Source organism: Lynx canadensis, chromosome B4 (genome assembly GCF_007474595.2).
Source record: "Lynx canadensis isolate LIC74 chromosome B4, mLynCan4.pri.v2, whole genome shotgun sequence".
Classification (NCBI taxonomy): domain Eukaryota; kingdom Metazoa; phylum Chordata; class Mammalia; order Carnivora; family Felidae; genus Lynx; species Lynx canadensis.
The window spans coordinates 43,768,027-43,877,827 of record NC_044309.1 but is presented as its reverse complement, the minus strand read 5'-3'; the positions used below and the strand labels follow the sequence as shown (position 1 = coordinate 43,877,827).

Below are 109,801 nucleotides of genomic sequence, written 5' to 3'. Positions count from 1 at the left end.
CTTATGGCCAAAGGTCATGTCTTAGTAATGCATAGTTTGCAAATCTCAACAATCTGCAAAATTGCAATGCTCCCTTTTGTTTCAGTGTCTCCCTGCATCAATCATTGGTCTCTGTAACAGAAGAAAACAAATGGCATATTCAGAGAGTAATCTAAGGGCATTGAATAAGGGCACTGTTGGGGGAAGGGTTAATGGACCCAAAAAAGGTGGTGAGATATGCATCGGGATACTGTTATCACCCCTAGGCCTGAGGAGTTAAGGGGAGGGTGTTTGAACTCTATGACTTGTTTGATAGGGGTCATGGCCTAAGATACCGAACTTACAGCCTTTCCTTTGCCAAACCATGTCATGGTAGGGAAGACCCAGGGACTGAATACCTTGACCACTGTCTCATTTCAACCTTTGATCACTGCTAGGACCTCCCAATAGCTAAATTAACTGGAAGCCAGGGGCAAGTTTCCCCAAATAATGCTGGTTATTTGAGTTCTGCCTCCCCAAGACACAGGGTGGGGCCGAGAGGATCTCAAGAGGTAAAGGGAGACTATCCAGCAAATCCTCTGAATACTTCTAATGGTTTTCATGTGACTTGAGATTCTGATCTGAAAAACAACGTCACTTAACTCTGTAGCCTTTTTAATGTAGTGATTTCTATCTTGAAGAGAAGAAGAGGAAGAAGCCATAAGCATACCAAACGTGCATTAAGACTAATGTCAGGAGCACAGGAACAGGAAGTTCAATGAGTTGTCATTAATTTCCAGGTGCGCTCACATTTTATCAGGACTAAATATCAAGCTTAGAAAGATCTAGTTTTCTGTAACACAGTATACGCTCTGATAAATTTCTTTAGGGGAAACACTGGGCTCTCCCAATAAAGAATTAATAGGTTACTTGTATCGCTTTTGATGTTTTTAATCATACCACCTTTTGCTGATTATTCATGACTTTCCAAGTAGTGTTTCAAAAGGCTTTTATGTGAATTATTTTGATTCTCAGAACAGCTCTATGAAACAGGCACTGTCATTAGCACAGTGTAACTTCATTGTAAATTGAAGCGCAGAGAAATCAAACTATTTACCAAAGTTCACTTGGGTAGTAAGTGGAAGTCAGTATTTGAAATTAGGTGCTCTGATCACAGAGCCTGTGCTATTAAAATCTGTGCTATTCTGATTTCATGTATAAGATTATTTTGATTTGAGGACCAGAAAAAAGAATCTTTGTAGGCACAGTTTGATTGGTTTACATTTTTTAATTGCATTTTTTCCGGGACCTAAGATATCATATTATTCTTTGAAATTTACTTGTGCCATAGTGATGTATAAATATATGTTTGTTTGTTTTTTTTTCCATTTGCGGGTGATAAAACACTAAAGTCCAGAGATATGGTTGATTTCTGGATGATTTTCTCAAATATTAGTTCCTATTCCATTCCTCTAAATCAACAAATAAAACAGTAACATAATGATACTCTGCCCCCAAGACCATAATTTCAAGACACTTGAAGTAGAAGCGAAACCTGAGGTATTTGTGTTATTTTTCCTGTCTCTCCAAAATCTGCTTGTTTATCGATAGTCTAAGACAAGATAAAGATCCAAGGGTCTTTGGGTATTAGAGCACGAAGGTATAAAATAATACCTATTTGTTGAGTATTTATTACATGTTTGGTACTCTGCTCAATGTTGTATATATCATATCAGATGATCCCATTACCTGTGAGTAAAGTAATAATATTAAAACCATTTCACACATGAGGAAACTGAGAGTAACTTACCAAAAGCCACACAGGGAGGAAGTTCTAATGTAGTTTTTCTCACAATGTATTAAAACCTACTTGTAGCAGAATCGAGCCGGAGTGCTTCTTAAAAGCACAGGACTCAGCGTCTTCTCAGCCTTCCAGCTGAGAACCTTGAGTATTTGTGTTTGCACATCTGCATGGTTTACCAAACCTCTCAGTTGAGATGTTTGAGAATCCCATTCACAAATTTTATTACCACCAATGTGAGAAGAAAGAGTGGCTTCAAGGAAGCTGTGGGAAAGAAATGCAATGTTTGCCTGTTATCCCGTGAAAGGGTGCCTCCCCATGTATCTATAAATACTTCAGGAGTTATTCGGCAAAAACCAAGCACAGAACTGTCAGGAAGAGATAAAACATTTTTACTTGCCGTTTTGTCTACTTGTCTACGGGCCTTGTTAAGGAAGCATTTTCTTATTTCTAAACCCCATCAGGCTTCTTGCCCAGAAACTTTTATTTTTCCTTGCACAGAAAATTACAGAGGTTGAGTCTGACCAAAGCAGACTCAGAATCCAAATTGTAATTCTGTGATGTTTAACAGATTGTGGTGCTTTTCACGCGATGACAAGTGACTATTTTTTTGCTTCCCGTGAGCCACAAGGAGCCGTGCTTAATGCTGGGCGTATAGGAAAGTCATGGTGTTTGCCTTCATGGGGTTATCGATATAGTTAGTACCCTGACCTTTTCTTAGGTTGTGCGAGCGTGAGATAATGGGTGCTATTTTATTTGAAGTATGAGAAAATGAACGTTAAAGGGGCCACACTACTATTTGGTCCATGGTTGTACTTTAGTTAAGTCATCATCTACATTGTTCTACGGAGTCCAAGTTCAGTTTTCTTTCCACTACCTTATGTTGTCTTTCAAACGTAGATATCTTGCACAGCTTCGGTTGATGAAAGCCTAGCCGTTCTCGTTCCAATTTAAAGTGTTTTTTTGTTTGCGTCTGAAGATGCAGTGAATCATACTGCGTTGACATAATTATGAGGAGAAGACAAGAAGAAAGAAAACCCATGGAAACAGAACAACTGAGAACAAATGATCAACTCACAGACTGGCTTCCGGATGCATAAAGACGGGATTAAGTTATCCCTTAGTATGAAGGGATAGATAAAGGAGGAATGAAGCGGGGTTGGTAGAAAAGATAATGTAAAGATGACTCCAAGGGGGATGAAGGGAAAAAATAAACAATTTTATGTCCAGGAAGTCCTTCATCCAGATCTGTCACTGTACAATCAAGGACCTGTCTGTGACATCCTTCCCATCTCTTTGCATTACAGGAGTGTGTCCACCTTTGTCATGCCTGCCTTCCTCTCACACATTAAGTAATGTTTGTCATTACAGAAGGTGGGGTAAATTTTCCCATTATAAAAATAGGCACAATTCATATTGTCTCCTCCATTTCCAGAAAGCTCAAACCTGTGAATGGAAAAGGGAGAATGAGTTCCTGTGAAAAACGATGTCAACAATCAACGATCAAACCCTGCGGGCAAGTATTTTGTGGCACAAAGTGGAAAAAAAAATGAAAACACACATTCAGATCATTGAGAAATTTTCACTCTGCTCGGGAGTATAAAGTATGCACAGCTGAGGAGCTCCGTAGCGATTTCAAACAGCATCGATTAAGTAGTAAGTGAGCAGTAGGCACCATTAGAGTCCAGAGAAAGAGACGGATATGGATGGGATCTAAAACTATGGAGAAGGCTTTATCTTTTCATCTTTTCATAGAAGAGCACGCTTTAGCTCTGTCTTGAAGGGAGGATAGGATTTAGATAAACAGAGAGGAGTTAGAAGAACCCCGTAGGACAAGTAGCTGCACAAAACGGGAAGGAGCTCAAGGAAAAGTAAGTTGATCAGACATTTTTTTAAATGAGGATTTGTCTTACAAGCTAGCAGATATCAGGCTAAGCACACTCTACCGTGATTGCCTTACCTTGTCTTTATTCCCTGCCACACTGCTCGTGACAAGAGAACAAAGAATGTATACATCTAATTGGTTTGCCAAACATCTGTAGGATACCTACCATGTACCAAAGCTGTTTTATGTGCCGATGATAGAGTCAACAAGGACACGGTCCCTTCTTATCAGGGAACTTACATTAAATATAAGAGGATATTGGTAAGAAGCCAACAAATAAAACATTTCAGAGAGTGGTAACAGTTACGAAGAAATGAAACGAGTGGATGTGGGGCTAATTTAGTTTCAGTAATTGAAGTTGACCTCATTGAGGAAGTGAGGCTTAAACAGACATGTGAGTCACAAGGGGGAGCCCACCATGGAGTTCCGGAGGTGGAACATTCCAGAAGAAAACAGTAAATCCAAAAGCCCTGAGACAACAAAACAAGTTGAGCTTGTTGAAAGCACAGAGGGTTCACCCGTTTGCCTAGAGTATTGGGAATGAGGCAGAAAATGACAGGAGCTAAAGCTTAAGACCTATGAAGAAATTTGCTTGTACCTGCAGTATCCTTTGCTCCTCCCCATAGTAAATACTTAGTATCTGTTGAATCAATTAATTGCAAATTTTAGTAACGATCAGATTGTACAAGTTTTAGTTATATGGTTTACATTTTAACCAGAAAGACAGAGTTTTGACATACAAAATGAGCAAAAATCTTGAGGTTGGAAACTGCAAAGCCATATTAACTATTAATGCAATTGGCTCCTTTGCCTGGCTCGTCTGTAGAAGGATGGAGCCTTATGATATGAACATTGGAACCACCTTGTAAACGATGTGCCTGATTCTTGGAGAACCCTGGCGTGAAAGAGTAGGTAAAATGATGCTGAAAAGTCCAAAGAATCCTCAAAGTAATCACTTCCAACCACAAAACAACAAGAATGATAATTTTGTTCGAAAAATATGTGAAGAGAATCGGATCACGTTAAATGCATTCACACGCGCACACACACACATGCAAATATCACAACGGTAAATTTGAGGGTAGAAATGAATGGGGAAAAATATTGGAAGTAAAGGTTGGTTGTGACACAGATAGAGAGCAGAGGCATGGGAGAGTAAGGAAGGTAGAACTGTCTTATTACCCGTGGTCACTTATTAGGACTCAGGTGTCAGTGACTCAGCTACTGCTTATGTAGCACACAGAAGGGTACAGAGCCACCTCCCAACTTTCTTTTTTCATTTTTTTAATGTTTATTTATTTTTAAGAGAGAGAGAGAGAGAGAGAGAGGGCACAAGTGGGGCAGGGGAAGAGAGAGACGGAGTCACAGAATCCGAAGCAGGCTCCAGGCTCTGAGCTGTCAGCACAGAGCCCGATGCGGGGCTCGAACTCGCAGACCGCGAGATCGTGACCTGAGCCCAAGTCCAACGCTCAAGCGATTGAGCCACCCAGGCGCCCCAAGCCACCTCCCAACTTTTAAGTAACTTGCCATCAAGAGAGCAAAGGTTCTCAGGAATAAAATTTGCTAGTTGTATTCCAAAAGTCCAGTGACTTACACATCTTTGGAGGGCACTGAACCATCTTCCCACCTCCAGACCTCATTAGTGTTCTTGCGGGACAGTCCAACCCAACGAATGAATCCCGTCCTAGACTTCATGTATTCCTATTGCAAACACAAATAAATAGAACGGTCAGCACGCTTTCACAGGTCTTGCAATGACGTAAAGACAAAGCTTCTCGATAAGACCCTGAACAACAACAATAAATTAGATTACACGTCAATATGAATATTAATTATATTTGGTGTTTAGAATTGTGCCAAGTTCGCTTGTTCCAGAATGAAAAATTGCTTGTAGAATACAGGGAAAAAAATGTTCACAAAAAGCAGATATTCTAACCTCCTCTGTGTTTATCTTTCACTGACAGAAGACTAGAGTCTATTATAACCACTTCAAATAGAGTACCAAATATGGCTGTTAAGTAAGATAATGGCAAACAACTGGAGAAAAAACATAAAAAAGAAATATATTGCTGGCGAAACTATTATTCCCTAGGTTTAACCTCTACTTGGCTTTGGTTTCATCGCTTAGCTTAGTTTTGTAGTAGCCTACAAAATTTACATATGGAAGTATTAATTTGTTTCAGTTGATTGAGTAAAAGGGAGTTATATGAGGTCTTTCTCAAAGGGATTACAAACAGCATCTGCTTTATCTCATTTGCCTTTTTCTTTTTTTTTTTTTAATGTTTATTTATTTATTTTGAGAGAGCGCACAAGCAGGGGAGGGGCAGAGAGAGGGAGACAGAGAATCTGAAGCAGGCTTCGAGCTGTCAGTGCAGAGCCTAACACGGGGCTCGAACCCATGAACTGAGCCGAAACCAGATGTTTAACCAACTGATCCATCCAGGCGCCCTCTAATTTACCTTTCTCTGCCTAGGAATGAACACTACCCACTATACGTTATGGGTCATTGCCTATTGCCCCAATTAGAATATAAGCTCCCCAAGGTTAGGGACTTCTGGAAGTTTTGTTAACTGCATAGGTTCAGATTCTGGACTCGTTTCAGTGCCTATTTGTGGAATTGATGGATCAATCAATCAATCAATCTATGGGTAACAAAATTAAAAGGAGTCAAATGTTCGTATACGCTCATACCTCTCAGAAAAAACAGGTGAGAATGCATTCTTGACAAATAAAAAGTGACTTGAGCTTCTTGACAGATGTGAGACACAGACTGGCATTCCATAAGAGACAGTGTCTGAAAGTCACCTTTAACCGCTTATTTTTTAAAGCTTCAGCCATAACTCACCTTTCTGTTAACCCCCTGTTCTTTTTGCTAAAATACACCCACATTGTATACTTCACTCTACAAAGCATAGTCCACCTGTCGTTCAACTATTCTTTGTTTCTCAAAACTGACATTGCTTCCTCTTTCATTCGTAAATCTCCAATCTGGCATCAGCTTAGGGTAGCAAGATTCAAGACATGTTTCCATGTCTTCCATTAATCTCTGGCTGTTGAAGTCGAGGTTTTCGGGCACTCTCTTCTTTTGCCAGATTGGAAAGAAAATTAATGTATTTCTCCGAATGCCGTCTCTGAGTTTCAGTCCACAACACGAGTTAGTAGATGAAACAGCACACGCAAAGGAGCATGCGTGTCAGTGGAATGTTCTCCTCATGTCTGGTCCCACTTCTGTGGACTCCAGCTCAGGAAAGTAGAAGTCAGTTTTACTGATCAACTATGTCAGTTTTGTAGACTATGACTGGCTTGAGCATTTGCATTTGGTTTGATCTCTGCATGCACACAACCCAAATCCTGATCTTGTATTGGAACTTATACTTGCGTTCATGTTTAATATACAGAATATGATACTTACCATAATAGAAGGTGTAGGATGAATACCATAAATACTTTATACCTTTAAAAAAACGTTTCAGGGGCGCCTGGGTGACTCAGCCAGTGAAGCGCCTGACTCTTGGTTTTAACTCACATCATGATCATGTGTTCAAGCCCCGCATCAGAGTGGAGCCTGCTGGTGACGCTCTCTCTCCCTCTCTCACTGCCTCTCCCCTGCTAGCTCTCTCTCTTTCAATCTCTCTCTCTCAAAATATTTTTAAAAAATTAAAAAATGTTTTAATAAACATATTACTTAAAAAAATAAAAAAAATTAACCTATTATTTGGTGGAAGGGAGACTCTAAGGTGTGGTTTCTGGTTTGCTTCCAGGATTCACAAAGACGAGAAAAGCTATTCTAAATAATAAAGAGAGAGTGCATGAGTGGATGTGAACATAGTTCGCTTGAAAATAGAGCCTTTGGGGAGTCTGGGTGGCTCAGTCGGTTGAGCGTCCGACTTCGGCTCAGGTCATGATCTCGCGGTCTGTGAGTTCGAGCCCTGCCTCGGGCTCTGTGCTGACAGCTCAGACCCTGGAGCCTGCTTCGGATTCTGTGTCTCCCTCTCTCTGCCCCTCCCCCACTCATGCCCTGTCTCTCTCTGTCAAAAATAAATAACCATTAAAAAAAAATAGAGCCTTTGTTAGAAGCTGTCAAAGAGGAAAATGTGGAAGAGGCAACGCGTTTTGCAGAAAAATTTCAACTGAAATCCTGTGTGTTTCGCAAATGAGATTGTTCCCCACCCTACCGAAGAGCCTGTGGAAAGGTGGAGTTTGTATCATAGTTTGTTCAAGTTCAACTGTTCAACAACTTAGCAGGACCCGGGGAGCCATGCAGTACTGTGACGACATTGTTATTTATATTTTACAGTGATTTGAGCTGCTGAGTTTCTTTATACTTTCAGATTCTTTTGTGAGTTAGTAAATGGAGTTAGGAAAGCTGAGAAAGCTTAAATGACTTGTCACAGGCGTAAGACCAGAATTCGAAGTCTCATTAGTTCATTTTCACACTTTTTACTCTCAGCTGTGGTCATTTCTACTGGGCTTGATAAGGTTCTCAGATTAGTACAAACTGTAAGACTCGAGAAACGTGTGTGTGTGTGTGTGCGCGCGCGTTGTGTGCATAAAATCAAATGCTTCACTTACAATTTTGCTCCGCATGACTCCAAAATATTTGACAGAAGAATCTCCTTACCAGAACTTTCTGGCTGGTAATCTTCAGCAAAGTGGCGTTCACGTTAACACAGTACTGCTTACTCTCTTCCCACGTCAAGTTGTGCCTGAAAAATCCATAGCAACTATCGCCGTAGTATCTCCAGTTTCGGTCACATGGGCTGCATTTATGGCCTTAAGGAGAAACCCAGCATAGGAATCTTTACTTTCTACTTTTCCTTTTTCCCTGTATTCAATGTTGCTTGCAGATCTCCAGATTCCCTACAGATAACATCACAGAAATACTCGGGGGCGGGGGGCGGGGGGAGAGGAAGAGGTTACAAAACCATACTTACTGGCGCCGCTCTTTTGTTCGGATTGTTTTATTAAATACTGGCAGAACTGCTGTGCCAACCGGTGCAGAGTGCCTGAGAAATTTTTGTTCTCCACTTGTAGGTAGTTTCGCTCTGTGGCAGCTGGATGTAAACATTGGGTAATAATTTGTCATCAGGATGATAACGGTGATGCAGAGACCTTTCAATGAACTCTACTTTCAGTAGAATTGTCAAACTGAGTGGTTACTGGATACACATGAATAAGCGAGGACTGCAAAGGGTCTGGGGACAAGGGGGGAAGGGGACCCAGAACAAATTAAGAACTGCGCAAAACTGACACCTGGTGGTCATCCAAAAGAAGTTGAGTTATATGAAGGAGACCATCGCAAAGTAAGAAAATGCCCTCCTGATCAAACGAGGTGCAGGTTTTGAGATTTCCTTGAATGCAGGTTGCTAAGCAGATTTCAAAGGTGGATGGCACGTTACTTTGTTTTTCACGTCATACCAAAATCTCTTTTGATTTAAAAAATACATTATTGATTTCTGGTTGTGCTCAAAATATTGTGATATTCGGGTGAATAAAAGATGGCACAGGAGGGGCGCCTGAGGGGCTCCATGGGTTGAGCTTCAGGTTTTGGCTCCGGTCATGATCTCATGGTCTGTGAGTTCGAGCCCCTTGCGTGGGACTCTGCTGTCAGTAGAGAGCCTGCTTCAGATCCTCTGTCCCCCTCTCTCTCTGCTCCTCCCCCACGCATTGTCTCTCTTTCTCAAAAATAAATAAAACATTTCAAAATATTTTTAACACTACTACTCACATTTTCCAAAAAAAAAAAAAAAGATGACAAATGAAAGATTCTACAATATCTTATGAAAAATAAACAGGTACACAAACCAGCAACAGCTACATCATGGGCTTTTAGATTTATAAAAAGAAGGGCTTTTAGACTTCTAAAAAGAAAAAAAATGATAATTTTTTTGTGTGTGGGACACAAATTGTTTCTGACTGAAAATAAACACATTCATTAAACACAATGGGAAGGAGGGCTTTTAGGAAGAGGGACTAGAGAGAGCAAACTCTCAGGCGGGGAAACCGAGAAAGCCCCATGTTGGTCGGGGCGTGGGATATGTGAGACAGGGAGAAAAAAAACTTGAAAAGATCATGGGGATCTAAACCGAGCAGGATCTCCAAGACCAGTTTAAAATTCTTGAAAAGGATTGTAATTAATAAATCAGCAAAGTGATCGTAAACAGAAGGAAAAAGTCGGAAGTCGAAATTGAGAATTTCTTGGCAGCCATGTAGAAGATGATTGAAATAGTAACAAGTAGACCCACAGTGACAATTTGGTTCAGGGGCATCCACCCGGACCCTCAGGTGTTGCTTTCGCCAGGTCAACTCTTTCCCAATGAGTCAATACTTACACATCATCCACAAAGCCACCAGCCCAATAACTAACCCCACGCACAAGGTCAGCAGAATCAAAGCCATCACACGCCACAAAGGTGAGGAAGCAGAGTCAACTGTGGGCACACAATAAAGATGTTAGGGGGCAGGCTATGTGGCAGTGTCACCTCTGCCCTTGCTCTCTCAAGGTTATCTGAGTGATATAAACAGATTCATTGCCAAATGTTGCTAGTGTTCTTTTGGTGATCATCAATAGCGAGCATAACCCACTCCCCATGCCACACACCCATCTTTTTCCAATGGATTTCGACTCTGAGTCAAAAACGACGATTAAGGGTTTTGTTTCTTGGTCTTCATTGTGTTTTGTACCCACCCCCCTAAATGATGGCTTTTATAAGCCACAGCTGGAGAATCATACCCATTGGCTGACATCTTCGAAAATGAAGGTTAGAAAACATTCTTTCCCCTTATCCGCTTGATTTTGATTCCTCCCAGCAAGAAACTGTGTAAACCTTAGGGTAACGTTCCCTGCTTTTATCTTCTATCGCTGATATTCTAAATAAGTCTGTCTGAGCCTATGTAGGTATTAGTCAAATTCTGAAGAGAAGGAAGTGTAATGCCCGAAGTTCCGAAACCTCCCACAAAAGTCCACCAGAGTCGTAAGTCAAAGCCAAGCGGCAAGGGTCGTTTATTGCAGGTTCGAACCTGGTCCTCTGCGCACTCGTCGCCGGTGACGCAAGAGGCCACGATCAGGGTTGGTACAGCGTTTTTATAGACAGAGACAAATAGCACAGGGGAGGTTTCAAATTATGAGGGGCCTGATTAGTTGATTTTAAAGTAAGGACATTTGTTGTTCTCTGATTGGGCGTCCTTTGTCTGTCCTTTGGCGGGAAGGCTTTGTCCGTTACTTGTGGCGGGAGGAAAAAAGGGGGAAGGGGGTAGGGTAGGTGGGGAATGTGCTAAGCAAGCAGGTTTACAGAAGCGAGAAATGCCGGTTAGTTTATGTATAATCACTCATTCCATTACATATCAGACTACATTTAGGAAGGTTTACAACCCATTCTACTACACAGCGGGTTACATTCAGGAAAGGCCTCACAATGCTCGTAGCAAACAGCAAGCAAAACAGACTTCTCAGCAATTGTATTTCTTATCAAAGATCCATAATAAGCAGAAAAGAGAACTTTAGCTTTAAACTAAGGCAGGGCTGTCATTTGGATTGTTCCTTTCAGAAGGTCATCAGGAAAATGAAACTATACGTGCTACCCCTAGCAGAGAAGGGAAACTCCGACTGACCGGTTTCAACAATTAATTTCCAAGTTGCTGGCTCCGGGCACTCTTACCTGAGGTGAGAGCCGGTTTTCGACCTTTAATATTTAAAGTGACATATCCGTCTTCATCCTGCATGGCTTCCCTTGGACTACGAGTGAGCTTAGGGTCCAATGACTTTGCAAACTTGTAATGTCCACTCTTAATGATTTCAGTGTTGGCGAGTCGATGATCCTCCTCTCTCTGGTAAGGAGGAGCCATAGGAGTTGGGGGACATGGTTGTTTTGTTTTGGTTGGGTTTGGGTTTGGGTTTGGGTTTTTTTTTTTTTTTTTTGGATATTTTTTCTTCCAGGAAGCCCTTTCCTAGCTGTTCAGAGATACAAGGACCTTGAACGTAAAAACATACAAATAATAACTTGCCGTGAAGGAGGAGATATGGCATTTGTTTCCTGTTTTCTTTATCTTCAGCCCTGAATGAAGGAACATCTCCTTACGTGTATCCTTTCAAAGAACAAAAGTTCATGCCTCATCTTCGCCTTAGTGGAGCCTAAATCATGTTGTTGAAATGAACCGTTTTGTGATGAAAATTTCCTGGGCAAAACACGAGCAGATACATAGCCTCTTCCACGGTGAGGAGAAAGTCTAACATAATTTGATCTAATATGAGCTCTATGAGACGTTTCAGGGTCTTGTGTTAGAGGGCAGCATTTCTAACTATAGCCTACACTTCATCCAAATGCGTGCATCTTCCACAAATTATATTTTTCAAAACTTTGAGGACTCTGCAGGAAGCAGGCTTCATACTGCTTGGGTTTAGGCATCAGAGAAAACCCACCAAATAAAGTGAAATAAAGCCGAGTCGGGGATGTAGGCACTGCCTTTCAAAGGTGTTCACTTTAAAATGAATTTCCAGCAAGGGGCAAATCATCATGAAGCGAAATTGTGTAATTACAGGTATGGTGGTGCTTCGATGAAGAGCTGTTTGTGAAAGGGACAGGTTTCTAGTGCCCTGCACATCGGAGTGTGATATGTGTTTCCACACATTTAACTGTATAAAATGGGTTTTCAGGTTGTTATTGTGGCTCACACTGAAAGGAGTTGTAAGAACAGCCAGAGAGGGGCGCCTGGGTGGCGCAGTCGGTTAAGCGTCCGACTTCAGCTCAGGTCACGATCTCGCGGTCCGTAAGTTCGAGCCCCGCGGCGGGCTCTGGGCTGATGGCTCGGAGCCTGGAGCCTGCTTCCGATTCTGTGTCTCCCTCTCTCTCTGCCCCTCCCCCGTTCATGCTCTGTCTCTCTCTGTCCCAAAAATAAATAAACGTTGAAAAAAAATTAAAAAAAAAAAAAGAACAGCCAGAGAGAGCTAGTTGCTGTGCTAATGTAAGAATATTAGTGAGGACTCTATTTTGTCATTAGGGTAGCTTTTATATAGTTTTATAGCAGACATATATAAGTATATATATAAATAATAATAATATAAATATACTATACAAACATACATATAATATAAATAATACTTATATATAAATATAATATAAATAATTATATAAAAATATAATATAAATAATAATTATTTATATATATAATAATAATATATATACAGTTAAAACTTCATGGCCAGAAAAGCTTCCCTTCTTCTAAGTAACTTCTAGGCATTAATCTTATAAATAATCTTATTTTTATTTTTTCTCTAGTTAGCTGAGTGTCAGACTTTACTTTTCAATACAGTAATTACATAAGATCTCATGGCAGGTATTTTGTTTACTAACTTTCCCTTGGGGACATCTTGTACCTATTTCTTTTTCCCTTTCTGTTACCTCCTTCCCTCCGAATTCTGTGTCAAATTCACTTAAAATAATCTTTCATTTTGGGGCACCTGGGTGGCTCAGTCGGTTAAGCGTCCGACCAGCTCAGGTCACGATCTCATGGTTCGTGAGTTCGAGCCCCGCGTCGGGCTCTGGGCTGAGGGCTCAGAGCCTGGAGCCTGCTTCCGATTCTGTGTCTCCCTCTCTCTCTGCCCCTCCCCCGTTCATGCTCTGTCTCTCTCTGTCTCAAAAATAAATAAACATTAAAAAAATTAAAAAAAAATAATCTTTCATTTTAAAATTTCTTTCCTTACACACCTCACCTAATTTTAAAAGTGAGGTAAAGAATAAACAAAACAACATGGGAGGCATTGCCCAGGAATTACTCAGACCCTCCTTCTCTTCTTCTGTTGCCTTTATTCACACAACATTCCTGAGGCTTTTCCTCCACCTTCAGTCCTCTGTTCTGTGTTTTTCTGTCACTGCCTTACATCAGCTTTCTCCCTCCCCCCAAAATATACAGAGACACTGAAAAATAATTGTGACATAGTGACAGAGAGAAAAGAACGGAGGAGAGTGAGTTCAAATGACACTTTTTTTGCAAATCTTCGCTCTGGTCTTAGTAGCCCAATAAGTAACTTCTGAAAATTTACAGTTAAATTAAATCAAATATGTAAGTAATGTTCGTAGGCATTCGAAAGCCTTTGTAATTATTGTAAACGTTTTCTTGTTCAATTAGCAGAAATTTTCAGGAAGTATGAAACATTACAATCAGCTTGTTTTTTTGTGGTTTCTACATTCTCTAGGTCTTGGGTAATTGGTTGAGATATAAAAATATCGCGTTTATTCTTCTTGGAAATTGCCAAGAATATGTTGGGCTTACTTCCTGATTCACGAATGCTTAAAACTTTACATTTAACACCAGACATAGGAAAGCTGAAATGTAAGCCTCAGGTGACATTCCTTTCCTATAGCTCAGCCTCTGGACTTTCTTTGGTTTTTGTTTTCCTTTTAATGATTGTAATACAACTTTTTTCTTTTTTTGATCGTTGAAAACACTAGCCAAAAGCTGAGGGTCTTAGGTCCAGATCTATGTTGCATAAAAATATATTTGCCTTTATTTGTATTACCCTAACGTGGCTTGGAGGGTGTAAACATGCTGGGTAAGTACAGAGTTTCTCAGGGTCAAAGGAGCCCTTGATAACATTAGTCTTAATTCTATTTTCTTCCTCTACATAGCCTATAAATACAAGCTGAGTTACTCAGCAAATTAAACAGAGAACTGCAGGAAAAAGAGATAGAGATAACACACTTTTCTTTTTTCTTTTTCCAAAATCCAAAGACTTTGCAAGATCGCGCGTGCGCGCTCTCATTTTTGAGTAAACTTTATCCCTAACGTGAGGCTCAAACTCAGGACCCTGAGATTAAAAGTTGCATGCTCTACCCACTGATGCAGCCAGGTGCCCCTTTGCTCATCACCCTACAAGACCTGTCATTGACACGTTATTTCTGTTTTTATATTTTATTGTCCCTCTTTTCTTGTCTTAGTAAAGTAAAACTAAAAAAGTCCTCTACTGCGAATATTGGGATAAGTTTGAATTATGAATAAATTTTTTTTATTTGTTTACTATTTTGGAGATTAAGAGGCACTTTTCCATAGGTTACCTTTTTTTATTTTAAAGCAAATTTCTAAACTGTCTTGGACACTGAAATTGGCAGTGAATATCCACAGGGAAAGTCATTGTCCTAGTCTTTGTGGAGCAGTCTTAGGTTTTAGCTATCTAACCTTTGTTCATTAGTGTGCAGAACAACTTTCCTAACTCCAATATACACCAGCCCACATTCCTTTCCCTCTTTCTTGTTTCACTTTTTTTCCATTACACTTATCATTCTCTGACCACCCCCCACCCCCCCACACACACTCACACACACAGGGAGGCATTTTTGTCATGTATCCCCAAAGAATGTATTCTTTGGCTCTAAAATAGTGACTGACATAGAGTTACCATCCAATAGATATTTGGTAAGTGAATGAAAGGGTATTTTCATCCTGATACTGCACGTGTAGAGAGAGAAAGTTGAGGAACGTGGGGACTTTTCTATGTTCACACTTCTTGTAAAAAGCGGTATCATTTCCTGGTTCTCAAGTATCTTTTCCTGGTTCCCAAGTTCTTTCCCAAGTTATAAAGTCTTCCACATTTAAGTATTGTCCAGACTCCATTTCAGTTTATAGCTGAAGAATGAGTAAAAGACACTAGAATCACAACGACAAGGTATAGATTCTATAGGAAATCAGTCGAATTCATCACATTGTGGATAAAATTGTTTAATATATAATGAGGGCTAGTGGATATGTATGAGAGGAAGACCAAAGGAAAATCACGTTGACTATTATGAATGCAATAATGATGTCTTTAAACTGAAAACAAATAAAGGAAGGGAAAATTTTGCAGCTGGTGGTATCTTTTTTACAGACTTCTTAAGGCACGTCACCTTTTCACTAACCCCTAGTACATTTATTGGTGATATCCTGTTCCCTTTAAGTCTTCCGCATGAAGATTGTTGGTTCACCTCTGACTTACTAGCTTTCTACAAATACACCAAATACTGTTTATCTTTGGAAAAGGCTAGGATTTCCTGTCAGGAAAAAAAAAAACCATTATTAATATTTTCTTTCGTTTTCAGCAAGCTTAAATATGTGGACTGAAAAGTGCAGTGCTTTATTAAAAATTAAGGAACTACACAATGCATAGCTATCAGACAACAGCCGTGGCAAAGCCTTTTGTCAGACAGTAGAGAAAATATAAGGGAAACGTGTCAAATATCAACCGTCACCCTGAGAAGTTTATCACGCACATGCCCACAAAGTATCTGTAAAGGTAAAGAAGAATCAAATGGAATCCGTAAGCCTCTTGAGTTAAGATTTGAAGCAAAGGCAAAGAGAAAGGAAAGGAATACTTTTGTCGGGCAGGGCAAACATCTAAAAGCTATGGAAGTATGAGTGAGTATGGCGTGATCCAAGAAAGCAACGTGATCAAGCATATTCGAACTGAGGGTTCGTGTCACAATATATTGGGATATAAGGTATCCTATTTTTTTTTAAATTTTTTTTTTCAACGTTTATTTATTTTTTGGGGGACAGAGAGAGACAGAGCATGAACGGGGGAGGGGCAGAGAGAGAGGGAGACACAGAATCGGAAACAGGCTCCAGGCTCTGAGCCATCAGCCCAGAGCCCGACACGGGGCTCGAACTCACGGACCGCGAGATCGTGACCTGGCTGAAGTCGGACGCTTAACCGACTGCGCCACCCAGGCGCCCCAAGGTATCCTATTAAAATCACTACTAAACGTATCTTGCAGGGGTAACTAATCAATTATTTAAATATATATTTATTGATCTCTGTATGTGTATAGTATTCTATTTTCCGGGATAACGTGGTGAGCAAAACATACAACAGTTGTGCTCTTATGGATCTTATAATCTAGTGGAGGGCGATGAACACAAATAGCAAAGAGGCAAAAGAAAGAAAAAAGCAAGATAATTTCAGATCGTAAGTGCAATGTAAAAAATAGTGTAATAGATCTTTAGGGGCGGAGCTTGGGACAGGCCCTTGTGTTCATTTCACTGGACAAGTAAATGCTGCTCTGAGAGTTAAGGCAATCAATCCGTCAGCATAGCCCTTTATTGGAAGCAGGATATTTGATTATCCGGATTGGTTGAATATACATTTCAAAATAAATTCTATCATGTATTTATCCTCCAGCTCCTCCTTGTGGCCATTTTCTTTTTCTCTCTGCTTTTATCTTTAGGTCTTTGATGCCTGCGGATTTAATCTTGACTTTTCTCCTTCCCTTTTTGTAAATAGTGTTGAATGAATTTCCATTTTGCCCATTCTCTAAATACTATCCAATTAAGACCCCTCTTTAAAAGTGTTCTCTGAAATGGGCACATAATATGTGGGAATGGAATGATCATTGAAGGGTGGAGTTAGAGTATCTGATTGTGTAAACTCTATTTCTTTTAATGTATCCCAAATCAACAATACTTCCATATTTAATACGTGCCTCCCCTTATTTCCCACAATGAACAGTACAGTCTGGGGGATTTAATTCATGTGACAGCAACACGGGAAGTCAAAGTTGATTCTGAGTTTTGGGCTAAGTGAAGTTTTCATTTACTGAAATGGAGAAGCATACAGTGACACAGCTGGGAAAGCACTGTTTATTTTTTTGAGGTGTTAAGTTTGAAACTCCTATAGCATATCTAAATAAATATTCCAAGTCGTCAGTCATATGTACGGACCTAGTGATCAAACCCTGGCCTGAATACATAGGTTTGGAGATCACCTATGTATGGCTGTCAATATCCCCGGATGAGCACAAACAGGACAGAGGGCCAGGAACTGAACTTTGGGCCACAGCAGTATTGTGAAGTCAGATAAGGAGGAACCAGCAAATCTGAGGGAGTATTAGGTAGTGAAGTAGAAAGAAAAACAAGATAATGGTGTCCTGTAGAACAGAGTATTTTGAATTTTTTTTTAACGTTTATTTATTTTTGAGACAGAGAGAGACAGAGCATGAACGGGGGAGGGGCAGAGAGAGAGGGAGACACAGAATCGGAAGCAGGCTCCAGGCTCTGAGCCATCAGCCCAGAGCCCAACGCGGGGCTCGAATTCACGGACTGCGAGATGGTGACCTGAGTTGAAGTTGGACACTTAACCTACTGAGCCACCCAGGCGCCCCTAGAACAGAGTATTTTGGAGAAGAATTTTAAGTTAAAGGGAACAACCAATTATATCAAACACTGCTGATAGGCCGAGTAAAATGAAACTGGGGAAAGAGTCACTAGATGGGTTAATGTGGAGGTTGATGGTGATTTAGGAATGCTTTTACAGATAAAGTGAGGGGAAAAGCCTGATTAAAGTGGATTCGGGAAAAGTAGGAAGAGATAGAAGGCATACAGAGCTTTTTGAACTCCTTTGTTGATAAAAGAATTCGAGAAAGGGGGTAATTGTGTGTATATTTGTGTGTGGAAGGGTGAATGAAACCTTTTTTGCTTATTTTTAAAATGGGGGATAGTATATCTTACGTGTAAATTAAGGTGAGTGAACCAGTAGAGATGAAACAAGTTAAAAATCTTTGAATACTAAGATGGAATGGATTCAAGTATGTACAGATGGAGATTGACCATGGATAAGAGTTTGTACAATTTGTACGAATGGTTGTACAAATGGATAGTGGTTGAAAATGATATTGTTTGACATACAGATACAACTTTCTTTCCTTCCTTCTTTCCTTCCTTCCTTCCTTCCTTCCTTCCTTCCTTCCTTCCTTCCTCTCTCTCTCTCTCTCTTTCTCTTTCTTCTCTTTCTTCTTTCTTTCTTTCTTTCTTTCTTTCTTTCTTTCTTTCTTTCTTTCTTCTTTCAGTATATTTGGTCAGTGGAACAGAGGAAATGTACTTATGATGTTTATATTTTCTCAGGATAAAAAGAAGTAGGTCATCAATTGAGTTTGAAGAAAGAGAGAAGAAATTTGAGAACTGAGAAATGAGGAACTGGGAATAATCTTCTAGGAAATTCACAGAATAGATTGGTTAGCAACCACGCTGAGAAGTTATAATTTAAAAATATAAAATAAACCCAGTTGATACGGTCACAGTCAGCTTTGTATGCAAGGGGGAGAGTAAGTAGAGTTGAATTTGACCAGGCTGCATCTTCCAGATGTGTGTGATCAATGAAGGAGTAAGCAATGAATTTGTAGTTGTACGTAAGGAAATGATTATTATAATTGACCCTCACAAATGGCCCAAGTCAGAAAATGGGAAAAGAGACATGAGCGATTCATGACAAAAAAGAGGTGGTATGGTCACCAAACTTGATATCCTCGTGGGCATCAAAGCACTGAAGGCTATAGAATCGCCACAGAGAGAGGGCTGGAAAGATAAGAGGTGGAGGTTAGAGAAGAGAATTTCTACAACAGAAGAATTAGAGGAGGTGCTTATATTGGCAATGAAATTGTCAAGAGTAGCCGAGTGCTGCCCAGTAGGATTTTCTGTCATAATGGAAGTGTTGTATATTTGCTGATGTGTAAGGAGTATGACTGAGGAAACGAGTTTTCATTAAAAAATTTTTTCTTCATGTTTATTTTTCAGAGAGTGAGAAGGAGAACAGGAGAAGGGCAGAGAGAGAGAGGGAGTAAGGTAATCCACAGCAGGCTCCGCACTGTCAGTGCAAAGCCTGACGTGGGGCTCGAACCCACAAACCATGAGATCATGAGCCGAGCCGAAGTCAGATGCTCGACTGACTGAGCCACCGAGCTGCCCCCCTGAGTTTTTGCTTTCATTAATTTAAATTTAAATAGTCACGTGAGACTAGTAAATACAATATTGGAGAGCATAGTTTTCAAGTATGATCACAGTGGGGGGATGCCAGGTGGTGTAGTCGATTACCGAGGTTATTCCGGGAACTGAGAGTCCAGTATATTGGAATTATCATCTACATAGATATTGGAATCAGTGCTAATCATGACAAGAGTCGAGATTTAAGAGATTCAAGACTATTGAAAAAATGGTAAGGAAATGAGGAGAAATTTGGTGTATGACTATAGTAAGGTGTGATATATAATAGCGTAATCTGTCAAAATGAGCTAGAGAGATGCTGGAAGTTTTGAGGGAGATAAGTATAAACAGTGGTTTCTAAACTAATACAATTATAAAGTAATAATAGATAATAAAGCCTTTTAGCATCATAATAGCAGAAAATGTGTAAGACGTGTAACCAATCCTTTTTCTTTTTTTTTTTTAAGTTTATTTATTTATTTTGAGAAAGAGAGAGAGAATGGAGGCGGGGGGAGGGGGAGGCGCAGAGAGAGAGAGAGGGAAAGAGAGAATCCCAAGCAGGGTTCATGCTGTCACCAGGGAGCCTGACAGGGGGCTGGATCTTAAGAACTGTGAGATCATGACAGAGCCAAAACCGAATCAGATGCTTAACCAACGGAGTCACCCAGGCACACGGATCATTTTTCTTATAGAAATTATTAGCCACCAAGTGGGATTCCGCATCACGGTTTTAAAACCCAAGTATAATTTCATATAATACTGTAAGAGGTTAAATGCTTTCTTAGGGAACTTGAGGGTATGAAAGAATCAGGGCAATGAAAATGAATACTCAGCCTTTGCAGAATGTGGTGAAAGACAAAGACCAAAGGAGAGAGAGAAAAACATCCTGAGTTTTCGTTTTTGTAATCACCTGTTTAATTTAACTTTTCTTCGTATCGATGGCCTCTGCCTTTGCCTGTTACATAGAATAGTAAACAGAAACGTAAATTTGTTATTTACTTCCACATTTTTGACAGGGGAGTTTAACTGATTATGACTCAGAACCTCGAGATAATTATTTTTTTGACTGAGCATTGCATCATTTTGAAAAAACAACAACAACAAACCAAAGAACAGGAACAAGAAATACATGCGCATTCGTGTGTTTAGAGATCAGACATAAAAGTTTTTGAAGAATCATTATCGTCACATTGTCTTTCTGCAACCTATCGGATATTCATTCACACCCATGAAATACGGGCAGTTTATTCTGGAGAACTTTGACGAAGATAATCTTCACACAGAGGTGGACCTTGAAGGTTCTGGATCAAGTCCTTTAGCCATTTGAAAACAAAAACCTACACCAAAACACCCCCACCAGTACTGTTATGTAATCTTTTCCTTCTTACCCCAAAGGAAACTTTAGAAAAGATTTCTTAGTTCCCTTGCTCATATATAGACCCCCCCAAAAAATTTTTTTGGGTCCTGTGTGAGTTCCCTCTTGCTGCTTTAGCAAATTCTACAAATAGAGCAGCTTAAACAATGCAACTTTAAGGTCTCTCAGTTCAGTGGGTTATTAATCTGACATGGATCTCACGGGGGTAAATCAAGGCTGTCAGCGGGGCTGTGTTCCTTTCTGAGTGCTCTGTGGGAGCACCTGTTTCCTTTCCTTTGCCTCTTCCTTGGTTCCTGGCCCTCCTCCGCCACCTTCAGCCAGCAATGTTGTCTCTCTCTGCCCGAATCTAGAAAAGGTTCTCCACTTTGAAGGGCTCGTGAGCTTAAATTGGGCCCGGCAGATAACGCAGGATAACTTCCTCATCTCACACTCTGTCACCTTGGTCACATCTGCGATCCCTGTTGCCATGCAAACTACTCTATTCAGAGGTTCTGGGGAGGGGAAGGTGCACATCTTTGGGGGAGGGCTGTCATTCTGCCTTCCACAGGTTCTCCACAACAATTATTTTTTCAAATATAAATTAGTGAAATTTTATAAGAAGCGATGATGGGATTAGAAGTAAATGCCGTGCCTGGAGTTTGATGCCGATGAACTAAATGACCAACCGTAGGTGAGAGGTGCTGTTTTTTTTCTCATGTTCTTCCAGATAATAGCCAGAACACTTGCTATATCAATTGTCTGCTTTGGGGCCCCTGGGTGGCTCGGTTGATTAAGCATCTGATTCTTGACTTCGGCTCAAGTCATGATCTCACAGTTGGTGAGATGGAACCCCATGTTGGTCTCTGGGCTGACAGCACGGAGTCTGCTTGGGATTCTCTCTCTCTCTGCCCCTCCCCCACTCTCAATCTCAAAATAAATAAATAAATTTAAAAAAATCGTCCACTTTCTTGCTCATAGGGTGTTGTTGAAACAAAGTATCACAGTGAAATCTTTGTGCAGTGGGTTGACTTCAGTTTTACTAGAAACACCTTTTCAGGGCATTTTGAGTCCTAAGAAAGAGAACATAGAGCTTGGTTATTTTATCAAGTTATTTTTAAGATGAGATGTATATAACTTGTAGCTCAAAGAGGCTTCAAGGCGTAAAGATTCTCTAGAGATTCCCCATATGCAGTGGTCCCCGTGACTACCCAGCACTGTTTGTTCTTCCGGTTGCCCCAAACTCCAGTCTTCGAAATTTTCAGACCTGAAAGATGGCATATATTCTCTAGGAGTTTTAGCTGCCCCACAACAACGACTGTTGGCTGCCCGCAGGTTAAAAACCGACTGAATAAACAAATTAAAAACAAAATCAAAAGCACCACACCATGAGCCAGCCCTTTTGTCCCCAGAATCTGCCTGCTTTCTTTCACTATCCCGGAACTTCTGGTAGTTGCTTTTTAAATCTTGTCCTGAGTATTAGTTGTTATCTCCAGAGGGATTATTCTGTTTGGAATTTAGCCATGCCAGAGGGACCTGCCATGGGTACGCAGTTTTAACAGCTATCAATTTCTTCTTTATGTTCCATTGCTAGTACTGCCACTCTCCCCTCTCCACAATCTGTCTTTCTCTGTCACACACACACACACACACACACACACACACTCACACACACACGTATTTCTTAAAACAGCAGCTAAATGTGGTTGGTCTTTACCTACACAGCTTTTTCTGTCTTGCACGTTCTATCTGATATGAGTGAGTATAAACCAGAACCAATGTCTTCATACAGGCTTAGCTGGTCTTTGACACATGTAAACACGACAGTCGGACCCTTTACTGAAACATTCAGATCCTCTACCTGAGGATCATGGGAATTCCCCCAGGAAACCGCCATCCGGGCTCTGCTCCAAGTACCCCTATTGCTTCACAAGAAGCAGTGCAGAAAGAACAGAGGGATTGAGATCTTTTTTATTCTGGTTTCTAAAGAGAAAGGTACTTGACTTCTCTTTCTACACACACACACACACACACACACACACACACCAAACAAAAACGAAAACAAAAAACAAAAAACTGATTGTCATTCTGTCCTTACAGAGGGGCAGTGGGGTGTGTCTTGGGTCAGTAGAGTATGTTTATAAAAGCTCCCAGCCTTGAGAAGAACACCCTGTTCCTGAGCCTGAAGACATTGCAACATTAATTGAGTAATTTACAGTAGCGCTTTCTTCTACAATGTCCGAAGAAGTGACTTACGCGACACTCACATTTCAGGATTCTGTTGGAGCAAGAAATAACCGGGATAGAAATAACCTAAGGAAAAGAGGTAGGAGTTCAGAGACAGCAAGATGTTGACCTTGGGGGATGCACAGGTGTTAAATGCTTTGAGGTTGATGCTAAGGAGAGGTGTGCTGCAGAATCTCCGAAACGGAGACAAAGTTGTGGGATGCGTTAAGTGGAATGGATGTTCGCAATTTGGGGGAGAAAACATGTACCTTCCAAGATCTCTTTAAACGTGTGGTATCACTATGTTTCTTGAGGCTCTGTGCCATAGTGAAACATATTGGATACGAGAGAAATTGAATTTGGGGATTAATGGATTTCTTTTTAAAAGTGAAGTCATGATATTGATACCTTGTGAGAGATGCCAGGCAAATATTCTTTTAGAAGTCAGATGGGAGGCTTCTAAAATAGAGAAAGTGGGGGAAATTTCTCTTTTCAAAAGTACAAATAACTGAAGAGAGGAATGGGAAGATGAGTGAGTCAGAAATAGACAGGAGATCATTTCTGTTTTAGAAGTTTAAAAAAACTGTTTTTAGAAGGTGGAAATTCCCAGTATAATTCGTACTGTTGAATCAATAATAACAGTATCTGTATAGTATTTTATATGCATTATATCATATTTTTCTCAAAATATAATTGTGAAGTAAATGGAATAATATTAGCAAAGCTGAGGCTGAAAAAAACTAAATGGTTAGCCAAGTTCTTACAACTAGTATGTGGAGTCCAAACTCAGTTCTAGTCTTCAGCTCATTCCCTTATCCCTTGTTGGAAGAAATGTAAATCTCTGTGGTCAGGAATCCAGGTTAGTATATCAGACTATATTCTTAATTTTCAATAATCTGTTGACAGTTCAGGTTGTTGCCCAAATCATCTGATATATAGGAACTACTTTCTCCTCTTTGGATTTATTTTTAAGTGTGTGTGTGAGTGTGTGTGTGTGTGTGTGTGTGCACGCGTGCGTGTGCGTGGTATTAGGGCGATATGCAAAGAGGACGGGAATTGGTTTGTCATGGAGTCTAATAAAACTGGTTATACATTTTCGTTTATTTGTTTGTTTAAGTTATAGCTGTAATCCTTGAGATAAAAGGAGTTGTGGTTGTGCTGTATGTGACAGTGCACCTGGAAATTTGCATTAATCTGTCTGAAAATGTTGGGCTAGATGCCATTAGATTCTGAATAAAGAAATATCATAGGTTAGACTACATGTTAATTTTGCCTTTCATTCAGTATTCATTCATTACCTACCAGATGCTAAATAGAATGTAATTGATAAAAGTAAAATCCATAATAATCCTAGCCTTGGGGAGGTTTTGTGACCTCAAAAACTTGAAGTCTCCCCTATTGTCCAGATAATCCAGAGAAGCATTTTTCACCACATCTCATACATGCATTTGGTAACCTTTTTTTTTTTTTTAATGTTTATTTATTTTTGAGACAGAGAGAGACAGAGCATGAACAGGGGAGGGTCAGAGAGAGAGGGAGACACAGAATCTGAAGCAGGCTCCAGGCTGTAAGCTGTCAGCACAGAGCGCGACGCGGGGCTCGAACTCACGGACCGTGAGATCATGACCTCAGCCGAAGTCAGACGCTTAACCGACTGAGCCACCCAGGCGCCCCTGCATTTGGTAATCTTAAAGAAGGGTGTTCAATGATATAAAACACAAACCTAAAAATTAGGAGACACTCTTAAAGGGAAAGAGAATGGTGGGAAGAGAAGTGGGGGAGCACTGATGGTAGAGATCTTACTGTACATCATTTTAGGTATTTTTGAGAAAGTAAAGAGAGAAATAAGAAGGAGATTTTAGGAAGCTGGGGAAGCTTCCTAAGTGGGAGAAATAAAAACTCATGTGCAACTACAATTTCTCTGTTGGCTTTCTTCAGGGTGTCCAGCTCCTTCCCCCATCTGGCGCCAGGCTGCCCTGAGTCTGTTAACTCTTTGTCTGATGCTGCTGATTGGGCTGGTGACCTTGGGGATCATGCGTAAGTATATTTTCATCGAACCCAAGAAAGGGGATTAGGAAACACATTTGTAAACTATGCAGACTCAGGTTTGACAATATTATATGATCACATCTCTTTCATTCTTCCAAGTCTCTAAGCTCAACAACCAAGGGACAGACTTTATGATTATGAGGATTTTGGAAATGGATTTTATCCATTTCCTCTTAATAAACTAGACTGGATTATGAACACGGCTTTTGTTTTTCTCTTTATTCGTTGGAATGGGGAGCTTCTTTTCTGCATAGATGCACATCTACCTATTATCCCATTGGTGACCAACAGGGAGCCAACGGAGGGGGACTCAAGGAAAAGCGTGTCGTTTCATTCACCCCAAAGACTTAGTACAAGACTGGCTTAATCTGCTCACTCAAGACCTTTCTAGTGTAGAAACAGCCTGCCTGCTAGAAATGAAAAAGAGATAAAAACAAAGAGGAGAAGTTACCTGGGGGACCTTACCCTGTATATAGAAAGTTGAACCACCTCTGCGTAACAATGGAAGTTCCAGTCCCAATCACAATAGCCCCCCAAAAAAGAGTATTCCCTTGGTTCTGACCCATCCTTGAACCGTCAGGGTCGGACAGGATAGGGAGTTGTGGACTAACATTAAGTGGAAGAACATCCCGAGAATACACACTTTGTAGGGTGTCGTTAAGTATATGATGGACAGAGCAGTATTCCCTTTCAGGGGACTTGCAGGCAAGAAAGTTTATTTTCTGGAGGATGCTAGCACCTTCCATGCTACTTTCTTTCATTTTTACATGTGGAAGATTTCATAGGTAATTAGAATTTAGACATACTGGTTTGAACATTTAACTAGGAGCTAATGATGTGGCTTTAGCCTTTTTTCTTTTTAGCCTTCTTTCTTTTAGAAAGAAACATGATGTTCTAGCAGCAGTAACAACTATTCAGTAGCCAATCATTAGGGATTAGCAGTTGATCTTCTACAATGATGTATATTTTAAAAATGAAGATGCACTGATGCATATTCATTGGTTCACTATAGACGGGTGAAGGGTTTTTTTTTTTTTCCTGAAGGGCAGTGACTCTTAAATTTATTGTGACGATGAATCACCTGAGGTGATAATTAAAGAGGCCGATTTTTATGGATCCAAGGCCAGAAATAGTCTAGTGTGGCAATAAATCTGCATTAAAAATGTTTATTTACTGGGGCGCCTGGGTGGCTTGGTTGGTTAAGCGTCCGACTTCGGCTCATGTCATGATCTCACGGTCCGTGAGTTCGAGCCCTGCGTCGGGCTCTGTGCTGACAGCTCAGAGCCTGGAGCCTGCTTCAGATTCTGTGTCTCCCTCTCTCTCTGCCCCTCCCCTGTTCATGCTCTGTCTTTCTCTGTCTCAACAATAAACATTAAAGATTAAAAAAAAAAAAGTTTATTTACTTATTTTAAGAGAGAGAGTAGGGGAGGGGCAGAGATAGAGGGAGAGAGAGAATCCCAAGCAGCCTCCCAGGCTCCACACTGTCACTGCAGAGCCCTGCACAGGGCCTGATCTCGGGAACCATGAGATCATGATCTGAGCTGAAATCCAGAGTTGGACACTCAGCTGACTGAGCTACCCAGGTGCTTCTAAAATCTGCATTTAAAAAAAAAAAAACAAATATATGGATGATTCTGATAAAAGTGGTCTTCACACCATACCTATTGCCTTAAAGGATTCTGTTCCCATGAAAACACCAATTACATGAACCAACTCCAAACAGGAAAAAAAAAAAAACACACTAGACGAATGGCAAAATGGCATTGCCTTAGATGAAATAACAAAGATATATAATCATTAATTCATTCATTTAATACAAGTATAATCAGATGCAAAATCTCAATACAATTATAAAGGATGAGCTCCAAACAATTTGGAATAGCAAGGCAATCGTGTGTGCTTCGTCCACGATGCTTCAATTATTGGGAGCCACTAATACATATGACATGATGTAAGAAATATGGCTGTGTTAAAAGAATTACCTCTGGCTGAGAATAAGAGGATATGTGAACATGTATCCTATTATGTCTTGGAGTTTTGCAGACATCTCATGAAATTAACTCAGATTCAGAGAGATTAAGTCAACTGCAAAAAACCATCCACCAACAGCAAGATAACTTCTCCCAGCAGCTGAGTGACTACAGGAATTTTCCCACTGAGGAGGAGCATCTCAAATCCCAGATCTCCAGTCTATTGAAGCGGCAGGAACATATGGCCATCAAGCTCTGCCAAGAGCTGATCATTCGCACTTCAGGTAATCAGGACCTACCGTCAGGTCAAATCTGTTGCCCCAGTGGGCACTGATCACATGAGCCACCTTGCAGTATGAGAAAGTTATGGTATCCAAAGACTCCTAATGATGTCGCCCTACATTTCCAGGGCACAAGGGAAGATAGGAATTTATTTAACATTTCTGAAAACACAGAGGTGAATTTGGGGAGCATCTTGCGATGATCCCAACCTGGATTCTTCAGCCTCTTAATGTGTGAACCATTTTTAGGTGATGCTGATGTTATAAGAAGTTAAAAGTGTAGCTGGTAACTCTGAGGCCAGAAGACTGAGGCCTGGAAGGAGAATTTCGATCACTGTTGCCCCAGCCCATAATTGGGGGTGATTTCATTTTCACAGGCTCCTAAAGCGGTATGTTTTCAGAATGCTGGGTCTCAGACCCTATCGTCAAGTTCAATTACTTAGTTCCCAAATCCTTTCCCAGTCACGCCAGGATTATTTAATTTGTGCTAATGGGTGTAATTTCTTTTTCAGACCACAAATGCAATCCTTGCCCTAAAATGTGGCAATGGTACCAAAACAGCTGCTATTATTTTGCAACAAATGAGGAAAATACCTGGATTAACAGTAGAAATAACTGCCTGGACCAGAATTCCACCTTGGTGAAGATAGATAGCTTGGAGGAAAAGGTCTGGCTGAATTTCTTTCCCTGGTTATAGACATTATTCATATGATGGAAAGTAAATACATGGAATTTCTGACTCACACAGTGGGAATTCGGGCATTTTGAATGAGAATGAATATCTTAACGTCTGCAAACCAGAATGTGGCTCTCCCATGATATTTTCCCTGTTGTCTCTCTCAGGATTTTCTGAAGTCACAGCCATTACCCAAGTTTTCTTTCTTCTGGTTGGGCTTATCATGGGATCCATCTGGAAAGAGCTGGCTATGGGAGGATGGCTCCATTCCGTCTCCATCGTTGTAAGTCTCAACTGTCGGGGTGATGGGGGGCGGGGGGAAAGCAAGCAAAGAATACTAAGAAATGGAACACTAAGAAAATCAATGTTAACTGTAAGAATTATAAATCTAGATACAAAAATAAAAGAGTACAATGTACGAGGAAAAGAGAGCTTCAGGAAGAACTATTGAGAGCAAGACTACCTAATTTCATGTATGTGACAAACTCATGGCAAAACACGGAAGCTTTTCTATTAGTTGAAATTTCTTCTTTTTAATTTAAAAAACAAATAATACGCTTTGTTTGAAGCAGTTTATAAATATTAGCCCTATGATAAAAGCACTGTTATAGTCCTATTTTAGGGATGAAACAATTGCCATAGAGACATTAAATAACTTGCCTGAGGTCACTGAGCTCCCAAGTGGCAAAATCAGGACCGAGTGCTTTTGTGATCATGACCTTGGGCTCTCTGCTACCCTGACTGCCCAACACTTACAGTCCAGAGGGTGGTGTTTATCATGGACATACATTAACACATTTATTTAAATTCCAATTGTCAACCACTTTCTAACAGCAAGTATGTCTAAATTGGTGAATCACTTTAATAATTAGTTTTTTTGATGGAATTTACCAATTAGATTATATGGCAAATGTTTTTCATGACTTAAAATGAGCTGAATCCACACCTTCAGGGTTTTGAGGAAATATTTAGTGTACCTATAGAATACATGATACTTTTAAAATTACAGTTTTTGCAACTATTTAAAGTTGTGAAAAAATAGATGTCAAAAATATGTCAAGGAACACAGTCTTACAAAATTCTCTTAGTGATTACAAATCAAATATTTTGAGGAACACAGCTCATCACAACTATATCAAGACGATACAGTTGTATTTGTACTTTTTAAAAAAATTTTTTTAACGTTTGTTTATTTTTGAGACAGAGAGAGACAGAGCATGAATGGGGGAGGGTCAGAGAGAGGGAGACACAGAATCTGAAACAGGCTCCAGGCTCTGAGCAGTCAGCACAGAGCCCGACGTGGGGCTTGAACTCACGGACCACGAGATCATGACCTGAGCTGAAGTCAGCTGCTTAACCCACTGAGCCACCCAGGCGCCCCAATGAGCCACCCAAGCACCCCTGTACTTTTAATATAATACATGGTATTTGTACATTACATGAAATGTAAGATCATTTGGCACATTTCTGGGTGTGGTGGGTTTTTTCTCCACCTCCCTTCCCATTAAGTTATTCACCCATTCACCTCACTCCTGTTTTACTCCTTAATGCATGTTGTCCAAATTTCCTTTTTTAAAAAAAACTTTTAATGTTTATTTATTTTTGAGAGACAGAGAGAGACAGAGAATGGGCATGGGAGGGACAGAGGGAGAGGCAGACACAGAATCCGAAACAGGCTCCAGGCTCTAAGCGGTCAGCACAGAGACTGATGCGGGGCTCGAACCCACGAACCGTGAGATCATGACCTGAGCCGAAGTCAACCAACGCTCAGCCGACTGAGCCACCCAGGCGTCCCGTCCAGGTTTCCTTAAACTGAGTTATAATCACTCATTTTCCACCAAGGGTACTGTGCTTCAGCGGTGGCTCCCCACATTCCCTGAATAACAAACAATGACAGGTCTGCACTTTTGTCCCCAGATATATGTCATCTTTGTCCATTTCCCACCATTTTGTCATGGTGGGACACACCATGACAATTTTGCGCTCGCTAATGACCACTACCAGTCATATTAAATCAACCAGTCTGGTTTCACCCAAATACTCACGGCGAAGAGCATGTGCAAAGTAATAAAAACACAAAGATGAGAGTCACTTCTTTGCAAATGGAGCCATATTGGGCATGAGATGATTACACACTAATCCGGAGTGTTGCTGCCAGACTGAGGGTTTATAGAACGCGCCACCATACCCTGGGAAGTGCCACTGTTTCCATTTTGGGCTTTACGAAGATGAGTCCCTTCTCCCAAAGGACTTTTCATTATCCCAGGCCCCTCCGCTCACTCCCGGTTAAAATATGGAGGAGATGGTCCCTGCAGCAAGGTGGGGAGTCTGACGTCACTGATGCCCTGAGACTGTGGCTGTTATCACGCAAGGTGCTGGGACTGAGCTTCTGAATCACACAGCCGTTTCCTCCTGAGTGAGGCTAATCTCAGCAAGCGCAGAAGCCAAGAGGAAGATTTAGTAAGCCGGGCCCTGAAGCCAGAAAAGAACACTGCAGTTTATGCAGATCATGCGAGTAAAAAGGCACACAGGAGGTTGAGACCAGCTGAGCATGATTTGTAATGACGTTATTCAAGGGTTACCACCAATTCCTTACGGAGGAACTAGGGACCAGTATCAGAACCACATCGATGTAGTCACTTATGTTCTCCCTTAACCCTTATCGTGTTCTTTCTTCCTCCTCCACACGTGTGTGTATATATAGATACATAACACAAAATTATATATACACAAAATTATATTTGTGCATAACAAAATGTAATAACTGTCCACCCAGAACGTGATTTCACTTGTCTGTTTTCCTTCATAAAGTTCCAAAGTAAAGAAATCCTAGTACTTCTAATATCATATGTGCTGGGTAGTTTCTACCACGTTAATGGAGAGGTTACAAATTCTCAACCCAGAACTTAAGTATCCTGCTTAAATAATTCTACCTGGGATTATGATTAACTTGAAATGAAAAACTCAGATATGCCAGCTTGAAGAATTTTGATATGTTGTGGGGGCTCCCGGGTGGCTCAGTCGGTTGAACCTCTGACTTCGGCTCAGGTCATGATCTCACGGTTTGTGAGTTCGAGCCCCGCATCGGGCTCTGTGCTGACGGCTCAGAGCCTGGAGCCTGCTTGGATTCTGTGTCTCCCTCTCTCTCTGCTCCTCCCCCACTCACACTCTGTCTTTCTCTCTCTAAAAAAATAAATAAACATTAAAAAAATTAAATAAAAAAAAAGAACTTTGAGATGTTGTGGAACCAGAAGTCTCTGAAAGTTCAGATAGATGGCTTTCGGTAACTGAGAACACTGAATTGTGATCAAATTTCAAATACGAAATTTGTCTTTAATTTTAAATGGATGACTTTCCAGATTCAGCCCTCGAGAATACACCCAGATCAACGGATCCAGAGGATGTGCCTATTTTCAGAAAGGGAAGATTTATCTTTCCCGCTGCAGCGCTGAAATTTCTTGGATTTGTGAGAAGACAGCTACATTAGTGAAGATCGAAGATCTGGATTAATACGCATCTTCCGAATTCACCAAGATGTAAGGGACTTGTGATTACGTTCATGGGAAGAAAGAGAAGGCTACCGGACCACAGCCAAAAACATGAAAAGATGACGGTGTACGTAAACTATCAGGCAAATAAATTTCACGGAACATCCTCTGCTTCATCGTCTGATGGCTTCTGATCTGATGTTCTGGTGACTGCTGGGGACCTCGGGAGAATAGCCACTGTATGGCCCTGTTATTCTATCTCAGCATCATTTCACTGAATTTCCTCCCTCAAATAAAAGGCTCTTTTCCTGCTCTGTCATCACACATGCACAAGTGCACAGGGGTGACGTTTGAATATTTAGCAGCCAGCAGCCCTGGAACAACATTCAGGAGGCCCCGTTGTGACAGAGATCTGGGGGATTCTGGGATAGGGGTGCTGGCGGCTAGGGCAGCAGCATTATACCAACTGATTTGAAAATATTTTAGTATCTTGGCAAATTGTTTGCTTGTACCCTTTGTACGAGCTTTGTCATATAGGTGGAGTAGCACATCATTTAGTATTTATACTATCATTTTTTAGATCAGTAATGTTGAGGTTATTGCTTGGGTAATCTGGGTATTAGAAATTGTGTGAAGATAGTAGAACCATTGTGTTCTATTTTTCAGAACTTTCCTGCGGCGTAGCTGGTCAGCGTCCCTGCACGGTAGTCGCCAAACATCGTAAATCTAGCTTGAACGTTTTTCTGGGACAAAATTGCTTATTCGGTGAAGGAGATGGTTTTTACTTGCTCCTCATATAATTGTGCAGCTGCGTAGAGGCTCGATAGAATGGTAAACTAACCCACAATACTGATCTGGCCAAACCAGAGATCTAGAATTCAGTGGAAAAACTGACACGATCGGAGTTCTGAGCTAGGTGCATTTCAGACTACTTTGACAATCCTTTGAAAGAACATCACACTAAATCCAGTAGCCTTTTACTCTCTAAAGATTTAAAATTGAGAGCTGATTGAAATTTTACATAGGCACTAACAGAAACTCTAGAACAAAGGAATCAAAGTCTAATGTGAAAATGTAGTGAAAATTATAAGCAAAATATACGTAAGCACAAATTTGGAAACATAATTATTTCATCATAGTTCAAGTGAGCAGGCTTTACTAATTATCATACAGGACTGAAACACAAGTCTAACGCAGATTTAAAAAAGCAACTTTACTCTTTTATTTCTTTAGTAGCTTTCTGTCACTGTCACTCGCACAAAGACAAAATTATTCCTCAAAGGTCAACACCTCTGCACCTGACTCCCACACATTTGAGTTTTTCTTTATTCCCCTGGGAAAGATCATTTCTTCCTTTATTCCTCTATTTCTAACCATCGAAAGATCTACTATTAGTGTTAAAATATCTTTGTTGGTTATTTTGTTCCTATCAGGAGGTTACAAGTTTCTTCCCTGGTGTCTTGTATCTTTTAACTCTTATCTCCTGTGCACTCTGACTTTCACCCTCACTGAAAGAGGACGTTTCTGTTTCTGACCTCAAAGTGGCTCTGGAATTTCACCAGATCGTACTGCTCATAGACGTCTCCCCACTTCCCTGCCATCATGATGTCGTCCCTGGCAGCCTTTGCAGTGGATGAGTAAACCCAAAGGTCTTCTGGAAGATCCTCCAACCCCTTATGTCGGAATAATTTATTCCTTGCTGCTTTCTGATACCTTGGCTTATGTTATGAGACATGCCATATGCCAGGAGTCAATCTCTCTCTCTCCCCACTATTGAAAATTTCTGGGAGATATCACACAACACACACACACACACACACACACACACACACACACTGTCAAAAGTCCTGGGGAAAGGCCATGGTTTGTATTTGTTTTGGATAGCTGTCCTTGCCTCATTGAAGAGTTATGTAGTTTCCAAAGCTGTCTTCATGTAAGATTTATACAGGTAGTCCCCTTAAAAGGACAGATTCCTGGGCTGCACCTCAGGTCTAAAGACTCAGAATGACTGGAGGGCAGGACTGCGGAATCTGCAAGTTTCACAAACGCCACTGGAGATACTTATTAACTCGGCCTGGATATTCGCCAATGTTTGAATAAATGGCCTCAATACTAGCTTCCCTGAGCAAGCATATTCAAAGGCAAAGGTGGCAGAACCATCCTCAAAGCGAAAACTCTTTCTTTTCTGTCTTTAAAAACATTTTGCTTATTTATTTATTTTTAATTTCATTTTGCCGGCTTTACTGTGATATAATTGACATATAACATTGTATAAGTTTCAGGTGGATAAAACAACGATTTGATATATGTATTGTGAAATGATTTCCACAAGAAGCTGGAACATCATTTTTAATGTGTATTTACTTTTGAGAGAGAGAGAGAGAGAGAGGGCGCGCAATCCAGGGAGAGGCAGAGAGAGAGAGACGGACAGAGGATCTAAGGCAGATAGCAGAGAACCCAATGTGGGACTCAAACTCACGAACCGTAAGCCAAAGGTGGACACTTAACCAACTGAGCCACCCAGGCCCCCCATAGTAGGTTCAGCTAACACATTCATCACCTCAGTGGATGGCTCTTTCTGCAGTGTTAGCAAAATTAGTTTGGTTCGTGCAGGGCGAATTGGGTCAGGACAGGTCAAAATTGGGACAGAAGTAAGTACAAACCTCAGCTATTTCATTTTTGTGAGCTCGTCCCACAACTCTTTAATGAGAAGACTGGTTGGGGTGGTCAGGATAGACAGGTAATATGCCATTTGCTTTTTCTGGCTTGGTGGACATACTCAGTTTAGCTGTGCACTGCAATTATACTGAGAAGCTTTGAAGAAACACTGATGCCTGAGATTATTCCACCTCTTAGGACTCTGATATAGTTGATTGGGGGTGTGATTAGGTTATGGAAAAAAGAATTTAAGCTACTCTTAGGATTCTAATTTTCAGCTAGGGTTGAAAACCACTGGACTGAGATCATTCTAGCGACCATTTTGTTGGCGTAGGGCTACCATATTGGTAAAATAGCCAGACGTCCATTATATATGAAGAGAGAAGGTGAGCTAGTCCCATTGGTGAGGAGTCCATGGCCTTGGGACAGTGGGCATGGTGACTGTGATCGGAAGCTAGGGTTGTTGGTATATTCGAGGCTGTATACTGATTACCCTAAGTGAATCATGCTTGTTATGTTTGCTTATGTGTGGAGAAAGATGAAAGGGCACATTATTAACACTCTTTTCCTCAGGGCAGGTGTGATAGTAGTAAAACTGGACAGGAAGAGGATAGAATTAACTTTTAAAACTGAGAATTCATTGTGAAGCAGAGGACTGAAGAGGCGGTCAAATTTAACAAGACAATCCTGAAGCCAATGGAATTCTGTTCCTCAGGTATGTTAGTCTTGCCGAACAAGTAACTTGAAGAGCTGACATGTTTTTTCCCCCTCTCCTTCAAGGTATATGATATTATCAAGATAATAAAGTGCATCTCCCCTCAGTTTTCTCTAAATATATCTTAGCATGTTTTTCAATAATCAACAAAGACTAGGATTAAAAGTAGAGCATACTGGGCTTGAAACGTACTGGTTCACCCATTAAGCCATTTTTTTTTTTAAGTTTATTTTTGAAAGAGAGAGAGTGTGTGCACGTGCACCTGAGTGGCGGAGGGGCGGAGAGAGAGGGAGAGAGAGAATCTCAAGCAGGCTCTGCACCGTCAGCACAGAGCCTGTCACGGGGCTCGAGCCCACAAACCTGAACCGGAATCAAAGTTTCAGATGCTTAACTGACTGTGCAACCCAGGCACCCCCAATAAGCCATTTTCAGTGATCTCGCAGATCATTTCTAATGTTCCCTATGAATAATCTACGTTCCTCTTTCCGTTTTCATAGTCATGGGGTCTAACGGCCTTGAAGCAACACCTCTACCTCGATGCCTATTATGTAGCTCCCCAGCGATTCTGGAAAATATTTGACATGAACGGATATTTTTGGCTATCTTGAGGACCAGAAAAATGTGATGTTTCTGTAGGCGATTTTCTTCCATTCTCTGCCTAGAGTATGGAGGTAGAGAAACTGTTCTCTTCACGTTCAGGTTCACAGTTAGAGGTGAGAGTGCCGTGTGTCCTCTCAGTTGCTCAGCAAGCTGTAAGACACGGCGAGAGGTGTAATACTAGAAATAGCGAATGAGTGCTATATGTGGAAATACTGAAGAAGGAGTGGTAACGTCGCTTTGGGTCTACTTACCCAAAAGCTGCTTTGTGTTTTCTTCATGTTCTAATTACCTTCTTTGGGTTAGGAGGCATGTTCTACTTGTATACTCAATTGTAATTTTATTTATGGACAGAAGTCAAATCTGTGTAAATAATAAAATACGCTGTAGCTGATCTTCATGCTTCCCCGATCTGTTTAGACTGACAAAAATTTCTTAAAATTCCTAAAAGAATCGTGTAGGTGCCTCTGAAACCAATTGTGATGACGACGATAATAATTAATTATAACAACGATAAAAAATATTCAAATCCTCTGAGGAAACGGCCATCTGTGAAATCAGGGGACCCATTCTGAGAGAGGACGGGAGGATTAAGTTTAACGTCCTGGTTTGGGCACAGGGTTGGTTGGTAGAATAGTCCACGGCACAGGTGGACGTAATCTTGCAGCCTCTCTGCCCGGCCCCTGGGACCTGGAAAGTGTCCCTGAATAGCACTGTGAGCTGACAAGGTAAATCTCCATTTTAAGGGCCAAAATAAGTAGTTTCTGGGAGGCCAAACATCTGTTTTTAAAAAGGCACACCTGGCGGCTCAATTAAGCGCCCGACTCTTGGTTTCAGCTCAGGTCATGATCTCGCAGTTTTTGTGGGTTCGAGCCCCATGTCAAGCTCTGTGCTGACAGTGTGGAGGCTGCTTGGGATTTTCTCTCTCTCCCTCTCCCTGCCCCTCCCCTGCTTGTGCTCTCTTTCACTGTCTTAAAATAAATAAACTTTAAAAAACATATATATATGTTTTTATATATATGTTATATATATTTTAAATATATATATTTTAAATATAAAAATATATATTTTTAAAAATATTTTTATATATTTTTATATATTTTTTTATATATTTTAAATATTTTTTATATATTTGAAATATAAAAACATATGTTTTTATATTTTTAATATATATTTATATATTTTAAATATTTTTTATATATTTGAAATATAAAAATATATATATATATATATATATATATATATTTTTTTTTTTTTTTTTTTTAGGGGGAGAAATTCAAGTCATGAAAGACCAGAAGAGGCTTCTAGGCTGCACCAGCAGGAGGCAGCAGACTATCAGTGAGAGGGACAGGTACGCACCAGCTAAGGAATTTGAAATTTTTGTTGTCTGACATTCCGGATGTTTCTTCCACTTTTAAGGGATTCTCATAATCGGAGAGAGGAAGGGGTTGTGGGATTTTCTTTCAGCATAAACCAAGATTATAACAAAAACAGCCATCTCCGGACTATTAAACTAACAGCCAAGGGGGAAACTTCCAGACACTATGCGCTGTTTTTAATCCGAGCCCTCAAACTCACAGTACTGGGCAAAGGCAAATTATAATTGGCATGATAGAAAGAGCATTTGAATTCTTATTGGATTCGTTTGGTAATGATGACAAGTTATGAATTTCTGGTCTATCTCTTTGATTCTCAAGTCTTTTATAATTGTTTTTATTACAGGAGTAATATTCCTTAAGTGCTTTGCTCCATCGTTCAATCAAGTAATTCATAGTGGAATAATCAAAATTATCTACCCTCACAAAATCAGATAATTCTCCATAAATACAAAACATGTGGGTACTTAGAGGAGGCCAATAATTCCTTTGAAAATATAAGCACGTATCTTTGACTCAATTCTTCCATGATATTTTGTGATTTTAATTCAGAAAATAGAACTTAAAAATATTTCAATTCATGAACACAATTTAAAAACTTGGTTGATAACTTGCAGATGTCATAGTGTTTTATTTTGTTCATTTCTAAGTGATAACTGTAGCAACAACTGCAGCCTGTGAGATAAAAGATTTTTTTAGAAATAAGAGAAATTTTTAAAAATTCTTCTTATTGAAGAATTGTGATAGACAAATTTTAATATCGGTGCCTTAGAATTTTGGCTGTTTAAATATGGATATTACCTCAACCTTAAAAAAAACCCTAAAATTTACATATAAATGTGGTTTACTGCATTATTAATTCATCTTTTAGTTTAGTGTGTGTTTGAATAGAGATTCAACCTAACAGACAAGTATTGATTTTATTCTACGGATCCAGATCTGAACTTTATCCCTTGGCAAAAAGTGGTTGGTCCAAGTTGTGGACATGTGACCCAAGCGAGATAAATCTGAGTTCATTGATGGGTATTGAGGAGGGCACCTTTTGGGATGAGCACTGGGTGTTGTATGGAAACCAATTTGACAATAAATTTCATATATCGAAAAAAAAAATCTGAGTTCATGAGTTGATAAATGGAAGTTGAGAAATAGATTCTTTTTTTAAGTTGGGGTTTTTAGTTGGGTTTGCTACTTGTTGCCGTAACAATCCTCCCTGGAGAAGGTTAACTACAGTAAACGAGCAGAACTCAGATTCAAACAGAAGCAGAGAATAGCACCGTGCAATTTCATCTGCGGAGACCTGAAATCGGTAGCTTTCTTCAGTTTTCTGTACCACCCTAATCACCTTCCCCTCTGTGAGATAACAGATGCCTTCGTTTGTCTAGGCTATTTAAATGGACTCAACTTTCTATTAACCATCACTAAAGAGACCTGACCAATAAACAATTTTTTTTTTAGTGTTTCTTTTTGAGAGACAGCGAGAAAGAGAGAGTGCCTGTGCAAGTGGGGGAGAGTCAGGTAGAGGGGGACAAGAGGATCTACAATGGGCTCTGTGCTGACAGCAGAAAGTCTGATTCAGGGCTCGAACTCAAGAACTGTGAGATCATGACCTGAGCCAAAGTCGGATGCTTAACCGACTGAGAAACCCAGGTGCCCCCTGACTAATACAAATAACAAATAATAACATACAAATAACAAATAATAACAAAACTCTAATAACAAAACTCTTTCCCAAATTCCATGGGAGCAACATTTAGTCCAAATCTACCTCATCCTTCAAAGGTATGTAGGGATTATTACCAATATCAAATATTTTACTACATTCTATAGGCTTTTGGTTATATTACACAGTTATATTACAGTGTTAACATATACGTAGCTTTCTGTCTTCTATTCCCGTTTAGATGACAGTGGGGTTGTAATTCATTTGGCAGAAATCCAGCATACTGTGAATCTTACATCTGTGCTCTAACTTTAGAAATTCTGACGGCAAGTAAAGTATGAATATAGCTTTTCTTCTGGTTTTCTGTACCAGAAGAGAAAGCAGGCCTTAGGAGACAATTACACATCAGAATTGCCAAGACGTTACATGCTTAATCATGAGATGAACGAAAAAGATCACAGAAAATGTCTTCTGAGGTATGTGTAGATGTCTTGATTGTAGGTATTCTAACAGCCCCAACCTCGCCTCCAAAAATGTTCCCAGGAAAGCACACTTCACATTCTGCATTTTCCCAGAATTTGAAATCGAATGGACCAGAACTTTAGAAACTCAGTCTCGGGCACTTTGTAAGAAGAGAGGTAAACTAGTGTCGTACCAATGATTATCATCGTGGCCAAAATAATCTTAGTGTTCCCCTTATTTTCATAAAATATAATCTGTACACAGAACCTTCTACTTATTCAGAGGACTAAATAGCAAATCTATTTTACGACAACAAACCATAGTGGTTGAGAGAACAGACGTCAGTTCAAATCGCAGCTCAGCAGCTTACTAGCCCTGTGATCTTGGGGAAGTTACTTAACATCTGTTTGCTAATTTATTTCATACTCAAAATAGACATGATAGTAGTTTTTTTTTTTTCTTTTACAAGCTTGTTGTTAAGACTAATTAAGTTAATATTAAGCTTTGAGAAAATCGTCCAGCAAACACCAGGCACTATTTGTACTATGACTGTTGTCGGACATTCCGGACAAAATAGAAGTTTGCTGAATGAATAAAGTTGGGTTTCCTAATCAATGTAAACTCTGGCATTTTTTCCCTATTTGTCTAAAACAGCTGTCAAAAGATTTCTTAAAACTGTTTATTTGAGAGAGAGAGGGCGAGCTGCAGAGGGGTAGAGAGAAGGAGAGAGAAAATCCCAAGCAGGCACCTCTCTGTCAGCGCGGAGCCGGGCTCAGGGCTCTGTCTCGTGGGGCTCAGGGCTCATGAGATCATGACCTGAGCCGAGATCAAGAGACAGAGGCTTGACTGACTGAGCCACCCAGGCGCTCCAAAAAGATTTTAAACATTGCGGATTTTCACCCAGCAGCACGGAATAGGATATCCTGTTCTTAATGTTTATTTATTTATTTTGAGAGACAGAGAAGGAGAAAGCATGAGTGGCGGGGAGAGAGAGAGAGACAGAGAGAGAGCACGAGAGAGAGAGAGAAAGTCCCAAGCAGGCTCCATGCTCAGTGTGGAGCCCGAAGGGGGACTTGATCTCATGACCTTGAGTTCACTACCTGAGCCGTTATGACCAGATGCTTACCGGACAGTCACCCAGGCACCCTGAAATAGAGTGTTCTTGAAATGCAGTTGTATGTTTTTATGAGGTAAAATTGTATCACAGTGTGGCCTGTAGATAAATGCTTCAAAAATGTATGATAGATCTTTATAAGGTTTATACTTGAAAGCATCAAGAGTATACATTTGTACTACTTTGACAAAACAGTTTCATGAACAGTGTATTTTCTACCCAGTCTACCAATCTAGAAGAATTCTACCTTTTAGGAGGTATTTTAAATTCTAATTGTGTGTGTGTGTGTGTGTGTATATATATACACATATACATATATATACACATATATATGTATATATGTATATGTATACATATATGTATACATATGTGTATATATATGTATATATATGTATATGTGTATATGTATATATGTGTATATATATATACACACATACATATATATATATAATATTCATACACGAACATACACAATTAGAATATATATATATATATATATGGCACATACATATGACACAATTGGCTCAGAAAATACCATTCACACACGCACACCCACAAATAGTTGAAAACAGAATTTGTGTAATTCGCTTCCCCCACCCCTCCGCCCCGCCCAGTTCTGTGTATAAGTTTTTTTGTCCCCTAAAGAAGAATGTTTTGTGAGGCTGGAAGTTCCCAAGAAGCCTATGTCCCTTTAAAATATTTCTGTTTTAGAAGGGCCTGATTTCTCTCTCTAGCTCTCTCTCTTTGTGCTTCCTCTCCTCCGCCTCCTTTTCTTTCGCCAGGGACCCTGGGGAGGGCAAGGAGCGGGAGAGGCATGATCTTGGGAGAACAAGGCATCTGCCTTATTCCAAGCCCTGTCCTACATGCACAGCTGGGCATGCACCACTGAAGGCAGAGCTGGAGGAAGTCAGACTGCCTGCCGGAGTAGAGGTTGGGGGTTGGCTGCGGTATTCTCCAGTAAGGAACTCCCGAAAGCCCTGCTTGCTAGAGAATCGCAAGAGCCTATCAGGCAGCAAGTTCAGATAGGGACAAACTATTGCCACTTTGCAGCTGCCGCTGAGAATGATTTTCAGGGGGTAGGTCCCCTCCACCCCGGAGGCTATGCAGATGGTTGTGATTGGGCTCTACCTCCATAGGTCTAGAGGGGCCCTTGCTTCCCAAGGCCTACTGAAGGGGTGCCATTTCTCCCCTATGCCTACTCTGCCGTGCAGTTCGGTGTGGCCAGGGACCTGGAATAAGACAATGGTCACGAGAGACTGGGTCACAGGAGAAGGCTCTTGAGGGATGAGGTGCATACCTACTCCAAGCCCCAATCTACCCAATGGAGAATGTTCCCCCTGAAGACAGAGTTCCAGTTTACCCAACCCTTTTGCCCAAGAAGGGCCAGGTGGAGTGGCTGGTATAATCACCTGTCAACCTAAAATGGTCAGAAAGGCAATAATTAAGCAAAAGTGTTTATCTGGGATCATAAGCTGCAATTCAGGGTACACGAGTTTGGGTAGCAACCCACATAGTGTCTACTAGGGGGTGAAAGTCAAAGATGTTTATAATTTTTTTTTAATGTCTATTTATTTTTGAGACAGAGGGAGATAGAGCACGAGTGAGGGAGAGGCAGAGAGAGAGGGAGACACAGAACCTGAAACAGGCTCCAGGCTCTGAGCTGTCAGTACAGAGCCCGATGCGGGGCTCGAACCCAGGAACTGTGAGATCATTGACCTGAGCTGAAGTTGGATGCTCAACTGACTGAGCCACCCAGGCGCCCCAAAAGCCAAAGATGTTTAAATACAAAACAAGAATGCTTATATACATTGCTCAAATAATTCTTTTTTTTTTTTTTAGAGAGAGAGAGAAAGAGAGAGGGGCACCTGGGAGGCTCAGTCAGTTAAATGTGTGACTTCGGCTCAGGTCATGATCTCGCAGTTGGTAAATTTGAACCCCTTGTCAGGCTCTGTGCTGACAGCTTGGAGTCTTGTGCCTGCTTCGAATTCTGTGTCTCCCTCTCTCTCTGCCCCTCCCCTGCTCATGCTCTCTCCTTCTCAAAAATACATAAACATTAAAAAAGTTATTAAAAAGAGAGAGAGAGAGCATGCCCAAGAGTGTGAGTGGGGGCGAGGCAGAGGGAGAGCAAGAGATAGTATCTTAAGCAGGTTCCATGCCCAGCTCAGAGCCCGACATGGGGCTTGATCTCACAACTGTGACTTCATGAGCTGAGCCAAAATCAAGAGTCGGTCGCTTCACTGACTGAGCCGTCCAGGCGCCGCTGTTCACAAAGAATTTTGGTCACAAAGAATTTTGATGGACTCTGGCAGCAGAAAACTAATCTTGACTAAAAGGTGACTAGGGCTTTCGCCAAGCAAAAGTTGTAGCAAGTGGCAGATTGTTGTGCAGAGTCCTTGGAATATTTGCGGTTTGGCCCAGTTCAGAAGTTCGTGGTTCCACTTAAGGAGAACAGGGAGGACGTGTATGAAGCCCACATCCTTAATGGCCTCCCAGGTCAGTTTCAAAACCCCTTGACATAAGTGATTCCATTTTATTTCATCTTACATACACACAGAGAGAGAGAGAGAGAGAGAGAGAGAGAGAGAGAGAGATCTGGGAGCCCTAGTTGCTGGAGAAGCCCAGAAACTCCATCAGGCAACAAGTCCAAATTGGGACTGTCACCAATTTGTAGTCGCTGCCTGGAGTGATATCCAGGTGGGGTGAGTGGGAGGGGCCTCAAGCACGCCGGAAGCTATCTAGTTGTTTGGGGGTGGGCCTTAGCTCCACAGTCTAAGAGGTCTAGGCTGCCCAAGGGCTACTAAAGGGGTGCCTAATGCACATGCAGTTGCAGCACAGTTCGGCTTAGCCTGTAACAGGGCAAGGGTCAGGAGAAGCCTGGTCACAAGAGGCTTGGGAAGAAGGCATCTACTTAATTAAGTAGATAGGCACAAAAAGTGTGCCCATTCCCCAGGAAGGCAGTGCTGGAGAATGCTGGACTGCCTGGCTAGGGAAGGGCTGGGGTCCTGGCTGGGGTTTCCTTTATATTAAATTTCCAATTCTGATGAATGTATCTACTCATTTCTAGCTGCTGGCATGAGTTCTTGGGCGTGCACTGAAGAGTTGATTGAAGGTGGGGGCAAAATTTGTCTTCTGGGTAAACTTCTGATTGTTGGAAATCTGCTTTTCAAAACACAAGACACATCTCCCGTCTTCAGTCTTCTCGGGCCAGGGGTATTAGCAGCCAGCAATAATAAACTTTAAAAATAAATCGCAACACTTTATTTCTTAGGGAAGTTTTAGCTATAGAGGTTGATCCTGCCCTAAATGGTGTCTCACACTTCCCTGGGACCCACGGAGCACTCAAGCCAGTGAGAAGAACCGGGCAGAATTAGCAGAGAAGGGCAGTCACACGCTGCAAGGTGGAGGACATTGCAGAGGTGACAGGAAATGAACAGGGGAGCAAGAAATGGCCACGAAGGCCTCCTGAACAAACCCTCAGACCTATGAAAACTCTGAAGTATCCATAAGCTACAAAAATATCGTCATGTATGTTTTCATTATATCCTGATTCATCCAGAAGAAGGGTTAGCATTTAGATCCTATTTAGGGAATAGGATAAATGTTCACCAGCTGAAAAGTGAGCCTTCAAAAATGTATCCCTCACCAGAGCTACTAGTACATTTATAAAATAGCACCGCGATAGTTTGTGATTCAATCACTAATTTCATTATATACTTGTATTTTTAAAAAAAAGAAAAACAAAAGAAGATAGTCTCAGAACTCATGGATATTTCATTTTAAACCCCTTTGGCACTTAGCAGACATAACACATAACCAAAACATATTGCTTTTGAGATAAGGAACCAAAGAAAGAGAAACAAAACAGCAAGTAATGTTTAGTTTCAGCTTCACGTCAGTTCTGGTTAATCTATGACCGGTGCTTAAACCACAAGACCTGTGAACTTGAAATATTTTAGGAAAAAATATTTCCTTAATAATTTAACTGATGGGGGCGCCTGGGTGGCTCAGTCAGCTGAGCGTCCGACTTCGCTCAGGTCATGAGCTCGCGGTCCGTGAGTTCGAGCCCCGCGTCGGGCTCTGTGCTGACAGCTCAGAGCCTGGAGCCTGTTTCAGGTTCTGTGTCTCCCTCTCTCTCTGACCCTCCCCCATTCATGCTCTGTCTCTCTCTGTCTCAAAAATAAATAAACGTTAAAAAAAATAATTTAACTGATGAAGAGACATCAGCAGGATGGCAGAATAGGAGGTTCTTTGTCCCTTAACAGCAACACTAATTTGACGACCATCCGCACATAAAAACGTCTTCACGAGTGCTGTAGATTCCGGGGTGAGAGATTATAGGAAGGAGCATGGAAATAAGAAAAGATGCATTGATGGGAGTAAGGAGGACAGCCTCACTTTGTACACATCAGCCTTCCCTGTGCCCAGGAAGTGCAATATAAGAGAGACCCCCTCCACCTGGTAAAATACTGGTAATCACCTCTAAAGAAATAGAGACATCCAAACTGCCTGGCGAAGAATTTAGAAGGGATGGGAAATGTTTTTAAACATCGTGCATTTGGTGAAAAAACTACCTAACGGAGAAACTGGTTTTTGAGAAATGTTTGATTGGTGGAAGCTACTCAATTCCCTAATATTGTTCAGATGAACTGTCATTCTGTTTGAGGAGCCTTCCTTTAATCCTCTTCCCAGAAATTTGTCGATTACATTTGGGGTTTCCTACCCTGGACCAGTTCTCGTGGATTTTCCATTCCTGGGCCTGTGCTCCCAGAAACTTAGATTCTCTGTATCCATTTTTCTATCTCTTCAATGTACTGTGTAGTGACCTGTGACCTCAGTTCCCTCATGGATTAAAGAAGAGCTGTTAATTTTTAATTTATTTGGCTTTTTTTCTTGTTGTGTGGATGGCAGTGATCATTTCTAAGCTCCATATTTGCCAGACCAACACCCAGAAGTCCATTGCTAATTGTGTAATCTCAGGCATAATCATTTCTGCAGTTAGAACAGGCTCATTTATGGAATGGATGGACACTGAATAACTAAAAGAGTGAGTATAGTAAGAATTAAGTAAAGTGGAAACAGCTAGAGTCATGACGTGACAGAATGTTTTTATTCCCCTAAAAACAGCATTCAATGGATCCATAAAACAATCGCTTTAGTTCGTTTGTTTTTTTTTTTTTTAATAAGTAGGATTCGTTAGGAAATAGACTCTGAAATTCTGAGATTTCTGGGTAGAAGCTTTAACGCTAAATGCTTTTGAGAATGAGAACACTGAGGGTAAGGGGAGCCACGCTGGGTAAAGGAAGAAATTGTGCATCCACACAATGTAGTTGCAACAGAGGTCCCAGCTGATCCCATGGGGGAATTCTGGGACTTGGCTGGTCCTTCCAAGTTGCACTTCTTGAAATAAAAGGGCTGGGTCTGCATACCCCCCCTCCCCCAGCTTAACCAGTCATTTGATTTGGGCTGTCCTGAGAGGGTGACTTTCTTTGGCAGAGAGCAATTCCCAGTAAGAGACTCAATTGAGAGAATTCATTTGCCAACACTCCCAGGAGCCTGGGAAGTAAATACCTCAGTCCTGAAGGGGGTATTCGGGCAACACACTAGAACATCTACTGCAACCTACTCTTGCACTGTTTGGATCTGCTTGGCTAGTATAAAAGTGTTCCATGACTAGCTCCTCCAGCATTCTCGTCAGTCTCTTTTCTTGGTGAAACTTACTAGTGAGACAAACTCTTCACCCTGTCATTGCAACTAACATTTACTACCTTCTTACCTCACTACCCATTCTAGACGCCGCTCACCCTTGACCGTGCTCTCAACTAGTCTAGGTGTTTTACCTAGTGGGGTGACCATGATACTCATTGCTAAGGTATCTAAGACTCTGGCTGCCAAGTTCTTCTCAGATCACTTCTACTGAACTTACCTATTAACTGTCAAAGTTTAGCAGGGAACTTGCAAGAGATATCCTAGTGGGTCACCTTGATGACAAACATATGCTTCACCTTCCCTCTTATGCAACAACAGCCCTACATTCTCCTGGTAATCAGACTTAATTAACTTTGTCAGGATTGTGACTCATTGCTTTTCCTGCTGGGCTCTTGGCATAAAAACCCCAGACTAGCAGCCATAGTTTATGCTTTAATGAGATTCTGATTGTTTGCCTGATGAAAATGCTCCCGCTGTGGAAACCAGTGCTTTCAGACCTGCATATCTTAAAGTTGAGATTATGTAAACACAAATTCCCCAAACCGATGGTAGCAGTGGTAAACAGAGTCAATCCTATTTCCACCATTGGTTCCCAGATCTGTGGATTCTACCTACTGAGACATAGAAACATGTGATAAGTGTTGATTGAGAGTGTTTTCTGTTAATCCAATATTCTTCATGTGACTCATGAGTCTTTAAAGACTCTAAAACTTTTGAGAAAGGAGGTGACCTTCTAAGTAAATAACCCGCATTAACAATTGTAACAGCAATGATATTTTCCATACTGAGTTGTGATAGCTAATTTTATGTGTTAACTTGAGGACCATGGGGGCACCCAGACATTTAGTTAAACATTATTCTGGGTGTGTCTGTGAGGGTGTTTCTGGATAAGGTTAATAATTTAATTGGTAGCCTGAGTAAAATAGATCGCCTGCCCTAATGTGAGTGGACCTCATCCAATCAGTTGAAGACTAGAATTTTTTTTTTTTTTTGTAAAGACTGAATAAAAGGGAACTTCTCCTGCTTGATTGCGGAGCTGGAACACCAGCCATTTTCTACCTTTGGACCGAAACTTACAACATTGGCTGTCCTGGGTCTCTAGCTTGCCAACTGCATATCTTGACACTTTTTTAGCCTCCATAGTCATATGAATCAATTTCTTGTACCTATATCCTATTGGTTCTGTTCTTCTAGAGAACCCTGAATAATATAGGTCTTGGTACTAAAACTGGTTAAGAGAAACAGAATGTTGAGGATCAAGTTTCTGAATTAGTTCTGGAGTTTCTGAAATTGGCTCTTGATTTGATTAGATTTAAAGACACGAATGACTATTTCCAGTTGTAAAGGGGGCATTGATAGTCCACGGTGTGATGTGGCAATGGATATACAAAAACATCACCACGGGATACTCGTCATCAACCACTTAAAAAAAAAAAAAAGAGGAAGCTGGGAGACTATGAGACTTTCATGTTTTGTTTTGTTTTGTTTTTTCTAATCAAACTAACAAATATAACAAAACTGGTTGGTTGTTTGTACTGGACAAAGTGGAGAAAGAAAAGGATGAGCTCAGGGATTTGAACTTCCAACTCAACTGGTGCATAAATGATCTCAAAACTTAATGTATGCCGTGAAGGACACCCTTATATTCTCCAGACACAGGGTCGAGATTGTTGAAAATCCAACCTAGAATCTCATCCTATGATTATTGAATTACTACAGATATTGAAGTCCCAGCTTCAAAGAGTATCTACTGTTAAAGAGAGAGTGTTGAGTGAGGATGAATGGAGTCCTGAAAGTTGGAATGGGGACATGTGGGAATATCCTGGTGAAGCTGGGGATATTGAGCCTCTAAATTCTGATGGATCTTATTTACCACTGGAAGAGATCTCCCCATCCCCAGAGGGAGCAGCCTTTCACCCCCAGTGGGAGTAGCCTCTCTATCCCCTTCTGAGAGGATTAACCCTACGATGCTGAGGAAACTGTACAGACTCCCTGAGACAGCTGCTCAGCAAGACAATTCTGAATATCCTCAGGACCTCCCTTTCACTCTTCCTTACTTCTAAACTTACAACAAGACTGAAGTCCCAGAAGGTGCCTAACGGTACAAAGTATGATCCATGAGAAGGTGAGCTCTACCTCAAAAGAACAACTGGAGTTTTCTAATTTATGCAGATGAAAATCTGGGAAGCATGTGTGGGAATGAATACTAAGGCTGTGGGATTTTCCCACTAGACGAAAGAAACATGAAGTTGGATTGGGTCAAATTTATTAATATGAGCTCACTAAGCAGAGATTCTGCATTTAATATCGCAGTTTGGAGAGTTAGAAAAGACTCTAACAATTTGTTTAGTTGGTTGACTAAAATATGGACCAAAAGGTGGCCTGTCGTGAGAACATTGGAAATACTAGAGCTGTTTTAGTTTAATGTAGGAAAAGCTGAAGGAGGTTGGAATGTTAGAGTGGATTTGTTATTTAAAACCTACTCACCCACACTGGGAGGGTCTGGAAGACATACATAGCCTTCACCATGAGAGATAAATTTGTGAGAGGAGTCCCTAGCATCCTTGAAGAACGCTGAGATCACTCTTCTCTGTAAACTAGACTTACTGTAGGAATTGCAGTCACTGAATTGGGAATAAAAGCAAGGAGGCTAATTGGATCCAAAGTGGCAGTGGCCGAATGGCAACATTCAACTGCAAAGGAAAGCTGAGTGTTGTTACCATGATGGACAGCACAGCCAAAGCAGCCAGCAGAATACTCTGACTCACATAGACCTGTGGACTTGCACAATTAACTAAGGTGTTCCTAGAAGTGAAACAGATGGGAAGGCTACTAAGTCGTCACTCGATCAGTATAAGCAGAAAAGTTCTAGGTCAAGTAAACCAAAGTCTACCTGGATCATTAAAATATAGAGTCATGGTTCTTCAATCGATTTCCAGACTTACGCCAGTTTACAGACCCAGAATGAAGAGGAGGACCGGTCCCCATGAGGAAGGGTTTCGGTATATTGTCTAAAATTTATACTGTTAATCTTTTCCCCAACCTTCCTCAATGAGACCTACAGCCTTTTACTAGGGTAACTGTGCACTGTGCAAAAGGAAATAATCAGAACTTTCAAAGACCGTCTGTTGGACACTGGCTCGGAACTAATTCCAGGAGACCCAAGACCTCACTATAACCCACCAGTCAGAGTAGGGGCTTATGCAGATCAGATGATCAATGGAGTTTTAGCTCAGATCCCTCTCACAGGGGACTGGGTGGGTCTCCAAACCCATCCTGTGGTTATTTTCCTTTTCTGGAATGTACAACTGGAATAGATATACTCAGCAGCTGGCAAACTCCCCACATAGATAAGTTCCCGGACTTGTGGAATGAGGGCTATTATGGTGGAAGCTACTAGAACTGCCTGCACCTAGGAAATAGTAAACCAAAAGTAATACCACATTCCTGGAAGAATTGCACAGATTAGTACTACCCACCATGAGGGACTTAAAAAATGCAGGGGTGGTAATGCCCATCTCATTTTTCGTATTTGGCCCATGAAGAAATAGATGGATCTTAGAGAATGATCAGAGGGTTTTGTAACCATCTGGGGATGATTATTCCAATTGCAGTTGCTGTACCCGATGTGGTTTCGTTGCTTCAGCGAATTCAATACACCCCTGGTGTTTGGAATGCAGCTACTGACCTGGCAAATGCCATTTTCGCTCTTCCTGTCAGTAAGACCAATCACAAGCAGTCTGATTTCAGTTGGCAAAGCCAGTAATACACTTTCACTGTTCTACCTCAGGGGCATATCAACTCTCAAGGTCCATGTCATAATTTAATGTGCAGAAACAATGATTACCTTTCCTTTCCACAGATATCACACCGATCCATTACATTAATCACATTACATCATTAAGTATAAACATTACTAATCTGTAAAAAAGAAAAGAAAGTAAAGAAAAAAAAAAAGAAAAGAAAAGAAAAGAAAAGAAATTGTTCTTTCCAATCTCTTATATTAAAACTTTGTAGTTTTAATACCCCAAAGAAAATCATTTTGTTCACTTACTGTATTCGAAAGCAATACAAATTCATTTCCAAAAAATTGTGTACATATTCCCTTTTAATCTAGCCTTAAGTATTTGTTCTCCTCTCTACTTATTCTAAACCATATACAGACAAAATTAAGATAGTTGTTATGAGAAAACGACTGAGTCATCAAAGGCGTCCTCCTCTGTGCTAATCCCCCCAAATTTCATACTAGCTTGAGTAAGTGTCTTAACCATCCTTTGAGAAACCACAAGTATTTCTAAAGGATTCTGCTAGACTGAGTGAGGCAAACATATACCAGACATTTCCTGGACTGAACTTAAATGCATGTTCTATGTTTCTCTTTCTTAAGAGTTCAAGTATTAGCAACCAAAATTGTATCTAGGTATTTGTTTATAATGAGCAAGCAGCTTGCCTGAAGTGGATGGAGGGAAGATAGATATGTAAAATTAAAATATGTAAAAATCTTCTTTATTTAGAAACCAAAAGTGAAATATAGCATTTTTTTTTCTTTCTGTTGCTGTTGCAAGGGTCATCACTCTGTTTCTTCTCTTAAGCAGTAACAATGTGACTTAAGTTTATTTTGATTGGCTACAGGATTTCGAGATGTTCCAATAACATTAAATCACCTTCGCTAGGTATGGAAGGATGATTAGGCATTAATCAGGAAAATATCAGTATAATATTAAATATAATATGTTGCAAGGAGCAACACAGACAAAGGCTTGGAGGTAAGATATCTATTTGGTGGGTTTTAGAAAAGCAAGCATGATAGGAACTTACATTATGAAGCTGTGTGGTACATAATAGCATTGGGGATTTGTTTCTTTCCCATATGATTGAGTGCTTTATATGCAAGATATGCAGAATATTCTGGGAGAGGAGACAAAGGGATGGAAGACATAAACACTAATGTTTTTAAGTTTATTTTTTTTAGTAATCTCTACACCTAACATAGGGTTCAAACTCACAACACCAAGACTGAGAGTCACATGTTCTTCCAACTGCACCAGATGCCTCAACATCAAAACTATTTTACGCGAGAAGTATACGTGGGAAAATAGGGAATAACTGAAAAAATTAAGGAGGTGTGAGTTATCTCAGATGAATGATTTGCTATGCAAATAGTATAAAGACATTAAAGAGTAAGAGGGTCATGTGTCCAGATTGTGGACGTTTATATAACTTAATATGCTTAGGCATAGTTCTATGTATTGATGTCATGGTATATAATTAAAGTCCTTATAAAACATGCTAAAAAGCTCATTGACTAGGGATTTGAAATTTTCTCATGTTCTAAAGAAAGATTAGTCTAATAAATAGGAGTTAGGATGGCAGAGATATGGAAAACTGCATTATTGGTGGTAAGAGGATTAGGACCTAGAATGAGCTAACATGGAGAACAGAATAGAATAAAGTTAGAATAGAATAAAGTTCCTAAAATAGAAATTATTTGGTTTTACTAGAGGAGGGGGTATTGAGGTAGGAAGCACAATGTTTCTCATATTTCTACACTGATATATAGGAGTTGGTATAACACATTTATCTTTATTTTGTCTGTTTTTTTTTTTTTTATTAATCAGAGAAAACTGTTCAATTGGATAGATAAAAAGCTTGCTCTAGAGGTTAGGAGTGAGGTCTTCTTGAGATAACGATGTGGCCTTCATCCACATTTAAATAAATGTTAATATATTTGGCATATGAAGAAAAGGGCATATGTAAAAAGACGAAGGTCTAAAATAGAACTTCAAAGAAAAACATTGGAGACAGAGAGAGAGAGAGAGAGAGTCCAAAGAGATAGAAAAGTAGTCAAGAAGCAATATGACCACAATGGGGGAGGTTAAAGATGAGAGCATTTCCAAGAGGCATTAGATATCTATACTGTAAAATGCCCCAGGACTATAAATTGCCTAGTTAATTGGCAGTTTATGATCAATGGTGACCTTAAGTGTGACTGAAGTCCCTTTACTGTTACTTTTAAGAATTTTACAATTTTTAGTTAGCTTTTTAGTATTTTTCAGATTTTTATGCTAACATAGCCTGTCATTACTAAAAACTGAAAGTGTCTTTAGAGACCTTCAGTTTGTTAATGCACATTTTTCATGAATATTATTTTTAAGTGTGATACTGTGGTTTATAATAAATATGTATTTTGGTCTTCCATCTACAGTTTCTGGCTTACAGCTCCTAAACTCCTTGGAATTTCCTAAGTGATAAATACAATGGGAACATCTTTTATTATAACATTTGGTCTCTGGTCCTCAATTCCTGAAATCAAGCCACTTCAGAGCCCTAAAGGTAAAAGGGGTATTTTGGTATTTGTTACAAGTTCCTTTCAACCAGGAAGGCTTGAGAGAGTTTATGTTAATGAGTTGTCTTGAGGAAATCCCCAGGCCTGGGGGGGAGGGGGTGGTTGCCAGGGAAACCAACCACGAAATGAGGGTTGGAACTTTCAGTCCTACCCCTGGACTTCTGCAGAGGAGATTGAATCTACCAATGGCCAATGATTTAATTAAGCCTGCCAATGCAGTGAAGTCTCTGTAAAAACCCAAAAGGAAGGAGTTTGAGAGCTTCTGGGTTGGTAAATCAGAAAGTTTCTACCTGCCATTATGCCTGGCCCCAACCCCAAATGCCACAGGAACAGAAGCTCATTTGGTCGGGACCTGGCCGTGTGCATGTCTCCATCTGGCTGTTGATTTGTATTCTTTAATATTCTTTGTAATAAACCAGTAATCTAGCAAATAAACTGATTTCCTGAGTTCTGTGAACCCCTCCAACAAGTTTATTGGAAGCCAATAAGGGGATTGAGGCACCCTTTGATTTATAGCAAATCAATCAGAACCACAGGTAACAGTCCAGGCTTGCAATTAACATCTGGAGTAGAGGCAGTCTTGTGGGACTGAGCCCCTAACCTGTGGGATCTGATGATACCTCAGGACAGTGTCAGAATTGAGTTAAAAAAAAAAAAAAGAAAAGAAAAGAAACAAAAGAAAAGAATTGAGTTGAACTGTAGGACACCCAGCTGGTGTCCAATTGCTTGGTGATATGGGGAAAAAAAATTCCACCACATTGTAATTGGTGAGCAAAATCGTAATAAGTATGTTATATTTTTGTGGTTATTATTATTACTATTGTGAAGGACACTTCAGTAGCCCTGAAGATAAGAAAAGTGTTTTGTTCCATCACAGGTCTTGTAGTAGAATCATTTCTATGAATATATTTTCTAATAAATTGTCCTAGCATGACTAGAATAAAGCACGTGTGATAATATCTTAGCCTTCTATGATTCTGAAGGGTTGCATTTGCAAATGCAGCAGAATCAAATTTTCACTGGAACAAAAGTCAAATGTGTATGTGTGAAAATACATCTTTCATTTACCTATAATTTAGCCTACCTTTCAAGTCCTTATTCCCCTAAAATACCCAGAAAATTCAACTATGCCAATTTGCCAGACAAATCAGATTATATCTGGCCTGTTGTCAGTATCTTACCTCTCATTGGCAAATATTCAGTAAATTCACAATTCTCTCATTTTTTCCTTATGACATATCTCACCAGGCAGGTATAGTCAAATACTATATTTTAATATCACTTAAAACAATTCTTATCTTGGTGTTTATGCTGCAAAAATTGGTATATATTTAAGATTATTTACTTGAGTTTGGTGCTTTTTTTTCTTTAGGAATTGTCTTTTTATTTATTTTTTGTTTATTTTTATTTATTTTGAGAGAGACATAGAGAGCAAGTGGGAGAGGGGCAAAGAGACAGAGAGAGACAGAATCCCAAACAGGCTCCTGCTGTCAGTGCAGAGCCTGATGTGGGGCTCGAACTCACGAACTGTGAAATCATGACCTGGGCTGAAATCAAGAGTCAGATGCTTAACCACCTGAGCCACGCAGGCACACAGGAATTGCCTTTTTATTGCTTATGTAAAATATCTGTAGGTCTAAAAAAACCAAAACTATCATGCAAATCTAGCTTTTATTATTTCTCCTATCCCCTTCCTTCATTAGTTGTGGTTTACCCTAAAATTTTTTTTATTAAAAAACAATTTTTTAATGTTTATTCATTTTTTCAATTTAATTTTTTATTTTTTTTAAATTTACATCCAAATTAGCATATAGTGCAACTATGATTTCAGGAGTAGATTCCTTAGTGCCCCTTACCCATTTAGCCCATCCCCCTTCCCACAACCCTCCCGTAACCTTCAGTTTGTTCTCCATATATTCATTTTTGAGAGACAGAGACAGAGCGCGAGTGGGAGAGGGGGAGAGAGAGAGAGAGAGAGAGAAGGAGACACAGAATCTGAAGCAGGCTCTAGGCTCCCAGCTATCAACACAGAGCCTAATGCAGGGCTCGAACCCACAGATCTTGAGATCGTGACCCGAGCTAAAGTCAAACACTCAACCGACTGAGCCACCCAGGTGCCCCTATAATTTTTTTCTTTTAAAAATTGTAAGAAAATTACCCATAAGTATGTGTGTATGCAAGTATGTATTTAAATTGTAGCCCTCCCCACAATTTCCTAAGCAAAAGGCTATCTACTATAAATATTGTTCTCCTCCTTGCTGTTTTCATTTAACAATATCTCTTGAAGACGATCTAAGACAATATAAGAAATGGGCTCTTATATATCATTTTTAAGTGGCATATTACCTTACTTTATGAATGTACAGAGTTTATTCGATCAGTCACCTATGGGTGCACATTTGGGTTGCTGATACTTTTCTTATGGCAAAGAACCAACAATGCTGTTAGGAATAGCCTTATGCGTATCTTTTTGTTTGTCACTCTACTTTGAGTATAAGATTTTTGGCTCGTCACTCTATTTTGGGTATAGATTCTTAAAAGTAGAATTTCAGGGTCAGAGAGTAAATGCATACGTCATTTTGCAAAAGGCTCCTCACTGGGGATCTCATCACCTTTCAGTTCTACCAGTCACGTATGAGTTGCCTGTTCCTCCATAATCTCACCAGCAGAGTATTTGTAACACTCAGAAGATTTGTTACACACAATTTTCTTATTAAGTGTGCAATTAACTTTTTTCATATGTAAAACTTAATTGTCATGAATCAGTAAGGATATTTTCACCAAAAGAGTAAGAAAGAAGATAAGGGCTAGACCATAAATTCCTGAAGTATCAGCTTTATTATCTTGAGAAAGCTCTCATAGATTTCTCATCTATGGAAATATGTAGCGGTCTGGGGAAAAAGGTTGATTACATGATTATAAAACATAGCACACCTCAGATGTTCACTTTTACTTATTAATTGAACTTATTTTTAAATATCAGAAATAACACATGTTTACTGTAGAAAATGGTAGGAAATACATGTGATGTTAATGAAACTAGTCCACTTAGCCAGAATCAACATCGGACTACATCCAAAAAGAATTCAATTCTCTTACACATAAAAATTGAAAATTCTAATGGATGTTTTCCAGAATTTTTATTTTTATTTACTTACTTACTTACTTACTTATTTATTTATTATTTAATTCTTATTTTGATTACATTTAATTTATTGATGAATATGAGAGGAGTAATACGTTTAGACACTGAGATTTCTATCTAAGAATAAATTACGTTACTCCTTTTGTTCATCTTGCCATCTTTCACTACAATTTTAAATCTTCATCATTTCATATCCCCTATTAAATTTTTCATCTGAGTTTTATATATTTGTTACGTTGGGCAATACCTTTTCTCTCATTGGAATGATTTGCTTTTCTAACAGTTTTTCATTTGTGTATAATAAGGTATATGTCTTGGATATTTGTCATGAGATTGGCCAACATAACTTTCAGTCATTTTTTTAATGTCACTTTTTCTACAAATCCACAATTAATATTTTGTCATTTATAATCAATTGTCACTAATCTTTTAACTTTTCTCCTCTTCACTTGCTAGAATACTGGGGCAATGTTAAATAAGAATGATGATAAGCACATTTTAGTGAGTACAAAATATATAGAATCATCATTTTGTTTCATTTTTGACAACAATTTTATTCTTTTATTTTTTTATTATGAAATTTATTCTCAAATCGTTTTCCATACAACACCCAGTGCTCATCCCAACAGGTGCCCTCCTCGATACCCATCACCCACCCACCCCTCCCTCCCACCCCCCATAAACCCTCGGTTTGTTCTCAGTTTTTAGGAGTCTTGTGTTTTGGCTCCCTCCCTCTCTAACCAATTTTTTTCTTCCCCTCCCCCATGGTCTTCTGTTAAGTTTCTCAGGATCCACATAAGAGTGAAAACATATGGTATCTGTCTTTTCTCTGTATGACTTATTTCACTTAGCATAACACTCTCCAGTCCCATCCACGTTGCTACAAAAGGCCATATTCATTCATTCTATCTCATTGCCAAGTAGTGTTCCATTGTGTATATAAACCACAACTTCTTTATCCATGCATCAGTTGATGGACATTTAGGCTCTTTCCATAATTTGGCTATTGTTGAGAGTGCTGCTATAAACATTGGGGTACAAGTGCCCCTATGCATCAGCACTCCTGTACCCCTTGGGTAAATTCCTAGCAGTGTTATTGCTGGGTCATAGTGTAGATCTATTTTTAATTTTTTGAGGAACCTCCACACTGTTTCCAGAGCGGCTGCACCAATTTGCTTCTGCTATCTTCATGTCACATCCACGAATCCAAGCATAAATGAAATACAACATCTGAAAAACAAATGAGGAAAGTCTATTAGAGATGTGATATTGACACACACATATGCATAATAAGTATGCACTGATATACTATAGATTAGTATATATATATATCAGGATTTACAATCATTTGCATTACATATTGAAATGACTAACAGAAGTTATATATTGAGTGAGATGATTGCTTACAATATGAGAGAAGGAAGAGACTGCAATCTGAAATGGAACGGGATTTGGATCTGGAATAATCTGAAGACAGAAGGAAAATCATAGTTATAGATGAAAAATGATGAAGGGATTATTAAAAACACTCAGAGAAAACTTAAGTATGTTTGGAAGGCTGCAACAAGACCCCGGTCCATTGTATTGTATTGTATTGTATTGTATTGTATTGTATTGTATTTATTATTATTTTTGTTGCGGAAACCCTATCACCTCACTGTTTCCAATGATCTTTCTATAAAACTCTGTTTTAAGTGGTCCAATATTTTTCTGTAGCTTTCAGATTAAAATTCAAACTCTCCCCATTATCTATGGGAACACTCATGACATTCTAATTTTATCCATTAGTTCATTTAGCTCCCTGTCAGCCATTCACTTTGAATACCTTGAATTTTCCGAGCACCCCCTGCTATCCCTCACTGATTTTATTGCAATATGCCTCCTCTCCCGGCATTGAATATTATACACCCATCCAGTCTGGACTGTTTTCTCCAACTATATTGTTTCTTACACTATATTTATGCTTACAGGCACTCATTACACTGAATTATAATTTTTTGTTTACTTGTCTTCTTCTTATATCATGTGTTACTCAAGGCAAGGGATAGTTATAAAGGTTACGCATAAAACTTTATATTCTCAAAGGTGTGTTGACACATAGAGTGAAGTGATTTCCTTTATTCCTTTTTTTTCTTTTCATGAAAGAAGGTAAGAAAGGAAACAGTGAAGAAGAGAGGGAAGAAAAATTAGTCAGAGGTTATAGAATTTTCAGGAGAAGAAAGGATATGGGTCCTCTCAGAGTTTCCACTGTGATTACTTGTATCACCCTTTATATCCAGCCTCATTTGAAAAGGAAAGTTCATACACTCCATCTTTGTCTTCCACCCTTAAAATATCCTGACAGATTTCTCACTTTCACAGAGATCTAATGGAAACACTATTCTCTTAAATAACAGTAGAGTCAACCCACCCCAACTGCCTTATTTCTTCTTAGCAAGGATCATAAGGTATATAAGAGCCCCAACACATGAAATATAATTTTATGAAAAAAAATGAAAAAGAAAGAAAGGAAAAGAAAGGAAAGGAAAGGAAAAAAGGAAAGGAAAGGAAAGGAAAGGAAAGGAAAGGAAAGGAAAAACCACCTCCTTTCTTCCAAAAAAGAATTTAGGGAAGAGGAGAGTGGTATTTTAAAATACTCCTCTAATTAATATACTTGGAGGACTCCAAAAGATATTATCTATGTAAGGTACAAACAGGATGCTACAAAAACTAGAACTCTCAAGAATCATATAAGGGTTTATCAGATTAAAAATATGATTGTTGAAATAATAATCAGTAGAAAGATTTTAAAAAAGAATTTAAAACCTAAAAAAGACAGAAAATACAGAGAAAAGATGCTAATCTGCAAATCTTAATATTTGAAAAAGAGAAGTCATGGAAAGAACAGGAAATAGAGTGGAGGAAAAATAAACCTATAAGTCACAGAGTATATTTTTCCTAAATTTGAAAGACAAACTTTCAGATTGAGAAGGCCAGAGAGTGCACAGCAAATAAATGATTAAAAAGCACTCATACCCAGAATATCCTAAAGTTGCAGCTCCCCAAATGAATAAAATATCTTTAAAAGCTAAAATTAGGTCATTTTTACGGCATGAAATTACACTGGGAGCAGACTTCTCATCAACAACATTGTTTGCTAAAAACAATGAGGCAACTCTTGTCACACTCTCTAAGAAACTAATCTTTAATCTTTGAATTTATACCTAGCCAAAATAAAGACCTTTTCAGACATGCATGAAGACAGAACATTTATTTTCCATACACCCAGCTAAATTCCATTAGAGCTAAACTCCATTAAAATGTGAGTGTAAAATGTGAGTGTAAAAAAAGGAAGAAGGAATTGCAAAAACAAACGGAATCTAACCCAAGAAAGAGTGAGGAAAAAGGAGAAGGATTAGTTTGATAAAAATGATAATTAAACACATAAAGAAACTAAGTCATAAAAGACAAAGAAATGCTTTTTTAATAGAAGAATGTGTAAATGATTACAGTATTTTCATGTTTCTTTATTTCAGATATATTCCAAGATTTTGAACCCAGTAAAGATTCGAGGGGAAGATGGAGAACCCGGTTACTGAAGAGACTATATGAAACCATTTCACTCACAATTTTCCTCCTGCTTTAAGTCTTCACAGTATTTTGCAGTGAAGTTGTTCAGCTCATGTAATGTGTCTTCTGTCATATTTTTGAAACTGATATGCTCATTTGAGATATTATTACATATATTCATGTATAGTGTTACATTTTTCTCCCATTGTTGTATTATGCTTTGTTGAATGTAATCCACTGTTCTGTTGCCAAAGATGAGTTCTTGGTAATCTATAATTTGTATCAGGAGATTAATAACTTTAACATAGTCAAACTTTTCTAATAAATTATATTAATGTCACCATAACAATTTAAAGTTTAATGGAATACTCCTATTAAAATGATACCTATATATGTGTAAAATACTTACCATATGTACTTTTAAGATTAAAACTCATTTGAGATAAAAAATGTTTTATGTTATTCAATGGAGAACTAGTTCCTTGTTTAAGGAAATGCCTGAATAAGCTTAAAAAGAAAAAAAAACAATAAAGATTTCTGTGAAGCAGAGATTTCGAAATAAGAGATGACGCAATTCTGTAGTTAGTTTATAGAAATGGACATCACACTTTGGAAATGAGGAGGCACCATAATATATTGGTGAGTCTCTGTTGTAGTGTGGGTTTCTTGGACAGATATAACCATAATTTAAGGGTGGAGAATTGGTAAACAGCGGTCTCAGGATTAAAAAAAAGTTCAGAACCCAGGGATGATGTCTCTAAGAACATCAGAAGAGTCAGAAAACTTTATAACTTCTTCATTTTGTAGGACTGTTTGGCATATTTTGGCTTTTCTATGTAGACCAATGTTAGTTTACCTGGGAACCCTGCAACTTAATAGAATCTTTAATTTTTAATTTGAGTTTTATGAGGATTAAATTAGATAAAATCACAAAGAATGGATGTTCAAGAAATGTTAGCTATTATTATAATCATTCTCTCATTTCCTCAAGATGCCTTTGTGCTCACTATTGTAGGAGGGAAAAGCATCTCCTACTAGCATCCAGGCTTGGGAAGAGATGCTCCCCACATATGGAGTGCTTAAAAGAACCTTTTAGGGGCGCCTGGGTGGCTCAGTTGGTTGAGCATCTGACTTTGGCTCAGGTCATGATCTCACAGCTCGAGAGTTCGAGCCCCACGTCGGGCTCTGTGCTGACGGCTCAGAGCCTGGAGCCTGCTTCGGATTCTGCATCTTCCTCTCTCTCTGACCCTAACCCGCTCGCATTCTGTCTCAGTCTCTCTCAAAAATAAATAGACATTAAAAAAAGAGAACCATGGGGCGCCTGGGTGGCGCAGTCGGTTAAGCGTCCGACTTCAGCCGGGTCACGATCTCGCGGTCCGTGAGTTCGAGCCCCGCGTCGGGCTCTGGGCTGATTGGCTCAGAGCCTGGAGCCTGTTTCCGATGCTGTGTCTCCCTCTCTCTCTGCCCCTCCCCCGTTCATGCTCTGTCTCTCTCTGTCCCAAAAATAAATAAACGTTGAAAAAAAAAATTTAAAAAAAGAGAACCTTTAGTTATCAAATAAGTAATTAATAGATGTTTAAAGAAACAAATTATCATAGGGTTTGGGAGTTTAGTCAAAGAATAGAAGAAAACACGATCAATGTAGCAAAGAACAGAAACACCAAGGAAAGGTAAAGGGACATTAAAACCATACAGTGTAAAATCAAATGATAGACGGATGATCAAATATTCCCTCCTGGTCACTTCCAGACTACACAGAACTGGAAAAGTACTTAGGGTTCTCTGACCCTAGAAATTAAAGGTAAACATAATCATTCCATCATCAGCTATCACTTTTGGACTTGCCCCTAAAATTCCCTTTACTTTGAGGTCTAATTAATTGCTTGTATATCTGGAAATTGTCTTCCAGGTTTTTCTCAGATGAAGTATATGACTTTTTATTTTGTTAGGATGGATGAATTATATCTTTTCTGAAATTCAAGATAGATGAATGGTAGTTATTTTCTCTCCATACGTATTCAGTACTAGAGGATGTCTAATTATTCTTTAATTATATCTTTGTTTAAATCTGTTCTTTTTTTCTCTTTATGAGCTCTTATTACTTACATAATAAATCACTTGGATAAATTATCCAAGTCCATTATGATTTTCATATCTCTTTAATTTTGAATAATTAAATTTTAATTTCTTATTCAATTTTAATTTCTTCTGTATAATCTTCCAAAACATCCAGTTGGGCCATAATGAGCTCCACTCTCTCTTTTAACTCATCTACTGAAGTCATTATGGTGAAAGTCACGTTGTTTCAATTTAAAATTTTTTGATTCCATAATTTAATGTCTTACATAATCCTGTTATGCTGGTTGTTTAATTTTGTTATCTTTCTCTTCCAGGCATTCTATTTTACTAGTAGCTATCTGTTTGGGGCCTTTGGATTTTTCCTCCTTTGTCCTCTGGGTCCTCTAAAATCAATAGATATTTTTATTTTCCCTTAGTTTTATTTACTCTGGAGTTTGAGATCAAGCTTTGGAATACTTTGAGAAGTGTCAAACCTACGTGTAATGGAACTCACACTTGTTCCGTCTGCTATATGTCAATGGCAGGCCAGATGACAAGTTTTAATTCTATGTCCCATATAAAGGGAGACACCTGGTCCAATGCCTTCTCAGACACAAGGTCTAGTACTCTATATGATTTAGAATTACAGGACCTTTTGTGCATGCCAATTCAGCTTATATACAAAACCTTTGAGATCAGAGAGACAAGCGAGTCCTTGAAGACAACACAAGAAGGTTGGTACAAACTTTCTGCCATAGAGTTCAATAATCTCAAGAGACTAGGGATAAGAAAGGAACAAGAGTGAAGAGCGCTCTGTCTCTTCCCCTAAGCCTTTTTTTTTTTCTTCTGTGAAAGAGCCAGGCTCTTAACTATCACAGAAGTAAACAAGTACATCACCTCCTTTTTACTGGAACCTTACAAGAGTTTTGGACATAGGCATATTTTTTTAAGTGTTTTTGTTTTTTGTTTGTTTGTGTTTTGTTTTGTTTTTTAGAGAGAGAGTGTGTGTGTGTGTGGAGGAGAGGCAGAGGGAGAGGGAAAGAGAGCATCTTAAGCAGACTCCATGCCCAATGTGGAGCCTGACATGGGGCAACTGACATACTTTCAATGTCTTTTCTATTTCTAGCTCCAGTTAGGGGAGGGACTTGATACTAAGAAATGGGAAGGAAAGGCAGAATAAAAGTGAATTTGGGCTATCTGAAATGTTAATGAAAAATCACTGAAATTGATCATTACAGATAGATCTCGTTCTTTTACCTTGTTTTTTTTTTTTTTGTTGTTGTTGTTCTAAAAATTCTAATAAAATAAAAGGAGGATAAAGAAGGCATAGATTCACAATAATGAGGAGAAAGGAAACCATATAAATGGCATTTTGGAAGATGGATAGCAAAAGCTACTGGTAACTTCATGGGCTTTGGGAAAGTGAACCAAAGTCAGCAGTGAGAAAACAGAAAAAAAAAAAATGCTGATCCTCATTTAAGAATCCCAAAAGCCCTATGAATTGGTGACAAAGTCATACTTTATTATTCCAAGTGGAGGTGTGGGGAAGCCTGAAAACTGGAAAAGTACCTGAGTATCTATAGATGATTCAGATATTCCTTTTGCCCCATATTTTCTCCCCTATTTCATACAACCGAGTTACCCTCTGTGAGATAATAGGATATATATCTAAGTCTGTATCTGTATCTATACCTGTATCCCTCTATCTGCCCTATTTTCTGTCACAGAGCTTCTAAAGCCCTGATATTTTCCGAAGTAAGAAGAACACTAGAACCATCTCTTATTCTGACATTTGATCTTTGACCCTGCCTCTGACATAAGGATCTTAAGTCCTTATAAATTCCCAAGTGATAAAAGCCCTAGGAACATCTTTTGTTCTAATGAAGTGACTCTGAGCAGGCTCATGGGAGCTGGTCACTGGAAAGACCAAGCCACGATAAGAAGCTTGGAAGTTTCAGCACCCTCCCACCCTCTTGAGAAGGGAGATGGGCTGAAAAGGGAGTCATTAACTCCATCCATCATGCCCATGGGATGAAACCTCCATAAAAATCCCAGAAGTATGGGGTTCAGAGAGCTTCCACGCTGGTGAACATAACATCTATAAGGTGACATAACCCCAGCTCCATGGGAATAGAAGCTCCTGGGCTCAGGACCCTCGCACGCTTCACCTTATTATCTCTTTATCTGGCTGTTGCCTCTGTATCCTTTATCATATCCTCTGATAAAATGGTAAACCTAAGTGTTTCTTGGAGTTCTATGACCTACTCTAGCAAATCAATTGCCCCTGAAGGGGTAGTTATGAGAAACTCTGTTTTGTCGCCAAATCTGACAGAAGTTGTGAGTAATCTGGCCACCTACTACTTGCCATTGGCATCTGCAGTAGGGTGGGAGCAGTCTTGTGAGACTGAGCCCTTACACTGTGGAACTGGACCACTGTCTCCAGGTAGACAGTATTGGAATGAAGTTGAATTATAGGGCATGCGGGTGACGTCACAGAGAATTGCTTGATGAGGGAATAACCTACAACACTTTGATGCCAGAAGGGTCAGAAGTGAAGCGTTTTTTGTGAGTGTAAAGGAGACTCACAGGGAAAGAAACTCATGGTAAAGAAGAACTGTTTGTTTTTTCCTACAACAGGTGGAAATGGAGTTTTCTCTCAATACCCTCTCTTACCCATTCCAATGAAAAACTGTCTGGGGAACAGTATTGGAGGATTCCTCTTCCAAGGAACTAACTGGCCCAAGAGGGGAAATGAAAACAAACAAACCAATGCAGATATTGACAATTGGGTTCCTCAGTGAAATGCACAAGTCCACGAACTCTACGTATGCACCGGCGTCCCACTCAGTTGATCGGGTATCACACTCTTAAACGAGTATGGGCAACCAAAGATCACCAGATATTTGAAAAAAAGCTGCTACCGTGAAAGACTGAGAAAAAAATATAACACACACAAAACGGACAAAGAAGAAGCAGAGAGAACGCAATGAGAATACTCAACAAATTCTGTAAATAAACTAAAACTCTCTTAGATTTCTGGGGGCACCAGGGTGGCTCGGTTGGTTGAGCTCCTGACTTTGGCTCAGGTCATGGTCTCTCAGTGTGTGGGTTCTAACCCCGTGTCAGGCTCTGTGCTGACAGCTCAGAGCCTGGAGCCTGCTTCTAATTCTATCTCCCTCTCTGTCTGCCCCTCCCCTGTTTGCACTCTCTCTCTCTCTCTCAAAAATAAATAATAAACATTATTTTTTTTTAATTTTAAGCTCTTAGATTTCTGATGGAAGTATGAAAATAAAAAACAAAGTTGAAAGTTTCTTATAGTTAAACGTACCCTATCCAACCCAGAATTGTACTCTTATGTATTTATCTGATAAGATTTTTATTTTTTTTTTTACTTTTTTAAAATGTTTATTTATTTTTAGAGAGAGAACACAAGCAGGGGAGGAGCAGAGAGAGAGGGAGAGAGAGAATCCCAAGCAGGCTCCATGCTGTCAGCACAGAACCTGAGGGGGGGGCTCGAAGTCACAGACCAAGAGATCATGACTGAGCAGAAACCAAGAGTCAGAAACTTAGCCAACTGAGCCACCCAGGTGCCCCTACTTGACAACATTTTTTTAAATGTTTATTTATTTTTGAGAGAGAGAGAGAGCAAGGGAGGGGCAGAGAGAGAGAAAGAGGAAGGCGAGGGAGACACAGAATCTGAAGGAGGCTCTAGGCTCTGAATTTTCAGCACAGAACCTGATGCAGGGCTCAAACCCACAAACTCTGAGATCAGGACCTGAGCCAAAGTCAGATGCTTAACCAACTGAGCCATCCAGGTGTCCCCTGATAAGAGATTTAAAAAAATATGTCTACATAAAGACTTGAACATCATAGTAGCTTTATTTATATTAGCCCCAATCTGGAAGCCACCGAAATGTCCACCTACAGGTGAATGGAAAAATATTTTGTGCATTCATACTACGGAATACTACTCAGCAACGATAAGGAATTAGCTACTAATAACACATAATGCGAATTAATCTCAAAAACATGCTTAATGAAAGGAACCAGTCATAAAAACCCATTTATATAAGGTTCAAGAGCAGGCAGAATAGTGCAGGACGACAGAAAGTAGATTAGTGATTACCAGGGGCTAAAGTTGGTGGTGATGGCGGTGGGGGTAACTTTGAAAGGGAAGGTTTTGTGTGTGTGTGTGTTTCATCTTTTGTTTACTTTTGGGGAACCCTGATTAAGAAATTTTATTATAGGGGCGCCTGGGTGGCTCAGTCGGTTAAGCGGCCAACTTCGGCTCAGGTCATGATCTCGCGGTCCGTGAGTTCAAGCCCCGCGTCAGGCTCTGTGCTGACAGCTCAGAGCCTGGAGCCTGTTTCCGATTCTGTGTCTCCCTCTCTCTGACCCTCCCCTGTTCATGCTCTGTCTCTGTCTCAAAAATAAATAAACATTAAAAAAAATTTAAAAAAAAAGAAATTTTATTATAGAAAATTAATGCATCTGATGTCTCCAAATAAATTTGTAACAATAGACACACAGGAGACAGAGACAGTAGTTGCTATATCATAGCCTTGTTCCTCCCAAAGGATAAAACGTCACTCAAAAATGGGGCGAGGGGGCTGAAAGGGAGAGAGGTGGTTAGAGGAAGTAGGTACCAGCCTTTTGATTAAAAGTCATACAAAGTAGGGAGCCTCGGTGGCTCAGCCGGTTAAGCATATGACTCTTGATCTCGGCTCAGGTCGCGATCTCATGGCTCATGAGTTTCAGCCCCACATCAGGCACTGCGCTGACAGTGCAAATCCTGCTTGGGATTCTTTCTCTCTCTCTCTCTCTCTCTCTCTCTGTGTGCCCCTCCCCCACTCACACACACACTCTCTCTCTCAAAATAAATAACTTTAAAAAAAAAGCACACCAGGTATCTTTTTGAATTGGCAAAAATATTGTATATCTTCATTTTGATGGTTACACAGGTTTATGTTTGTTAAATACAATGAACTGTACACTTAAAGTGGGTGGGTGTATTATTTTGTATTTTAATTATACTTCAATAATGTTGAATTGAAAAGACAATTTTTAAAACCTCAGAGAAGTAAGATATGATTTTGTACCTATGCCCAAGAATAGGATGTGATACAAGAAGACTTTAGAAAACAGCAAACGTTTATTGAAAATGAATGATGCCAGGAACACATTTTTGAATAGGAAAATTAAAAGGTAACTTTAAAAATCATCCATGGGGGCGCCTGGGTGGCGCAGTCGGTTAAGCGTCCGACTTCAGCCAGGTCACGATCTCGAGGTCCGTGAGTTCGAGCCCCGCGTCAGGCTCTGGGCTGATGGCTCGGAGCCTGGAGCCTGTTTCCGATTCTGTGTCTCCCTCTCTCTCTGCCCCTCCCCCGTTCATGCTCTGTCTCTCTCTGTCCCAAAAATAAATAAACGTTGAAAAAAAAAATCATCCATGAAACAGGACAGAAGGATAAAATGAGGCAAAACAGGAGGAAATAATATTATAAAATAGGAGAAATCCGGAAACAGATGAAAATGCTGGGGGTGGATGGAGAAAATAATAAAAAAGAGATGATTTCCCGTAAATAAGGGATATGAGTTTTATCACCTCTTGCTTATCCTCCTTAGTTCCTTTCTCAGATGCTTCCCATCTTGTATCTTTAAAAATAATCTTGAATTTTTATGCCCTACTGTCTCCCACAAACAATGCCCAAATTAACTTTCTCCTTGACACAGTGGCTGCCTTTATTCCCTGAGGGCCTCAGCTCTGCTCTCTGCCAGCCCAGCTCCGCTCTCAAGTCCCTCTGCTTTATTTTCAGTTTCACCATCTATCGCCATTGCTGGCAATTCATGGTTATCTTTTCAGGAAAAAAAAAAGGGGGAGGGGGGGAAGGGAGGTCAATTCTCTAGTCTTCTTTTTTTACTCTCTAACTCTCCAGACATTCCCAGGGTCCTTGGTCTGATTCTGATTCTGATGACAGATATGTATATTTTTTTTAATTTAAACATTAAAATATTTTAAATTAAAGAAAATAATCAGTGAAATTAATTAATTAATTAAAAATAATTTTAAAAGGGCAATATTGGTTTCAGGAGTAGAATTCAGTGATTTCATCACTTACATGCAACACCCAGTGCTCATCCCAGCAAGTGCCCTCCTTAATGCCCATCACCCATCTCCCCCATCTCCGCACCTGCTCCCCTCCATTAACCCTCAGTTTGTTCTCTTCAAGAATCTCTTGAGGTTTGTTTCCCTCTATCCTTCTCCCCTACTTCTGTTATTCTGTTTTGTTTCTTAAATTCCACATACGAGTGAAATCATACGGATGAGGCAGATGCGATATATGTACACAATGGAATATAACTCAGCCATCGAAAATGAAACCTTGCCATTTGTAATGATGTGGATGGAACTAGAGTGCGTTATGCTAAGTGAAAGAAATCAATCAGACAACAGATATTGTATACAAATATCTTTTATAAAAATAAAATGAAAGTAACATACACAGCTGCATACAAAGGGAAAAAATTATTTTATACCAAAACGCATTAGAGAATATACGACAGAACATAAATTGCATCTCCAGCTTTATAAGCAGCTCAAGCCAGTTGCCTATTATATTTATTGGATGGCAAGGATGTTATACTTCTCCTCAGTACTTACAGTAGGTTTGTCAACATCATAGACACAGAGAAGAGGACTGTATTTGGGGCACCTGGTCCTTAAAACATTATCCGCAAACCTGATGCCTCAAATTATATAACCAGAGATTTGTTCACAGATGTGATTTTTTCTTCCTCATTTGAATATAACATACTTCGGGGTAAATTCAAAAATTAACACTTCCACATACACATAGAAAGTATAATTTTATATTAAGATCAAAAAGTCTTAAAAACAAACACAAAAGAATAAAAATAATGTAAATAACAAATTATTAATGACAAAAAGCAACCCCAGGGAAAGCATAAGAAACACGTATCCTATAGCAATAAAAAAATTTCAGTACCTATGATCAAACGATCTTTCTACTGTTCCATTGTCACCTAACTTTCTAGGAATTGAGTTGCTGGAGGAAACAGACTGGAATTAAGCAGCCTGGAATGATACCATGCAGAGATGAGGAATCTTCAGCCTTGTTCCTTCTCCGCAAGAAGCAAATGTTTATCACATCATCACTGACTAGGATCCCCGGGGTCCTATAAATCTCATAGTATGTGTCTATTTTATGTCTTCTAGCAGTTAAATAAAAATCCTGGATAGTTAACGTTCATGCTAATACTGATTTTCCTTCCCATAAGAGTCTGTATGTGAGATCATCCTGAAATGCCTAAAAAACAAGAAATGCTCTTTTGGTGACAGCAGAGACCTGGATTTCCAGGGGCCTAGACCACCATCCTTCCCCCCCCCCCCACACTGTGTACAAAACTAAGCTCTGACATTGTAACTTCACTGTGGACTGGCACTCCGTAACGGGAATCCCTGGAGTCTGGCAGCCTTGAGTTGAAGGCAAGAACTCACCAGTGTAGGTAAATAGTTCTCCAGTGTGTCTGATCCTGCATAGAGGCTCTTACCGGTTCTCTTGAGACTGTAGCTCTCTTGGAATTTCTTCTTCTTGGAAGGATCTGGAAAGTGGAGACTAGCATTAGTCACTTCTTCAGGCACTACTGAACAAATAAAGCACAATCACCGTGTGCGGTGCATCTCACACGGAACTTCACAGAAGCGACTCTTAGGGCGTGATTTACGCATGCAGAGGCCAAGTTCAGCGATCTACCTTCGTAATAAACACCAAGCAAAAATATAGTGTCAGAAAACAGACTGTGTCACTGAGAATTTCGGAATTGCTTTGTTCTCACCTGCACGCACATCTCTTTCTTTTTTTTCACTTCCTCTAGTAAAACACACAGTTGAAGCAATGGTCTGGAGAGAAAAATGTGGGTCTTAAATATAAACATTCTTTTTTTTAAATTTTTTTTTAATGTTTATTTTTATTTTTGACACAGAGAGAGACAGAGCATGAGCGGGGGAGGGGCAGAGAGAGAGAAGGAGACACAGAATCTGAAACAGGCTCCAGGCTCTGAGCTGTCAGCACAGAGCCCGACCTGGGGCTCGAACTCACGGACTGCGAGATCCTGACCTGAGCCGAAGTCAGACGCTCAACCGACTGGGCCACCCAGGCGCCCCTCTTTTCCTCACCAAAACTTTGTCTCCTGCCTTTTTCCTTCCTATTTTTGTGGATTGGAAAGGGCTCTTGGAAGTTAAGAGCAGAACAGTGACGGAGTAGCACAAAATCAAAAAAGTGGTACTAAGAGCAGAAAAAGCTAATTTGAGCTACGCTAATTATTGTCCCCCACGTCCCCGCCCTGCACACAGAACAGCCGTTGAAAAGAAGGGAGATGTATTTTAGAAGCGACAGTTCTTTCTTCAGACTGTACCCATCGGGTTAGGACCTGAATTCTAATAACTTGAGTTTGGGGAGGAAGGTAGGGTATATAGATATATTAATCTAGTTTATAGATTGGGGAGTCATGCCTTGGTCACAGTCCAGCAGAGATTAGTCAGTGGCCAGCATGTTCTGTATCCTGAATATCTAGCGTAGCAGCAAACCATAACAGATGTTGTCAGTGCCTTTAGTGGATAAGTTATTAACTCGTTCAGAAAAAATCACAGCGTTGCTCAGTAAAGGGCAGCAGTTACATACTGGCATTAATAAGAACACCTTTATTGAGTCGTAAGAAAGATCAGGACATTGCGCAGTAGGCTGACATAACCACCTCCCACAGAGTTTCTGTTTGTTTGTTTGTTTGTTTGTTGTTTTTTAACTATGTAAGAAGTACATTTAGGAAAGAGAGTGTTGGGCAAATTGGTACTAGGAAAAAGACACTGCCTTATACCACAGAGTTTGAAACATATTTTTTAATGTTTATTTATTTATTGAGAGATGGGGGGTGGGGAAGGGGCAGAGAGAGAGAGAAAGAGAGAGAGAGAGAGAGAGAGTGAATCTCAAGCAGGCTCTGAGCTGCCAGCACAGAGCCCGTTGTGGGGCTCGAAATCACGAAACCATGAGGTCATGGCCTGAGCTGAGATCAAGAGTCAGAGGCTTGGAATCCCGACTGGAGGTTGAGGGTGGGGGCGGGGATGGGGCAGGAAATCTGTGGGTAACACGAGCTTTAGTGCTTTCTCTAAGATGAAGCAAATCAGGGGAGTCTCCAGGCCTCATTTATCAAAGACTAAACGCATCGACCTAAAGCTTTTGACCAATTTGTCCAAACTTTGACAATTCTCTTTCCAAGAACGAATGTATTTGATCCTTCTTTTGAAGTCTTAAAATATACGTACATTCGCTTCGAACCAGTGATCCCACTGTCTGGACCCCGACACAGAGATAAACAAAGATCCATGCACTTGGCACGTTGATCACACTGTTATTTGTGCGTGAGAAATGATAAAAGAGTTAAATACTAAGCCAAGGGAAAAATTGAAATCCTTGATTATTCAGGTAATGAAATCAGACGCCCAGTAGATGTTTTGTGCCTCTCAACAGAAGACGTTGCACAGTGTCTGGATAAAAATGGGATAAAATAAAAATACTACAAAGGTAGAAATTAAGGACTATTTCACACGGTGTTGAGAAGGAGAAGATATTTTTTTTTTTGGAGGAAAACCACATTCCAATGTGTAAACTTTGATAACGTTAGAAAGCTCCAAGACTCCCGCCGAGATGCTCAGAATTCTCAACGGCTTTAATTTGCTCTGGAGCAAACAGATGTTTCTCCCATCCTCACAAATGTGCTTGTATTCGTAAGGAATTACCTGAGGAAAAAAATCATCCACTCTTCCAATCGTCTTGCTGAAACCTTAAGTGGTAATATATCCCCTACATCTTTGAGGCTCAGATCTCTTCTCACAGGTACAGACTCTCATCCCCGCCCCAACCTGGGCACATTGTACTTGGTCTCCAGAAATAGAAATGCAATGCAGTTGATTTCATAGGTAGGTTCTGCCTCTTTCACTCTGAAAAATAAAATAAGTATTTTTACCTGGGAGTTCAGAAATGTTAACTTACTTATGTATTCACTTCTTTATTCAGCTAATTAATTGAGTATTTACTGTGTGCTATGCATTATTGCGGAGCGAATGATGGACACATTTTCGTCCTTAATGTGGCTTATATTCTACAACTCATTTTTTGTAATATGCTTTTAAGTTGATGTTTTTACATATTTATTCATGGATGAGTAGTGTGACGTAAAGTAGTGACAGTGCTCAGGACAGGAATAAAGCTGGGGGAAAGGGTGGCAGAGGAAGGAGAGAAGGTTTGTGTTAAACAGGGAAGCCCTCCCTGCGGAGGTCTCATTTGGCACAGAGGACAGAGAATAATAACAGCAAAAACATTACTCTCCAAAATATGCTAATTGAATACTATAGTATTTACTGTTTTAGGTATTGAAATCATGAGTCGGAATAATTTTTTAAAGTAACTTGTCTGCTCTTTCAGCTTCCAAGTTTTCAGTATTTTTTCTAATGTTTGTTAATTTTTGAGAGAGAGAGAGAGATTGCGAGCAGGTGAAGGACAGAGAGAGAGAGAGAGAGAGAGAATCCCAAGCAGGCACAAAGCTTGACATGGGGCTGGATCCCACAAACCATGAGATCATGAGCTGAGCCAAAATCAAGAGTAGGGTGCTCGACTGACCGAGCCACCCGGGCACCCCTAGATTTCAGTATTTTTACATTTCCTCTTTCTTTGTAGTTTCATCATAATATGTTCCCTCTTTTCAATTTCTGGGCCAAACACAAACCCTTGCCAAATCTGACCAAGGCAGGAAATATGTCTATACTGTGTCGTCATCTGCTCTAAATGGGAATTAATTCAGTTCTCCATCTCTGGACCCACTGGTCTAGTCCCAGGACCTTGATACACATTGACTTCTTGGGTGTGTTTCACTACCAATAATGCTCTGTCCTGAAACCCCGAATCAGAGCCCCTTCATCACCACTTATACCCAAAGTGCCCAATTCATAAACAAACCCCAGAGGAAAACGATGACAACAGTCGAGCAAAAGAAGTCAGAAAACGAAACACTGACATATGTAGGATCTGGCTAACGGTAGACAATACTCAGGGGAGTAATGACAAAACGTCCCGGGATGAACATCATAACAGCTCTTGTATAATGCTAGGCTGGAGACTGGGAAGGAGGGCTCTGAGAGAAAGGGATGTACCGCAGAAAATACAACATGGCAGAGAATCTAAAAATCTGGAGGATATAATATACATATTTTTTTTTGCAAGTTGGAATGTTAGGTAAGAAGAAAGGCACTTGTAAAGGGAGGTTTTGTGTGTCTTTAATTTCTCTTTCTGGGACTTTGTTGTCAATGTGTAGGAATGCAGGGTATTAACTTTGTATCCTACCACTTTACTGAATTCATTTATTATTTCTTGTAGTTTTTTGGTGGATCTTTAGGATTTTCCATGTATAGTATCAGGTTGAGTACCAATAATGATAGTTTAACTTTTTTACCAATATGGATGCCTCTTAATTCTTTTTCTCGGCTGATTGGTGATGCTAGGATGTCAGTACTATGTGGAATAAAGGTGTTGAGAGTATACATCTTTGTCTGTTACTGGCCTTAGAGAGAAAGCTCTCAGTTTTTCGCCTTTGAGGATATTAGCTGTGGGTTTTTCATATATGGCCTTTATTATGTTGAGGTACATTTCCTTTTTTTTTTCAATATATGAAGTTTATTGTCAAATTGTTTTCCATACAACACCCAGTGCTCATCCCAACAGGTGCCCTCCTCAATACCCAACACCGACCCTCCCCTCCCTCCCACCCCCCATCAACCCTCAGGTTGTTCTCAGTTTTTAAGAGTCTCTTATGCTTTGGCTCTCTTCCACTCTAACCTCTTTTTTTTTTTTTAAATCTAGTTTGCTGGGAGTTTTTTTTTTTTTATCAAGAATGGATGTTGAATCCTGTCAAATGTTTTTCCCACATTCATTGAGATGATCATATGATTTTTATCCTTTGTTTTATCGATGCGGTGTATGACATTGATTGATTTGTGAGTATTGATCCATCCCTGCCTCCTGGGAATAAATCTCACCTGATTAAGGTGAGTGATCTTCTTAATGTACTGTTGTAAGTGGTTTGCTAATATTTTGTTGAAGATTTTTGCATCTATGTTTACCAGGGATATTGGCCTGTGGTGTTTTGTTGTCATTGTTGTTTCTTTGTTTTTCAGTGTCTGTCTGGTTTTGGTATCAGAATAATGCTGGCCTTGTAGAATATATTTGGAAGCTTTCCTTCTGCTTCTATTTTTGGACTAGCTTAGGGAAAATAGGTATTAATTCTTCTTTAAATGTCTGGTAGAATTCACTTGTGGATCCATCTGGCCCTGGACTTTTATTTTTTGGTAGTTTTTTGATTACCAATTCCATTTTGTTATTTATAATCAGTCTGTTCAGATTTTCTATTTCTTTCTAGTTCAGTTTTAGAAGATTGTATGTTTTTTTTAGGAAAGTGTCCATTTCTTCCAGATTGTTCACTTTGTTGGCATATAATTTTTCATAGTATTTTTTTTAAATTTTTTTTATGTTTATTTATTTTTGAGAGAGAGAGAGACAGAGCACAAGCAGAGGAGGGACAGAGAGAGAGGGAGACACAGAATCCGAAGCAGGCTCCAGGCTCCGAGCCGTCAGCACAGAGCCCGACGCAGAGCTCGAACCCACAAAGCACGGGATCATGACCTGGGCCGACGTCAGACGCTCAAATGACTGAGTCACCCAGGCGCCCCCATAGTATTTCTTATCATCCTTTGTATTTCTGTGGTGTCAGTTGTTACTACCCTCTTGTTTCTGATTTTATTTATTTGGGTTCTTTCTCTTTTCTTCTTGATGACTCTGATTAAGGGTTTGTGAATTTTGTTTACTGTGGGAAACAAATTTACGAATTCTCTACACTTACACCAATGGGTTAACAAGGCTTAGGGTGTAAAACCGCTGCAGAGGGAAAGCTCCCAAGGTTAGCTAGTGAGCCGAGTAACTTGTTATCCTTAAAGCTGCATGCTCCATCCATCTTAAACTTGAGACATAACGGCCAATTAGTTGTACCTCCTACAGGAAAACGCTTTCCAACTGGTGTCAGTATATCATTTTATTCTTTTTGGTGCAACTGTAAGTTGCTTTGATCACAACTTCGTACTCCACTTGCCCCCCAAACCCTTTGCTTCTTACACACACAAGTTAATGGTTACTATCTGATTGTTTTCTTCTGCACGTTCACCGCGTATGTAAACTCTCAAGATTCTAATAAATACGGAGAAAGGACACTTGCTCAGGGCTCTTGTCTCCCCCCCACCCCTTCCCGCCCCAGACATTAGCCTCTCTCATTTTCACTTCTGTGTCTGCTCTCTTGCTGGACAAGAGAGACCTCCAGACTCAAAGTCTGTGACAGTTTGTCTTTTCAAAGAATCAGCTCATGGTTTCATTGATTTATTTTTTAGTCTGTATTTATTTCTGCTTGGATCTTTATGATTTCCTTTCTTCTACTCACCTGGGGCTTTGTTTGTTCTTCTGATGGTCCTTTTAGGAGTGAGGTTAGATGGTATATTTGATTTTTTCTTGTTTATTGAGGTAGGCCTGTATATACTTCTTTCTTAGAACTGCTTTCACTGTGTTCCAGAAACTGTGCACCATTGTGTAGTCATTTTCACTTGTCTCCATATATTTTTTCATTTCTTCTTTGATTGCTCCAACGACCCATTGGCTGTTTAATAGCATGATGTTTAGTCGCTGTGTGTTTGTGCTTTTATCCAGTTTTGTTCTTGTGATTTGTTTCCAGTTGCATACTGTTGTGGTCAGAAAAGATGCATGGTATGATTTCAATCTTCTTAAATTTACTGAGGTGTGTTTTATGGCCTAATATGTGATCTATTCTGGAGAATGTTCCGTGTGCACTCGAGAAGAATGTGTATTCTATTATTTTGGGATGGAATATCCTGTGTCTATTTATTATGTCCATATTTGTCAATGTGTCATTCGAAGACATTGTCCCTTCTACATGGCAAAGGTGGAAGGAATAAAGTGAAGCAAAATACGCAAGGACATATACAATTTCTGAAGGAAGTGGCATATTACTACATCTGTTCGCAATTGTTTGAGCAAATCGTCACATGGCCAAAAGTGACAATTAGCTGAGAAAGTGTACTCCTACTAAATAAACACAGCAAAGGTGGGGATATATGATATTCATAAGAGGAAAGAGCAGAGAGTTGGGAACCATATAATCTCAAATGATGGAAGCTCTCAAATGATGTGATTAGATTTAGGGCCTACCTCGATAATCCAGGATAATCTCCACATGCCAAGATTTTTAACTGAATCACATCTCCGTTGATCCTTTTTTTTTTTTTTTTCCCTTACAAATTAACATTTGCAGGTTCTAGAGATTAAGTCCTATTATCCTGAGTTTGTCATTTTTCAGTCTACCACAATCTGGACGGGGTAAAATTCCAAGTGGTCAAGTTCATCTGGATTCCAGATTGGGACTGTAAAACAGGAGTTTTAAGAGAAGACTATGGAATCTACTCCTTTGTGGAAGCCACCTTTGAGGGAGATGCTACCTCTGAGGAAGTGATTGTCTCTGTGGAAAATGGTTTCTCCACAAAAGTCACTGTCTGTCAGGAATCACTGTGTCTGAGGAAGCTGCTTTGTGGGACTGAAGTCACATACCTATTAATAGACCTTTAGGTACTCTTGGTTGGCAGAGTAAGAATTGATAAAGATGGAGTAACTGGGTGTGGAGAAGGAGGAGATAGATGATGGTCTGGGGCCTACCAGACCCTTCAGCATCCACCTCCCATTCTGTTTGACTCCAACATCCTTTCGAGATTAATGATCTCTGCCTCAGTTTTATCTCCCAGTTATCCCTTGAGTTCCTCTCATGGCCCATCTCTGACAATGACCTAAACAGGGAAAGGGATTCTGGGACATGTATTTCCCAGGAAGGAATTTTGATGTTAATTTGACCACAGAAAATCCAACATGTAACACATTTCTGTTGATATTTAGTGTTGCTGGCCTTCAGTTTCAGCCATTTTGGTAGGAGTACCAGTACCTCACTGTATTTTTATTTTCAATTTTTTATATGGCGAATAATGATGTTGAGCACATTTTTTCCCCTATGTTTTCATGGCCATTTGAATGTCTTCTTGAAGTGACTCTTGAAGTCTTTCTGACCATTTTTAAAAAATGTTCATTGAGGGGCGCCTGGGTGGCTCAGTTGGTTAAGCATCTGACTTCACCTCAGGTCATGAGCTCACAGTTCATGGGTTTGAGCCCCGTGTCCGGCTCTGTGCTGACAGTTCAGAGCCTGGAGCCCGCTTCAGATTCTGTGTCTCCCTCTCTCTCTGCCCTTCCCCTGCTCGTGCTCTGTCTCTCAAAAGTGAATAAACATTAGGGGCGCCTGGGTGGCGCAGTCGGTTAAGCGTCCGACTTCAGCCAGGTCACGATCTCGCGTTCCGTGAGTTCGAGCCCCGCGTCAGGCTCTGGGCTGATGGCTCAGAGCCTGGAGCCTGTTTCCGATTCTGTGTCTCCCTCTCTCTCTGCCCCTCGCCCGTTCATGCTCTGTCTCTCTCTCTGTCCCAAAAATAAATAAATGTTGAAAAAAAAAAAAAGTGAATAAACATTAAAAAAAAATTTTTTAAATAATAAAATAAAATAAAATAAAATAAAAAAGTAAAATGTTCATTTATTTTGAGAGACAGAGCCTGAGCAGGGGAGAGGCAGAGAGACAAGGAGAGAGAGAATTCCAAGCAGGCTCCACACTGTCAGTGCAGAGCCCAAGTGGGGCTCAATCCCATGAAACATGAGATCAGGACCTGAGCTTAACCTACTGAGCTTAACTTACTAAGGTGCCCCATTTCTGTCCGTTAAATTTTTTTTAATGTTAATTTATTTTTGAAAGAGAGAGAGAGAGAGAGAGTGTGAGGAAGGGTCAGAGAGAGATGGACACAAATCTAAAGCAGGCTCCAGGCTCTGAGCTATCAGCACAGAGCCAGGAGTGGGGGCTCGAACTCACGAGCCATGAGATCATGACCTGAACAGAAGTCAGACGCTTGACAGACTGAGCCACCCCGACACCCATGCCCACTTTTTAATTAGAGGTTTTTTTTTAATTATAACTTGTAATTCTACCCTGACTATAAGTCCTATATAAATTTGGATATGTGTGTATTATATTCATTCAACCCAGCACATACGTGTCTTTCCAAGGGTCACTTGCATCTTCCCTTTCTTTCTTTTTTTAATTTTTTTTTCAACGTTTTTTATTTATTTTTGGGACAGAGAGAGACAGAGCATGAACGGGGGAGGGGCAGAGAGAGAGGGAGACACAGAATCGGAAACAGGCTCCAGGCTCTGAGCCATCAGCCCAGAGCCTGACACGGGGCTCGAACTCACAGACTGCGAGATCGTGACCTGGCTGAAGTTGGACGCTTAACAGACTGCGCCACCCAGGCGCCCCGCATCTTCCCTTTCTTAACACTGTTCTTATTTTTAGTGAAGCCTAATTTTCCTTTCTTTTTATTGTTAGTGTTTATTTCATGCTGAGAAGTCTTTGTCTGTTGTAAAGCCATAAAGATATTCTCTTATGTTTTAACTAGAAGCTTTATAGTTTGAGCTTTCAGATTTAGTTCTATGATCCATTTTGAATTAATATTTATGTATCGTATAAGGTAGATAGGATGTGTCATTTCTTTCCATGCTGACATCCAATTGATTCAACTCCATTTATCGAAAAGACGATCATTTTCTACCTCTAATGGCAGCGATAACTATTTTTATATACAAATAAGCCAATTGTATGCACATGAGCCTTTTTTTTTTTTCTTTCTTTTGGATTCTTCGTCTAGTCCTGTGGATGTATATCTATCCTGGTATTAAATCATTCTGTTTTTTGTTTTTGTTTTTTTTTTTTTACCATGGCATTAAAGTAAGTATTGGTATTCGATACTGTAATTTCTGCAAACATTCTTCTTTCCAATGTTGTCTTGGCTATTCTAAATCATGCATTTCTATGCTAGTTTTACAATTGGCATGTCACATTCTAAAAAAAAAAAAAATTATATGAAATGTTCAGGGACTGTATTGACTATAGAGGTAAATTTGGGAGACTTTACATCCCAAGAATATATAGTGTTCCAATCCAAGTGCATGGTTACCTCTCCACTTATTAAGGTTTTCTTTTATTTTGTCAGCAACACTTGCACGCTTGGTTTCCCAGGAAGCAGATTCTGAAATCAAGGTTAACGAACTGGGGCGGGGGGGTGGGGAATTATTAGGGAGCACCCTCAGTGCAAGAGAGGGGAAGGAACCAGGATTGGGCAGAACGTTTTCCGCATTTTATTACATTTATGACTATTTTATTTTGGGATACTGTTATAAATGATATTGCTTTTTAAATGTTTTTCCATGGCTTACTGCTAACCTACAGAAATATGATTGATGTTACACCCTGACATTGTATTTTGAGGCTTTATCCAACAACTCTGATAAATTATGTATTCTAATGGTTTATAAGTTATATCGTTTTTACGCACACACATACACAAATATATTAGCTACAAATAAAAATGTTTTATTTCTTCCTTCCTCATGTTTTACATATTTAAATTTATTTTCCTTGCTTTATCTTACTGCCAGGGCCTCCAGGTTACTGAACAAAATGCTAAAGGCCATTCTGATCTGGGTCCGGAGCTCAAAAGCAAAACATTCACTTTTTTTACCACAAGCATGGTGTTAGGTTTACAAGTGGTTATTAGTCCTTTGTTTGGTTTGTTTTTCTTTTCACTCTTTTGATGTCACCTTCCTTTAGCAGATTAGGGAAATCTTCTGCTTCAAGTTTCCTGAGAGTTTAGGTATTACGTTTTCTCAAATGCTTTTCCACATCTATTAAAATAAATTTTTTCTTTCTCTTTCTTATGTTTTTTTTCCTAACATGTAAGTCAACCTGTATTGTAGCAGGATTCTCGCACAGAGAGTTGTAACACTGAGGCTTTTGAATTTCCAGGAAGCAACTTTATTCGTGCCAGCACTGCTCAGTTGGGTTCGTACCCGAAGAACTGAGCACCGAACGTCACGTGGCATAGTTTTCTATACGTTTTCTATTTCTTTGTTTCCCATATATGGCAACACACACAAACATATAGTCGATTAAGTAGTCTCAGTTTACAAGGTCATGAGGGATATTGTCACGTAGGCGCATAGCCAGGTTACTTTTTTTCTCTCTCCTTAGGGAGGGGACCCTACCACAGTATTACCAGCATAAATTCCAGTTGCTCGTGATGTATTATCCTTTCGATATAATTAATTCCTAGTTTTCATTTTCCCTGATGTTCTATAAGGTGGGTATTTGCCTTGTTATTTCTGGAAAAGCGGGAAAAGTTAGCTTCAGTTTTCTGTATATTCACCCAACCCACTGAATTCATGCTCAACATAAATTGAGCCTGTATCTAGATGATAAGGTATGACTTTAGGCTCCTGTTCCATAGCCAATGAGGAGAAAGAAAGTTTACAAATGTACATGGTTAGGAGAGAAGCAGAGATTTAGTCTCATAGCATCTGTACTCCATTTGTGCGGGTCACAAGATGTATGCTCCGTGCAGTTGCTTAAATGGCAGCATAATAGCAAATTACTTGCACTAATCATATTTTTCATCTGGTATTTCACTCATTAGTGTGTTCTCAATCTTCACTGGGTTAGCCAGCTTCTCACATATAATATTCTTTGAGTCAGAGCAGAGTGTATAGGAAACATATATTGTGTCTATATAGCCACAAAACATGGTGTCATCAACGTCCTTTGTATTTCGTACAAACCTAAAAGAGAAAAGAAAGAATGCGCTCAGCAAGTAGAAAGTTTGGAATGGATTCACAGGAAACAAAATTACTTTTCCACCACATCATTGCTCCTGGGTCTCCCTTGTCTAAAATACATTTTAGGGGCGCCTGGGTGGCGCAGTTGGTTAAGCGTCCGACTTCAGCCAGGTCACGATCTCGCGGTCCGTGAGTTCGAGCCCCACGTCAGGCTCTGGGCTGATGGCTCAGAGCCTGGAGCCTGTTTCCGATTCTGTGTCTCCCTGTCTCTCTGCCCCTCCCCCGTTCATGCTCTGTCTCTCTCTGTCCCAAAAATAAATAAACGTTGAAAAAAAAATTTAAAAAAAATACATTTTAATTATTATTTGGAGCATGAAGAGTATCCCGGCTACTCATATGTATCAGCAGATATGCAATAGCTAATGCTATCTTATTTCAGCCTGCCTCTTCCGGTTTTTTACACCTGGAATATTTGCTGTCTTTTACTTCCAGATGGTACCGCCTCCTTTCTCCAATACTTAATATGATTTAGAGTAATACAATTCTATTAGATTCTCCAGTCTGGCCGCAGTAGTAAATCTTCGACAATGTCTCTTCAAATATTTTTCATAATCACTCAAATCAAGAATTAACCTAATATGTGACACCTTCAGTTCAACATCGTCTCCAAGTGACATTTCCCCCCAAGCCATTTTTTCAGAGATTTTATTCCGAAGTTCTGAATAATTACCAGCTCCTAATATAAGATTACTGAGCAAGGACTATGCATCCAAGACAAACTTATAAATTGAAAATATTATCTTTTGGGAAAAAAATGTAGTATCAATGCTTGGGTCAACAAATAATGATCACCAGTAATCATTATTAATGATTAATAAGTAAGCTCATCAGTTCATAACAAATAAATAAGTTCATCAGTTAAATTTTCAAAAGTGAAATTTCCTTATTGGAAGTGACATAATACAGATGTCATTGATCACAACCCCTTTCCAGAAATAAATCCCAAAAATAACATTATTAATAAAAAACAAAATGAAATATACATTCATATATACACATGTATATACATTCATATATACATACATATATGTATATTCATATATATTCATATACGTACATATTCATATATATTCATATACATCCATATATACACATATATACATTCATATATTATATACGTATATAAGTATATAACGTATATATGTTATTATATACTTTTTTATTTTGGTATTATTTCTTAATAATTAAAAATATATACTATGCTTTCCATTCCACCATAGATTATCTTCTCATTAGCAATAATAACAAATAAACTCATGGAAATTCTTCTTTTTCAAAACAAGATTTCATCTGTACTCTCTCCTGATATACACATTACCGTTACCGCTAGTCCTTTACCCCACATGAGATTTTAAAAATATATATCCTTCCGTCCTCCGTTTGTACACATAGTATCCCCCCTTTATCCTGTCATTGCAAACTCCCAAAGACACAGCTGCTTAGTCTTCCTGACCCATATTCTTACATCTAGTATTCCTATCTGAAGGGAAAAAAAAAAAAAAAACAAATTCATCAATACTTGCATTTGCTTCTGGCCCACTGTGAGGAGTGCGCAGGAATCTCAGGGTATTTAGTGTGGCTGGACCCCAACATAACTGCCCTGCAGTCATACCTGCTTGACGTGTCCTCAGCCGACAAATATGTATAAACGTGTGGGCTTGTGGCAGTACACTGCAGGTTGACGTTCTGGATTCTTTCTTTAGTCTAATCCTGTCTCTTTCCCAATTTTCAGGCATTATAAAATACAAATGGGAATTGTGACATTGTTTTTATACGTGCTCTGTCTGTCTCTCCTCCCCTCATTACAGGTAGAACAAATATAACATGTGAATCAATTTATAACGGTATAGTTATAAGCACTTTCTTAATATATTACATGACAAAATATTTTAGGTATGCCATATATGTAATATACCATGCCCATGCTCATTTTATCCTCTTTGCTGGAAGTGTTCTAGTCTATCTCTAAATTTTTCGCTCAAAACGGCCATTTTAAGTGTCGTTTACAACACAAATTTCAGAGCTAAAATTTATCTTTGGTTGTTCTATGTATTCTTACTGAAGGATTTATCACATTATATCCTTTTTATATATAGAATTGTTTAGTCTGTGCATATAATCAATGGTTAAGTAATGAAGGGAAGAATCAGTCTTTCTTTCACCTTTGAATCTCAGCACTTAGTCAAATTTTAAGCACAAGGGTAGAGCCCAGTGAATTTTGTTGGCCTCTATAATTTGCTGAGTTAAAAGTCTACGGGAATTCCCTTTTACTGTACTACTACAAATACGTTCACTAGTGACCTGTCAAGATAATGAGAAGACGTTTGTGGCAACGTTTTTGCATCATTAAGCGCATTAAAGATGTTGAGGGTGCAATTTCAACAACAGCTCGTTTAAATTGTAATCTATAATGCTAATGGAGAGCACACCTTTACTCCAACCAACTACAAAAGTTCAATAAGAATAAAGACTTACCAGTCAGAGGAGAAAATTGTCTCATCCACTATCTTGTAATCTGCGTAATATTTTCTGGGAGATAACCCCAGCCAGTATTTACGTAAGTTCCTGGATTTTACAAATTCCTACAAGAAATAGAGGTTGAAAACAAAAACAAAAACAATTGTCTCCCATTTCTGTGTATTACTTCACAACATAATTTGTGACAAATTACTGTTTTAAGGTAACATCTTTTGACATTATACTACTACTTTTTGAGGTCATTAGAAAAAAAAGGAAAGAAAGTGCCCCTTACTATAAGATTCCCTGCAACACTTATATGTCATTTACTGCTTCACTTGGGAAAGTATCTACCGGTCCATGCATTACTTTAACTTAGGCTCTGTGAAGTTCACCAACTTCAAGATTCAAATATAGAGCAGTAGTCTAGGGGCAAAGTAGGTGGTTAACCACTAAAACACAAGTTAAGAGAAACAGGAAAAGCAGGAGAAAAACATAGCAAAGTCAGACGAGAAGTGGTTACAGACTAGAATTTAGATCTAGTCCAGACTTTTGTAGCCAAAGTAAGGTTTTCTCACTCATATCCAGACATTTTTTTTTTTTTTTGAGTAAATAACTATGAGTGGATCCTTTGAGAAGGATGGGGTGTAGAAGCGACCATAGTTTCCTTTCCCCTGCTGCTATAAAGGCGGACAAAGATTCTCACAGTAGGGAAGCCGAGACTTTTGGGAACATGAGTTTTTTTCCTTAAATAATATTATCCAATATTATCCAATTATTATTCATAATAATATTATGAATATTATCCAAGAGAACAGAAATGCCGAGGAATACGTAATGGTATGGAGATACCACTTAGATATTAGAGAAAAAGAAAATGAATAAATATAAATACATAAATACACACATACATCTTCTACAGAACTCACTTTTCCTGGAACCCAGGGAATCAGTATAACATATCCGCTTGGCACTTGCCTTTGACATCCCATCTTAATCCCTACTTTTTTATACATATGTTATCCAACCTATCTTCTTATTGTAGGTTGTGGCGTTGACTTTTTCTCTTAGTTAAAAAAATACAAAATGGTAGAAACAAAGAATCTTCTCGATGTAAATTTTATGGAATTGGTAACCCTTAAGAATGATTTCCAGGTCTTCTATTTTTTTAGGTAAATTCTCAGAAATTGTGTTCTGAGAGTTGATTCTGAAGTTGTGGTTTGGAAAGGCTCACAGCCCAAAAGATTCTGGGTACCCCAAACCTACCCATCTGCCCAACCTCTGAGAGTCCATGGATGTTAAGGTCCTAAGCTACGGTTTTGGATCACACCTCGGATATACTACCTCGCAATAAACGTCCTAAGTGTCAGTCACCTCATACCCTAATTAAAATAAGTGAGAATCATGTCTGGATTAGTACAAATTTTCTCCTACACGCCTCAATCCTCTCTATTCTATGATGGGAAAAGTGACTTCCTTCTTCCCAGGCAGAGATACAGGGGATCTTACCAATACACTTTTGTTCTTAATCATCAATAGGCTGGCATTTTGAGCAGAACAGAACATGGCATTCTTTTGCCATGTGACATAATTCTTAGTTACTAGGTAACAGTTGTCCTTGTGCCATATCCACTTCTTTGGGCAAGGTTTACATTTGTGCTCTGAAAGAAGAACGTAGTTTCATTTGGTTTGGGTTGACGATCTTCATTACTCTCATTATTCCCATTGTCCTCTGTGTTGAATTTACCAAATTTACTTGTCTTTCTTGCTTTTACATGAAAGGTGAAGAACCTGAATCTTGTGTTCCAGGTCCCTGTATACCACCGCAGTGCGTCCAAAACATAATCTGAACAATACATTTCAAATTAAATGTCCAGGGTATTCCAGTGTATTTTCTTAACTCCGGAGTCCAGAATAATGATGAATTAATTTACTTTTCTCTCTTTGCCATTTTTTAAATTACTACATGGCAATGAAATCTAATCACAAAAACATTGTGTGGTAAGAATCAACCCCACAGCCTGCATCAACCCATCTCCAACTAGGGCGTTTCTGGCTGTCTGACATTGAATACTTGGGGGAGTTTTCAAAAGCACAAAGAACATATTTTAGTTATAATAACTATAGGAACTTTAGAGATATTGAAAGACCAATTACTCCCAATTCGAATGGCAAGACTTAACTATTTCTTTGCTATTGATTCTCATCAAACATTGACTGACGTTTAGGAACAAGGTCACCTATAAAGACCTTCTCTTCTATCCTTTAAGAAGGATATAAAGAGGTGACTTATCCTCTCCTCCTTATTTTCTATTGACCTCAGTGCCGAGAATAATAGTAAATTTCAGATTAGAGAAACTGTATGTGGTCTAATATTTTATTAGTTGTTATCCTCTGACAATTTGGGGCCTACCTTTGTTACTTTCTTATTTTTCTTTGCACAGTGAGTCCTTTGTCAAGTACGTTTAATTCCTCTCTCCAAATAATGGCATCCCAGGGAAAGGCTGCTAGCTTTTGATGAAATAATTCTCAGTGACTCCAAGGTTTTGTTCATTGTCTAATAAATAGCTCACAGAGGAATATAGGATTACCTGGTTCTCTTTGGTAAAGCTCACGACATAATTTGGTGGCTATTTCTTGCAGTGTGAGAGATAGGTTCCTGATCATCTGGGAACTATTCATGCTATGCATCAATTGTACAGAAACATTTCTCTGAAGGTCTTCTTTGATATTTTGTAGTTTATTCAATTTTCTCATTTCTTTCTTCAAAGTTATGTAAACTTGAGGTAAAAAAAAAAAAAGAAAAGAAATGACAAAATATTTTAATCCCTCAACCCACCCATCACCTTCTTTTTGCTGAACTAGTATTATGCCCGTGGGCGATGGAGGGAAGGAGTCACTTCACGGGAGTGAGGGAAACAGACTACCGTATTTAAGTACCTAGCTGTCAATACCTTTTGTGGGTATCTCACCTACAACCATCCCAAAGCCTCAAATCAAGAGTATACTGTCTTGTGAAACTCATAGAATTCTAAGTGTCTTTCCCTTTCCGTCAAAACATAGATAATACGTACATACGCTTCCTAAGATTCCTAGTCCAATCAGCAGCAGAAGGCATAGGAGAATCAGAGCCAAGGCTCTCTGATGCCACACATGGGAAGTAGCAGCAGGTGCTGTGGAAAGCAAAATGAGGGAACAGGCCGGAAATGGTATGTATCTTCATTTGAATCATTCATTCATTCATTCATTTTGCCTTTATTTCTTTCTGCCTCTGGAGTGAGTAAAAACTCCAGGCCATTTAAAAATAGCTTTTCAAAGAATAAGTAAAAAACATGTTGCTAATTCTTTTGCACGCAAACTCGTTCTCACAGGAGAGGCCGTTAATTGGTAGGCTGATCCAAGACACAAGGAGGCAAAGATGGGATTTAAAAAGGAGACTTGAGAAAACCAACGTATAATATATAATGTATCTTTTCTGTACAAATTTGGGGGAAAGGGGGAGCTGGTGACTAATAGGTCAATCAGAGCAATCCTGTCTTGAGTAGATGATTGTGATTGTCAAAGAAAATCATTTGTTATTTAGGTTCTTCCTCCCCAGATCCTGAGAATTTGGCTGTGGAACATAATTGATAGACTGTCTCTTGTAATGTCTCCGTGTGTCCTCCCTTCAGCCAAACCGTAGGCCAGATCGGTATCATTTCTATATCCGAATTTCTTCATATTATTAGCAACAAACTTCTGTTGGATGTTTCTCTTTTGCTAAACACAGAAACCCTCAAATAGATCATTTCCCTATTTAAAAAAAAAAAACAAGAATTGCAAACTTTATATTATAAATTATTCATTATTAAATCACTACCTGATTTAAATTATCATCATTGGTATATACATGGATACTAGATGTTTCCAAAAATATAATTCAGGAATAACATGATAAGCTCATTATATTTCTGATCTGTGTTATGTCCCACATCTCTTAGTTGCTGCTGTAACATTGTGAAGTTTAGAGAGAATTGAAAGTATAATGTAAAACAAATTTTTAGACTTTGAACAATAGTTAACAGTGAAAGAACTATATAGCCAAGATCTTATCTAAGGTAAAAATATGACTTCAAGTGCTATCTTTCGTAAGAATTATGTTCTCGTCTATTTATGTATTGAATTAGTCAAAAGTTCTGTTCAACAGGAAAGGTTTAATGAAGACAGGAAAATAATTGAGTTGTGTTTTGCTTGTTTGTTTGTTTTGTTTTTCTGGAAAGATCACTGTTACTGCCTCTGGACAACAAATTCATCATAGGGCTCAGTGTTGCAAGCAGGGAGAACAGCAAGAAAACTATTGTAGCATGCCATTTGAGAGAGGATAGTAGTTTGCTTTACTAGGAATAGAGAATGTGATGACCCATGAATCCATTAAGAATACATTTTGAAGTTAGAATCTATAGGACGAATTTATGAAATGTTTCCAAGACGTTTTTTCCTTGACAGAGGTGGTAGGTAAGAAACATACACACTTAGAGGCAGTATAGTGAAGTAACAAAAAAAAAAAAAAAAATGCGCAGCACATTCCTAGGGCTAGGGTGCCTGGGTTTTTTTTTTTTTTTTTTTTAAATTTCTTTTTTAACGTTTATTTATTTTTGAGACAGAGAGAGACAGAGCATGAATGCGGGAGGGTCAGAGAGAGTGGGAGACACAGAATCTGAAACAGGCTCCAGGCTCTGAGCTGTCAGCACAGAGCCCGACGCGGGGCTCGAACTCACGGATGGTGAGATCATGACCTGAGCCGAAGTCGGACACTTAACCAACCAAGTCACCCAGGCGCCCCCCAAATGACATTTTTTAAAGTTTTCTCTGTCTCTCTTTTTTCTGTTTCTTTCAGACACACACACACACACACACACACACACACTGTTCCTCCCCTTTCCTTTCCTTTCCCTTCCTTTCTTCCTCCCTTTCCCTTCTTCCTCCCTCACCCTCCCTTTCTTTCTTTTCTTTCTCTTTTCTTTTCTTTCTCTTTTCTTTTCTTTTCTTTTCTTTTTTTTCTTTTTTTTCTTTTCTCTAATAATTAGGCTTAACATACCAGAATTGTGGTGTGTGTATGTATATGAGTATTTTGTAGCCTCCAGTAAACATTGTTTTTTCCTTTTCTAAATGATGAGTTAGATTCTGGAAACATTAACTGCATCATATGGCTATAAAATCACATTGAAATCAAGTATCAAACTATTAAGTTCTGCTGAACATTTCAACCAAAGCAGTCACTTCTTTTTAAATTAAAAAAAATTTTTTTTTCATGTTTATTTATTTTTGAGAGAGAGAGAAAGAGACAGAGCATGAGCGAGGATTGGGCAGACAGAGAGGGAGACACAGAATCCGAAGCAGGCTCCAGGCTCTGAGCTGTCAGCACAGAGCCCGATGTGGGGCTGGAACACACGAAGGGTGAGATAATAACCTGAGTCGAAGTCAGACGCTTAACCAACTGAGCCACTCAGGCGCCCCCAAAGCAGTCACTTCTTAAATGCCATATATAAAATGAGAAACTTTAATCCACAATGTAACCCATACTAGGGAAACTAAATTAAGTAAAGATTTATGAAAAAGAGCTCTATTCCCATTCAACCATAATATTCCCTGAGCTATTATCTCATCATTCAAAGAATGAATAGACCTAACAGTAAGCTAATGAGATGTGATACAATCTGATTTTACGAATAATATGTCTAACAGTGTGGTAACACGTTCATTCACAAAATTTGAATTTGTAGATCTAAACACTATTATCTCACTCTTTATCTACCATTATAGTTTAATGTTAAAGAAAACTTCTTCACCTTTCAGTCTGAAGTTCATGCACTCCTATGTAATTACATATTGCTACAGAGGACTGTTTAACATTCTTCTCTGAACAAAATTTGATTTCTCAGATGGAAATGGTCAAATTGGAGCAGTTAAGAGTAACAGAAGTTAAATTCCTTTTAATACGCCTTTCTGAAAAATCTTCTTGACCTTATTTATTATTGTCATTCTTTTTGAGAGCCTCTCATTTTCATTTTTGGCACCTGGAACTGAAAATATGGTTAACTTGGGGCACCTGGGTGGCTCAGTCTGTTAAGCGATCGACTTTGGCTCAGGTCACGATCTCACAGTTTGTGGGTTTGAGCCCCACGTCTGTCTCTGTGCTGACAGCTCAGAGCCTGGAGCCTGCTTCGGATTCTGTGTCTCCCTCTCTCTCTGCCCCTCTCCTGCTTGCAGTCTGCCTCTCTCTCTCTCTCTCTCAGAAATAAGTAAACATGAAAAAACATTAAAAAAAAACAAGTGTGGTCAACTTTAAATATTAAAGAAATATGTACTAGGTTAAATGAATAAGCAAAAAATGATGAATGAAATCGTGGCCAAGAAGAAAACATTTTACGGGCACTTGGGCGGCTCAGTTGACTAAGCTTCTGACTCTTGGTTGGGGCTCAGGTCATGAACTCGCAGTTTGTGGGTTCAAGCCCCTTGTCAGGCTCTGTACTGGCAGTGTGGAGCCTGCTTGGGATTCTTTCTCTCTCTCTCCCTCTCTGTCCCTCCCCCGCTTCTCTCTCTCAAAAAGAAATGAACATTAAAAAAAGAAAACCTTTTATTGGTGTATTTCCCATCTTTATCTATCTTTCATTGAAACCTCACAAAATAATCATTAAACATGTTAGCCTTTTTCAAAAGGACACAATTAGCATACACTAAATGATGGCTGCAAGCTCATAATTAAGCAGGTATTGTTATCCTATTTTATAGATGAGAGCACAGAGCTTCAAAGGGTCAAATGAGTTATTCCCCTCTGATCGGTTCCGAACCCTCTCCTCCATAATTCCGGCAGGTCAATAAAGTAGAGAGGCTTCCCCAATCCCCAGACATACATGTGACACTCAAGCACACCCTGTCCTCACTGAACCCTTGTTTCTCTGCTGAAAAACGGCGATGACCAGGATTATGTCATAAGACAAATAGGATAGTGCTTGTCACATGGGCCGGGGGGGAATGAGAGCCAGTTTTCTTATTGTATTTGTGACTAGCATTTTCTTAGCAAAAAGAAGAATATGCACGACCATGACTCTCCCGGGCAACATGTGCTTCTTGTTCTAAGACTTCATTTCACTGAGGAAAAAAAAAAAATGTTTCACCATCCAGTAAAATCAAAATATGAGTCTATCCCAATCATCTTGAGTGTGATGTTAAAACACAGAAAATTCGCAGAAGATGGAGGGTTCGATGCACTAATTAGCACCTTTAAGAAAAACCCTTTATAATCATTTTGTACATTAGTAGCTTTGGTCAAAATGAGAGGCTTAATTTAAAATTTCATGGAGGGGCACCTGGGCGGCTCAGTCAGTCAAGCGTCTGACTCTTGATCTCTGCTCAGGTCATGATCTCACAGTTTGTAGTTTCGAGGCCCAACGTGGGCTCTGTGCTGACAGAGCAGAGCTTGCTTGGGATTAATCTCTCCTTCTCTCTCCCTGCCCCTGCCCCGTTTATGCTCTCTCTCTCTCTCTCTTTCACTCTCTCTCTCTCTCTCGCAAAATAAACAAATAAACATTAAAAAAAATAAATAAATTCACACTGAAGGATCATGGTCAATTCACTAATACTTAAGGCCTTCTACCCTTCCACTCGTATCAACCTGCAACACCTCCCAAGCTCAGCGTCTTACCTTTGATTCCAACTGTGTCAAACTCCTGGATACTTTTCTTTCTACTGGAGTCCTGAAAATTGAGGTCTGCGTAAGTAACCTCTTCAGACATCGAGGCTATGAAAAGGAATCCCCCCCCCCAAATTATTACTCTTTTAAAAAGATGAAAGTGAACTAACGGAGTTGAATGTTACACAGGAATTGTGGCTTTGAACTTCTGTGTGTAAACCAAAACTTACACTTAAAAGCTTACACTTCTCTTTTCGCTGTACCAATCCTGGGAGTCTACAGATGAGCTGCAGCCTATGAGAGGCCTTAGATAGATACAGACACAGTTGCAAGACTGAAAGTATTTTTTTTTTCTTATCTCTTCCTTTTTCTTATCTCTTCCTTTTTCTCATTTCTCAATATCTACCAACTACCAAAAGTGGCTTTCAAAATTGTTTTGGATATGATCAGTGTCATGCAAGGGGGCACGGATCACCAGCAACACAGGTGCAGATATACAGAGTTTATTGGAGAACAACCTTCCAGCAAAGAAATAACAAAAGGACACAGTCCTCCAACACTCGTTGTTCTACAACAATGGCCTGGCACAGACGTTCTCTCTGGGTCCGGGCCTAGGTCCTGATAGGATTTGCCTTTTTGGGAGACGGCACAAACCCAGAGCACCCCCAGGGAGACACAGAGGACAAGCCCCACTCTGTAACTCTGTTACATAGGAATAGGTTAGCCTAAGAGGAGCGAGGGGACATCTAGTTTCTCTAGTAGCAGGAAACAAATTAAGGGATCTGGGGCCCAGGAACCACACCACGGGGTACACATGCTAACAGCCAAGGTGGGTATATCAGAGGCCCCGGAAATTGCTTTGTAGTCCGGGAAAACCGACGTCCTCTTGCTGTCTCTCCACAGACTGGCTCATTCTTTTGTGAGCCAGCTCTCCGCTAAAGCCTACTAAAAAGGAGATGTAAATGAGTCTCCAGGGTCATGCAGGTCAGGATCTCATAAGGTTGATGCAGTCTTCCTAGGAGGCAGGGGTCCATTCATTTACTGATCAAGTGTAGAAAGTGAAGGTGGAAGTCGGGGCATGATTGTTTCTGAGTAAGTTCTTTCCTCATTCTTATTAATGAATCTGATGTTTTCAGTTGCATAATTGAGGAGTTGAGAGACCATAGTGAGAGTGACATACTCAGGTTCAAAAAGGAGACCCACAGTCAGGATCCAAAGACAAAACGCAAGTATGTGCATTAAAAGGGGAGTTTGAAGGGAAGAAAATGAAAGGACAATTTGTAAGATGTGGGTAGGCTCAAAAGAATATAATAATAATAACAACAATAATATTTATGTATTATATAATATATAAATATATTTATTATTATTATGGAATATATAAAATTATTATTATTATTATTTTCCCTTGAGCCTATCCACATCTCGCAAATGGTCCCTTTACTTGTATTTAATATTTGAATCTGTCACTGTGAACAATATTAACTGTTGCTTTAGGGGCGTGGGAAACACTGTCGCCAATAGTGACCTGCCTTAATTTCCAACTGAACAGAACCGTGATTGTGCTCCTTCTACACACACCAAACACTCCAAACCCTAGTCTGGCGAACCAGCAGCAAGAATTCGTCTCGTGAGCTCTCACGTATAATACATAGAACAGCTACTTCTGCTTCCAAATCAGTTCCCAGGCAACACACTGTGAATATAGGGCGTTGACCATATTCCAACAGGTGTTTTCAAGCATGTACAATAGGTTATAAGGGGGCGCTCCAAACCCCCACACGACCATCTCCCAGGGTCTTAAGTCTTCAAAAGCGTTCCAGTCATTTCTCTGTTCTACCAAGCTACCTGTTCTGAAGAAGTGGGCCATCCATTAAGTCCAGCGAGTTGTTATTCATGGCTCCCTTCCTTTGCCTTGAAATTAATTTCTTTGTCAGGAGGCATGTTGTAAGAAATGCCATGGAGATTAAGAAATTGATCTGTAAAGCCATGACTAATGGGGCTGTCTGATGCATTGACTAGAAGAAAGACAAATCTGGGTCTGCATCAGTGTTCCAGTTTTTTTTTTAAACTCAATTTTCTCTCGTTTCTCAAATATCCCACACACGCACGCACGCGCGCACACACACACACCCTCCCTTTAGCTAGAGACTCCTCAATCCAGTCCAATCTGAATTCTTCTCTTTCATTTAACAAAACAGCAAAATGGATCTCATTAAGCTCATAGTTAAGATTGTACTTTCACTACATCCATTGAGTATTTCTCATACATCATCTTAACTTACAGGTAAGAAGTTTATCTGGCACAACATTTCCTAGGAAAGAGTATCACAGATAAGAAGCCATCGCAGTTCCTTAACTTTCCTTTCTTAGAAGTATTTGAAGCCAATGGCTGCTCCTTTTTCTTTAAACACTTTTCTTTTTTGGATTCCATCTTGCCCTCACTTAATCCTTAATCAAATTATTCGTAATTTCAGTTATTATTTATTTCTATTCTAGGGCTTTCATTCGACTCTTGAATTATTTCCATGCGTTGACATTCTTTATATTTTTTTTTCTCTTCACTTAAACACACTAACCATTTTTGTTTTAAATTTCCTGTCCAATATCATCACTATCTGAAAGCATTTGCAACTCATTTTTCTTTTTATTAATATAATTTATTGTCAGATTGGCTTACATACAACACCCAGTGCTCATCCCAACGAGAAGCTCATTTTTTCTTAATTTGGCTTGTCAGTTGGTGTTTTGCCAGTTAGCTTTTTCTTTTTTTTTTTTTTTTTAGGATGCCTCATATTTTTTTTTTATTAAATGCCAGATATTGTATGCAAAACCAGCAGAGATTATGAATATTTTTTTTTATTAAAAGGTGGGTTTTGTTTCCTGTTTTCCTGGCAAGCAGGTACAATACAAGCAGTAAGCCTTGATCAGTTCGAGTCCCTCAAGTTCTATCTTGTTGGTTCTTTTTATAAATTTTGTTCAACCTTTATAGTGATCATGTGATACCGGCCATGGTTCTATGGCCAGAACCTGAGATCTCCTGGTTGCTCACTGTGTAAAACCTACTGAACACATGTATAAGAGCTAGTGGTCAAGCAATACATCTACTCTGTTTTTTTTCCGAAACGACCCATACTAGGGACAGTATCACAGATGCAGAAGCATTAGCGGTGACCGTACTTCCCTGTCACCTGTTACACTATAGGGTCATACACAGGAATCCGGCAGGTCTGGACGTGTCAGACTCCAGGTGGGAGATTTCTGACGCTGTGCACGGTTGTTACAGGTGCAAGGCTGGGGAATCCTCAGCCCCGCTGCGGGAGCCAATGAAATTAGCTAAGAAATTTGGTCACGACGTTATGACATCGTAGTCAAGACGTCTCTGACGCTGCTGCCTCAGTATGTTCACCACAGAAACCGCCAGCTCACTCCTTACGTCTGTAACTGGAAGAGGTGTTGTGTGATTCCTCCCGCCACCCACACGGACTGTCTTAATCACTCGACCTTAGCCGGTTAACTCTGCAGATTCGCGGGAGCCAAAACGGAAGCAAATCCGTATTGGAGGAGGGAATGCTTTCCTCTCCTTCTTGTCCTGACTCTAAAGGGTGGCTGACGTTTATTCCACCGCAGCTGAGCAAACATTTCAACCTGGAAAGGCTGCGAGGCTGGATCACTGGGACTGGCAGCCAGCCCCTGGAGGGGAAGACTCAGTTTCACTTAGTGTGTAGAAAGCTGGAAAGGGCGTCACTCCTGCTGTTACAAAACAGCGTCCGTCTGGATGATCTGCAAAATGCATAACTTCCCTGAAACCCCTCGGAGACCTGAGGTCAAAGGCGGACAGCTAAGCTAAACTTCTAAGAGGCAGGGCTTACTTGGGGCAAACACTCAACTCGTCTAAGCTGATGTAAAGAATGAAGCTAAAGTTTTTAACAAGTTGCTTAAGAGTGTGGGTTTCTATGATTGCCTCAAGACACCAGGGTATGTCATACCCACATGCAGGCACTTTGCAGACCTCACCAGATGCTGGAACTTTGAGGACCGTTCGGGCAACATTAGTTTCCTTTATGGTGAAAGGTTGGGGGGAGGTGAACAGCCAGTCACCGTACAAAAGACGTGAAGTCCCATCTGGAAATGTCTCCTCTGCGGAACAAAAGCGTCCCTCTCAGGCCACAAGTGGACTAGGTGCAGCTCAAACTGAGACAAATGTGTCTATACTCCCGGGAGGGGGCGGGAACTGGAAAGAATCCTGATAGTATTCACACCCGCTTCTAGACTTACTCTGCTAAATGACGCTCTAGGCTCTAGTTACTCACAGTGGCTGCTTGTTTGACACCCAATCTGTCTCACTTCCCGTTTCTTCAGTGTTTCTCTCACCTTCCAGAAAACACAGCCTGCGCCAGCTTCTTCGGGTCTCCTGTTGCCTTTTTCCATTGTCCCTTTCTGGGGCCCTTTCCACCTTTGAAGGGGCAGCAGCGCATCTTTCTTGCATAGTCCTCGCCTATCCTCAGTCGCTGGGTTGTGTCCCTATGTGAGGGTTCCCAGAGAGCTGTAAGAAGGGAATCAAGAAAAACCCCACACCAAGCCCTGGAGCACCGACCCGTTTCAAAGATAAGAAAAATCATTGCGCCCTGAATAGGGATGCCCGAAAAAAGGCAAGACCTCTAGTGCAATCTGAAATTCAGCCCCGAAATGGTTTATTTATGTCGCATGCAGTGTTTTCATTTGTTGTGTTTGTCATATTTGTTGTTGATCTGAAATTCAAATTTGATCGGGAATTCTATATTTTAATTTGCTACGTCTGGGCACCCCTCCGTAAGCGGGGTGGCTAGAAAAATGGAGACAGACACGTAGAGGTTGTAAACATTCTTTCAGTGAGAAGGAAGGTTTATCCTGACCACTCGCCCTACGGTATGTTCTCCCTACACCCCTGCACACACTTATCAGTCGACCTATCCAATACCCAAGCCCATGTTTTTTCATGGTATTTACCAAATACCTAGGTGTCCAATTAATATTTTCCGAGTCACTGGAAGGCATCCAGAAATTACTGTGCTTCGTTTTGTTTTGGTTTGTTTTGTTTTAATGGAATGGCTTCTTGCTACTTTAGGCTCTGCCCTTCACAAGTCACAGAAAGCTTACTCAATGAGGGAGCCCCACAGCCACTGAGGTGTCTGCCCAGTCAGTTTTCCAGGAAAAGAAACTATGTAGCATGAACCTCTAAACCCAGCCTGTCACAACAAGTGGAATAAAATAGCGCAAAATCGAACCTTGCATACTTCTGTACCAGAGAGCTTTATCTGGTAGTGAACATCTCTACCTTCGCTTACGTCTCAAGACAACTGGGGACCTGGTGGGGGACAAGCACTCCACAACTGCAGCGCAGAATTTGCTGGAGAGGAGACTGGCCAAGGGAATCTTGCCAGGCAACAGGCTGAAGCCTAGACCGTATTCGGATCATTACTCAGGAGACACTGGTCAAGCTCGTTGCCTGGAAACACTCTCTTTGCCAATTTCACCCTAGCACCTGTTGCAACACCGTCTTCTTGGTTCCCGCACCCCAAAGCAGGTGGATTCCACATTTCGCAAAATGTTGCCGTGAGTAATATAATTGCTTTCTCCTTTCTACTTGGTATCCGAAACGTTGAAATGCTCATTGGAAAGTAGCTCCGCTCAACACCCAGGACTGTAAACATGAGCGAAATGAGGAAAAAAGGTTTAGAGGATACCGTACGTTCTGAAAAATCTGAAAACACTTCCTTAAGGGAGAGTTAATGAACTAAACAAAAGAAAAACTCAGCCATGAGATTCCAGGAAAACACTGTGTGTATTTCAAATGTAATTTGTACGGCTGGGATATTTTCTTACGGTTCTGTCGGCCTTCCCTCCCGCCTACCAGGAACTGATCGCCAAGTTTATCATCAAGGAGGAACCGTAAACCTGCAACCTTCAGCTACGTTCATGAAAATGGGGAGAATGTACAGACAGGGATCAGAGGCTAGGAAAACAGATGAATCTGGTGTTTTGTAAGAACTGTAGCTCTGCGTGTGTGCACAGAAATGAACTTCAGTCTTTCATTGCATAAAACTCTCGGAGACTTTTCTCCCCCCGCACCTGAACAGTTTGGGGTCAGTCTCATAGCTTTTGTGGTTCTTTTCAGAAATCGTTAAGAGTCTCATTTGAGAAATTATTATGTCCAGCAGAATCTCCAAACTCCAAACTCTTCTATTCAAACTTAAATGTAAACCTCATGTTAAAAACACTATTCTCCTCTGCCTGGGTGGCTCCGTCGGCCAAGCATCCAACTTCAGTTCAGGTCGTGATCTCACAGTTCGTGGGTTCGAGCCCCACAGCGGGCTCTGTGCTGACAGATCCTTTGGATTTTCTGTCTCCATCTCTCTCTACCCCTCTCCCGCTCACACTCTGTCTCTGTCTCTCAAAAATAAATAAACATTAATTTTTTTTTAAGCGCAGTCTTCCTCCAGCCTATACCACTTCAGACCTGGTAGCCCACAGGAGATGGGATGGGCTGTGTGTGTTTCCAACCTCACATGGTGGAAGAGAAAACTGAAGAAGCACAGATGTGTGCTGCTCAGAGCCACCTTACTGAGTGATTCCGTGGGTTTTTCAGAAATCACCGTATCCACCTGCTGCTTACTTCCTGTCAGAGATTTTTCTGCCTCACCTTTTGGAGTTTTATGGATTCTCATTTATGAGGGTTTCACTGCCTACAGTCCTCTTCGGTACCATTCTAAACATATTTGTGGCCAAATACACATAATAGAAAATTTCCCATCTTAACTGTTTTGAAATATGTAGTTTAGTACTGGTAAGAGCATTCACACCATTGTGCAACCAGTCTGCAGAACCTTTTTCATGTTGCAAAACAGAAACCTTAAACGCCTTAAATAACAACTTTGCACTTCCTCCTCCCCGCCCCCTCAGTCCCTGGCAACGATCATTCTACTTTGGTCTCTATGAATTAAACTACTCTACACACCATATACAAGTGGAATCACACAGTGTTTGTTTTTCTGTGGCTGGCTTATTTCACTTAGCATTACCTCCCCAAGTTTCATCTACGTTGTCAGAATCTTCTGCTTTTTCGAAGCTGGGGAATATCCCACGGTAGGTATATATCACATTTCATTCATTCATCCATCGATGGATCCTTGGGATGCTTTCACATCGTGGCCATTGGGAATAGTGCTATTATGAACATGGGGTTTACAAATATCTCTTCAAAATCCTGCTTTTAATTCTTTGAGAGTATATAGCCAGAAATAGAATTGCTGATTCAGATCATAATTCAATGTTTAATGTTTTGAGGCACCACCCTATTGTTTTCCCTAGTAGCTGCACCATTTTATACCCCCACCAATACTTACCATAGTGCACACATTGTTGTAATGCATCTTTAATGTGCCCTAATCATCAGATAAGTAGACAAAAATAAGCATAGATAGGAAATACACATGCGCACGCGTGCACACACACACACACACACACTCCATTATGGGAACTCTACCCCCATTATCTCATCTAAACCCAATTACCTCTCAGAAGCCTCATCTCCTAATACCATCACATTGAGGGGGTAGGGTTTCACCATATGAATTTTGTAAGTACACATTTAGTCCATAACATAGGTATAAAGTGTATATGTACATAATGTGTGTGTGTGTATATATACATATATATATATAATGTGGGTGTGTATGTGTATATATTTTTATTTTTATATGTACCTTTACAAGAGAATGTATGTATGTGTTAGGGGTGATTGTACATTACTTTTTACGGTCTGATAGGCACAAAATTCATCTATCATGGTTGAGTTAAATAACACCATGTTCTAGCTACATGTTTCAAATTTTAGTTTTCCAGTATAGTTATGCATATTTATAATATATGCATGGTATATTTAGTCTAATTGTATAAAGTACAAACTTCACTGCTAGTCTTTCAGCCTGCGAATCACAATGTATAAAGTAGATATGCATGGTGATCAATGACCAATCATGTAATGTCCTTGTAAGTCTGTCAATGACTAATTAATGTGCATCTGTTTTTAGTTAGCACCTAGACAATTAAGTGTCATGTTATGTTACCGCTTCATCTCATAATGATAAACTCATGTGATATCTTACAAAAATAAATAAGCAAAAGAGGGAACTGGTCAAAAATCATTAAAATGTAGCCAAGAAACAAAAAGTGATAGTGCTGAATGAAAGCCAAAGTCAAGTCGAAAACAGAAAGTCGAATAGTTGATCTTTCTGAAAACAGAAAGAAATAGTTGATCATGAGCATATTAATACTTCCACTTTTGGAGAGACTCTAGACATGCAGCCAGAGGAATTTTGTTCCAGATGCAAAAAAAAAAAAAAAAAAAGAAATGTGGAAAGCCCATACTTAGAAGTATGAAAGTTTAAGAAAGCATACAAAAGATGCTTGGACCATGTTATCGGTTGCAAAGCAAGAAGGCAAGAATGTTCAACTTTTGTTTTAATGCAAAACTTTTTTTTTTTTATTTTGTTTTTTAATTTAAAAAAGTGTATTGAGGTATAGTGGGCATACAATATTATATTAGTTTCACGTATACAATAGATGGATGTGACAATTCTATAAATTATCCAGTGCTCACCACGACACGTGTAATTATCATCTGTCACCATATCATTATAATATTATTGACCATATTCCCTATGCTGTACTTTTCATCCCTGTGACTTATTTATTTTATAACTAGAAGTTTGTACCTTACCAACAGCAACCCCCTTCCCCTCCCCTCTGGTATCCCCACTTTATTATCTATATTTATGAGTGCATTCCTGCTTTTTTTGTTTGTTTATGTAGTTTGTTTTTTGGTTTTTTTTTTTTAGATTCCACATATAAGTAAAACGATATGGTATTTGTCTTTCTCCATCTGACTTCTTTAAATGTTTATTTATTTATTTTTGAGAGAGAGAAACAGAGTACGAGCAGGGGAGGGTCAGAAAGAGAGGGAGACACAGAATCTGAAGTAGGCTCCAGGCTCCGAGCTGTCAGCACAGAGCCCGACACGGGGCTGGAACCCATGAACCATGAGGTCATGACCTAGGCCAAAGTTGGGCATCTAACGGGCTGAGCCACCCAGCCACTCCTCTCCGTCTGACTTCTGTCACTCAGCATAATACTCTCTAGGTCCATCCATGTTGTCACAAATGGCAAAATTTCATTCTATTTTATGGCTGAGGAATATTCTATTGTGTATATGCTATATCTTCTTTATCCATTCATCTATCTATGGACCCTTCGGTTGATTCCATATCTTGGCTATTGTAAATAAAACTACAGTGAACATAGCACTGCACATATCTTTTCAAATTAGTATTTGCATTTTCTTTGCATAAATACCCAACAGTGGAGGGGCACCTGGGTGGCTCAGTCAGTTAAGCCCCTGACTTCGGCTCAGGTCATGATCTCACGACTTGTGGGTTCAAGCCCTGCGTCGGGCTCCGTGCTGACAGCTCAGAGCCTAGAGCCTGCTTCGGATTCTGTCTCCCTCTCTCTCTGCCCCTCCCTGGCTCACGCTCTGTCTCTAAATAAATAAATAAATACATAAATAAATAAATAAATATTAAAAAAATTTTTAAATGCCCAACAGTGGAACTACTGGACTGTATGATATTTCTATTTTTAATATTTTGAGGATCTCCCTTCCACACTGTTTTCCACAGTAGCAACACCAATTTACATTCCTACCAGCAGTTCACAACAGTTCCTTTTTCTCTATGTCCTTATCAATACTTGCTATTTCTTGCTTTTTTTATACTAGCCATTCAGACAGGTGTACGCTGATATCTTATTGTGGTTTCGATTTGCATTTTCTTGGTAATTAGTGACACCGGGCATCTTTTCGTGTGTCTGTTGGCCATCCAGATGTCTTCTTCAGGAAAATGTCTATTCAGACCCTCTACCCTCTTTTAAAAATATGATTATTTGGGGGGTTTTGGTGTTAAGTTGTATGAGTTCTTCATAAGTTTTGGGTATTAGCCCCTTATCAGATATATCACTTGCAACTATCTTCTCCCATTCAGTAGGTTGTCTTAGCATTTTGTTGAAGGTTTCCTGGGCTGTGCAAAAGCTTTTTAGTTTGATGTAGTCCCAGTAGTTTATATGTGCTTTTGTTTCGCTTGACTGAGTAGGCATATCCAGAAACATGTTGGTAAGTCTAACGTCCAAGAGATTACTGTTTACATTTTCTTTTAGGAGTTTTATGATTTTAGGTTTTACACTATGTCCTCAATACATTTTGAGTTTATTTTTGTGTATAGTGTAAGAAAGTGGTCTGGTTTTATTTTCAAAGTACTCTTCATAAGTTTTTAGGCTTTTTAAAAAACAAAATAAAACAAAAGACTTGAATTCTCAATGTTTCTGATGTTTTTTTTTTTATTTTTTGATGTTATTAAAAAATTTTTTTTTAATGTTTATTTATTTTTGAGAGAGACAGAGGCAGAATGCGAGTGGGTTGGGGGCAGAGAAAGAGGGAGACACAGAATCCGAAGCAGGCTCCAGGCTCCCAGCCGTCAGCACAGAGCCCGATGTGGGGTTCAAACTCACAGAGCTGTGAGATCGTGACCTGAGCCAATGTTGGATGCTCAACCGACTGAGCCACCCAGGCGCCCCTTAAAATTTTTTTTAATATTTATTTATTTTTGAGAGGAGAGAGAGACAGAGTTTGAGCGGGGGAGGGGCAGAGAGAGGGGGAGACACAGACTCTGAAGCAGGCTCCAGGCTAGAGCTGTCAGCACAGAGCCTGACGCCGGACTAGAACCCACGAACCACAAGATCATGACCTGAGCCAAAGTCGGATGCTTAACTGACTGAACCACCCAGGCGCCCCTCAGTGTTTCTGATGTTTTAAATACAGTGTTGTAAAAAAATAGCTTTATAGGTATTTTTATTCCCTGTATGTTTTTGAGGGAGAGTAACAGAGTTTTCAATATTTCAAAAAAAAAATTTTTAACTGAGGAACAATCATAATTTCCCCCTTTGATTATTAGAGTAATATGGCTTGGTTTTTGCCTGTGTGTCATTTTTTATCATCCCATTCCACTGTGGAAAGGGAAGACTGCCTATACATGAAACTAATTTTCATTCAAGCACTAAAATTTATCCAATTGTTCCTAAGCAGTCCACAGGGGGAGCTGGAACTCAAAAACTGAAAAGAACGGGGGTGGGGGGGGGTAGTATTTGAAAAAAGTAGGAGGGATAGCAAAGCCACCTTGTGGCTAGGTTTCAGGCTGTCGGTCCACATGTTGTAAAATTGTCTCAGATTGGAGATTTTAGGGTGACTATATAAAGCCGTCCAAAATGAGGGGAATCGCCCTCCCCCTGCCCAGCTGGGGGGTTAGCAGGTGGGAAGGAAGGAGCCAATCAGAGACTGAGTTCTCAGAGTCGTCTCTGTGGTCCAGCCAATAGCAGGCTGTTGAGCCCTGGCCCCTGGGGTAAAGGTAGCGGTTGATGCCTGCCCGCAGGCCGTTACTTCCCCAGCCTCATAACAGAAGAGCCTTGTCCGTGAGCCTCGGAGATGGAGGGCAGTAGGGCTGAGCATAGCGATGGTACTGATGGGATGCAGGCCATGGAGCAGAAGGTCACGAGGCCAGGTAAGGGGCGCCACGGAGCTTGACCTTGGGTACAGGAACTGAGCTCTCCCATGATTAGCCTACCATCCCTTCTGGATCCCAGCTTGCAGTCCGAGCAGTGTTTCTTTAACTGTCCATAACCTGGCCCTGAAATAAAAGCAGGCATCATTAATAAAACAAAGGATTCAAAGAAACGGTGGATCCACCCCTCTGCACCTGATTTTTTTCCTTCTTAGAAGAGGCAGAGATTCATTAAAAAGTCCCAGGATGAAGTTTGGTTTTCTATTCTGGAACCGGGGCAAGAGCACTGAGTCAGTAAAATAATGGTCAGAAATGGCGCCAAAAAGTGGAAGCCAGGCACTGCTGAGACTTTTGCTGCTGAAAAGGTCCAGCTCTTAGTACCCTTTCTCATTCTCCCATTTTCCAGTTGCTGGGTTGTAAAGCACCTAGAGCAGGTAGAGAAAAAGACAAATCTCACTCGAGTTTTCTGTTTGTTTGCTTGTTGTTTATTTTTCTCTAGAAGATAAACAATGATATGCATCTTCCTTAGGTATAGTAACAAAGAAAATGCTAGTCATATCAAGTATATGTGGAGGCATCGCTTTACTTCTGTGGGTAATGTTAGAATTTCCTAGAAAATGTAAGTAAACAATTTCTGCTAAAACTATGTTCATTGTATTCTCATTGATTCAGTCTGATACCAGTGACTACTAGCCTGTTCTTCTTCCCTGGCATTGAACAGTTGGAATCAGAAAGCATTCTCCTTGCCAGAGCATCTGATTGTTTTTCAAACCCAGTCATCTGCTTTGCCTTCTAGAATGTTCATTGTCTTAATATCTATTGAACTTCAGGCAAGGTGCTAAGTGATGATGTTACCAAGATGAAAAAAAAAAAAAAAAGAGAGAAAGAAAGAAAGAAAGAAAGAAGAAAGAAAGAAAAGAAAAGGTGGGGGGGGGGTGGATTTTGGCCTGAAAGGAATTAATACTTGATGGAAGAAACAAGCATCTATGCCAATAGTAACTGTAAAATAATTGTTAAATACAAGTATGTTCAATGTGAAGAGGAAGAAAAGGAGATTATGAATCTGCGCTTGGTAGGTAAGACGTTATGAAGGTAGGGGTATTTGCGCTGAAACTTAAGGTCAAGTAGGTATTTAGGAGAGAGTGCCTTCGATGAGAGAAAAAACACGAGTGTTAGAGAATCACACCAGGAATAACTGTGATAAGAGTTCAAAAAATTGGAGTGAGGACTGACAGTCGTATCACGTTTTTGCTACTGCGTTAACTCTCTCCCATACATGATTTTTTTTTTTATAACATTTATTTATTTTTGAGACAGAGAGAGACAGAGCATGAACGGGGGAGGGTCAGAGAGAGGGAGACACAGAATCTGAAACAGGCTCCAGGCTCCGAGCTGTCAGCACAGAGCCCGACGCGGGGCTTGAACTCACAGCCCTCACGGACGGTGAGATCATGACCTGAGCCGAAGTCGGCCGCCCAACCGACTGAGCCACCCAGGTGCCCCTCTCCCATACATGATTATTTTATACTTTCTCTTTTCTCTCCAGACCTTTCATGCCTTTTTCTTCATCTTCACTCTCGAGTCTATGTTTTGCTTTTCGTTTTACCTCATCAGTTATAACAATTACTAGAAAACTCCCAAAGACTCCCATGACCACATCTACTTTTTTACCTCTATCCCTACCCATATACCCTAGATTCCTGGTACTGTAGATGGAGTATTTATGCCCCACACTAGATTCTATAGCCTCTCACCGATCAGTTATATTACTCGGGTAATATTCCCCTCTCTCCTACATTATAGTTTTTTCACACTCAACTGAAACATCTCCATCAGCAATACATGATGGTGATATCTCTCTTACCTGGAAAATAAAATTCAGGGGCGCCTGGGTGGCTCAGTCGGTTAAGCGTCCAACTTCAGCTCAGGTCATGATCTCATGGTCCGGTCCGTGAGTTCAGGCCCTGCATCGGGCTCTGTGCTGACCGCTTGGAGCCTGGAGCCTGCTTCAGATTCTGTGTCTCCCTCTCTCTCTGACCCTCCCCCGTTCATGCTCTGTCTCTGTCTGTCTCAAAAATAAATAAATATTAAAAAATAAAATTTTTTTAAATAAAAATAAAAATAAATTAAAAAAATAGAAAATAAAATTCATTAGCCCTTACTCCTTCTTTAGCTACCAATTTCCTTCTTTTTTTTCTTCTGTTACAGCAACCACCTCGAATTTTTTGCTAATTTTTTTTCTAAATTCTATCTTCCCATTTTCTGTTAAACGTACTCTGGTCAGGTTCCACTTCCTTTTCTGTCTACTGAATTGTCTACTGAATTTGTCTTTCAAGTTCATTGGCAACTTCTGTGTTGCCGCACGGTATGCTTTCTACCTAATTTACTGGCTTCTTCCAGCTTTACTTTGCTTATTCTTTCTTCTCTCCCTGACCTCTTAACTTGGGTGCCTTGGGGCTCAGTCCCTGAGCAGGTCCCCTCTGTATCTACCCTTGCACCCTGGGCAATCTGAACCATGCTTACAACTCTAAATGTCATATCATTCTGATCGCCTCCAAATACACTTCTCCAATCTGGGCTTCTTCACTGAATTTCAAATATTTCAATCCACCAACTTGACTGTCTAATACATTACCCAAGTCGAAGTCTCAGTCTGTGTCTCTCCCATAACCTCTTCTATCTGGGTCTTCCTTACCTCAGGAAATAGCAACTTGGTCTTTCCAATTTTCAAACCAAAAATCTTTTTTTTCCCAGTAAAATGTTTTATTATTTATTTGTTTATTTATTTATTTTTATTTTATTTTATTTTTTAATATATGAAATTTATTGTCAAATTGGTTTCCATGCAACACCCAGTGCTCATCCCAAAAGATGCCCTCCTCAATACCCATCACCCACCCTCCCCTCCCTCCCACCCCCCCATCAACCCTCAGTTTATTCTCAGTTTTTAAGAGTCAAACCAAAAATCTTATAGCCATGTTTGACTCTTTTTTCCAATCCACTAAGCCTCCAAAATAATCGGCAAAGTCTTCCTGGTCTTTCAAAATATAACTAGTATCTGAGTCCTTTTCCCCACTTCTACTGTTACTACCTCGTACCTTGCCAGCATCCTCTTTTCTAAATGTTCTTCCCTCTCCCACCCTTTCCCTCTGAGAGCAAAGTTATCCACTGAAAATGTGATAGGGACCACAGACGACATTTATATTTTAGAAGCCCCACTAAGAAAGTCAAAAACAAATGAAAATTGGTTTAATTGTATTTTGTATTTAACCCAGTGTGAAAACTGAAATAATATGGGGTCATTTATGTCAAGGTGTTTTAAAAGGCATCCAGGAGGTCATTAAGGAGGTGGGCCTTATGCACGTCCTCCTGAACAGCTGAACTGGGCCAAACCCCAAATAGTCCAAGGACTCCACCAGAACACCTGCGATGTGCTACAGTAATGGACTTTTGTTCAGTGACAAACCACCTATGCTTAGCCAAGATTAATTTTTAGCTACCAGCACCAATTAAAATTCTTCGTAAGCAATATATGCTCTCGGGGCACCTGGGGGGCTCAGTCGGTTGAGCGTCCGGCTTCGGCTCAGGTCACGATCTCACAGTTTGTGGGTTCGAGCCCCACATCGGGCTCTGTGCTGACGGCTCAGAGCCTGGAGCCTGCTTTGGATTCTGTGTCTCCCTCTCTCTGCTCCTCCCCCGCTCATGCGTTGGTTCAAACTTTTAGTAAATATTAACCTCTGGTTGAATCCTATCCTGACTACTGCGTTAAAATTGCAAGTCTTTCCACCAATAATCCTAATCGCCTTCACTCTGATATATTTTATGACAAACTATATAATACAGTAGACATGCAAGTCCCATAAAGCAAGGATTTTCTTTTTTGCATGTACACTGTTGTATTCCTAGAGCTACAAAAATATCTGCCACATGATAGAAACTCAACTGATAGTTGTCGAATGAATGAATGAATGAGTGAATGAACGACAAAACTTAGTTTTCTGGTGACCCAGGTTCTGAACCAAACACTTGAGTTTTGCACAAGCTTTTTATTTCAACACCAAACTTTAACATCATTTTGAGCTTGATACTTTCAGATAATTTTGGTGACCTGATTTTTCCACTTGGTTTTTATACCGGGGCTCATATGAATAGTCCTACACTGCTGTTTTCTTTCCCATTTGAAGATTCTCTCATTCATAGGCCTGACTATAAACCCGTCATATATTTCAGATGTGAAGAGGTGTCCTTTTGGTGAGCCTTCTGTTTCTCAGGGCTATACCTTAACAAGTAACTTCATCTATCTAGTTGCAGTAAGTTGGAGAGTAAAAAGTGTATGGTAGAAAGCTCTTAAAATCCTGATCTTTATTTCCCTGCATTCTTTTGTGCTTAAGAACAAAGGAACACCTCCAACTCCTGTGGGAATGTTGTTCTTGAAAGACAGTCAAGTTTCAACTAAGTCAGCAATAGGAAACCACCCCTCTGATGCTACGGATATAGACAATTGGTTTATTTACAGTGGAAAGGAAGTGGATGAATAGGAAAGAAATGGATGAATAGAGAAAATGCCAGTAGTATAAAAAATGGGAGGAAACTGGCTAAAGATTAGTTTCTGGATGTTTATGTGTCTATTATTGCTAATCTTAAATTATACATACACCTTCATTCTTCAATGCCGATTTCTTTCATCCTATGTTCTTGATCTTTTCTTTTTTTGAGCTGAGGTTTGAAGTTAAATCATTTGAATTGAATATGAAAGTAAAATACATTTTCTCAATCTGAAATATATCTTTTACCCTAAATGTGAGACTCTTCCTTTGTCCTATACTTTCTTCATTTTTTTTCTACCATTGTGTTAATTTTAGTTAAAAAGCCAAAGATACTTAATGACAATACATGCTCTGAGGATGAAACTATATGTCCACAAGACTGGAACCAAATCAATAATAATTGCTTCTTTCAATCTGAACATGCAAAAACTTGGATAGAGGGTCAAGAAAACTGCATAGCCTATCGTGGATCTCTGGCCATATTCAACTCCAAGAATGAAGTGGTTAGATTTCTCTTTCACAATATAAATCTCATTTAATTTATTGACTAGCTATTATATGACAAGTATACTTCAAGGGTGTGATAGATCAGTCAACAAAACAAAGACTTTTGCCTTTATGGAGCTTAGATTCCAAAGGAAGCGACAGGGAATAAAACATAATCGTAATAAATATATTAAATTACATAGTATTTTAGAAGGTAGTAAATTTTTATATACATATACATGATTTATGGATATGATATATATGAATATGATATGATATGATATGATATATGATATGATATAGATATAGATATATAGATATAGATATATAGATAGATACATAAGCAATATTATGAGTGTCCTAGGTGGATAGGCTGCAAGTAAGATAGTCTTATTTCATTGAGATGATGGCACTGAGCAAAACTGTAGTTAAGAGAGTTGGTTAGAGGAATATCTGGGGGATAAGCTTCCCAAGAAGAAGAAACATCTGGAGCATGGATCTTAAGGTAGGTGTATGCCTGGAATATTCAAGGACCAGAAAAAACAAAAAACAAAACAGCCAATGTGCTTAGCATGAGGGAGTGAGTGAGGAATGTGGATGATTAGGGTCTTGGAGGCTATTGTAAATACTTTGATCTTCCTCCAAGTAAAATTAGGGAGATATTGCAGAACTATGAACAAAAGTGAGACATGATCTGACTTGAGTTTTAAAAGAATCGTTTGCTTTGCTGTGATGAGCTAATGAGTGGCAAATACAAAAGCAGAGTGCCATGCTACAAGGCTATTGGGATAACCCTAGCAAGAGGATAATGGGTCCGAAGAAGGACCATAGCGTTAGAGGTAATGAGAATGAGAAAACTAGGAGAGATCCATTATAACACCCTGTATTTCATAAAAGGAAATGTTGATGCCCCATCTGGGAACTTCTTCCTATTGGATTGGACTGAAAAAACTCAATGCAAGCACACCCTGGATGTGGGTAAATGGAGATGCATTCGGCAATTGGTAAGCCTTCATGGCATTTATTATTGAATGTGTTAAGTACAGTAAGGATTCTGAGTCTATAATCAGCTACCCCTATAGTTGCCTCCACATTATGTCCCCAAAGACTGTCAATATATGGATGCCATATTCAGACAAATATACAGTCTTTAGTCGGGGTTTGGCATTAAATATCAACATCTACTTCTATAAGGTAAGTTGGACTATATATATGACATGTGTACCCCAAGTATTGTTTTTATCCTAGACTAGAGAAAAATCAAACTAGTTTGATCCTTGACTATTTCCTCTTGGGGTTTTGCCTTTGTTTGTTGGGGGTCTGTCATTGATAGGGGAGTCTGAGAAAGTATACTCAAGCTTACACTTACCACACACACTCGTGGCCTGAAATGGAAGGGAATGAGTGAGAAAGAGAAAATGTACGCTCTAATTTTTTTTTTATTTAAAAAAATATTTTTAATGTTTATTTATTTTTGAGAGAGAGAGAGACAGAGGGAGACGGAGTACGAGCCAGGGAGGGGCAGAGAGAGAGGGAGACACAGAATCCGAAGCAGGCTCCAGGCTCTGAGCTGTCAGCACAGAACCTGATGCGGGGCTTGAACTCATGAACCTCGAGATCATGACCAGAGCCGAAGTCAGACGCTTAACCGACTGAGCCATGCAGGTGCCCCAATGTATGCTCTATTTTTAAATAATAGACCTTTGTTTAAAATTCTTGAACTTCTCAGGGCGCCTGGGTGGCTCAGTCGGTTAAGCGACCGACTTCAGCTCAGGTCATGATCTCATGGTCCGTGAGTTCGAGCCCCGCATTGGGCTCTGTGCTGACAGCAGAGCCTGGAGCCCGCTTCAGATTCTGTGTCTCCCTCTCTCTGCCCCTTCCCTGCTCTGTCTCTCTCTGTCTCTCAAAAATGAATAAACGTTAAAAAAAAATTAAAAAAAAGAAAGAAATTAGGAGAGTTTACACCAGTCTTACAAAGTTCCTCAAAAATGAAGGGCTAAGAGCATTTCAGTTGCCATATACCCAGGTATTTATCCTAACAACATTCTCTTTTTCTTTTTTCTCATTCTGAGTTTTCAATTTTGTGTGTTTTATGTGACCTAAGATAAGAACTTAGAAAACCCTTTCTAGATATTTTATTTATGATTATTTACATCTCTCATAGTCCATCAAGTGAAGAATCCTTATTTCACTATTACTATGGTCACGCCTTCAAAAAATGGATCAGGGAACATTTATTTCGGCCTTAAGATATATCAGTGTTTTAAATGTGTGCAGGGGGATTCAATAAAATATCAGTCACACTCTCCCTGTATGTGATCTTTAAAAGGCTGAATATATTTATTTACTTATTCTTATTTCAGTGTATAAAAAGAAGAATCTAACCCTTCACAAAGTGATTTTCCATGTTTACTACATTATAAAACAGCATAAAGTTCCAGGATTCTTTGTTGTTATTGCAGTAAAGTTGCCTGGTGTTCATTTCTTCCCACCCTCCCATCCTGGGGAGAACTTTGGAGGTTGAAATAGAGAGAAGCAGCTCGTTTCATCCCTCTATTCCTTTTGCATTGCGCATTTTGGTTTGGTTTTGTCTTTCTTTCTTTCTTTCTTTCTTTCTTTCTTTCTTTTTAGTGTTTATTCATTTCTGAGAATGGAAATCTGTTCGAGAAAACAGAGAGATACAGAGGGCAAGCAGGGGAGGGACAGAGAGAAAGGGAGACACAGAATCAGAAGCAGGCTCCAGGCTCTGGGCTGTCAGCACAGAGCCCGACACGGGGCTCAAACCCATGAACTGTGAGATCGTGACCTGAGCTGAGGTTGGACGCTTAACCAACTGAGCCACCCAGGCACCTCTACATTGCACATTTTGAAACATAATCAGCAAAGTTACATATTTTAGGCTGTGCCCAGTTAGTTTTCATGAGGTTCGGTAAATAATTAATCTCCTTATTTTGTTCCAGGTTCAATATTGAAGGAAGTGGAACGTGTGCCTTCATGCTTCACAAGAGAATAAGCAGTACCAGTTGTGATAACACAATGAAATATATATGTGGCAGAGAACCCCGTTGTCCTTAGACAAAGGGTTCCCCAGAATACAGCGAATAAAGTAATGAAAGACAAACTTTTTTATTCATTGTACATTCATGTATATACGTTTTTCTTCTTATCAGACATATGTTTTAAGTTGCTTGGTGAAGTTTTCAATGACTTCTCTTCATTTAAATGGTAATCTAAGAAGTCAAGAAACTACGCTGAGTTTTTACATGAC

At 39.7% G+C, this 109,801-nt stretch overlaps 3 protein-coding genes across 8 annotated transcripts; 1 reads left to right on the top strand and 2 right to left on the bottom strand.

The window, feature by feature from the left end:
• Positions 1-1,334: 1,334 nt before the first annotated feature.
• Positions 1,335-11,640, bottom strand: CLEC1B (C-type lectin domain family 1 member B). 2 transcript variants are annotated; one of them, XM_030321677.1, is made up of 6 exons: positions 11,303-11,634; positions 9,977-10,075; positions 8,579-8,698; positions 8,266-8,417; positions 5,239-5,345; positions 1,335-3,205 (listed from the first exon to the last, which is right to left on the bottom strand). In XM_030321677.1, exons 1-6 carry the CDS (start codon positions 11,487-11,489, stop codon positions 3,061-3,063), a joined length of 810 nt encoding a protein of 269 aa, XP_030177537.1. In that variant the 5' UTR covers positions 11,490-11,634; the 3' UTR covers positions 1,335-3,060. The 2 variants fall into 2 exon arrangements, with proteins under 2 accessions (XP_030177537.1, XP_030177538.1); XM_030321678.1 differs by lacking the exon at positions 1,335-3,205 and adding an exon at positions 4,263-4,284 and having other exon boundaries at positions 11,303-11,640.
• Positions 11,641-22,883: 11,243 nt separating this feature from the next.
• Positions 22,884-59,082, top strand: CLEC12B (C-type lectin domain family 12 member B). 4 transcript variants are annotated; one of them, XR_003970206.1, is made up of 11 exons: positions 22,884-23,044; positions 24,883-24,981; positions 27,029-27,247; positions 27,757-27,911; positions 28,088-28,203; positions 31,280-31,535; positions 32,075-32,239; positions 34,640-34,781; positions 36,645-36,729; positions 51,902-52,029; positions 58,703-59,082. XR_003970206.1 is itself a non-coding variant. In XM_030321671.1 (6 exons), the coding sequence occupies exons 1-6, from the start codon at positions 22,954-22,956 to the stop codon at positions 31,428-31,430; spliced, it is 831 nt and encodes a 276-aa protein (XP_030177531.1). In that variant the 5' UTR covers positions 22,884-22,953; the 3' UTR covers positions 31,431-31,722. The 4 variants fall into 4 exon arrangements, 2 of the variants coding, with proteins under 2 accessions (XP_030177531.1, XP_030177532.1); XR_003970207.1 differs by lacking the exon at positions 32,075-32,239 and having other exon boundaries at positions 34,645-34,781; XM_030321671.1 differs by lacking the exons at positions 32,075-32,239; positions 34,640-34,781; positions 36,645-36,729; positions 51,902-52,029; positions 58,703-59,082 and having other exon boundaries at positions 31,280-31,722.
• A 19,325-nt stretch (positions 59,083-78,407) lies between these two features.
• On the bottom strand, positions 78,408-90,065 carry CLEC12A (C-type lectin domain family 12 member A). Of its 2 annotated transcripts, XM_030321669.1 has the most exons (6): positions 89,868-90,065; positions 85,258-85,356; positions 84,775-84,963; positions 83,693-83,844; positions 82,202-82,308; positions 78,408-79,669 (listed from the first exon to the last, which is right to left on the bottom strand). In XM_030321669.1, exons 1-6 carry the CDS (start codon positions 89,956-89,958, stop codon positions 79,492-79,494), a joined length of 816 nt encoding a protein of 271 aa, XP_030177529.1. In that variant the 5' UTR covers positions 89,959-90,065; the 3' UTR covers positions 78,408-79,491. The 2 variants fall into 2 exon arrangements, with proteins under 2 accessions (XP_030177529.1, XP_030177530.1); XM_030321670.1 differs by lacking the exon at positions 85,258-85,356.
• Positions 90,066-109,801: the final 19,736 nt, after the last annotated feature.

What these genes read in the sequence shown, in the direction of transcription:
- CLEC12A (XM_030321669.1), bottom strand. Translation starts at nt 89,958, where the DNA reads ATGTCTGAAGAGGTTACTTACGCAGACCTCAATTTTCAGGACTCCAGT. An exon ending in TTAAGAACAAAAGTGTATTG is followed by an intron (nt 82,309 to 83,692) that starts GTAAGATCCCCT and finishes TATTTCTTGTAG; the next exon opens with GAATTTGTAAAATCCAGGAA. An exon ending in ACAATTTTCTCCTCTGACTG is followed by an intron (nt 79,670 to 82,201) that starts GTAAGTCTTTAT and finishes TTTCTCTTTTAG; the next exon opens with GTTTGTACGAAATACAAAGG.
- CLEC1B (XM_030321677.1), bottom strand. Translation starts at nt 11,489, where the DNA reads ATGGCTCCTCCTTACCAGAGAGAGGAGGATCATCGACTCGCCAACACT. An exon ending in GGTGGCTTTGTGGATGATGT is followed by an intron (nt 8,699 to 9,976) that starts GTAAGTATTGAC and finishes GTTTACATCCAG; the next exon opens with CTGCCACAGAGCGAAACTAC. An exon ending in TCAGTGCCCTCCAAAGATGT is followed by an intron (nt 3,206 to 5,238) that starts GTAAGTCACTGG and finishes TTCCATTCACAG; the next exon opens with GTTTGAGCTTTCTGGAAATG.
- CLEC12B (XM_030321671.1), top strand. Translation starts at nt 22,954, where the DNA reads ATGTCCGAAGAAGTGACTTACGCGACACTCACATTTCAGGATTCTGTT. An exon ending in GCTGATCATTCGCACTTCAG is followed by an intron (nt 27,248 to 27,756) that starts GTAATCAGGACC and finishes TTTCTTTTTCAG; the next exon opens with ACCACAAATGCAATCCTTGC. An exon ending in TCCATTCCGTCTCCATCGTT is followed by an intron (nt 28,204 to 31,279) that starts GTAAGTCTCAAC and finishes ATGACTTTCCAG; the next exon opens with ATTCAGCCCTCGAGAATACA.